At 39.0% G+C, this 121,896-nt stretch overlaps 1 protein-coding gene and 1 pseudogene across 1 annotated transcript; both read right to left on the reverse strand.

Moving 5' to 3' along the window:
• The window catches only part of LOC112619523, a 427-nt pseudogene extending 63 nt beyond the window's left edge, over positions 1 to 364 (reverse strand).
• A 25,954-nt stretch (positions 365 to 26,318) lies between these two features.
• Positions 26,319 to 114,200, reverse strand: LOC112619207 (collagen alpha-4(VI) chain-like). Its single transcript, XM_025377160.1, has 35 exons — positions 114,121 to 114,200; positions 110,135 to 110,737; positions 107,351 to 107,938; positions 102,561 to 103,190; positions 97,590 to 98,135; positions 96,471 to 97,025; positions 92,012 to 92,346; positions 90,699 to 90,777; positions 88,533 to 88,678; positions 88,289 to 88,381; positions 86,676 to 86,729; positions 79,423 to 79,494; positions 78,055 to 78,081; positions 76,607 to 76,651; positions 74,275 to 74,328; positions 71,265 to 71,327; positions 70,844 to 70,909; positions 64,491 to 64,544; positions 64,338 to 64,373; positions 61,057 to 61,119; positions 59,053 to 59,115; positions 57,897 to 57,959; positions 57,327 to 57,389; positions 54,758 to 54,808; positions 50,404 to 50,439; positions 50,237 to 50,299; positions 48,894 to 48,956; positions 47,689 to 47,724; positions 46,335 to 46,371; positions 44,034 to 44,045; positions 43,451 to 43,944; positions 33,007 to 33,097; positions 29,543 to 30,226; positions 27,389 to 27,485; positions 26,319 to 26,745 (listed from the first exon to the last, which is right to left on the reverse strand). Exons 1-35 carry the CDS (start codon positions 114,194 to 114,196, stop codon positions 26,460 to 26,462), a joined length of 6,324 nt encoding a protein of 2,107 aa, XP_025232945.1. The 5' UTR covers positions 114,197 to 114,200; the 3' UTR covers positions 26,319 to 26,459.
• Between the last annotated feature and the right edge of the window lie 7,696 nt (positions 114,201 to 121,896).

Below are 121,896 nucleotides of genomic sequence, written 5' to 3' on the forward strand. Positions count from 1 at the left end.
GGCAAAACCCAGAATGGGATAGAATAGTTGTTGCTTCAGAGAAGGGTTCCTGGCATAACCAATGATGAGGCTCCCAAACACAATCCCAACCAATCCCAGCCCCAGAGCCAGCCCCCCGACTGTAGCAGCCCCAACCCCAATAAACTTGGCTGCTGTGTCAATGTCTCTTGAAATTGCACTGGTTTGGAGCTGCAGCTAGGGACAAGTGAGATAAGGGGATGTGAGACTGCCAAGCTGCTGAGGCTCTCATCTATCAGTGTCTCTGTTCATTTCAGCACCACTGCAGATAGTAGACAGCTCAGCAACTGGGAGGTGCTCTTGACCAAGAGTGGGTGGAGACATACTTGGAGCAGGCATACATTTTTAGGGGTAAGGGGCTATGGGAACACAGTTGCTTTCAGTGCAGAGAAGGCCGAGAGCAAAATTCATAATTTTAATGTAGCTAATTTATTAGTTTTTTTCTTTACGGCTAATGCATTTTGTATCTTGTTTAAGAGTTTTTTACCTACCCCAAGGTCATGAAGATATTTTTCATTTTATTCTAAAATCTCATTGTTTACTTTTTATAATTGTAACTCTGATCTTGATTTTTGTTTATGAGGTGAGGTAGTGGAAAAAGGTAACTTTTCTATGTGCATTTACGAATGACCCAGTAAATAAATTTTTTAAAGGACAAAATTATAAGAATAAAAAGGAATGTTAAAGCTGCCTGAAGAGCTCTGCGGAGTCACTCTCTAGCAAAATGACCATAATGAGTGAAAATTACATTTAAAAAGAACAACTATATAGTAATTACATTAAACAAATATATTAATCTTCCAATTAAGAGGCAGAGATTGGTAACATGGACTTTTAAAAATCATTATTTAACTTTATCCTGTCTACAGGAGATTAATTTTAGATTCCAACATACAAATATATGGAAAGTAAAATAATAAGAGAGGATACATCATGCAAAAGCAACCATTAGAAAGTTGAAGTGTCAATCCTAACATAAGATCAACTTTAAAACAAAAACTGTTACTAAAGAGATACATTTGCTAATGAGGAGTCATTATTTATAGAGTATAATAATTATAAACATATATGCACCTAATAACAGAATCCCCAAATTCATGAAGCAAAAACTGACAGATTCAATAAATAGATAATTCAACAATAATAGTTGGAGATTTCAATACTCCACTTTCTATAATGAATAGAATAACCACACAGAAGGTGAATGAGAAAATAGAAGACTTGAACAACAATGTAAACCAACTATACCTGACATGCAGTTGTACAATAATCCACGAAATAACTGCAGAGTACACATTCTTCTCAAGTCCATAAGGAACTTTCTCCAGAATAGACCATGTTGTTAGGCCATAAAGCAAGCCTCAATAAATTAAAGAGGGTTAAAATCATACAAAGTGCATTCTCTAGCCAAAAAAGAATCAAATTAAAAATCAAAAACATAAAGAAAAAAAATTTTATTCACAAATATATGAAAATTAAACATCAGACATCTAAATATTCAATGGGTGAAATACAAAATTTAAAATACTTAGAGATGTATGAAAATAAAAACACATTTCAAAACTATGGAATGAAGCTAACGCCATGCTTAGAAGGAAATTTATAGCGGTAAAAACCTATCTTTAGAAAGAAGAAATATCTCAAATTTATAACCTAAGCTTATACAAATCACTGGAAAAAAGAATAAACTCAAACTGATAAAATGAAGGAAATAGTAAAGATTATAATGAAAATTAATGAAGTAGAATACAGAAAAAATATAGAAAACTAATGAAGTTGAACATTGTTCTTTAAAGAGATTAACAAACTTTAAGCTAGACTGACCAAAAAAAAAAGAGGCATGACAGATTCCTAAAATAAGATATAAAAGACAGAGGATAATACTGAACTTGCAGAAATAAAAAGGATTATAAGGGATATGATAAGCAGTAACTATATGCTAACAAATTTGATAACTTAGATGAAATGGGCAAATTCCTAGAAGACACAAACTGCAAACTGACTCAAGAGGAAGTAAAAATCCTGAATAGATTTAACAATAGATTGAATTAGACATTTAAAACTTCCCACAAATAAAAACAGGCCCATATGGCTTCATTTAAATTATACCAAATGCCTAAAGCTAAATTAACACCAATTTTCCACAAATTCTTCCAAAGGAGGGAACACTTTCTGACTCATTCTATGAGCCCAGTATTACCCTAATACCAAAACCAGGCAAACATATTACAAGAAAATAAAAATTTACATCAATAACCCCTAATAGTGTAATGGCAAAAATCCTCAGCAAAGTACTATCATACCAATTCAGCAACATATGAAAAAGATTATACACCATTACTGAGCAAGATCTATACCAGCAATTTAAGGTTGGTTTAACATCCAAGAATCAATGTAATACAGCATATCAATAGAATAAAGGACAAAAACGACATGAGCATCTCAATAAATACAGAAAAAAAATTTGACAAAATTTGACAGTACCTCATGAAGAAAATATGCAACAAATAATAAGTAGAAGATGGGATTTCCTTAACTTGATAAAGGGCATCTTCAAAAGTCTCATAACTGACATACTTCATGGTGAAAGACTGAGAACTTTTCTCCTAAGTTCAGGAATGAGACATGAATGTCCGCTCTCTCTTCAACTTCTATTCAACTTTGTACTGGAGGTTCAAGTCAGGGCAATTAAGAAGGCTTTTTTTTTTAAAGTATTCATTTGGAAAAGAAGAAGGAAAACCATATATATTTGCAGATGATATTATGTATAGAAAATCCTAAGGAATCCACTAAAAGATAATCAGATAATAAATTAGTTCAGCAACATTGCAGGATAAAAGATAGATTCATTGTTTCAACTGATTAACATAAAAAATCAGGCCAGGAGTGGTGGCTCATGCCTGTAATCCCAGCACTTTGGGAGGCCGAGGTAGGAGGATCACTTGAGCTCAGGGGTTCGAGACCAGCCTGGGAAATATGGCAAGACCCCATATCTACCAAAAATACACACACACAAATTAGCTAGGCATGGTGGTATGCACCTGTAGTACCAGCTACTTAGGAGGCTGAGCGGGGAAGACGGTTTGAGCCTGGGAGGCAGAGGTGGCAATGAGCTGAGATCACACCATTGTACTCCAGTCTGGGTGACAGAGCCAGACACTGTCTCAAAAAAACAAAAAAGATACATTGTATGTCTGAGTATTACCAATACATAATAGGAAGAGGTCACATGTTCATCAACTGGATGATCTAATTTTATTAAAATGGAAATACTCCCCAAATTAATCTATAGTTTCAGCACAATCCTCATCAAAACTCTAGCTGGCCCCTCTGTAATAATTGATGAGCTGATCCTAAAATATGTATGACAATTCAAGAGACCTAGAATAGCAAAAAACAATTTTGAAAAAGAACAAAGTTGGAGGGCTTATACATCCTGATTTCTAACCTTGTAGTAATCAAGACTGTATGGTACCGGCATCAGCACAGACATATATTAATGGAATAGAATTGAGAGTCCATAAATAAACTCTCTCATTCATGGTAAATTTATTTTTAACAAAAGTGCCAGGACAATTCAGTGGCTAAAGGATAGTCTTTTCAGAAAATAGTGCTGAAACAACTGGATGTCCACATGCAAAATAGTAAAATTGGACCCCTACCTCATACTACTAAATACATGCAAAAATATACTCAAATTGATCAAAGCCATAGACATAAGAGCAAAAGTTATAAAATTCTTAGAAGTTAATATAGGTCTATATTTTTATTAACTTAGAATAGGCTGATTTCTTAGGCATAACACTAAAAGTACAAGGAGCAAAAGAAAAAACTAGACAAATTGGACTTTATAAAAATTTCAGACTTTTGTGCCACAAAAGACACCATCAGAAGAGTGAAAAGACACCCACAGAAGAGGGGGAAATATTTGCAAATCGTATTTATGATAAGGGACTTGTATCTAAAATACACAACACCTCTTACTCTTACAAGTCAACCATGAAAAGAAAGCCCAATTAAAAATGGGCAAAGGATTTGAATAAATATTTCACCAAAGAAGATATACAAATGGTCAGTAAGTACATGAAAAAATGATCGATGTCATTAGCCATCAACTAAATGCACATTAAAACCACAATGAGATACTACTTTACACTCACTAGGATGCCAAAACGTTAATGACAAGCTATTGAACCCTTGTAAACTACTGGTGGGATTGCCTGGGACAGAGCTGCTTTGGAAAATAGTCTGGCAGTTCCTCAAAAGGCTAAACCTAGATGGAGAGTATTAGTTTCTAGGTCTTCCATAACCAAACACCACACACTGAGTGGTATAAACAACTCTCAAATTCTGGAGGCTAGAAGTCTGAGATCAAGGTGTCAGCAGGGTTGGTTTCTTCTGAGACCTCTCTCTTGGGCTTGCAGATGGTTGTCTTCTCCCTATGTCTACACATAACCTTCTCTCTGTATCTATCTGTGTTCTAATCTTCTTTCTTATAAGGGCACCAGTTATATTGGATTAGAACCTATCCTAATTGCTTCATTTATTTTAATTACCTCTTTAAAGATCCAATCTCCAAATACAGTCACATTCTAGGGTGCAAGGCAGTAGGACTCCAATATATAAATTTGGAGAGGACACAACTTAGTACATGACAGAGTTTCTGTATGACCCAGCAATTTCATTCCTAAGCGTCTCAATTTGTTTGATCTGCTATTTAAAAAATACCATAAACTTGGTGGCTTATAAACAACAGAAATTTATTTTCCACAGTTTGGAAGGCTGGGAAGTCCAAGGTCAAAGTGCCAGCAGATTTTATGTCTGGTGAGGAACCACTTTCTAGTTCATAGGTGAAGCCTTCTTACTATATTCTCAAATGGTGGAGGAGGCAAGGCAGCTGTCTGGTGCCTCTTTTATTAGGGCACTAATCCCATTCTTTTATTAGGGCACTAATCCCATTCATGAGGGTTCTACCCTCATGACAATTACCTCCCAAAGGCCACACCTCCTCATACCATCACATTGGTGATTAGGTTTCAACATATGAATTTGGGAGGGACACAAACATTCAGACCATAGCACTAGGTATCTACCCAAGAAAAATAAACATGTGTTCCATGCAAAAACCTTTTCATGAACGTTCATAGCAACATTATTCATAATATCCAAGAAATGGAAATAATCCATATATCCATCAACCGGGAAACTGATAAACAAAATATAATACTCATTCAATGGAATATTCTTCAGCAGTAAAAAGTAATAAAATACTGATACATATTTTAATCAGATGAATCTTGAAAACATTAAGTGAAGAAACCATTCACAAAGCACCATATATACTATCGAGTCAAAGAGTAGATTTACGGTTACCCAAGGTAGGAGGGTGGGGAAGTTGGGATGAAATGGTGAGTGGATGCTAATGGGTACAGATATTTTTGGTTGGGTGATTGTGATTTAAATATTCAAAAATCGAGTGTGGCGATGGTTGCACAATTCTGTGAAGGTACTGAAAACTATTGAGTTGTATACTTTAAACAGCTGAATTATATGGCATGTTAGTTATGTCTTAGTAAAGCCATTACTAATAAGATAACACCACTTCCTGGAAATAGAAATGCTATTTTAATAGCTAACACATAAATAAAGCCATTAGATGTTAATATAGTCCCAAAAAATCTGCTGAAGCATGTATTCCATTAAAACACATGAAGAAACTAACAAATAGAAAGCCATGGAATCCAGAAAACAGATCATCAACATAAGACAGAGCCAAAGTATTCCCAGTATGATGGTGAAGGGAGAGAGCTATACAGCAAGAGCAGCTCCAAGTAGAGCAGAAAGTCTTCAGGAGAGATGGAGGAGAGACAAACCTGATAAAATAACTCCTGTATTTAATAAAGTGAGAGGAGAGTTACACTTAATACAAAATTTGGCAATGAAATGGCGATGCATGTATAAATGACAGTCAAACAAAACAAAAAATAGAAGTGACTATTACTCCCAAGAAAACAATAAATTGCACACAATATATAAAACATGGCTCTGTTAGGAACAATATTTGCATAGTCATAGTAATATAGACACTAAACATTGATCTTATTTAAATAGACAAAATTATTTGGAGGATGATAATGGAAATGCAGATGTGGTTAAGACAGCCTGTAAAGAAATTCTATAGAGAATATCTAAAACTAGAAAACAAGAAAGAGATGCATGAGAATATTATACAAAAATGAAAGAGTTGAGCATGGTTGTCTTTAGAGCGCATGAACTGGAGAGGCAAGAGGCAAGACAATTTTATCTTCTGTAGTAACCTTAGTAGAATCAATTGACTTTTTAATCTACGTCCATGGAAAGCCTTATTAAAAATTAAAGTTAAATTTTAAACAGAGAAAAGAAATACTATGTGGCAGATTTCCATTTCTATCAATATTATGTGCTAGATACACTGAAGGGAAAAATCTGTCACTAAAAAGCATCTAGTAATATTGGGTGAAACTCACTAACAGTCTTTTAATTCTATACCTGAGTTTAAAGAAAGTGAGGGGAATCCCCAAAACAAAACCAAAAAGAAACTAAAAACCAGAAGAAACCAGCATCATTTATTAGTGTTTTGTAGTTTTCACTGTAGAAGTCTTTCACCTTTTTGGGGGGTGGCGGGGGAACGAGTCTCGCTCTGTTGCTCAGGCTTGAGTTCAGTGGCATGATCTTGGCTCACCGCAACCTCCGTCTCCCGGGGTCAAGCAATTCTCCTGCCTCAGCCTCCTGAGTAGTGCCGCCACCAGGCCCGGCTAATTTTGTAGTTTTAGTAGAGATAGGATTTCATGATGTTGGCCAGGCTGGTCTCGAACTCCTGACCTCAGTGATGCACCACACTTGGCCTCTCAAAGTGCTGGGATTACAGACATGAGCCTGTAAAATTGATTTATTTTAATCAATAAATTGATTAAATTTATTCTTTGGGTTTTTTGTAGGTATGTAAATGGGATTGCTTTCTTGACTTCTTTTTCAGCTAGTTCATTATTGGTGTATAGAAATGCTAGTGATTTTGTATCCTGCAACTTTACTGAATTCACTTATCAGTCCTAAGGGCTTTTTGTGGCATCTTTAAGTTTTCTGTATATAAGATTATGTCATCTGCAAAGAAGGATAATTTGACTTTCTCTGTTCTTTACTCTTATTCAAGGATACTAATCAGGTATAAATAAAATCCTTCTCATTTTTCTATTATTTTCTCTGTAATCCTTTTAAATCCTCTTTTGCCTTTCCATTTTATTTTGCTCAGTTTTCTGAAACCTATCAATATTTCTAACTGTATTTTTGGTACTACCGTTTCTCCTTTTATTGCTATTTCTAACATGGCTGTCTTTTATATAATGGCTTCAGTCTCTCCTCTAATTTTTTTCTCCTGGCTCTTCCAACTCATTTTTAAAATCTCTTTCTAGCATTTTTTGGTTATTATCTTATTTGTACACTTGTCTCTATTCTTTGAGCTCTTGATGCAAAGAGATTTATTTTAATGTATCTTATTTTAATTCAAGGAAAGTGTTCAATTTTTTTATGCTTTGTAAAATAATTATTTTGATATTCTTGTTATAGTGAGTTTCTTCATTTTTATCTTTTAATATTTTTCTCATAGTTTCCCGCTGGTTTTTTAAATTATTGTTTATCTTTTAATGGGAGCTAGTTTTTCTTGGTCAGCTGCTTGCTGAAGAACAGTGTATGGTAACAGACATCAGTCTAGGTGAGCCGGCCGATCTAGTAAATAGGGTCTAGATCTATTGCCTCAAAATATTCTCCCACCAACTTTCTACTCTGAAGCTCTCTTTTGGATTTAGACATGGGTCTCCATGAGGCCAGTATCCCAGATTCTTCATGTAGTGATTTTGTGCTTACTCCTCTTCAAATGACCTTGCCCCATAGCATCTCCTCTACCCTACCACAGCTTAACTCTCATGAGATGGCATGTCTGCTACTCTTTACCTCTGAACTTTCTTACTGCTTTTTAATATTAAATGGGGCTCGAGGATATTCCAGTAAACCATCTGTTCCAAGATCAGAGGTTGACAGTTTGTACCCTCATGGAGAATTCTGTGTACTGGTTGGGTCTGAAGAAGCAACTTCATTTATTCAAAACAATATTTATTGAGTAGACACCACATTGCAGGTACTGTTCTAAGTCCTTGCTGAATTTGCCTTGTTGGGAGCAGGGAGAGGGGGAGAGACAATGAAAAATAACATCATAAATTATAAAAATTGATAAATATATTGGGGAGAAGTGCAGAAAGGAGGAATCAGGAGTGGTAGAAGATAAACAATTGCAATTTAAAAGATAATGGTCTAAATTTCACTGCATTTGGCAGCTATTCTTCATTGATTGTGGGTTGAGATTTTCTTCTCATATGGTCTCTGATCTTTTTGTTGTTTCAGAAGGGAGAATGAAGTTGGCTTATCCTGATTCTGCAATACTTAACTGGAAGGCCTCTACCACCTCCTTTTGTATAAATGTGTTTATTTCATAAGTTATGGTGATTTGTAGTGTAACAGTCCTTTCTATTTTCCTTCTTTGCCATCATTCTCTATGTAGGAAAGATGAAGAAATCTGAGAAATTCTTGAAATTCAATCTTTCTTTTTTTTATTATTATTATTGTACTTTAAGTTCTAGGGTACTTGTGCACAACGTGTAGGTTTGTTATATATGTATACATGCACCATGTTGGTGTGCTGCACCCATTCTTTCCCTAACCTGAATCCGATCACATTATGACTTACGTAACTCTTGCGAGTCCTCTTGAACTTTAATTCATTTATGACAATTGGCTTGAGTTTTGTGATTTTCCTTTTAAAGGTACATTCTCACATAATTTGGAACAGGGGCGGTGGGGGTGACACCCATGAGAAAACAACCTCCTCTTCTCTTTTCCTCATACCTAAATATATAGTTACATTTGTAGGAAAGCTTATATATTTTTAAGATGTGTTCATAATATTTCAAGATTAAAGCTACCCTCTTACAGGTGTAACTGAAGAGCGGAAGTCTTTCTGACAGAAAATCAGGATTGAGAGGGGATTACCAAGGTAGCTTCGAGGGGAGACTCTAATTTTAATTGTTCAAAGTGTCAAAGAAAAGATTTCTTAGTGTCAGATTTTGGACGTCATCCACCAGGTGCGGGGACCTGAGAGTGAGAAAGTCCCCAGCCCTCAGACCCTTGTTTTCTGGTAGCTTAGCTGGGTAGAAGTGGCCAAGGAACTGTCACAATAGTAGTTCAAGACTCCTAGAGACATCTGGGCTGAAAAACTGAAACTAATCCACAGAGAGAAAAAGAATTAAACATAGAAATATAGAGTTTAGTCAGTATTTGTGTTTCTCGTTCCAGAAGCACAACTATATACATTTCGTAAGAAGGATGCATGAGCCAACAAATTTTTATTGACCTAACTATTTTGAGTTTCACTTCTGTCACTTCCAAAAGAATCTTGACTAAAGCACAGGGGAGGAAGGGCCTTTCTACACTTGAGCTAGGGATTTAAAGCAGGATCTTTGAATGCCTATGTATCAGTTAGGGTACTGTTGGGTTGCTGTTTCCAGAAAACTTGATAAACAATGGCCCAAACAAGTAATTTGTTTTACATGACAAGAAGTCTGGGACAGGCAGACCAAGGCAGGTAGACTGAAAGTCTATGCCCTCAAGACTCTAGACTCTTTCCATCTTTCTGCCATCCTAAGTGAAGCTTCCTGGATCTCCAGGCTCATGTCTATATTGTAGGTTAAAAAACAGACAAGAAAGTGGAAATACAGCTCCAGCAGTCTCCCACCTGCTTTTCATTAGTCATAACTCATTCACAAGGCCCCCTTAGGTATGAGGGAGTCTGGAAAATTCAGCTTTCAGCTTTCTAAAGTTCATAGTGGAGTAGGGTTGGAATGGTTAAAACCCAAGGAGACAAGGTGGTGCCAGTGAGTAAAGGATGCAGTAAGAAAGGAAGACAAAGCCCAAGAAACAGTTTGTTCTGTTTGCCAGCCATCCTATAAACTGAAAAATCCTCCTCCCACAACCAATTTTGAAGAGTCCTGGGACAGAATGTGGATCAGGGGGAGCTCTTGCTGTTAAGGCAAGTGATAGTTACAAATATAATTCATGAAATGTTATTACTTTAAAGATATATATATATGTATATATGTGTATATATAGAGTACTATATGTATATAGAGAGTGCTACAGTATATATTTTATATAATATACACATATGTTAAACCATGTCTAAATACTAATGACAAACTGTAAAAAATATCAGTAGCACATATGACAGATAATTTTCTTTATTTGCAAAGAAATCCTGAAATCAGTAAGAAAAAGATAACCTACTCAGTAAAAAATTTGACTTAAAAGATATAAATAGAAAGTTTATAGAAAAAGAACCCAAAATAACACTCCCCAAAGCTTAAAAGATGATTACAGTACTCATAATAAAAGAACTATAATAAAAACAGGCTTGCCAAGACTTCTTCCTCCTCAGTGCACTTTCTTCTCTTGGCGCTTCCAGGAAGGACATCACAATATCTTGATTTTCCTCCTAGTTCTCTGGTCCCTTTGTTTGGTCTCTTTCCCTGGTTTCTCCTCTTTTCCCTGGCTTCTGCTCTAAATGCTGGAGTGCTCCAGGAATCAGTCCTCTGTCCTCTTCTCTTTTCTCTCTGCACTCATTCACTTGGGAATCTTATCCAATCTCAGAACTTTAAATAGTATCTATAGTCTAACGACTTTAAAATACATATTTCTAGCCCCAGCCTTTTTCTAAATTCCAGACTCACATATCCAGCTGCTTACTCAACATCCCCAGCTGCATGTCCAATTGCTGTCTCAAGCTCAACATTTCCAGAGCTGAACTCTTGGTCTTTAACAACTCATCAAACCTGCTCTACTCACGACTGTACCGCATTTCGGTTGACTACATCTTCATCCTTTAAGCTGACTGTGCTAAAAAGCTTTCTGGCATCTTTGACTCTTGTTTCCCTTTCATATCCCACATTCAATCTGTCAACATTGCCTGTAAGTTCAAAATATATCTAAAATATCACCATTTCTTACCCATCATATCCAAGCCATCATTATCCCTTGAATCTTAATTCATCTCCCCACTGCTACCTTTGCAGGCCTATATTCTATTGACAACACTACAGCAGAGTAATACTTTTAAAACATAAATCAAATCATCTCACTCCTCTATCAAAACCCTGCAATAGACTTTACTCAAAATAAAATCTGGAGAACTTTTTAAAAGGTAGTTTTAAAACATATCTGCAAACTTCAGGATACACCTCACACTTCAGGGTGGAGCTGAATCTCCCTCACCTTGGTTAGGGACCAGCCTCAGTGACCAGTGACTCATTTCTAATGACTAGAATGGGATGGAGATGATGGGGCATGACTTCAAAAGCTGGCTCTGTCTCTCTCTAGAGGCTCATGGAACTCAATTACCATATTGTAAGGAAACCCAGACCACACGGAGAGTTTACATATAGGTGGTCTGGCCGCAACCCCAGCTGAAGTCCCAACCAACATCGACCACCAGACATGTGAGGAAGCCTTAGAGATGATACCAGCCCCAGCCTTCAAGCCATACTCGCGGATGCCGAGTAGAGATGTACTTCCCCACTGAACCCTGCCCAAATCACAGATTAGTGAACAAAGTAAGTGTTTTCATTGAGTTAAGCCATAAAGTTTGGAATAATTTGTTATATAGCAATAGATAACTTAAACATAATCCTTTATAAGGCCATATGCAATGTGATTCTCCTCCTCAATTCCTCTTTAACTTCATTTCTTTGACTCACTTTTTCATACCACTTCATGCATACTGGCATCATCATTGCTGTTCCTCAAACAAACCAGGTACATTTCCACCTTGCAGCCTTTCCTTTTTTTTTCCTTTTTTTTTTTTTTTTTTTTGAGACGGAGTCTCACTCTTGCTGCCCAGGCTGGAGTGCAGTGGTGCGATCTTGGCTCACTGCAACGTCTGCCTCCCAGGTTCAAGCAATTCTTCTGCCTCAGCCTCCTGAGTAGCTGGGATTACAGGCGTCTGCCACCATGCCCAGGTAATTTTTGTACTTTTAGTAAAGGCACGGTTTCACCATGTTGGCCAGGCTGGCCTCAAACTCCTGACCTTGTAATTCGCCCACCTAGGCCTACTAAAGTGCTGGGTTTACAGGCATGAGCCACCGTGCCCGGCCACAGCCTTTCTTTGTGTTAGCTGTTGTCTCTGCCTGGAATGACCTTGTCTCTGATATCTACATAGGATTTCAAGGACAAGCTTTTCCTTTGCCTCCTTCAAATCTTTGCTCAAGTGTCAGCCCCTCATTGGCAAACCCTGGCCATCTTTTTAATACTTGCCCAAACCTTCCTGCTGGCACTCCAGGTACCCTTACCTTGTTATACTTTCATTTTTATTTCATAGCGCTTTCACCTTATAACACACTGGATAATTTACTTATTTACTGTGGTACTATCTCTAAGATCCCCAGCCATGCTTTTAATATGTAAACTCCATGAGGGCAGGGTTTTTTATTTATTGCTATTATTCTTCACTGTCATTTCCTGAGCTACTAGAAGAGTTCTTAGCACACAGTAGGTGCTTAGTAAATACGTGTTGACAAAATAGCTATATATCAGCTCTTACATCTACACTTGTAAGTTTCTCTCTAAGCCCCTGTACAGTTCTGAGTCAAAACCAAATTATGTCCAAAGGACCACGGGATTAAAATGAGACCAACATTCTGAGATCACTTTTCAGTTTTCCCTGAGGAAAGTGATTAAGAAGACAAGACCAGGAACCAGTCTGGGATTTTCTTTTCCTGACAGAAGGAATTCTGACACAGGTTCTACATTCTGATTAATGAAAAAAATATGCTTTTAAAATGTGTCCACTCATAGATGCATAATGAAGAGTCCCCTGCCCCTTCCAAAAAAAAGCAGATTCACTCAGGCTGACACATATCTTAAAAGAATATGTTTTATTTTCCTGAATCAGGAGTCATATGAGGATGACGTCAGCTCACTTGTCCTGGATTTGTGTTTCTGAGGAATTTCTGGATTACTATGATGCATGAAACATAAATCAACAGCATAAAATATAAATGTACATGTTAATGAATACATACAGAGCGAACCCCTGTGAAAATACAACTTCAATAGAAGAACAGAACATTCTTAGCATTCGTGTTTTCCTTCCTGGTCCTAGCCACCTCCCTCCACAAGAGGATTACAGACTGGAGTCCCCGGAAAACAGTCTCTGAAACAGAGATTAGTACATAAGACATTTATATGGGAGTGTCTTTAAAATCAACACTGGTGGAATGAAGAAGAGAGCAAAATTAGGCAGGAGAGAAGTTGGGCTGTGGTGCAGTCCAGTGGAAGGCCTGTCAACCCCACAAGCAGCTCTGGGATGGCCTGCAGAGTTATCCCAAGTTGTTGGGCTGGGATTTTATAACTCAGTGTTGACCAGTCACTGGATGCATCTGCCCATGGAAGGTGAATTTCTCTTCCTCTGAGGAAATCCCCAGTGAGGGCTGACCTCTGAGAGTCGCCTTCCAGCAGCACTCACAGCAGCTGAAGAACAAATTTCTTCATTCCTGAAGGGGGATGTAGGCAACACATCACAGCGTCTACCATGTTGCTGTCCTGACTTCAGTGGTCACCACATATTTTTTTTCTAGTTTTACCACATAAAGGATAACAATATAATTTTAATTTTGCCTTATTTTGGAGCTTAGATAAATGAAATCCTAATGTATGCATACTTCTGTGTCTTTCTCAAATATATGCTTTTAAGATTTAGTCAATGTGGCTTAATCTTAATTCAATTTCATTCATTCATTTTCATTGTCGTACACCTTATTTTAATGTACTACAGCATATTCACACATTTGACTCATTTTTTTTCTGTTTTTTGAGACAAGGTCTCACTCTGTCACCAAGGCTGGAATGCAGTGCATAGTCTTGGCTCACTGCAACCTCCACCTCCCAGGTCCAAGTGATTCTCCTGCCTCAGTCTCTCAAGTAGCAGGGATTACATGCACCAGCCTATATGCCCAGCTAATTTTTGTATTTTTAGTAGAGATGGGGTTTCACCATAGTGGCCAGGCTGGTCCAAACTCCTGACCACAAGTGATCCTCCCACCTTGGCCTCGCAAAGTGCTGGGATTACAGGCGTGAACCACCACACCTGGCCTACACATTTCACTCTTAATGAACATATGAGTTGTTTACAACTTGGGGATTTAAAAAAAATGCTGCTGTGAACATCATTCATGAATGTGGTTGTATCTTGGTCATCAAGCAAATGAGTTTGCAGGGAATATACTTACAAGTAAAATGACTGGTTCATAGCATTTAAATTTTTAATTTTACTAGAAAATGCCAAAATATTTTCTGATATTTGCTTCCAAAAGCCATGTTTGAGAGTCCCCATTTCTCTATATCTGTATCTCTGGGGAAAGGCCTGGAAGTGCTTCAGTAACAACCCCATAATTTTGGTGGATTACAAAAACAAAGGTTTCTTTCTAAATCATGTTTTGTGTCCATCATGATCAGCTGTTGAATGATCACCGCAGGCTCCAGGCTGATGGAGAAGACTCTTCCTATAACATTGCTGTTCTCTTAGGATGTTTTACTTTTCTAGATATATATTCATATTGTGTATGAATAGAAACTATATTACATCTTCCTTTCCAATTATTCTGCTTCTAAATGCTTTCTCTATTCTAATTGCATTGGTATTTTAAGTATTTTGAGGCTATATTATTACATGAATACAGATATACAATTTTTTTTATCATTAGGAATTAACCCTAGGCCAGCCAACTGACCAACAGACTGGTAGCTGACTAGACACATAAGCAAACCCAGCCACAAATTTTTCAAGTAATAATTACCCCAAAACTTAGTGTTTTAAAACAACAGCCATCTATTTAGTTCATTATTCTGTGGGCCATAAATTTGGGTTGGGTTCAGCTGGGTGGTTCTCCTGTCCTTGGCTGGGCTTGCATCTTTTAGCTTCCTAAGAGATTAGCTAAAGAAGGAATGGTTTTGTTTGCAGAATTTAGAGAAAGCATAAAGGAGCAAGTAATGTTTCTCTCCTCTCCAGTCTCCTCAGACAGAAAAGGCCAAAGCCCCCCCAAAAAATAGAGTATCTTCTATGAAGTCACCAGAAAGCCAGGGAGGGAACCAGATGCTGAATTCACATGTCCCAGTCTTGGTATTTCCCTTAACACCATAATCTGGGGATTATGGACCCTTCAGCTGTATTAGAAATATACCTTTGAGATTATTCAAAAGTTAAAGGAAGAATCTACCATAAGATCACAAGAGGAAAGAAATTAAAGGAAGAACCATAAATAGTACACAGTCAGCATGATCTCCACTCAGGAGAGCTCAGGGAAAATCCCCGTATGTATTTATACATTCCGATACATGGCTGGGAACCAAGTTCTGAGCCTAGCAATCACAAACCCTCCACTTTTCTAGAATCAGTGAAATCCACTACATGTTTAAAAGTACAAAGCAGTCAATTCATATGATTAAAACCCTTAAACTTTGCAGAACGAACCAAGCAGATGCCAAATCAGTTCAAAACACATTTTAATTCTAATTTTAGGTTACCAGTTGAATCATTGTATAAGATTTGATGCCACTTGACCTTTCTGGGTCTCAATTCTTTCATCAGATAAATTAATATCCCCAAAGTAGCGCAAGGTTATAATTAATGAAATAACAGATCCAAGGAGGAATTTAAAAACACGTGAACCTTTTTACAATTGACTGATGGAGGCAGATGCCCTGGTGTCTGAAACAAATGCAGAACAAAAATAAATGCAGAATTACAAAGCAAAGAGTTGTTCTAGAGCAAGAGATATAGAAGGAAACCAACTGTTAGAATGGCTGTGGGACGTTTCTAACAGTCTGAAAACTGGCAGGGAGTTTAAATATCAGAACTAAAGGGAGATGTGTCAGGCCCTGTCCTGGGCCAGGGATTCCAAGGTGAAGAGGCTCATGGCCTAATAAGGAGACTAATTGGCAAATGGTGTGAAATGGAGGGAAAAGGGCAAAAAGATAAGGGTATACAAGGCAGCCTATAGGAGCTACTGATTAATTCTTTCTTGAAAGGAGGCAAAGGGAGATGTTTTCCTGAGAGGCAATGAGAGCTGAGCTGGGTTTTGACACAGATAATGGATATGGTACATAATAGATGCCAATTAAATATTTTTAAATAAATAAAGGCATTTCCCACAGAAGTATCACAGAAGGGCAACAGCATAGGTGGACAGAATATGGCATTTCCAGGAAATGGTATTGCTCAAATGAAAAGTTGGAGGGTCAGAACAACTGCCACCATAGGGGAGGCTAGAGATGAATGCAAAGGCTAGATCTCTGAGAACTTGGATGGCACAAAAATGATTTTCACTGTGTCCTGTTGGATTTTGGAAGCTAGGGAAATTTGAAAACAATGCAAAAGGACATTCCAGGTAAAGGGACTATGATGAGTGTGCTTTGTGCTCTGCAGTTCCTGCTTCAAGGAAGAACTTGTTGCCCCACCTGCTAGGAGTGCTGTGAGTAGAAAGCCTTCAGCTGGTCCCGTTTAGAGCCTGCCGCAGTTTCAGAGCTGCCTCGTCCACAGGTATGCCCTTCTGGGTGATGGAAGCAGGGGATACAGACCTAGTCAAGTCAGTCCACACTGGGGCAACTCACACAAGCCCCCTTAGGTCCAGAGATCCCTGTGGGGTTGACTGAAGCTGCCATCACAACTGATCTGCACTGCAGTTCAACTTCTCTTTCAGTCCATTCCTACTTCCACCCAGGCCAGAACCACAGGGGTGGGGTAGGGTGGGATGGGGTGGGGTGGGGGCAGCAGATGGAAGAGCAGGGAATCTGAGGCAGAGATCAAGCCCATCCTCCTACCCCTGTGGCTCTGACTTTCAGAATTCTTTGGTGGCAGCTAATGGTTTGGAACAAATGCAGTATAGCTCAAGGAGCCCTAGTCTCAGGATAAAAAGGAGTTCAAGGCCAGTTTCTGTAACGGCCTTGAACTCCTTTGACTTTGAGTCAAGTCACATCACTTCTGTAAGATAATTTCTTTATCCCATAAAGGGGAAGAACAATGCCAACATTCCAGATTTAGTGGTGGGGCTGGGCAAATACATGACATAACATGGGAAAGTGCTATATAAACTGTGTATACCAGAGTGGGTATGAATATTAAAACAATAGACAATTGTTTCTGCCCTTGGCTATATTGTTGCTACCATGGAATTTATGGCGTAAGGTTTATGCTGAGAGTCAGAGGAGCTCCGTGAAGGGTTATACCGCCACCTAGTAAACACAGGGAGAACTGCAGTTGGATCTTGTGCATGTGTAAACTTGCACATGTGTAAACTTTAAAATCCTAAGCCCCTATTAGCTGAATGGACTCCCTCTTGGCAAAGGGAACCCCAGAAATACCTTAAAACTGAATTCCCAGCCACGACGGGATGGAAAGTCAGACATGCCTCGTTATACCCACTCTCTTTTAGAGTTTAGACACAACTGACCAGCGCTAATGTTAAAATAGGGATCGTCAGACTGACAGAGGAGACTTTTCATGACAATAAGATACCAAATTATAAACAGGACCTAAGACCATGCCAGGCAAGGGTTAAGTCATACACTCCTGCACTTAAAGAATCAACTATGTTCTAACTGCTAACTACCACAAGGTTTCTCTTTTTCTCTAGCAGCTAAACAAGCACTGGCCTCCAGATAAACAGCATTAAAACAATTACAACTCATCCAGCTCACAGGTGCTGATTCACTGAACCCCCGTTCCACCAACCAGAAACAGCTTTGACTGGACAAGAGGTTGATTTCAGTAACTTTCTGCCGATGAGAAGACCACCAGCCATGGACTGGTTCTTGCTGGTTTACAGAGACTGCACACCTGTGTGCCTTCATGTCCTGAAAAGATCTTTTGGCATATAGGGGATAGATGTAATACATTTCATCTATTCATTTCAAAGTGAACATTGGTCATAAGTTATGTGTATGTTTATCTAATATGCCTGTGTCAGGACCACTTTCTTGAATACTCAGCTCCTCCTGCAACTTGTTGAACGTGTATGTTTAGCCAACCTGTTCAGCATAAAACTCCTACCCCAAGCCCTCCTCCTTCCAAACGCCTATCTCTGGTCTTGGCTAGAGGCAAGTGGGACAACCTTGCCTCTAGCCAACCTGTGGGACAACCACCTTGCAGGCTGTCACCTTTTATAAGAATTAAATCCTCCTCTCTCCTAAATTTATAAATTATGTTTTTTCTTCAGTTAACAAATGGGGACAATCAACACACTTGAATGTTTCCTTCCAATGATTCTCTTATTATTGAACCTTAGCCTTGGTGTTCCCAACTCCTGGACATAGAAAGGGAAGAGTGGGAATAAGAAATAGAAAATAAATCACAGTTCAGATCAAATACTGTCTTCAGGATAGATCACTTTGGCCACTTTATGCTCAGGCAGCTGAAGCTTTTCCTAAAACAGAGAAATGCATATACCCATTCATATGATGAGTGGCTCTGTGGGAGGATGGAGCATCTGCCATTTAATTCCCATCGAAAATCAGTTACATGGACTGTGTTAAGGAAGAAAAAGAATACAATGAAGATAGTGTATTCATTCATTAGAAAAAGCCTAGATTATATCAAAACGGTTACCTTTGAGAGAAAAGATTATAGGTGATCTTTATTTTTTCCAGGTGCATTTCTGTAACTTACAGATTTGCTACAATGAGCACAGTCATCGTTTTGTGATCATATTAAAATGATTGTTGTAAAAATAGAATTTAAAATGTGCTGCTTTGAACACTTTGTATAAAGCTGTTTCCATCCCACCTGCTATGTCACCAGACTGTGCGGAGGAACACACGGATTATAGCAATCACACTTACGGAACCAGGAACTTACCAGACAGCAACTCCACCCTGTGTCCCTGGGGGACAACCAGCTGCTTGTGATCAGTTATGGACTGAATGTTTGTGTTTCCCCAGAATTCATATGGTTCCCTAATGTGGCTATAGTTGTATTTAGGGCCTTAGGAGGTAATTAAAGTTAAATGAGATCATAAGAATGGTCCCTAGTCCAATAAGAGTAGTGTGCTTATAAGAAGAGACACCAGAGCCAGGTGCAGTGGCTTATGCCTGTAGTCCTAGCTACCCAGGAGACTGAGGCAGGAGGATCATTTCAGCACAAGACATTGAGGCTAGCCAAGGCAATATTGATATAGTGAGGTCCTGTCTCAAATGATGAAAAAAAAAAAAAAAAAAAAAGACACCAAAGAGCTTGGGTCTTTTCTCTCGTGCTGTCTTTATGAGCATGCACTGAGGAAAGGCCATGTGAGGACCCAACGGGAAGGTAGTCATTTGCCAGCCAGGAAGAGCGCCCTCGGTGCTGTGATCTTGAACTTCTAGACTCCAGAACTGTGAGAAATAAATTTCTCTGGTTTAAGCCCATGGTATTTTGCTATGTCAGCCCCAGCTGACTAATGCATGATCTTACAAAGGCCCCAAGCCATGCATCCTCAATGCCCCACAGATCTCCTCCACATAGTTCCCAATTCTGTCTGGAAGCTGGGCCCATGGTTAGAGGCCCAGAGAATCAAGCCACGAGGCAGAGGAAGATCTCACAAAAAACACAATTGTCCTTAATATATTTGCTGCAAAATGTTTCATCCATGGTGAATATAAACCTTTCATTTCACTTTTCATTAATAATGTCAGCCTTAATTGTTTAGTCACCATGTTTTGAAAGACAGTGATCACTCTAATGGATGCCAAAGGGTTGGTCTCATGGAAAAATCACTGCTGTCTCTTCGTCAACCACTATGTCACAAAGTATAGCCCAGATTGCAGTGAGCAAGAATCACACAATCTCATGCCAAATGATTTAATAAAGAATGCCTTTATTTATCTGCATTAAGTACTAAGGATGAAGTTCATTCACATTAGATGTCCCTTTTTCTATGCCCTGTCTTTGACTAATATTTCCCTATTCTCTGGTGGAAAAAAAAGTTTCAATTCATTTCTGAATTAGGTTTTCCTTACTCCTTACATTGATTTTTATTTTGATACATAGCACCCCAAAATTTTTTGAAAATATTGTAGGTCAAGTTCAAGTTTCTTTTTCATTCAGTTCTCATTCATTTAAAATATCTTTCAGTTACTTTTTTAACTATTAGAATTCAGTCCTCAAGTCACAAATCATCTGGCCCAAGTCGTTGCTGGCAGGAAAACATTCAGGCGTTTAGGAATCTGATGTCCAAGGTGTTGGAACGGGCTGTGTCACTTCTGAGCTGTGAGGTCCCACCTCAGCCAGGGTCATCTCCATTTCATCAGCATTAAAAGCTCTGCCTTTAGCAGTAACAGGGCTCTGCCTGGACTGTTACTGTATTGGGACACACTGAGCCTCACATTCTTCCTTGGTTTCAAACTGGTTGGCATTACCCCCACAGCCGCCATACCAGAACTGCTGGCAAACCCGTTCCTCCTTGTTGTAATACCACTTCAGGGTGTGATCCTGGCACTCGCCTTCTATTGGATCCATGGAACAAGGACCTGCAACCAAACAGAGAGAGAGCTGAATTTCCTGCATAAGCATGACAGAAAAAGAGCAATGGTTTGGAGTCACAGGCATGGGAATGAATCTCAGCCTCACCACCAATTCATTCTGTGACCTTGAGCAAGTGATTTAACCCCTCAGAGCCTCAATTTCCTCGGCTATAAAAGCAATATTTTAAAAAACTTCTATATCACGAGTATGTCATAAAGTGTCATATAACATATGTGAAAGGTGCAACATAGTTATAGCTATGACTTTGCACGGTACCTAGAAGACATGCCACAGATAATCTATAAATGAGTGAATAAAGGAATGAACATTAATAAATCTTTCTGATACTGAGCACTCCTCACTTGCGTATTATGCTGCTTTCCCTCCTTTTGCAAACCATCCCAATCCCTTGCCTCCAGTCTTCTAATGACCTAAGCAAATCTAGCTTATTTATTATTTACAGTACCCTGATTCTTGCCTGAGAAATTAAGACATCTATTAAAGGAAAAACACAATGTTCCTGAAAAATTAAAAACAGCATTGAAAATCAACACATTACAACAAAGCAAGATCTGGGACTCCCCAAATTTTACATGAGGCAATGATTTTCCCAGGTATATAACCCTCCCCACCTCAACTTCTAGGGAGAACAGATTTCCTTGGGTATCCTTTGTATCACATAGAAGTATTTCTGACCCAGGTTGGCCCTGAAGCACAGAATGCTGCCATCCTCCCCGTAGTTCCTCCTAGGCCTTCCAAGTACCCTTAAATAAAGAGGAGACTGTCTTCGAAAAGCAAGCCTTAAAATTCATGGTTCATTTCTGTTAAACTATATGCTAACCTCCCAGTCGTATAATCGGCACAGACTAGTTTTCTAGGATAGGTGACCGGAGGTACTGTACCCACAGGGATGAGATATGCTCTTAGTATGCTAAGAAATTGATCATGGAAATCACCCTATGCTTTGAGTAGTCATATTTGAATTTGCTCACTGCATGACCCCTACTCTGGAGGGTATAAGACAACAAGCAGTACAGGCCCAGGAGAAGTAAGAGAAATACTTATTCAAAAACCTGTTGTTGTCAACAGAAAAACACTCCAATGGTGAGCTCTTTGCTGTACTCTCTAGAGCCAACAAACAGACTCAGGGCTTAGTTATCAGCTGGCACCATCCTCTGCCATTACAACTGATTCTGAACTGACACACCGAGAACTCATTCAAACATATCTGTCACTTTTCCTAGGGACACTCTGTCATCTTTAGAACCTCTACCCTTGCTTTGGGTCTGGGAGACAATCAGACAGGGACGGCTCTTCCTAAATTAGACTGCTAGAGTAGCACTGTCTATAATTATGAAATGTTTGAAATAATGGAAAATCTGTGCTGTCCAGTACAGTAGCCACTACTCCCATGTGGCTGTTGAGCATTTGAAATGCGGCTAGTGCAATCAAGGAACTGAACTTTTAATGCTATTTAATTTTGAATTATTTACATTTAAATGTAAACAGCCAATGTGGCTAGCAGTTACTATGTTGGTCAGTACGGCTATAGGTGAATAAGTCCTTCATGCTTTATGCTAATTATCTCTAAGTTACCTTTGTAGCTTAACACTCAGAATACCACTAGTCTTAATTTTTCTTTTACCAGTATGTTAAGGCATTGAGGGCCAACAAATTTTTACCCAAGCAATTATTACTAGGCCCCAGTCTTACATTTGGCTTTATTTTTTACCATGAATATTAACCTTTGCTTCTTGGAAGAACTATGCAGTGGCAGTAACAATTTTACTCACAGTAGTTCATGGAAACCAGGAGTAAAGAAAGATAAAGGTGAAGAAAAAGAAAAGAGTTGGCAGATACAAAGAGGAGCTACAATGAAATTACAATTTTGCTCCAGCTTATTCTATTTCCTGACATATACAAGTCTTATAGCCCTACTTGGAGGGGAAAACCAAAAAATTGGTCTGTGTGCTTTGGATATAACACTGAAATTGAAAATGTACCAAGATCAGCCGGGCACCTGTGAAGAGAGATAACTCATTTAATTCTTCACAGGTAGGCACAATGAAAGGTAGCAGGTGCTATGGCAGAATTTGGCTTAAGATTCAGGAGCACCAAGGAGGCTGTGAAAATTTAAAACTACCTGGGGGCATAGAAAAAACTCTAAGGAGAGGTGACACTTGAGCTGAGTAGTAAAAGATGAGTAGGTATAGTCCACGTGGACACTGCGGAGGAAATATAGACAGTCAGGTGAAGGTAAGCAATGGTACAGAGATTTGGAATAAATCGCAGGGCATAAGGGCCATGAAAGGCATATGCAGGGAAGTGGTGGCCAGTAAAGCCCCAGAGGACCAAAGCAGGGGTCTAATTGTAAAGGCCCGTGTGCCTTCCACAGGCACCTGAACATTATCTTATACACAATGAGGAACCATAGAAGAGGAGAAGTGACACAACCATATTTGTGTTTTAGAAATGTCAATCAGCTGTTTAGAATGGAATTGGAAGGAGGACAAATTGGAAGAAAGGAGACCAGTTAGACAGCAGGAGGCAAGGGAGAAAACGTCAACTAGAGTAATATTGGGCAATCAGGCATTTTTTGAAAGAAGACATCCAAGCAGCCAACAAATGTGAAAAAGTACTCAACATCAATAATCATCAGAGAAATGCAAATTAAAACCACAATGAGATAGAATTTAGAGTAGTCAGAATGACTATTATTAAAAAGTCAAAAAACAACAGATGTCGGTGAGAATGTGGAGAAAGGGAACGCTACTGGTGGGGATGTAAATTAGTACAATCGTTATGGAAAACAGTATGAAGAGTTCTCAGAGAACTAAAAATAGAACTACTCGTCAATCCAGCATCTCCACTACTGAGTATCTGCCCAAAGGAGAAGAAATTATTCTATCAAAAAGACACCTACACCCATATGCTCATGGGAGCAGTATTCACAATAGCAAAGTCATGGAATCAACCTAAATGCTTATCAACGAATTATTGGATTAAAAACGTGGTATATATACCATGGAATACTACTCATGCATAAAAAAGAATGAAATCATGTTTTTTGCAGCAACATGGATAGAACTGGAGGATATTATCCTAAGTGAAATGATACAGAAATAGAAAGTCAAAAACTGCGTGTTCTCACTTATATGTAGGAGATAAACGATTGGTATATGTGAACATACAGAGTGGAATAAGACATTGGAGACTCCAAATGGTAGGAGGGTAGGGGTGGGGGCAAGGGTGTGTAGAATGAGATACTATCTTTTGGGTACAATGTACACTATTTGGGTAATGAGTACTCTAAAAACCCAGACTTCACCAATATGCAATATATCCACATGTTCTTGCACTCCTAAATCTGATTAATTAATTTTTTAAAAATAATACTGAGTTTTGGCTTTCCATTCCTGGGCCAGTGGTGGTTCATACCAATAAAGATAGTTGGTAAAGGAAGAGAAGGAGATTTGAATGGGAAAGACAATGAGTTGGGATGGTTGAACTAAGTTGGTTTGATGTAACTTCAGGCAAGTCCAGTGGAACGATCTGGAGGGTAATTGAATACACTAGGCTATAGCACAGGAGAAAGTTAAAGTGGAAGATACGGATTTGAGCGTCACCAGCACAGAGGGGATAGTTGATGTTGTGGGTGGAGGGGGGGAAGCATGCCTAAGTAGTGTGGTGTGTGCAGAGTGTTTGGAGGACTGAAGAAAGAATCATGGGGAAGGGTGTGGCAGATTCATTATGATATTAATAAAGTCTAGGCTTCAGAGTAAATCATTTGCATAAGCCTCTTCTAAATGAATATTCACTTTTCACTTAATTTTAATAAATTTTTAATCTTTGTCTTAAAGAGGGCCCCAAAATTGTATAAATTCCACAAAACCTGAATCCCCCTGTGAAGGTGGATCTGGGAAGAGGAGCCCACAAAGATGGACTGGCCAGAATAGAAGAACAAGAGGAAAATGTTGTCTCCAAAGCTGTGAGAGGAGAGGCTTTAATGAGGAAGGTAGTGGCCAACAGTGCCAAATCCCAAGGAGCGCAAGTCAACAAGGTCTGGAAGAGCCCTTTGGTCTTTCTTGACAATTCAGAATAAGAGAAGGGCCAGTTCTTTTCTCCAATGGGAGGGCAGGAAGAGAGGCTTGCAGAAATACAGGAAGTTGCAAGACGTTGTGCTTGGTCACCTTTATTTCTTTTGAAAAGAATAAAAAAAGAGAGGGCATATCTGCTAGAGGAAGAGGCGTGGAGGAAGGACCTTGAGAAGGTGGTGAGGGTTTTGAAGGGCCTTGGAATGAAAACAGAAAGGAAACTGGCCAGAGCCACATAACAACAGAGCAGCTGAGTATTGGGGGCCTTCAAACCTCAGTTTCTGTTTGTGAATGGGATTGGATTAGTTGACTGGGAAGCTCTGCCCCATCCTTTCCATCTTGATTTTTATGAGAAAGAATGCCTTAAAGCAGTAGTTCTCACTCTTGGTTGTTCAGTGGAATCACTGGGTAAGTCCCACACCCAGAGATTGACTGATTTGGGCTGAGGGCAATCGTTAAAGATCCCCAGGTGACTCTAATGTACAATCAAGACGGAAAATCACTACCTTAGTAAGATTACCTGAGGATATTCTATACCGAAAACATAAGAACCAACAAGGTAAGTTCTTCTGTGTTTAATATTCTAGCCTAAGGAGGTGGTATTCCTATGTCTGTCTAATTTTGTTATTTATTTTGGACATGTGTTTGCTTTGAAATCTGAAAGGTTGCATGTATCATCAGCATCTTAACAACTAACTTGTGTGGATATATACTATGTGGCAAACACATGAATTATCAAGTTGTATTCTCACACCTATGAGGGAGGGACTCATATAATCCCCACTTTACAGAGCAGAAAACCAAGTCACCGAGACAGTAAATAACTCCCATGGCCACTTAGCTAGTAGCCCCAGATGGAGAATCATCTAGGCACATTCAAAACCTCAGATAAATGATCTCTCCCTTAAAGTCACCAGGACTAACCACACCCCTGACTAGAAACTCCTTCAGCTATCTTGAATCACTTTCCAAAACTTCACAGAGAAGTTTTCCTGTATCTCTTTCTCATGTGTTTAGTGTTCTGCTTAATTTGTTGATCACATATAAAAAGTAACTTGGTGGCCGAGTGCAGTGGCTCATGCCAGTAATCCCAGCACTTTGGGAGGCTGAGGCGGGAGAATCACCTGAGGTGAGACGTTCGAGACCAGCCTGGCCAACATGGTGAAACCCCGTCTCTACTAAAAATACAAAACTTAGCCACACTTAGCTGGGCTCTTGTAATCCCAGCTACTCAGGAGGCTGAGGCAGGAGAATTGCTTGAACCCGGGAGGCAGATGTTGCAATGAACCAAGATCATGCCACTGCACTCCAGCCTGGGTGACAGAGTGAGACTCCGCCTCAAAAAAAAACAGGAACTTGGCATTTGCATTACTGCATGCTGTAATCCAAAATTGAAGCTACAGTTGTTTTAGATGTATCCAAAATGTAGAGCTTTTTTCCAGGTAGGTGCATTTCAAGGTCAGGGATGTCTTCACCACTTCTGCAATAACTCATTGCTTCTCTGCAAAGGTAGTGCAGACCCTTCATAGAGTATGCCTTCATAATGTGCCCTGAAATAATTTCCATCCAGCTCCAGTTTGACAGCAGGTGAAAGTTAGCCTTTGTTTGCCTTCTTAAGCTATTTTCTTTAGCTGCATACATGAACCTGTGGATTTGTACGCAAAGTGAATAAAAAAAAATTGCATGCTAACACAGTGCACAGGATTTTTTTAAAGAAAAAGTTAAAAATGAAAAAAATTAATCCAACTTAAGGGCCAAAAAGTAGTTTGGTTTTTACCATAGGTAGTGCCTGCATTTATTTCTTTTCCAGTTTCTTTTTGTTTTGCTGGTGTTTCTTGTTCGTTTTCTTCAATGTCATATTTGTTATTTTCATAATTTTCAAGCACTTCTTGCTGAGTTATAGATGTTGTCATGTCTTTTCTCTTCTCTTCTAGAAAAATGCCTGTTGCTTCAAGTGCTTCCAAATCATCAGCCAAGCCAGGCATACCAAACTGGTGCCTGGGCAACCTGTATGGAAACAATCCATGTCAAACTGCATGAAAAAATCTCAAGAACTGAGAGGCTCAACTCCCAATTGTTATTGCTGTGATTTGTAAGCCTTATGTGTGGGCATTTCCTAATGACTGTGTTATTGCATTAACTATTTTCTTAGCTTTGTAGACATGTTTGAAAAATCAGACTGATATGTTTAGCATTATTATTTTTACCTCTGGGATATGAAATTCAAGCTTGGGGTGATATGGTAGAATGGAAATTGGTAGAAATTGGTAGAATGCCAAGACCAGCCTTGGCAACATGGTGAAACTATCCCTACAAAAGTACAAAACCAGCAGGGTGTGTTGGCATACGCCTGTAGTCTAAGTGACTTGAGAGGCTAAGGCAGGAGGATTGCTTGAGCCTGGGAGGTCAAGGCTGCAGTGAGCTGAGGTTATGCCACTGCACTCCAGCCTAGGCAACAGAGCAAAACCCTGTCTGAAGAAAAGAAAAGAAAGACAATCCATATCAGAACTGTCAAACCCAGGAGCACCCCAGGCCCAGTGGTTTAGGTCAAGTTGAGAACTAGCATTGCATGTGACCTTTCTTTAGGGAGAAAGTCTCTTCTGCCTTGGGGCAGAAGTATGGACCAATCTCAACCCTGTCCTCAACCCACCTGTTGACAGGCGTGACTAATTGCAGCAGAGTGTCCCCACGGTGTAGGCCCCCACATTCTTTGGTGAGTTCTGAGGGTGGGTACTGGTTTGTCCCACCTAAAAGTAAAATAAAAAATCAAGTCAAATATAAAATAATATAAAATTCTAAAATAAAACAAAATATTATTCATAAAGACATCAAATTCAAAATATAAAATCAAATAAAATAAAGTATAAAATATAACAAATAAAACAAAATGTAATAAAACATAACAATATAAAAATAAAAGTAAATAAAACATTAATTTTTTTAATCCTGGAAGACATAAAATCAAAAAGACATAAAATATATTCACATAAAGCATAAAATAAATATAAATGTAAAAGCAAATAAAACAAAATAAAAACATAAAATGTATCCTATTATGTAAATAATGCAAAGTAAAATCCAACCTAAAAGAATAACAAAATACAAAATACAATCTAACATAATACAACATAAAAAATAAAATTAAATTAAAACAGATTAGAAAAGTGATTCCTTTAGGCTGCTTCTCCTTCAAAGAATCTCTAAGCCATCAGCCTTCTGTTACCACTCCCTACACATGTAAGAAACCTAAGGTTTAGAGACATTCATTGACTTTTCCAGGATCACATAGTTCACTAGTGGCAGAGATAGGACTGGAACCAATTCACTGATCTTTGTACCTCTGAAATTGGAGAGGTACAAATGCTGTGTTCGTACTTCTAAGATGTCCATCAGACTCCTTTATTCTTGGAGTGATGAAGGCACAGATGTCCCTCAGGGCTCCCAATGGGCTATCACAACCACCTATAAACTGAGAAACGAATGTCTCCCAGCAAGGAGGGCAAGGGGGCTTCACATGTTACAGCAAAGCACCCCGCACATAAGTTGAATTATGCACAGGAGGATGAAACCCAAGACAAACTACTAACAATGTGACCAGGAAAATACCCTCACCATCCCAATTCTAAATCTCCATTATCATGCTAGGGATACAGATTTGGCTGCCCACAAATTTAATTCATCTAGTTCTTTTTTTTTTTTTTTGAGACAGAGTCTCGCTCTGTCGCCCAGGCTGGAGTGCAGTGGCCGGATCTCAGCTCACTGCAAGCTCGGCCTCCTGGGTTCATGGCATTCTCCTGCCTCAGCCTCCTGAGTAGCTGGGACTACAGGTGCCCGCCACCACGCCTGGCTAGTTTTTTGTATTTTAGTAGAGACGGGGTTTCACCGTGTTAGCCAGGATGGTCTCAATCTCCGGACCTCGTTATCCGCCCGTCTCGGCCTCCCAAAGTGCTGGGATTGCAGGCTTGAGCCACTGTAATTCATCTAGTTCTAAGAGAAAAAACAATAACAATTCCACGAGTTCTAATTGGAGGTGAGGATGCTGGAGCAGGGGAATGGGAAAGAATTCCGGCTAGGACCCATTGGCACAGCCCTTGCCCCTTAATCTTCACGGTTGGCTTCATCCACCCAACCTGAGATGGAAGACCCTAGACTTTTGTCCTGTCTCCCTTACTTCCTAGTGAGTCCCTGAAAATCCCTGACTCCACACTGCCATGTCAACCTCTACTTTAAAATAAACATCAAATAAACTAGTATCATTGATATCACTCTCAAGCTTATAAGAAACGCGGACTCTTGTCTCCAACGCAGACCTGCCGTATCACAGTCTACATTTTAACAAGATCCTCAGGAGATTCACGTACATGTAAAAATAAGCAGCACTGTCAAATACTATTGGAAACTGTAGTAATAAAGAGTAATAGCAGTAACTATGCCTTAGATGTGTACAATATTGGTGCTTTCAAAGCCCCTCCCTGAACATATGGCTTCACAATTAGGGAAAAGACTGCAATTCTCATTTTGACAAATGAGAAAATTGAAAAGTTAGGCGGAAGTCTGAGGCTCCCAGCCACCAAATGAGAGGTTCGGGACAAGAAACCATCACTAGGCTTGACACAATGTCAGGGCAATAATCGAGCAGGCTTTTCAGAAAATGGGGTGCTCCCTGGCACTTCCCAGGGATGCTGGGCTACAAACATTAGGCAATAGTGAATGTGCAACAGGCACCTGCATGCCCAAATGCCAGGCTCTGTAAATTCCTCTCCCCACTCCACCCAAGGTGCCCCAGTACCCGGGGACTGCTCACTTTTTAGGAGGGTCAGGAAGGCCCGAGTGAATCCCCGAGCGTAGTTAACCTCTGGCTCCGAGACCCCTTGTAGGCGCAGTAGATGCTGCTCAGAGGGGGCACTGACCAGCTCGGCTAACTCGGCTAACTCATGCGTCCCCACACCCGGACCCAAGGCCAGCACAAAGAGAGTGATGCCCTTGCATTTGGCCTCCAGGGTCAGAGTCCATAGCTTCTCCCTGTCCCAGCTACTTGTCTCGCTGGCCATGATGGCGAAGAGGACTTGTGCCCTCCGCGGCAGAGGGGCTGCCAGGAGCACATTCTCCAGCGTCCACTCCAGGGCGTGGCCCAGGGCGGGAGTTCCCTGCAAGGGGCGGGCTGCAGCTTCGCGCACAAGTCTCTGCATCTGCTTCCGGTTGCTAAAGGTAGTCAGGCGGAAGCCCTCCAGCACAGGGCGGCGACCCACACCCGGCCAGAAGTTGGGTGTCGTGTGCATCACCAGGGCCACGCGCGCCCCACGGTGGGACGCGCTGGGCTGCTCAGCCACCTCCAGGTCCTCTAGCGCGGCATCCACTAGACTCAAAGACCCGCGGTACAAGTCGGCATCCACTCCATAGGAGCTGTCCACCAGGAACACCAAGTCCACGTCCACCTCCTGGGGCCCCGGCGCGCCAGCCGGGCATTCTGGGTCTGGTCTGCATTTGTCTAGGAAGGAAGTGCAGGGAGAGGCCAGAGTTAAACCACGCATCCCCTTCTTTTCCATGCAAAACACAGTTCCAGACCCTCAATAAGGACAGCTGTCTCTGAGCACTATCTTCCCGGCATTGTGGTGACGTGGCAAACCACTGGGCACTGTAAATGAGCTCATTTCTCATAAGAAGAGTTGAGATCGATTGCACACTAAATATTTTCAACCACTAGGCCACATGGCTTCCCAGTCTCTGTGTTCACAGACATCACCTCTATTTCCTCCTCCAGAAAATAATTGTAATCTAATAATAGATTATAATCTAACAATAGATAAATCAAGAGTAGTGGGAAACCACGTAAAAAAACATTGATTGCTAGAGCTGGAAGAGACCTTAACAACCACATGAAAGTGCCTTTTTTTTAAGGTTAAGAAAAAAAGATCAAACATTGCCAATTTTAAATGAGAAGCTAATAGTGTAGTCTTAGAGCTCTCAAGCTGGTTCAGCATTAAAATGGCATGTAGAATTTTTTTTTCTTTTTTTTACTGTAGATTCCCAGGCTCTAGCCACGCCAAGATGCTGGTTTGGTAGTGCTGGGAGGGAGTTCAGAATCTATCATTGAAGTGTACGCAGGTATTCTGATGAACAATGGTGTTAGGGACCCACTGCTGGGGCAAAATCTTTCATTTAGAACTGGCGGGGGCAGGTGTTCTTAACCTGGGAACCACAGTCCCCCAAGGTGTCCGTGAATGAGGATGGGAAAAAATTACATCTTTATTTTCACTACCTCTATTGAAATGAAATTTAACATTTCTTTTCACTGTGCATAAAGACAACAAGCAACTATAATACTAGTGATTCCGACACCAATAGAAATCACTGATTTCCTTATCAGTGGTTGCAAATGGCTCAATATTATTTGAACTCACTAATACTTTGAAATAATAGTTATTAGACCTGCTAGATCTTATCGTTTAAAATGCTAATAAAGAAGCCCATGACAAATGGGTTAAGAATGTGGTATATATACACAACAGAGGACTATTCAGCCTTTTAAAAAAACAGGAAATTCTGTCATTTGTGATGTGGATCACATTTGTGATGTAGAGGACATTATGCTAAGTGAAATAAGCCGGGTACAGGAAGACAAATATTGCATGATCTTACTTGTATGTGGAATGTAAAAAGTTCAAACTCATAGAAATAGAGTGCAGGGAGCGGGGGAGGAAGGTGAATGGGGAAAGGAGGTACATTAGTCAAGGGTACAAAGTTTAAGTTAGACAGAAGGATAGGTTCTGGTGGTCTGTTGCACAGCATGGTATTATAGTCAATAATAATGTATTGTATATTTCAAAATAGCTTTAAAAGGTAGATTTTAAACATATTCACCATACACAAATGATAAGTATTTGAAGCAATTGTTACGTTAATTGGCCTGATTTGATCATTCGACAATGTATACATGCATTGAAACATCACTGTGCCCCATAAATTTATATAATTATTATTTGTCAATTAAAAATAAAACTTTTAAAAGTATGTATATTACTATATCAAAATTTTTAAGTATCTTGATAATTTCAATGTAATCATTTTCCTTTGTAATCCTGTTTTTTATTTTATGCATTGAAAAACATTATTCTAAGGAGAGCATAGGTTTGACCAGATACAGAAGGGATCTATGATACCAAGAAAGGTTAAAAACTCCTAATTCAGTCATTATCAAAGCACAGGGGTAATAGTCAAGAGTTCAGCAACCTGGCTACCTGGTTCAGTCCGGGTCTATTGCTTTACTCAGCATGTGACCTTGGGTAAATTACTTAGTCTCCCCAGAACCTCAGTTTTCTCATTTGACTCATGGAGGTAATGATGACAATAATAATAGTACTTCCTTTTGAGGTTGTTTATGAAGTTTAAAAGAAAAACCGAGTTCATATATATGTAAGTGTTCAAAACAATGCCTGATGCATAATAAAACCTCGATGAACACTAGCTAGGTTTAGGTTTCTAGAGGACAGGGAACTGAGGCCCGAAAAAGCAATATGTCAGATTAGATGATGGATGTGAAAGCAGTGCATCACTTGTGACACACGCACAAATGGCAGTTACTACACTTGATTTGACCAAGTTGTCATAGCTGGGTATCTTGTGGTAGTACTAGGCTTAGTGTGGATCAAGGAGAGAAAACCATGACATCCCTTCAAGTTCACGCACTCTGATGCTGGGTAAAATGGATGTGGACAGGAGCTCTTCACATGTGGGCATGCATGCATTTCAGCAGAAACTTCTCTCCAGCACAGGTTGGTGTGGGATATAGCAATGGGGCTTGGGAACCAAGACAAACTGGATGACTGGCCAGTATCCCACTGCTGGTCAATGGTGGTTCCAGGCCTAGAACCCATCACTCTTAATTCTTAGTTCAGTGGCCTGCCCATCACAATAAGGTGCACTAAGGCAGGAACCACAAGCCCAGCTGACCCCAGCAGCTAGCAGGACAGATAAATGAGCAGAGCATGCCAGAAGTAAGATAGGGTGGGGTGAGGACTGTGAGACTCCTCACCCCATTAAGAGAGGTCAGGCCCAACTCAGCTCTGCTGACTGTGCCTAATAGGAATGCAGTGTCCGTGACCCTCAAGACAAGTCTGACTTCCTAAGAAAAATCAGAAATCCAGACTTCATAGGAAATTCTCTAGATTTTAAAACCCTACACATGCCAAGTAAATACACATCTGCTGAGCAGAGCTAGCCTGTGGCCACCAGTGAATTAATCCTGTTCTAAAGGCTTTCCTGGCTTACCATAGCAGAGAATGCAGTGAGCCACATGCTCCACATCCTGCTGGCGCTCCGTCTCCCAGATGAACAAGTAAAATCTGTTGGTTCCATCCATCTAATCCAAACACACACACACACACAAAAATTTATGATTAGCTGGAGTAATTTCAGGCCATCTTTTTCATGTGTCTTCTCGTTCAGATGAGAGAAACACGAATATGATTTTAAAGGATATATAATTATATAAATACATGCACAAATAACTCAGCATTATACATTCCAGTTATTTATTGCTATTTAGTTCCCTAGTTCTAACCTGGAGGTTGGCTGTCATTGGTGTGGGCTATGTGTATCGTGGGTCTTCAGGCTCCCAATATGTGTAAAACTCAGCCAACATCATGCATCGGAATGGGAATAAGGAGACAACATTAAATCATTTGTAAACTTCATAAATCTTTATTAATTGTTCACAGGATGCAGTGTGGTGGGAGCTATTGACCCAAGTGGCAGACTCTTCAAAGGGGCAGTCATAAATGTCAAACACCATGAGAATGGAAACAGTAGACGCCATGTGGGAATCCCCTCTAGAGAATTCCTGGTGGTCAGAGCTAGACATATCACAACCAGAATGTAAGAGTGAAGAGGGATCAGGGAAGGCTTTATAGAGATACAAATTTATCTCCTTTACTTAGTTTGCATCCTTTACTTAGCCTTTTCAATTATGATCAATTTAACAACTAATAACAATGCTTAAAAGTGAAATATTAACAATAAATCCAACAAGGTCCATGGGTCAACTAGTTAGATGATCAGCAAACCCCTTCCTTCTTCTTCCTAGGGCACAGTTGGACTATATTTCCCAACCCCTCTTGCAGTTAGGTGGTGCCTACTGACTGGGGTCTAGCCAATGGGATGCAGGTGGAAGTGACGTATGTCATTTCCAGTGCATGCACTGTACTCCGTTACTCCCTCTCCCCTCATCTGCCAGTCAGGTGTAGAGGATCCAGAAAAAGGCTTTGAGGCCCTAGGGTATAATGGGGCCACTGACAGAAGCAGCCCACATCCCAAAACAGTGGCATGCCGCAAAACATGCCTTCTCCCACACAAACATATGCAAGGGTCCATATCCACTTATGACAGGTGGCAGAAATAACCACTTATTATGTTAAGACACTGAGACTTGGAAAAGAATGGTTTCACAGTTAACCTGCCCTGACTTATACAGACAATTTGCAGAATGTCAAACTCATGATGAAACTAGAAATGCTTTCAGAATGCTTCTCTCAGGATTTGAGGTGTGGTTTCCAAAGAGGTGGATGCCTGAGCTTAGTCATGTCCATCTTTGTATCTACTCTCTGCCAAAGCATGTGGAAAAGAGCCCCACTGAGGGTCAGCTTCTCCTCCTTCATCTGTCTGGGCAGGAACAAGCAGGCTCTGGGCCATCCTCCAGGTAGCAACATGCTGAGGATGTGAAGATGTTAGATGCTGAGGATATGAAGATGTTAGGCTAGACCTCAGCAAGATAGATAGTCAAGGGTTAATTTGCAAATAAATTTTCTTAACATTACAGAGCTCTTCACTCTTGCTGTTCAGGAACACCTATCTTTTTAAAAACTTTTCTAACAAACAATAATGTGTATCCCAAACATTGTTTTTCAGAGTCAGCTTACTTGAAGAAAAAGTCCTAGTGGGAAATGAAATATGAAGAGTTCAATGTTTATGCTAACGTAACACAAAAAACCATGGGAACAGTCGTAAGTCTCCTAAGAATAAAAGCAAAAAGCATCCTCTCTTGTTCCTCATATGGCCAAAGTAACCTTAAATTAGGCTTTTTCCTAACTTAGAAATCCAAATTAATCAAGACTGATGAAACAGATACTACATGAAAGCATTAACAAGCCATTTGGAGATACAAAGATGACATGGCGGCATCTTCAAAGAGATTAAAATCCAAGTAGAAAGATAGATAAATGATTTTCAGACAAGAAAGAGCTCCAATAATATATTTTAGGAGCACAGGAAGAGGAGATTCATTTTGAGGGACAGGAACAGAGGGGACCTCATGAAAATTATGGCATCTGGCACTTCTGAGATAATAAGTCAGATACTTAACTGGCAAAAAGGCAGGGAAATGCATTCTAGTGTGAAGGAACAGCATGTACAAAGGCCCAGAAGTGGACTGTGCTTATCTCTGGAATTCTGCTCAATGTTCTTGCTCCCACAGTTTAGCGTACACCCACCTCCAGCCTGCAGCTGCATGGCGCACATCTGTGGAACTCCTTGCCACGTGGAGAAAGCTGGCATGGAAAGTGAGTGCCGTGCTGCCAACATTCAACACTCAGATCTACTTCACATGATTATCAGATCTGAGTACTGACCAAGCCAAATGGACCTAATTAATCACTAAGGACTGAGAAAACAGTGTAGGCAGGAATATGACACATTGCTAGCCTACTGGAAATCACACAAGACAATCTGGAAGGCTTCTGAACCCAGAATCCATGGCAATGTGCCAGGAGATAGGAAGAGGCTGTGATAACTCTGGGTGCATCAATTTTACTCCAACAGTTGTAGGGAAATGCTAAATTAGTGTACATTATTTTTTAAGCACAGGAAACATGGGTGAAGTATATTATAAAATGCAAAATTTACTTCACATGGGTGAAGTATATTATCAAGTGCAAAATTTCGGTGACTTTTAAAAGTAGTATGAAAGACTTCAAACAAATTTGAACATTCCCCCAAGTCTGTGGAAATTCATTCTCATTTGTCTTAGAGATGGTTCATAGACAAACTTCTGTGCAGCACTAGCAGATTAGAGGTCAGGAACCTGGGTCCTAGTCCTTCATCTGCCATAATTGGCTATGTAGCCTTGGATAAACCTCTGGCTTCAGTTTCCTCAGCAACAGAGTGTTAGGGAAAGAGTCAATGCCCCTGCGTTCTCTCCCTTTTCCAACACAGCCTGGTCCTAGGTTACTACCTTCTCTATTTGCTTCTTGATCAGGACAATGTGCCAACTTTTCCACTTTGAGCAGCTCAGAACACATAACTCTTCTATCTTTATTCTATTAATATTTGCTGGAAAACTATCAGATTCAACTGAATTTGAACACTTATCTTTTTAAAAACTTTTCTAACTAACAGTAATTTTATGATCATGTTTAAAATTTGTACTGTTCTTGCAAAAACAAAATTGTGGGAACAAAAGCATGATAAAAGTCCACAGGAAAGCTATGATTCAGTATAGATTCATCTGTACCTAGTTGTTATTAATAAACATTTAATTACTTTGACTTTGGACTTGCCAGCATGGTCCTTGTCACTGATAAAATGGACAAGATACTTCCTGAGAAAGTTCGCAGAGAGATAACATGGAGGAGAGGAGAAAACTGTGTATGATTCCTACAACAAAGTCCCATCAACACCAGAGAAGGAAATATCAGTAGAGTATCTTTAACATAAACCAAGAGGTCTGCTTGAGGTTACTATAGTTTGAATCAGCACCTACAGCAATTCTCTCAACCAACTTCATTCCTAAATGTCCAGCTGTGGTTTGTTGGGAATAGTTGTGTACTAAAGAGAGGAGTATGTTGAGGGGACGGGATATGGCAAAGGGGGTTATATTAACATCCTTTTTTGTTTGATAGACAGAAAGACATTTCTCAAGGAGTACAAGGATGACTCTCAAACTTCAACTCTCAATATTTAAAAAACCTCCCCATGATCCCTGACTCAAACTTAACCCTGTGGGTTAAAGTCAATGCATCAGCTGTTGTACTAAGCTGCCAGAAGCCATGGGATAATGTTGATCTCTGGGACTGAGATGGGGGAGTCTCTTGGCTTGGAAAGATGGGAATGGAGTGGAAAGAAGCAAGTGCTAGAAAGGAGGATTTGCCTTGGACAGACGAAGAGCTAACTGGACCCTAAGGAGAGAGAATTAGAAACCATCTGTCATCAAGTTTAAGTAAGGGCTTGAGAAACAAGGACAGCAAACTGGAAAAAGTAGGGGGAAGGAGGCAGAGTGAGAGAGTAGCCAGGTAACCCGTCACTGACCCCAGGAGCTTGAGTCCAGTTTCGGTTCCTTCGAGTTGGCATGATCCCACCAAAGACTGCTATGAAACAGCCAAGTCTTCCCAGATTCCTTGGAAAACATTAGGTGTCAGCATTGGGTTAAGGGTGTAGGTTGCATAGTGAGACTTAGGAACCAGCCATATCTGAATGCAAATTTCAGGACTGTGTAGCCGAGAACAAATAACTTCACCTCTGGCCTTCACATATCTGGGAAATGTACAATTATCATTATTAACCTGTAGCATAGCTATGAGGCTCAGACCAATACTCCTAAAACTTTAACATTTAGGCAAACCATCTGGGGCTCTTGTTATAAATACAGATCCTGATTGCTCACATCAGGGGAAAGGCATCACATTCTGGGTGATGCTGCTGCTGCTGGTCCCTGAACCACATTTTGAATAGGGAGGGGTTGGGATGATAAGGCATGGAAAGCATGTGGCATGGTGGCTGGAACTCCATAGGCACTCACTATCAGATTTAATAAATAGTGGGCAAAGGGCATTCCCACAGAACTCAGGAAGATGGTAATAGAGCGACCCAATTGAGTAAACACATAGAAAGTGTCAGATATCCCTGTGGGTACCACGCCTTATAATTCTCACAACAATCCTGTGAGTTTACGCCCATTTTACAGAGAATAAATTAAGGGGGCCCCATTGCCAAATAACATACCCAGATTACATAAGGGACAAAACCAGGGTTTGAAGCCTCATTGCCTAATTCTTTCCTTTGGTGCAGGTCCTGGCCTTAGGGCATTAACAGTCTAGTGGAGAACAGAGCAGCCATAGGCCTCCTCTGAAAGGGCCTAACTGCATAACCCAAAACCATCTTTCTTCAAAAGAAATGTTTCCAACTTTAGACATGTTGATTCCTCTGATTTGATTGTTACATGATGTATATATGTATCAAAATATCACTTTATGCCCCATAATTATATGCAATTATTATTTGTCAATTAAAAATAAAATAAATATGTATATTTATTGTCTCCCCAAAATAGAAAAGAATGTCCTACTGAAATTATCTGAATTTTGAAATTATAGAAAAATATACCCCAAAAATTCATTTAGCCTTTCTCTTAATGTTTTCATCTTCTAAAGGTGATTTTTTGTTTTGTTTTGTTTTGTTTTTGTTTCCCATTATAGCTGTAATTCCATTGCTTGGCCTTCTTTTTTAAGAGAAATACACATAAATAGAAATAGGGCCAATTCATAGACCTATATCATTGTGTTATTGTAAAGATAAAATGCATAAATACAGGGAAAGAACTTAAATCTTCTAAAGTCTCTCTTCTTTTCCTGTTTTTGATTTTTGAATTGAAAATCCCATTGCTAATGAGAATTCCAGACCTTGAGCAAGTTATTTAACTTCTCTGTGTCTCAGTTTCATCATCTGAAAAATGGGCTCATCATAATACTTATCTCATTGGACTGCTGTGAGGATTAAATGAATCAATAAGATCTTAGTGCCTAGATCAATAAATGTGAGCTATTAGGCATTGTTTCAAGGGAACATGGGCTAGACTTTTTATAAAGAAAAACAAAATTTGAAACCTGGCCCACAAATTGCAAATTGCATTTTTCTTGTAATCCTCTGCTTTTTAACTTTAAAAACATGGATCTAATGAAGTCTTGTTTTGAGACGTAAGGCAATTAGACATTTCTTAACAAGGGTACGAGGCACAGAAAGTTCAAATGTTATAATGCAGTTTTATTTAGGTCTGAGACAACTCAACAGATGGCTTTATAAACCTTTTCAAAATGCACCACAGCTTCTAAGCATGTTTAAATGGACAGGGAAGTTAGGACATCTGTTTACATAATTGCTTCAAATTGAACAACCATCATTTTTCCAGAAGCAGCATGTGGGTGTTGTTCGGAAAGTCAAAATAACATAGAGGTGAAAGACAAAACCCCACACATAATCAAACGAAGCCTTCAGGCAGATAATTCAGAAGAAAAACCACAAGATATTTCCACTCTCCTAACTGAGTTCCCCTAAGGCTGAGGAACAGAGTAGGGGAGGTTAAGTGCTGAATTTTCTGCCCAGTTGTGAAGAAATGAGGATTTTCTGAAAGGTCCTGAGAATGCAGTTGTCATTTTTACAGTTTCTCTCCTTACCAGTGTCACCAGAAATGAGGTTACTCATTACAGCTGAGCTGGCAAGTATCATTTAACATCCTTTATAAACTGGTAAATTTAAAGAACACAAAGTTGTCTCCCAGCATCCTGGGGTAAGAATATGTCCAATAAATGAAAAGAAGAGCAGATACGTACACAAATCAATAAATGTAATCCAGCATGTAAACAGAACCAAAGACAGAACCCACATGATTATCTCAATAGATGCAGAAAAGGTCTTTGACAAAATTCGACAGCCCTTCATGATAAAAACGCTCAATAAATTCGGTATTGATGGAACATACCTCAAAATAATAAGAGCTATTTATGACAAACCCACAGCCAATATCATACAGAATGGGCAAAAACTGGAAGCATTGCCCTTGAAAACTGGCACAAGAGAGGGATGCCCTCTCTCACCACTCCTATTCAACATAATGTTGGAAGTTCTGGCCAGGGCAATCAGGCAAGAGAAAGAAATAAAGGGTATTCAATTAGAAAAAGAGGAAGTCAAATTGTCCCTGTTTGCAGATGACATGATCGTATATTTAGAAAACCCCATCATCTCAGCCCAAAGTCTCCTTAAGCTGATAAGCAAATTCAGCAAAGTATCAGGATACAAAATCAATGTGCAAAAGTCACTAGCATTCTTATACACCAATAACAGACAAACAGAGAGCCAAATCATGAGTGAACTCCCATTCACAATTGCTTCAAAGAGAATAAAATACCTAGGAATCCAACTTACAAGGGATGTGAAGGACCTCTTCAAGGAGAACTACAAACCACTGCTCAGTGAAATAAAAGAGGACACAAACAAATGGAAGAACCTTCCACGCTCATGGATAGGAAGAATCAATATCGTGAAAATGGCCATACTGCCCAAAGTAATTTATAGAGTCAATGCCATCCCCATTAAGCTACCAATGACTGTCTTCACAGAATTGGAAAAAAACTACTTTAAAGTTCATATGGAACCAAAAAGAGCCCACATTGCCAAGACAATCCTAAGCCAAAAGAACAAAGCTGGAGGTATCACGCTACCTGACTTCAAACTATACTACAAGGCTACAGCAACCAAAACAGCATGGTACTAGTACCAAAACAGAGATATAGACCAATGGAACAGAACAGAGCCCTCAGAAATAATACCACACATCTACAACCATCTGTTCTTTTACAAACCTGACAAAAACAAGAAACAGGGAAAGGATTCCCTATTTAATAAATGGTGCTGGGAAAACTGGCTAGCCATATGTAGAAAGCTAAAACTGGATCCCTTCCTTACACCTTGTACAAAAATTAATTCAAGATGGATTAGAGACTTAAATGTTAGACCTAAAACCATAAAAACTCTAGAAGAAAACCTAGGCAATACCATTCAGGACATTGGCATGGGCAAGGACTTCATGTCTAAAACACCAAAAGCAATGGCAACAAAAGCCAAAATTGACAAATGGGATATAATTAAACTAAAGGGCTTCTGCATAGCAAAAGAAACTGCCATCAGAGTGAACAGGCAACCTACACAATGGGAGAAAATTTTTGCAATCTACTCATCTGACAAAGGGCTAATATCCAGAATCTACAAAGACCACAAACAAATTAATAAAAAAAAAAAAAAAAAAAAACCATCAAAAAGTGGGCAAAGGATATGAACAGACACTTCTCAAAAGAAGACATTTATGCAGCCAACAGATACACAAAAAAATGCTCATCATCACTGGTCATCAGAGAAATGCAAATCAAAACCACAATGAGATGCCATCTCACACCAGTTAGAATGGCGATCATTAAAAAGTCAGGGAACAACAGGTGCTGGAGAGGATGTGGAGAATTAGGAACACTTTTACACTGTTGGTGGGACTGTAAACTAGTTCAACATTGTGGAAGACAGTGTGGCGATTCCTCAAGGTTCTAAAACTAGAAATACCATTTGATCTAGCCATCCCATTACTGGATATATACCCAAAGGATTATAAATCATGCTGCTATAAAGACACATGCACACATATGTTTATTGTGGCACTATTCACAATAGCAAAGACTTGGAACCAACCCAAATGTCCATCAATGACAGACTGGATTAAGAAAATGTGGCACATATACACTGTGGAATACTATGCAGTCATAAAAAAGGATGAGTTCATGTCCTTTGTAGGGACATGGATGCAGCTGGAAACTGTCATTCTCAGCAAATTATCTCAAGAACAGAAAACCAAACACCACGTGCTTCACTCATAGGTGGGAATTGAAAAATGAGAACAGTTGGACACAGGAAGGGGAACGTCACACACTGCGGCCCATTGTGGGGAGGGGGGAGGGGGGAGGGATAGCATTAGGAGATATACCTAATGTAAATGATGAGTTAATGGGTGCAGCACACCAACATGGCACATGTATACATATGTAACAAACCTGCACATTCTGCACATGTACCCTAGAACTTAAAGTACAATAAAAAAGAAAAAAAAAAGAAATGACAGAACTGAGGTTCAAGTACACAAGCTGGCATGTCCTTGTCACATACAGTGATATCCCTTTACTCAGAACCTACGGCAACTAAGAGGGCAAGAACATCACAACAAAGGATCATCTGTATGCAAGATCCCAACACTGTCTGCCCAGGATCCCCTCTCAGAGAGCAGCACTGATGAGCATTAGAGGGATGTGATCACACCCCAGGAGTCACTCTCCAAATGTTAAGGAAATCCCTTCCTCAGAAATAAACGCTTTGATAATTACACTTGGAAGGGAGCCTGGATAATAACTAGTTGCAACCCCCTCTCCATTTTTGAGCTGAGTAAAATAAGACCAAGAAAGGTGAAGAGACTTGTCCAAAGGCACCTCATTACTGATGAAAGAACCAAAGACAAAAGCTGCATCTCTAATTTAATTAGTTATTTGTTTATACCGTCTTTATAAATCCATTCTAGCAGTTGTTGAGGATGTACCCTACCAACCCACCCTGTACAGACATCACAGTAAGCAACAGGGATGTAAGGATGAACAAGGAACTCATCCTCTGCATTTTAGCTTCCTCAACTCAAGATATTTTGTCCATCCTTCCCCACAGTTCGCAAGCTGTCACAACTTTATTGATGCTTAGACGCATATTCAAAGCTGTCGCAACAAAATCTCTCACCTACCACTTCTGCTGCACACTGAACCTTCAGAGAAAATTAAATGGGCTGAATTGATTAGCTATTATGTTGAGCCACATAACATTTCAATTTCTGCAGCTCAAAACTGGTGAAATATTGTCAACGTCCCATAATCCAACCTAACATTCATAAGCAGCCTGGAATCTTTTAAGAAGAAAATCGCCCTTCGTTCTGATAAATCATCCCAGATCTTCCATGAAAGTATGTTGCATGGGTTTCAATTAGGAAAGTAAAGTCTGGAGAATAGATAAGTAAATAAAGGGTTATGTATACATACAATGGAATACTGCACAGGAATAATAAAGAACGAACTACCCACACACACAACATGGAGGAACAAGAAGACATGCCATGTCGGCTGGAAGACGCCAGATACAAACAAGTACATGCTGTATGACCCAATGTATATGATGGTCCAGAACAGGCAAAAAGTACTTGATTGTGATAGAACTCAGAGAAGCAGTTACCATGGGGAGTATGTGGTTGCATAAAGAAGTTGAAGAAAACTTACAGGGCACCGAATGCTGAATGTGTTCTATATCTTGAACTATGTATCAGTCACAGGGATTTAAACATACATAAAAATTAATCCATCTGTATATTTAAAATCACTGCACTTTGTCCACTTTGTTACATGAGTATGTATGTTATACTCTGGTTTTTAAAAAGGAAGAAAATTATATTCTCTGACCCCCAGTGATATAGTTTAGCATAGTGGTTAAGCACAGGCTCTGGGGGCAGACAATATCTGCTGCTAACTAACTATTTGGCCTTTGATGATATATTTAACCTCCATAAGCCTTGGTTTACTTATCCCTGAAATGGAAATAAACAATAACACCTACATTACAGAGTTGTGGGACTCATTAAGTAAGATAGTATTTATGAGGCACACAGCACAGAATAGGTGCTCAAGAATAGCCAGTGGGTACTAGGAGTAGTACCAGTATATGGGCCATACTGAGAGCCCTCACTCCTGGCATACACATCAATTCCAGGGAAATTCTTTCCCTGAACACCTCTCATTCCTCATGTGGTCCTTGATGGAGAGGTAGAAACCAAGTGTTAGGGCCCCCAGCTCCCTGCCCACTTGTGGTTCCCCCTACATACCAGCAGAGTGTCTGGGAGGTTGTGCCCCTTTGTGAAGGTGATGACTGCGGGGATGATGTCCGCTGCAGCAAGCTCCAGTGTGGCTGTATTGATGGAAGCTGCATCATAGGCCCAGCCTGCCTGGAAGAACACAGCCACCTTCCTCATGAGAAGACCTGAGCGTACACGTTTGAACACGTGTCTCGCCAGAAACCTCATGGTGGCCCCAAGGTTCCTGCGGCCAGATGAGTGCTCCAGGGGGATGTTCCTGACAGCCTCCAGGAGTGCAGCCTTCTCCTTGTAGTCTGAGAAACGAACCAAGTAATTGGTTTTGGCACTGTAGGAAACAATGGCCACACGGGCACCTGTTGGGCAGTTACTGTCACTTATTTCAATCTTCATCAACAGAGACAATAAAATGTTTCTCATCCTCTCAAAATCCAACGGGGAGACATCATTTGACATGTCCAAGGCAAAGGCCACTTCGGTTGGGAACACTGGGCATTTGGAAATACCTTGAGACAACAGATATACAGATTTAAGATGTTCTGTAATGCCTCAAAAAAGGTAAGGATTAAAGTGAGTAAGAAGGAATATTATTTACCTCTTGAACAAGCTGGAAGGGAAATTATTTTGGAGAGAAAAGAAGACATTGTTAGCTTATGCAGGCAGTGGCACCTTTCCCATGTGTGTGCTTCAATAGGAAAAACCATCTCCTCTGAGAAATTCAAGCATGGCCTTCTCAGGCTCCTGCTGAGTGTGGCAGAGACCTCTACTTGTCCCCCAGAATCCATTCTCCCTTTTTTTCTATAGCCATGGAACCCCCAATTTTGGATTGGCCCTATGGATGCCTGGAACAAAGACAACATTTCTCAACTTAGCCATCTTACAAGTTCTAGGTAAGAGAATAGGAAAGATGATAGGCAAAACTTTGAAAAAATATTCTTCTCCTTTCCCTTTCTTTCCCTGGTGGCTGAAATATAGATGTGATGACTGAAGCCTGATATATTTTCAGACCATGAAGTGATTTGGGAAATAGAACACCCCATATACACACAATGGCAAAGCAGGAAAATATAAAGGGACTGATCCCTGACCACCACAGGCTCCATATCAACCTGAACTGACTAGTTTCAGCCTATGGTTTCAGAAATAACATTTGTACCACTGTTACTGAGGATTTAGGTCACATTCAACTGAACTTAAACCTAATGAATACATTGAGCTATTCTGAAACTATATTATACACATGTATATAATATATACACATATAAAATTACATATATATTAATTATAAACTATATATATTATACATAAGTGTGTGTATACAAGTAACATATTTTCAAAAAATACTAAAAAAACCAAAAAATTAGAATTACCCTTAATTCATCATGTGTATGTATATATATAAATAATAAATATAGAATTATTTCATTTCATTTTATAAAACTTGGAGCTTAAGATATATTTACTCTGACTCTTTATTCACTTAGTATGTAATGATTTTTTCCATCAATAAATTTAGAGCAATATCATCTATTCTACTATATAGATGATCCTTTATGAGGAGCATACTTGTACATGTATCTGTGCACATCTGTCCAATCATAGCCCTATAGAAATCTCTATAAGTATTGATTTTATATGCATGGTCCAGCCAATTGCTCTTCAGAAAAGTTGTACCAATTTATACTCACACCAGCAATGTGTAATCTTATACCTTTCTCAATCTGAATAGGGATTTTTCTGGCATTTTTAAAACACTTCCAATCTGAGAAACAAAATGGGTATCTCATTGTTTTAATTTGTATTCTAAGACTTCTGGCGAAGTTGAACATTTTTACAGGTTTATTGTACATCTGTATATTTTCTTTCCTGTCTTTTGCCCATTTTCAACTTAAAAGTGGTGTTCGTTTTTTTGTTTTTACATTTAGGTTTAGCCATTATGCAATGTCTGTGTTTGTAGATAAAAATGATTGAGCAGTAGCAATTTTTTGTATTTCAACATGGTATAGTAAGGAAGTTAGTTCCTTTGCCTGTGTCCTTTGCTTATATTGCAAATTGTTTTTTCCCACTTTTCTGTTTACTTTTGACTTCATGGCATCCCTCAGTGTAAAAGGGTTTTAACTTTTTATATGGTCAACTCTGACACTCTTTTAATTCATAATCACACTGATGATATTATTCTTTATGATTCTGAGGAAAAAAAATTCCAGAATCTCCCTGAACAGCCACTGGATGGGAACAGAGAGAACATAGAAGGGTTAGGGTAAGAAAGGTGGGATGATTGTAGAGAAAACCCAAACTTCCAAACTAAGCAATTTGCCAAATCAACATTCTCGCCCCGTGGCCATTAAGTAGATAAATGTACACATCCTAGGACACAAATATCCTGGAATGCATTGAACATAGTAAATAAATTCCAACTTGGGGATATGACAAAACATTACTTAAGACTGGATTGTTCATAATTCCATTTTTCAAACACAACCGTAAATAAAATAAGACAGATTTCTTCTCAAAGGGTGACTATTGATCCCTCTTATTTAAAAGGGTTACATAAGAAGAACAAAGCTCCTCTGTTTTGTTTTGTGATAAGAAGCAGTGAGATGTAGGCACACAGGTGTGCAGTTACAACATCTCCTGGGGCACAGCACTGCTCAGTGGAGCTTCTCTTCCTTGTTGAGATGGCATGCTCTCAATCCATTTTATTTCTGAGACCACATTGGGAAAGACTACTTACCTAAAGGGGAACTGAGCCCACTGTATGAATTTATAAGAGCCTTTCACAATGAATAAGCCATCTTCCAAACCTCAGCCAAAGCCTCAGGTTTATGCCCCTAATCCGTAATCCATCCCCAGCTCATACCACTGGCTCCTTTTAGGCCTTTCCAAAACAACTTACGGCAGTTTTCACGTGTGAAATCAACAATTTTGCAAGGCTGTTAAAAAGATGTGGGAAAACAGGAAAAAGGAAAAAGTATTTAACTTGAAGTATATTTTTATTCACACTTGTCACTTAGGAATGTCATATGGATGTTATCAGTGCCTATCTGAAGTTTTTTAATCTACAACAGAAAACCCCAAAATTGTCAGAACAGATGAGACTATTCTACAATTACATTTCCAAATCCAGTCGATATTTTAAAAGATTTAAAAGATGTGTGTGCAATATAGTGCCCATACTTTTGGAGACAGGTAGATAAGGGGTACCCATTTTTTAAATCTGCCTTACAAAGTAATGGAATGAAACCTGATTTTGAAGAAGTTGAAATCAAAGAATCTCAGCAGAGAATGCAGGGAAATGCTTTCAATTCTTGGCACTCTATATTATAGTAGCAATTCCTATATCACTTCTTTAGAATGACTGCCAAGACAGGCACTCCTACCACCTCACCTAGTCATTACGCTTCTTTCCTTTGATCCCTTCCTCTCTGTTCTGTCCTTCCCTCCATCCCAGACCTCATCACTTCCTGCTCCTCAGTTGCCTCCACACCCCCCACCCCCTGCCTAATAGTATTTTTGTACTTGGGAGATGAAACACTATCATAACTTTTGAGACTATTTTCAAGTGTTCCATGAAACACAAAAACCTGTGCTATACAAAAGCCTGTGTGTGGGTTTATAAATACTTTATAAGCAGTTTTTGAGCTTTACAAAAAGTCACATTACAGAAAGGTAGCAGCCTCAAAGTCTTTTCTTTTTTTAACATCAACTAGTGTTGCTCCAAAACATCCCAATTCCCTGCTGGATTTAAAATATCATTCTACTATTTTTATTTGACTTGGTGATAATATTTCAAAGTAAAGTCTATAAACTTAAAGTACTGACAGAATTTGTAAGAGGAAAAAACTAAAGAATCTTTAAGATTAACAGATTTCTATTTTGTGAAAGTGAAAAGCTTTGTGTTCTAAGAAGAATAAAGTTTTGGCTGGGTGCAGTGGCTCATGCCTGTAAAATCCCAGCACTCTGGGAGGCTGCGGCAAGTGGATTACTTCAGGTCAGGAGTTCAAGACCAGCCTGGCAACATGGTGAAACCCTGTCTCTACTAAAAATACAAAAATTAGCCAGGCATGGTGGCACATGCCTGTAGTCCCAGTTCCTTGGGAGGCTGATGTAGGAGAATCTCTTGAACCCAGGAGGTAGAAATTGCAATAAGCCGAGACTGCTTCACTGCACTCCAACCTGGGCGACAGAGCAATATTCCACCTCAAAAAAAAAAAAAAAGAATAACATTTGGAATTAAAATCTTCACCTACCGTCATTTCTACCAAACCTTTGGGGCCCTTGATACCCTGGAAAGAATGGAAACTTGAGTTTAAAATGCAAAACTTTGAGATCCAACACATTCTTCTACAGAGTTGGCAAAATAACTCCACCACACTACATAGACCATCTTCTGTCCTTCACTCCCAGCCCCAGAGTTCTGTCTGACTCCTTTAGGAAGTGCCTAAGAGGTGTATCCAAGACCTCTGAGTCCAGAAGGCCTAGATAGAAACACTTCTAGAGGACCAGGTCATTTTGAAACCATAGCTTAGGATCACATTCAGAAAAAGGGCTATCCCAGATCCCAGGACCATTCATCAATAGTTCTAAAGTAGACCCCAGTTCCTCCCTCATGTTCTCTTCAGGCCATCCAGCACCACCCTTTTTCTGCCCTGATACTGAACAAGAAGTCTTCTCTGGAAACCTTCAGATTAGAGCTTCATGGTTCCAACCTCTGGGAGTCTAGAGATCATTGTTCTTATTTAGAATCTACAAGGTTGTAATTTGTGACCTCAGGCAGGTCACTGTAATTATCTCAGCATCTCAGCCTTTGTTTCCTCTTCTGTAGAAATACCATGAATGGTCCTTTTAGCACTAAAATTTTTATTTTCTGACTTTGTCACACCTCTCCAGTAAACCCTAGACTGCAGTGAGACCACCAGGTTCAATCCAAGGCTGACCTACTGTGCCATCCCTCATGGATTGATAGTCTGGCCTCCTAGGACAAGGCATAGAGCAGAAGAATCACAGCCTCAAAGTCTTTCCTTTCATATCAAATGATGTTCCAGGGAATTTTAAAAATATTCATGGACTTGCAACATTGTTAGTTAAGATTATATAAACACTGTATTTTGTTAGGTTTTCCTGCTGGTTTTTGCATAAATATTGTTGCTCATCTTGTTTGCAATGATAAACTCACTCTTCAGTGAATTTTATGAATCATTTTATTTATTTAGACAGGTTCATAAATCTCCAGCCACTCTAATATCTTCCCCATGTTCAAGTAAAAATATATATTGAATAAATATACTGTATAACGACTTGAAGCTAATATGCTGTAGGAAAATTTGCCCCGTTCTCTATGTCAATCCCACTGTATGTCCCAAATGTTCATTTCTTAAGAGATGCCTCTTATCAAATCTTTATTTATTTTTATACAACAGTTGAAAACAAAAGGAAAAAGAAGGGTACATGTTACCATTTGTCCTGGTGGGCCTTGGTAACCTAAAGTTCCAACTAATCCAGGAAAGCCAGCATTACCCTAAAAAAAGACCAAGCCAGAAGAATAAGATTCCTCCTTGATTACAACCATCAGATCCACTTTGATATGTTATTATTCCTAATGCCAATGAGTCTGCTATTGACCAGTTAGTTTATAAACTATATATCTGTGGGATAAGACATGGAGAATAGAAAGAGAGGGAGGTCATTTTATGGGAACCATCCAAATTCCCCCCTGGATGCCCAACCTCAGTCATGCATATGTGTACATACACACACAAATACACACTTCTAGACAGATTGTTAAAAGATGACTCAATACACTCCGTTGAGTCTTGAGGTTATATAATAAAAATAATGCAGGATGTCTACATTAAGGGCCTGACATCAGGAAAAAGGAAAAATTTCCCTACCACCTTCTGATTCTTAGTGTTTCAGAAAAGGCACATGGTGGCCATAGGTTCACTGCTCATCTTCCAAGTATTTGAAATGACACAGTGTTATCTAAATACAGTGAATCCTTTATCTTTTTTTATTTGAAACTAGAAATAAAAGTTAGTTGATTAGAGCAACCATAGCCAGCAGCAAGCCAAGTTAGGCACAGATCAAATATTTCTTTACGTCCTTGCCAATGTGTGAAAGTACTAATTCTTGAGTACCTAGAAAACATACATTCTCTTTCCTTTCCTCTTTCCTGCAGTAAACACTAGTCCATTTCCTAGAAGACCTTGGTGTCTAACAATGATCAACTAAACATTACCAAGATGTTAGATATCCACAGGCTTACTCTTTTCAAAAAGAGCTGCCAGTGATTGTGGTCATTCAAGGCTGACTGTTCAGAACATAAAGGAATTGGTTTTTAATCGGAGACTGTATAAAGCACAGTGGACTCAAAGTCCACCAAGATGGCAACTACATTCTCAAGAATCTTTTCTAAAAATAGCAAGAGAAAGTTAAGGCTTGGAAGAATCCTAAAGAAACAGCAATGTTTGCTCAACAGCTAAAACAATATCCTTCCACATGATGTCTAGACTTACCAAAGACAGAGGTGCTCCCAAACTTGGTTTTAAAAGCTTGGTATTGTAAAACCAAAACTCCCAACTTGGATTTTCTGTTGTTATGGCTTGGTAAACTGTATTCGTATTCAGGAGATAAATGAGAGTGGGATTAAGTGGGGAGTAGGATAGCCAAAGGAAGGTGTGGAATGAGCATTGACTGAGCAGGAATAGGCTTCCTGCTAAGAAGTCCTAACCCAGTGAAAATGTACTTCTGTAATGATATGGGCTTCTATAGATCTTAGGAAGTCTCTTTGATTCTTACCCTCTTCCCTCTTATTCCCTTTGCCCCCTTTTCTCCTTGTTGGCCCGGGTCACCATCTTCTCCCTTAATAGAATCAAAAGCAGAATTTTGAGTGTAAAGAAAAACAAGCACAAACAAATGACACATGCTGCCTACCAGTTGCCAGGCCCAGAAATATATCTTCTTACTTGGACACCAGGATAGCCAGGGAATCCACGTTCACCCTAGTGCCAGAAATGAGATAAAGTCTTGTTTAATATCATGTGATTAAGAAATTTCCTTGACATGCCTTGGGGGAAAAGAAGACACTATAATCCAGGTTCACCCCAGTGTCAGAAATGAGATAAGGTCTTGTTTAATGTCATCTGATTAAGAAATTTCCTTCACATGCCTTGGGGAAAAAGAAGACGCTATAATTTTGAGGAAATACACTCAAAACAAGTGCCAGGAAAAACAACTATAGCAACAGTTGTTATCTTGAGCTACTCTCAAGTGGCCATATTTCATATCTCTAATTCAACATGAAACAACTCATAAATAATTTTTACAAATTTCCCCCCTCTCTAGTATATTGTGTAATGAAACTTCTTCTGTAGGGCATTTTTATCTCTCAGCTTAAATAACCTGAGGTTTAATCCAACAGAAACCAAGTGCGAGGGCACCACATTGAGTGTTGGGAAGCAGGTGCTCATTGTCAGAACCAAAGGCATACTACAAAGCAATCATTCATTCAACAAATATCCATTTGCATGTCCTATCTTCCAAGCACTTCTCTAGGCACAGGAAATTCAGCAGTGAACAGAACAAAGACCTGTTCCTGCTCTCATGGAACTTACATACTAGAGGGGAAGAAAATGAACAAAGAAATATATAACATGTGAGAAAGAGATCAATGTTATTCCAGAAAGGGAATTAAGGAATAAAGAATTATGTGTATCGAAGGATGAGGAGGCACTATTTTATATGAGGTAGTCAGGCAAAGCCTTTTTATAAAGGTGGCATTTGGGTGAAGACCAGCATGAAGTGAGAAAACAAGCAGACTTCTGGGAGAAGAGCATTCCAGGCAGAGGGAGGAGTATGTGGGGGAAAAAAAAAAAAAACCTGAAGTAAGAGGAAGAGTATGTGCTGCTATGTTTGAGGAACACTGAAGCAGAATGGAGCGAGGAGGGCAGGCAGGAGGAGATGAAGTCAAAGAGTTCACAGAGACCACATTGTATAAATTCTTATAGGCCATGTTAACAGTGGGTTTTATTCTGAGTGACATGGAGAATGACAGAAGGGCTTTGAATAAGGGAATGACTTGATCTGACTATGTTTTTAAGGATGTCTCTAGCTGGTGCATGGAGAACTAACTATATGAGGCAAGGGTGGAAGCAGAGACCAGTTCAGTGGCTATTGCAATAACACAGATGGAAAATTATGTTGGCTTGGTCCAGAGGGTGGCAGTGCAGTTGTGGGAAATGATAAAATGCTGGTTGTACTTTGAAGATAGACTTACCACTATTTGTTGATGGATTAAATGTGGGAGTGAGAGAAAAAGATTTATCAATGATAGCTGCAAGTGTCTGTCTTGAGCAACTGGATGGATGAAGTTTCCAGTCGCTGAGATAGGAAAGGCTGGAGGAGGGGCAGGTTGTTAAGGGAAACAGTTTTGGCTGACTGGATATTTGACAATATTAAAGGATTATTATTAATTCTTTGATGTAAGAATGGTATTGTGGTTACATTTTTAAACAATCTTTTAAAGATGCAACCTGAAATGTCTATGCATGGAATATATGATTATCTTGAAGTAAATCCCATATATTACATGACCTACAGTAAGTGAACATATGTAGAGGTTCTCTCCTCACTCCTATTTTCTTAATGAAATACGAAGCATGATCATCTGCTTTAAATATGGACTACAAAGCAGATCTTGGAGGTTTGAGGAGGAAGGAAGGGTATGAAATCAGCATGGTGGGAGGATAAGTGAGTGGGAGTATAAATAAAACAAAACAAAATTGGCCAGGGGTTGTTCATTGTTTGGATTAGGTGATGGGAACATGGGGTGAGGCAGGAAAGTGTCATTATACTAGTCTTCACTTTTATTTATTTTTGAATTTTTCTGTAATAAAAGGTTAACAAACAAAAAAACAAGAAGAAATGTGTTTGGGGACATGCCGATTTTAAGATGCCTGTTAGATGACCAAGTGGAAATATTTTTAGAGTTTGGGATATCGGTCCAAGCGGGAGAAATAAAGTGGAGATAACAGGATAGATGGTTATTGATGACATGGAACTGGATTTCCCCAAGAAATGCCACCTGAGAGGTGAGTAAAGAAGGAAGAAGGTATGAGAATAGAGCTTTGAGTCTTCCAATACTTAAAGGTCAAGAACATCCAGAAGATCTAGCAAAGCAGGATGAGAAAGAGAAGACAGTGAAAACCAGGAAAATAGAATGTACTGGAAGTTGAGGGAGGGAAAAAATCGGGAATAAACCCATGATCAATCTGTCAAATGCTGCTGAGAGATGGAGCACAATGAGGGCAGAGAAGTGACCGTTGAATTTAGCAACATGGCGTTTACCTCAACTAAAGCAGATGTAGTTGAGTGGGGAGGGTCAAGAAGTGAAGGCTCAAGTGTCAGTTTTTCAACCTCATCGCCACTGATATTTTGGGCCTGATGGTTCTTTGTTGGGAGGGGCTGTCCTGTGTATTGTAAGATGTTAAACAGCATCTCTACCCAGTAGATGCCAGCACTCTCTCCTTGAGTTCTGACAACCAAAACATCTCCAGACATTGTCAAATGTCCCCTGGAGGGCAAAATCACTCCTGTTGAGAAGCACTGGTATAGACTGCTCCTTCAGTGAGTTTTCCCCAGGGGAAAAAAAAATGGACCGAGAGCCTCGGAAAGCAAAAGGGAGTGGAATCCAGTCTAGGAGGCAAGGATTAGTCTTAGATAAGACTGTGGACCCTCGTCCATAGCAGTAGGAGAGAAGGCAGGGTGTATGAGTACAGAGGCAAGTAGGTTGGCCTACTTGGTGGTGAACATTTATAGAGGTTCTTTTCTCACTGCTTCAATTTTGTTCATGAAATAGGAAGCCATGATCATCTGCTTTAAGTATTGAAGACAAAGCAGATCTTGGAAGTTTGAGGAGAGAGGAGAGGGTGTAAAATAGTCAATTCAGAGAGAAGGGGAGTGAACAGATTAAGAAAATGTACTCAACTGGCCAATCAGCAATATGGGACATTGAAAATGAGGCCATTACATCTTGCAAAGAAAAATTCATGCAAATATGGACTGAATCTGTGTTCCATAATGTTAGCTGTATCACAATAAACAAAAATTGCCCTTGTGCTTAGCTCCAAATTGACATGTAGCCCAAACAATGCACATTTGAATTCTACCCAGAATTTGCCTGCTATGCAAACTTGTCCGTAGCAAAGAAAAAATTAGTTTACCTGGATGGGATTTCAAGGGACTAGCTTCCACATTCAGCTCTGCCTCTAACTAGCTGTGTGACCATAGGCAAGTTACTTCACTTCTCTAAGCCTCAATTTTCTGAAATGTAAATTGACAAAGCTAAGCTAGATGATCACTGAGGTTCCCCATAGCCCATCATTCCATAGTATTTACTGAAAACTTACTATGTTTGAGGCATTTTTCTGCTCAATAAAATGGCAGTGGTGCCATCTTGCAGCCACAGGGAAACAAGAGAATTGCAGAGAAGCCAGCCCAGAATCCTGACATCATTAAGCAACTAAGTATCACTAAACATCCTAGTGATTTCTTATTTTGTGAGGCAATACATGTAACTTGAAGACTAAAGCATCCAGAATAACAGTGGGTATTAAGATTTGATTTGCTCAACAAGTTCCATGTGACCTCCATGCTTTAAGACCTGTCAGTGACCAATTAACTACATATTAAAATACAAGCTTCTTAAGAGAGTGGCACTCATTCATTCAAATACACTTATTGAGCACCTACTCTCTGCCAGACTCAGTTCCAGAAAAACAAAAGTGCAGTGCTACTGTCAGGTTTACAGCCTGGGGGATACAAGAACAAATTATAATACAACCTTCACAGAAAGGAGCTACTGCAGAAATATGAACATGCTTTAAGAACACAGAGTATAGGACAGCAAATTCTGTCAGGGGAAGACCAAAGCTGCTTCCACAAGGAGAAGTTGGTACTTGAGTGGGTCTTAGAAAATGAGTAAAAATTGTCCAAGAGATGGAGGAGATCAGGAAGCACATTCCAAATGAAAACACGAGCGTTTGTAAAGGCAAGGAAGTTGAGAAAGGGTCTGGCACTCCCAGAGCTGAGGTGGGAATATCTGACATATATGTGGAAGATGAGGGAAGAAGTTTGACTTTTAAATAAGAGAGCGACAAAATCAATTTTTACTTTTTAGGGAGGGAGCTCTGGTGGCCAAAACATTTTGTAAATATGTACAAACTGTTCCTGGCATACAACTTGGAAAATAAAACTTATTTTAACAAAATAAAATAAAAACTATAGTCCTTAGTTCAGAATGTCCTGTAAGGTTACCCTCACCTTTGTTCCTTTTCTTCCTGGATGTCCATATCCATCAGAACCAGGAAGACCCTAAGAAAATGACATATAAGATGAATTGTAGAGTCATGCAGACCAACACTTGGTTGATAATAGTATCTGAACCCTTGGATAAATCAACAATGCAAAGAAGTAGGGATAACAATGGGGCTTGATGGAGATTGGGAGACTACCTTCATAAGACAAATACTCAGATTTGGAGAAATCTTTGAAAGACCACAATAGAAGGAAGTTTTTAGGGTTTTTAAACCCCCATCTGTACATCAGCAAGATGATACCTTGGTTGTAGGAAGCTATACACAACTGTACAAAGTTTCCCTTGGGCTAAACTTGCTTTCCTTGTGAGATAAAGTAAAAATAGAAGCTTTAGAATTGGTAAATCATCAGACAAAAGCACAGACTTTGGAGAAAAAGATTGGAATATAGGCAATATAGTTTAGTGGTTAAATGTACAGACTATAAACCCAGACAGACCCTAATTTTTATTGCAGTTCCAATATTAATTGTTTGAGTCACCCTAGGGAAGTTGCACAACCTCTATAAACTTCAGTTTCCTAATCTGTAAAATAGGGATAATAGTATCATCTACATTGTATACTTGTTGGGAAGATTGAGATTGTGTATGAAAAGTGCTTAGCACAATGTCAGGCACAGAGGCAGTACTTGATAAATGGTAATTAGTCTGCTGCTGGTGGTAGCAGTGGTAGTGATGGTGTCGGCAGGTGGGCAGTAATGGTAGTGGTGCTGATGGTAATAATGAAGGTGGTGGTGATGATGGTAGTGATAGTGGTAGCAATGGTGATTGATGATAGTGATGGTGATGGTAATGATGGTGGTGGAGGCAATGGTGATGATGGTGATAGTATGGTAGTGCTGATGATGGTGATGGTAATGATGGTGGTGGTGGCAATGGTGATGATGGTGTTGGTGGTAGTCGTGATAGTGGTGGTAATAATGAGGATGATAGTGATAGTGGTGGTGGTGGTGGTGGTGGTGATGATGACAATGGTGATAGTGATAGTGGTAGTAATGATGGTAGTGGTGGTGGTGGTGGTGGTGATGGTGATGGTAGTGATAGTGATAATGGTGATAGTGATGGTGGTGATAGTGATGATGGTAATGGTGGTATTGATGGTGATGGTGGTGACGATGATGATGGTGATAGTGATGGTGGTGATAGTGATGATGGTAATGGTAATATTGATGGTGATGGTGGTGATGGTGATGGTGTTGATGATGCTGGTAATTGTGATTAGTTCAGTTATTGCTGAAGATAATGATGATGGAGGTTGCAGCGCAGTTCAGTTATTGCTGAAGATAATGATGATGGAGGTTGCAGCGGTGGTAATGATGATAATCATGAAAATGATGATACTACCAAGGAGCTTAGCATCTGTATAGACAGACAATGAGCTTCCTGTAATAAAGAGTAAATTCAAAACCCTATAGGTGTTTTTTCTGAATGAACAAAGAATTCCCCTAAACCAGGTAGATCAGTTGAGAAGAAAAATTAAAAATTTGAAGACACAAAAAGATTCCTATGGTCTAAACAGGAAAGTCTGAAAGACTAGAAAAGAAAGAAAAATAAGAGAAAGAAGATTGCCAAAAATGAGTTCTTTGCAGCGGCTTGTGGGGGTGATAATGAAGTTTATTTGCTGTTACTCCATCTTCTCCTTGCAGAAGAATGTGCAGAAACTCCAGCATCTGCAACCCCCAAGACCCAAACTCTATTTTTGGAGATGTCTCTTGAAAATAGTCATAAAATAGCTAACTTGCTCTCCTGTTCAGGGTGATAACTAAGGTAAAAATGCATAGCCCTGTGTTTGAAAGTGTTGTTTTGTAGAAGGAAGTCTTTTATGATCTTTGGTCTCCAAAGATTATTTCTATGCTCTGAATAATCAAACCCATACTCTTAAAAGTTTGCTGATCTGGCTCTCTTATTTGTTGCCCTGGAAAAAAAAATGTTTCACTGAACATCTCTGTATTCCTAAAAGACTCAAATGCTCATAAAATATCATTGTCAAACAGATGAGAGACATTGGCACTTTGCTCTTCGATATGTGAGAAGGCAAAATAAATTCCAAGTCCTCTTTGGAGTCTTAATTTATACAAGAAGTCTGAGAAACTTTGACTATTTCAATTCTTAAGAACTCTGGTGATCATGTCATATTTGTAACCACGAGTTTAACTCATAAAGAATATTAAAATTTTGTGTTCACAGCAATGATGTTAAAGCCATTTCAATTTATTATATCAAGTTGATGCCATTTTTGTTTATCAGACCTTTTTAAATAATTTCTTACTGGAATCTAAAAGATAGATAAGACACTTTAATGCTGTGGTAGATGACTCCATCAAAATTTAGCTTGGTGCACACTGAGATGTTTTAGACTATATCTCCCTGATTTGCCTGATTTCTTGTCTCTGGTACCTATATTCTGAACTAAATAAAAGTGGTTTCATACATTTAAAAAGTTAGAATTTTATGTAAAATAAGAACAAATGGCAAACAAATTTAATCAAGAGTCCAAAACAGAGAAACTGGACTTACAGGTTGCCCTCTTGGTCCTTGTCGACCCTGTGGGCCTCTTTCTCCTGCATCACCAAGCTCTCCCTTTTATTATAAAGAGAAAAGATCAAATTAATTTTCTTCTATGAGATTATGCAATTTTGTGTCATTTTCCTCAGAGATTTTACAGTCACTGTTTTCAAGTTTTGGTAGCATACCATACATCCTAAGGTAAATACTTTTCTCTAGGCTTTGTTAAATATGAATAACTAACAGATAGTCACAATTTTGGTTTTGAAAATTAGCAACACCAGATATGTAACATCAATTACAGAATTTTATATTACTATAGCTTTTTCTAAATTTGGATGTGCACATTTATATTTGTGGTTAATCCATATGTATATCTATCTGTTGATACATCTTTGTCTACTTATACATGTGATTCATTTTTCTATATGTTCATCTATATGCCTTGCCTTCAGTCAATAGAATCACCAGCCTATCAGAAATGTATGTTGGAAATGATGATATAAGTAAAGATTTGCTTAAGAAAACCCAAGGGGTTCTCCTAAGCTACAATCAAGAAAGAGCGGGTTCTCTGACATTTACCTTCACTCCTCTTGGTCCAGCTTTTCCTTTTGAACCCTTTGGCCCTGGAGGCCCAGGATTCCCCTGAAACAAGATCATGGCCAAAATCACCACTAGGGCCACAAAGTTAACTGTCTGTCTCTCTTGTTGTTATTGAAATAGTCTGTAACTAGAATATGCTCATGAATCACCTTAGAGATGGAAGCTTAGCCTTTAATATTTAATACAACTAATTAATTCTATCCTCCAACACACAAAATGCATAATATACACACTTACACTATGGGCTGGGGGACTGGGATGGGGGAGCAGGAGGCCACATCTACCACATACTGAGAATTGAAGGAATCATTTCTATGCTACAGGGGGAAACATTATTTGATTAAGAGATCCAGAAAACAAAAGCCTAGACTTTCACCTGCTCCAAATTGAGAATATTTTCAGCTGAGATTGACAACAATATAATCAGTTATGAGGCTAGATTTTTTTTCCTGATCAAGACAGAAAAGAACAGAGCTATGGCTTTGGCCATCTTCGAGCTGCTATTTTCAGTTTACCGATGGAGACTCATTCCTGACTCTAATCATGCTGCTCATGTTTCTAAGCCATCTCAAATACTCACTTCCTCAGGAAGCCACTCTAATCATCGGTCTCAATCTATCTGAGCATCTTATGAATCATAAGACATTCCCCCAAGATATTAGGTGTGGAGTAGAGCAGGCACTAGAAAGAGCCAAGTTGGAGGTCATCAGTTCAGACACTTACTATCTAGATGACAAGTCATTTAATTCCCCTTAACCTCAGCTTCCTTATCTATAAAATTGGTATAGTAATGCTTCCTTACATACTTGTGAGGAGCAGATTAGTTACTGATACTTTTATATGGTACTATTATTTCATCTTTTACTATAGCTAAATATGAACTTGTATTACATACCCTTGAGGTTTAAACCCATATCTCATTGGTCACTATATCCCCACAACTTACCTAGAGTAGAAGGAGACACATAGCAGATGATCAATATCTACTGCATAAAATTAGCTCTTCTGGAAATTCCTGATATCCCCATATCCCAAACAAACACTGTGGCTTTATGTTATTTATCCAGGAACAGTCAGGGGTATGAATCAGCCAGTGTTAATGACTAGCTGCATGGTAGCTGTTTTACAAACCTACCTGAGCGCCCACTAAGCCTTTTTGTCCAGAAGTTCCTGGTGGTCCTTGCCTTCCTCTTGATCCCTGATCCAAAGATGAAATTAAAATTCAACCAATTTTTAAAGAGTCATTTATATTCCAAGTAACCACAAAATCATCTTGGATGCCAATGGAAGCACAAATTAAGGTGCCCTGACCCATCATGATCTCATTTATCAAACTTTAATCAGGGAGCATCTGCACTCTGAAGCACCCCAGAACTCACTTCAAACTCACTCCATCTGAAGCAGAGGGTGTGAGTCCTCAGCATCTCTATTTTAAGCAATCTCTCCAGGTGAATCTCATGAGTACTAAAGTTTGAGAATATTGCTTTTATATTTGAATTCACTCAACTAATTTTAAATCCTAAAAGGGTGGTGAGAGGGCAGCAAAGCTATTGATCTCCGTTGAAGAATGAACCTTTTCCTTGTACACACAAGGGTTAAGGACAAGAGATTGTGTTTTCGATTTGATCAAGAGCCAAGGGTGCATTTAAGTGGCTTAATCTCTCTGACTACACTGCTGGGGATTTGCTCATTTTCTCTCCAATCTATTTTACTTTGCTGATTTTTGACACTTTAATATTTTTCCAGCTTTTCTGAGAAACACTTTCCTATTAGAAGTATTGATTGATCATGGCTTCTACTCTCCTAGGTGAGGTATTGACAATCATCTATTTAAATAGACCATCACTCTCGCATCCCAGCAGGAAGGTGAGAATTAAGGAGAGGTTTTATTGATTATCTTGCTCATGGTTCCCAGCATGACTTGCTTCCCTTCCAACCAGCTGTGTAATGAAGTGGATATAGACAGGAAAGCAGGGACACAACTATGGTGGGGGGTCCTGAGCTAGTCATCAAAAATAAAAGGGAAAAATATACATCTTTTTGTTGCTTTCCCTTCAGTTCAGATACTATTTTCCATCGTAAAATAAGCATAGTCTCTAATTACACGTTGACTACCCATTTTTTTTTCCCTTGGTTCCTTTAGCAAGCCTAAGAGCAGCAGATACCTTCTGAAATTATCATCTGACACTCATAGGATTTTTAACTCTAGAGAATGATTCGATATGTTAGTAAAATTTATTGTTCCAAAGTTCTTCAATTTGAGTATACTTAAAAACAATTTGACTTTTAAAATAAATACATATAATGTGTTCCAGGAGGGCTATAGAATGACAGGTTTGGGTTATGCTTAGACAACGCCGAAAGAACTGGTTGAAAGTTTAAATTTCCAGTTATCATTTGGCAACCTAACAAAACCCCACTGGATGAACTTCTTGAGGGCAGGACCTTTGCCTTAATGGTATGAATGTCCCAGGTCTATTAGCAGAGTGCCCTGTGCATAATAGATACTCTGTAAACACTTTGCTGATTTTTCCTACCAAATTGAATGATGGGGGTCTCACTGTGTTGCCCAGGCTGGAGTGCCATGGCACCATCATAGCTTACTGCATCCTTGAACTCCTGGGCTCAAAGTGACCGTCCTGCCTCAGCCTCCCAAGTAGCTGGGACGACAAGTGCACACAACTATGCCAAGATACGAATACAATTTTAGTAAATTAAATAATATTTGAATACACAGCTTCAGAGGCAGTAATCAAGAGCACTGATTTTGTAACTATACTGCCTGAGTTTGAATCCCAGCTTTATCACCCACTAGCTGTGTGACCTTTGCCAATTTACCTAACTTCTCCATTCCCTCTTTATTTTTCTCCTGTAAAATGAGGATAATAACCTCCCTCCCATTGAAGAATTAAATTAGTTAATACAAGTGCTTTAGGCAGTGTCTAGAACATGGAGGTCAATAAATATTAGCTATTGTGGTTTAATCTTTTCAGAAAAGGGGCTGTACAATTTTCTTTGGGAGGCCCTGGAAAGGAGGCATCCAAAGCCATTCTGATTTACATCAAATTATTATCAAACAATGAAGTTAAAATTTCAAACAAATATCCTTCAGCACTAAAACCAAGCTCCCAGATACAACCTGTGAGCCTGGATACCCAAGCTCTCCTTGGTAACCCTGTTCACCGGATTCTCCTGGTATACCCTGTCAAAATGAATAAAACTTATAGTGAGTTCACTAGCCATTTTTAGTGTTCATATTGAAAGTAGCTTTTTCTGCAATATATCACTTGAAACCACAACAGAAAGACTCAAACAGTATTTGACTGGTTGTGATCAATCCTCTTAGGAGATGAAGTTGAAGAGGAAATGTGGGTGTTTACACTTATCTTGGGAAAAGGCAAGACTAGATTCTTAGGGCCTTTCTCAGTATTTACACATCTCCTTTCAATGTCTCAGCTAGTGATGGGAGCAAAAATACTTTGTTTAAATAACCCAAACTCTCATTTTGTGTAATAACTGGTTACTAAACAGTCCTTCCTTTTAAGACATACAGACTAAACGTTCAAGGGCGCTAAGGTCTTTTATTTCATACAAGGAGACTCAGAATGTTGATCACAGCGATAAACATGACACTCTGAGAAAAAGGCACACAAAGTGCTTGAGAAAATAACAGAAAACTGCCTTTAAAACCCTACAGACCTTTATGGCAAGAAGCTAGCTCTCTAGGCAAAGGGTGAGTTGTTAAAATGATTCATTCTACCACTGATTTAGTTTATCCTGCAAATTAATATTTTCATTTCTGCAGAGAAGATATGTTTTCCATGATTGAGGATAACATCTATTTTGTGAATTGTTTTGCCTTCTTTTTCATGTTGCTCACATGTTGACTAGATTATTAATTATTCATAGCTATGCAAAGAGCAAAAACTTCAAAGTCAGAATTCAATCAATATATGGATCAATTACTTGTGCTTCATCAGTTTTCGAAACTATTCAGTACTTCTATTAATCATTCCTGTTATGTTATTCCACTCTTTAAGGTTGATTTCTAGATTTATAAATATGAACCAAATTTTAAAAGGAATACAGCTAGAAATTTTGAACCAGGTTATGAAATGTGGTCTAATTTGCATATCACATTAGTGATTCATAGTGCAACATTTATAAAAACAATGTGGCTATATATAGCAATGTTCAGACTCCATCATAACTCTATGCTTATACATTTATAGTAAGAAAATAATTTGAGTGGAGCAAAAGTGAAAACAAAACAAAAAACCTATAATACAGATCTCTGATGTTCTTCACATCAATTACCATGATATCCAACAAAACAGAAATTACTTAAACGCTCAACATAAGAAAGATTAGTAAATCATGGTACTTCAATAGAGTAAAATACAATGTTCTAAAATGATAATAGGGAGATTTGGAAACAGGAAAAAGCAGAATATAAAATGTTACATACACTGTAATAATCCTCTATTTTTTATACAAGAGAACAGAAAAACATGAAAATACTTTCACAGGGGTGGTGGGTTTATGTACCTTTAAAAAAATTAAGAATATTCTCAATTTTATCATCAACAGCAAATTTAAAATCTTGCCTTATTGCCAAAAAATGTATGCATCAATTTGTTTGGCATAAATATAACCTTTTCCATAAATAAACGTTTATTTAGAATTCTACTTTATTATATGTCTTGCAAAGGCCAGCAGATCTAATTGAGCCATATTTTCCCAAAGTCTGAGGAATGCTGTAATTTGGAGTTATGGGCCTATATGACCAGTGCTCCAATGTTGAGTCAACTAGCAAACCACTGACATGGTGGATAAACTCAGTTCATCCTGAAGCCTGCAAATATTTGTAATTATATCTCTTATTTTAAAAATCAACTATACTATAAGGCCATAGTCACCAAAACAGCATGGTACTGGTATAAAAATAGGCAGATAGAGCAATGAAACAGAAATAAATGAAATAAAAAATAGAAATGAAAGCCCTACTCTAAGATATTAGGATATTAGCTTCTTTTCAATCTAAATGAAACTTTATAGCAGAGTGGGGAGGAGGCAGAGAACCATACAAACTTTCCGTTTTGCATGGAAAAAAAAAATCGCCATGGAAACTTTCAGTGAACCTCAAGCAACCTCAGACAGCCCAGCCAGCACTCCCCTTGACCTCAGAGAGAACAATTTAAAGCCATAAAAGATAGACAATGGGACTATATTAAATGAAAAGCTTCTGAACCGAAAAACAAAAACAAAACAAACAAACAAACAAAACAATGAGCAGAGTGAAGAGACAACCTGTTGAATGGGAGGAAATACATGCAAACTATTCACCTGACAAGGGATTAATATCTAGCATATACAAGGGACAAACAATTCAATTGCAAAAAAGCAATCCATTTAAAAAGTGGGCAAAATATCTGAACTGACATTTCTCAAAAGATATACAAATGGCCAATAGGTATATGAAAAAATGTTTAACATCACTGATGATGAAAACCACAATGAGATATTATCTTATACCAGTTAGAATAGTTTTTATCAAAAATACAGAAAACGACAAATGCTAGCAAAGATGCAGAGAAAAGGGATACGTATTTTTGGTAAGAATATAAGTTCATACAGTCATTATGGAAAACAATATAGAGATTTCCCAAAAAGTTAAAAATAGAACTACCATATGATCCACAAATCCCACTAATGGGCACTTACCCAAAGAAAAGAAAGTTAGTATATCAAAGGGTTACCTGTACCCCCGTGCTTATTGCAGCACTATTCACAATAGCAAACATGTGGAATCAACCTAAGTTTCCACCAACAGATGAGCAGATAAAGAAAATGTGATACATATACACAGTGAAATAATATTCAGCCACAAAGGAGAATGAAATCCTGTTATTGGCAGCAACATGGATGGAACTAAAAGTCATTATGTTGAGTAGAGAAGTCAGGCACAGAAAGACAAATATCACAAATTCTCTCTCACACATGGGAGCTAAAAAAGTTGATCTCATGAGGTAGAGAGTAGAATGATAGTTATCAGAGGCTGAGAAGGGTGTTGGGGGTAGGGAGAATGAAAAGAGGTTGGTTAATGGGTAAAACATACAGTCACATAGAAAGAATAAGTTCTAGTGTGTGATAGTATAGTAGGGTGACTATAGTTAACAACAATACATTGTGCATTTCAAAATAGCTAGAAGAGAATATTTGAAATGTTCCCAATATAAAGAAATAATAAATGTTTGAGGTGATAGATGTCCTAAATACCTGGGTGTGATCATTATATGTTCTATGTATGTATCAAAAATCACATGTACCCCATAAATACATGCAGATATCATGTATCAATAATAAATACAGTAGTCATATGTGTGGAAAAAAGAGCAACTCTTTCCAGAAAGCACTGACCTTTAATCCTGGCAGACCTCGCCTTCCTATTGTCCCCTAAGAAAAATGGAAAGCAGAGACCTTAGAGAAGGATATAGACCAATTTTCACCCCAGCCTACCATCCTCTTCCACAAAGGCAGGGGAAATACGTCCCTCCAGCTGTTAACACCTACCCAAGGGCCGACATTTCCAGGTTCTCCCTGAGGTCCATCAAAATTAGAACTTCCCTGAAAAGTAAGAAATAAAGGGAAGATCAGAAACAAACAGCAACAAATGCTAGCGAAACTTTTTGCCCAATACAGAAGGCACTAGGTAGACGTAGCACTTAAATTTGCACCAAATTAAATTAAAGATGTAGTTTCTTTGTTATGCTGACCACATTCCAAGTGTTCCATAATTCCATATGGCTAGTGACTACCATATTGGATGGCACAGACACGGGATATTTCCATGATCTCAGAATGTTCTGTTGGTCAGTGTTCCTCAAAAAGCAAATGGCATTAAATTCTGATGTTTCAAAATATCCGTGTCGTAGGCATCTTTCCCCAGAGACTGCTCCTTTGATGACTCCTTACAGTTCACCACGCTGGGACCACAGTCACACATAGTCTCCAACAAGCCATGCTTAATATTTGAAAATATTGGCACTTCTCTTTCTACCTGTATCACTTAGGGTCCTGAGTGGCAGATAGAAACAGAAGGTAGAAAAGCGTCTCTCTGAAGACATGGGTGATCAATATACACAGATGCTGACAGAGAGAGAGAGAGAGGTTATATAGTCACAGTGAGGAAAGATTCCAGTGTTCTCACTTCTTCGGGATCAGAAGTGAAAAAATGAGTATTGTCCAGAGAAAAAAATGAGTCTATCTTTTAAGAAAAATTGAAACCATGTGAGATCCCAAGTAGGGGTACTTCAGATAATTATTTCATAAAGTTACATGCTAACTCAATAAGAATACACAAATAGGGAAAGAATGTGAAATAACAGAAACAAAAACGTTTTGTGCAAAGCTGTTCACCCAACTGTTATTCATAATGGATTAAATTCTGAAACAATTTAAACATCCCATAATATGAGGGAAGTGTTGATCAAATTATGGTAGAAACACTTATTGAAATAGAATGCAACAATTAAAAACTGTTCTTCAAAAGTTTTTAAAGTACATAAAAGTTTGTGCTATAATGCCAAAAGTATTTAGCCTGAATCTAGTTACGGGGAAACAATCATACAAATCCTAATTGAGGGGTGTTTAGCAAAATAACTGGTGTACACTGTCAGTGCCATGTAAACAAATAACTGAGCAAATGTGATGAAAGGGCACTGACGACACAGGACAGCTAAAGGCACCGCTTGGTCCTCAGCTGGATCCTGGAACAACAGCAGCAGCCACAGAGGACATTATTGGGGTGTTATGGACTCAAGGTTTGTGTTCCCCCCAAAATTCGTATGTTGAAATCCTAACCCCCAATGTGATGTTATGAGGAGGTGGGGCCTTTGGAAGGTGATTAGGCCATGAGGGGGGAACCCTCATGGTGGGATTAGTGCCCTTATAAAAGAGGCTTGAAGGAACACTATAGCTCTCCTTCTGCCACGTGAGGTTGCAGCCAAGAAGATGACTATGAACCAGGAAGCAGTCCCTCACCAAACACTGAATCTTCCAGGACCTTGATTTCGGACTTCCCAGCTTCCAGGACTATGAGAAATAAATGTTTGTTATTTAAGCCACCCAATCTATTAACTCTGTTACAGTAGCCCAAACTGCCTAAGACATGGGGCAAGTGGGAAATTTTGAATATGGACTGCGCATTAGAAAATAATATTGGCCGGACATGGTGGCTCACGCCTGTAATTGCAGCACTTTGGGACGCCGAGGCGGGCAGATCACTTGAGATCAGGAGTTCGAGACCAGCCTGGCCAATATGGTGAAACCCCATCTCTACTAAAAATACAAAAATCAGCCAGCATGGTGGTGGGCACCTGCAATCCTAGCTGCTCTCAGCAGGAGAACTGTTGAACCCAGGAGGTGGAGGTTGCAGTGAGCCATTGCACTCTAGCCTGGGCATCACAGTGAGACTCCATCTCAAAAAAAAAAAAAAAAAAAAGAAGGAAAGAAAGAAAGAAAAGAATATTGTATAAATGCTTAATTTCATGAGGGTGATGATTATATTATGTTTATATAGAAGAATATCTTTTGTCTTACTTGTTGAATATTTAGAGGCAAAGTGTCATGAAGCCTTTAATTAATCCTCAATTAGCTCAGTCACACACACATACCCGTAAGTATTTGTATAGAGAGATATAAAGCAAATATAGCTAAAGGATAAAAATTGGTGTTTAGACTTACAACTACATTTTTCTGTAGATTTGAAATTTTTCAGAATGAAGAGTTAGGATAAAAGGTAACAGGTTAATCATGGACTATTTCAACAACACAGAGAATAAAATTAAGGTAAAGAAACACTAAGGGCTGGCATGTTGCTGCTACAAACGAGTTGGTTTTTCACTCTCCTTTCACTTCCTTTCTTTCTTCCTTCCCTCTCTCCCTCCCCCTCCTTCCTTCCTTCCTTTCTACATTCCTTCTTTCTTACTTCTATTCCTTCCTTTTTATCTCTCTTTCTTTATTCCATACAAGGGAATGGAGACGGGCTAGCAACTGACAGTATCCACAGCCTCCACCATAAGTGAGCTGAAGGCAAACCCAGTTCTACTAAATACTGAAAGAAAATGTAACCCACTCCTTCTGAAGGAACTGAGGGTGCTGACGATGGACACTGTGTCCCATGTAAAGCGCACGCACTCTCAGCCATAAAAGAGAACTAAATTATGTCCTTTGCAGCAACATGGATGCAGCTGGAGGCCATTATCCTAAATGAACTAATGCAAAAATAGAAAACCAAATACCACATGTTCTCACTTATAAGTGGGAGTTAAATCTTGGGTTCACACAGACATAAAGATGGGAACAATAGACACAGAGGACTCTGAAAGGGGAGGGGGGAAGGGGGCAAGGAGTGAAAAACTCCCTATTGGTTACTATGTTTACTACTTGGGTGACGGGATCAATAGAAGCTCAAATGTCAGCACCATACAATATACCCTTTTAACAAACCTGTACATGTATCCCCTGAATCTAAAATAAAAATGGAAATTAATAAAAAAGAAATACATAATTTTGGTGATACAGAAATATTCTACAAATTTGGACTCACGTTAAATATGGGGTTGTAACCTGCTTTTTTCACTTAATATTACATCATGGATGTTTTCCATATCATGAAATCGTCTTCTGCATTATGTTTCATGCCCTAACACTAATCCACTGTGTGGAAGAGCATTGTTTACATAAATAATCCTTTATTATTAGGTATTTAAATATTTTCAATGTTTTACTACCTTAAAAATCACTGCAATGATGATCCTTGGAGCTAAACCTTTGTGCTGCACCATGATTAGCTTCCAGATAAATTTCTAGGACTAGAAAGGGTAGATCAAATGACATACACATCTGTTTTGTTTTTTTTTTTTTTTAGACAGAGTCTCACTGTCACCCAGGCTGGAGTGCAGTGGCACGATCTCGGTTCACTGCCAGCTCTGCCTCCTGGGTTCACGCCATTCTCCTGCCTCAGCCTCCCTAGTAGCTGGGACTACAGGTGCACGCCATCACGCCCGGCTAATTTTCTGTATTTTTAGTAGAGACAGGGTTTCACAGTGTTAGCCAGGATAGTCTCAATCTCCTGACCTCGTGATCCACCAGCCTTGGCCTCCCAAAGTGCTGGGATTACAGGCGTGAACCACCGCGCCCAGCTGACACACACATCTTAAAGCTGTGACAGACTCAGTTGGTGGCCTATAAAACAGGCCCTCCCTTCCTCTGTGCTAAGAAAATCTCTTTGGTCTTTTCAGTTTTGTTTGCGGCAACAACATACCGGCCTCCAAGGGATGAATTACGACAGGCCTAAGCCAACTGTGGTGATCCCATTTCCTTTTGTGGGAGACTTGCTTTCTCTGGATCTCTTGAAATGGGGCAAGGGCTGGTGGGGAGCACAGGGCCTATTTTAGCTAATGAGCAATAGAGAGAATATTGCTGGGAGTAATTTGATGAAAGGAAAGCCCCTTTTCTCCTGGCATTTTATGCAAAGGTGAAGACAAAAACACTTGGAGCTGCTAAACCTGGGGACCGAAGGCTGACATGCTGGGGATGGCAGTATGGGAGGAAAGGCGCCAGGTCCCTGACGACATCACTGAGGCTCAATGGGACCATCAACTGATGTGCCAAAGTTGTCATCACCTATACCTGGGGTTATAAAATACGTGTATTAGCTAAACACTGCTAGTCAGGCTTTCTGTCATTTGTATATTTTAAAACACTAAAAAAAAAAACAGTAATCCTAACTAATGACTGATGTGCATTGCCTACTGCCTTCCAAAAAGGTTGTATTGATTTTCCTTCTTCCCGGAAGTGTTACTTTCTCACTTCTGACTGGCATGATTGGTTCTCCAAGCTTTCTCCAATATTAGGTATATAATAAAATTATTCTGCTTGGTCAGCGAGACTGCTTCATCAGGAAACCCTCTCCATCCAGACTGCAACATTTAATCTGCTCTTTGGTTCATGTCAGAAAGGAGTGGTTGCCCCCTGAAGAGCTATCTCCCAACAGCACTTAACAGGCTAGAACAGGGGTGTCCAATCTTTTGGCTTCCCTGGGCCACATTGGAGGAAGAAGAATTGTCTTGGGCCACACATAAAATACACTAACACTAATGATAGCTGATGAGCTTGAAAGAATGAAAGAAAGAAAGAAAGAAAGAAAGAAAGAAAGAAAGAAAGAAAGAAAGAAAGAAAGAAAGAAAGAAAGAAAGAAAGAAAGAAAGAAAAGTAAAAGAGAAGAGAAGAGCAAAAAATCTCATAATGTTTTAAGAAAGTTTACAAATTGTGCTGGGCTACATTCAAAGCCATCCTGGGCCACGTACTGCCCATAGGCAGTGGGTTGGACAAGCTTGGGCTAGAATGTCAGCATCTACCAGCTGCAGGGTAATACAGCTGGTGGGAGTGATTTCTGTTATCTAAGTCTATTAAAAGACTGTTTAGTTACTACCATTTTTTGGCCCAGCATGGGAGCAGAAACCATAGGGAACACAAATGGAATATGTCACGGCACTGCCCCAGAGGGTTGCAATTTTTGTTTGCATGTACAAGTTAGGGATCTGGTGCTCAAGGTTAACCCTTGGCTAAACTCAGCGATGGAGACCTCAGAAAGCCGTGAACATGCAGCTCTTGCTGTGGCTGTGGTGCTGTGATATACACAGCGCTGTACAGTTTGTCTAGAGGCTTAGGTTCCTTCCCAGCAGTAAAACCTTGAGCAAATCAGAGAACCAGCCTGAATAGACAGATCATGATCTTTCTTCTCACGACAACCACAACTCATGGAAGTTTTGAAATGGTTTCTCTATCTTCCTTCCCTCCTTCCAGATGAGGAAACTGGGGCCCACATGGGTTAAGGGTTGCTGTCCTGCTGCTCCCTTAGCTCAATTCCATAGCCGATTGAGTGGCTATTCATGGGGCTGTCTGATGTCAACTCACAGGAGAGGGTCTCAGCAGGAAACCCTCTCAATGGGGTTTGTCCAAAACAACTGCAATTAACAACAGGATGAGATTCTTGCAGCAAGTCATGCTGGTTTTCTCACAAAGCAACATAATAATGACCTTGTTATAAACGGTATTTAACTCAGGCTCTAGACATATGTAAAAGGAATGCAAACTAGCTAGAGAAGAGAGCCTGTGTCCTTTGAGCCTATAGTTTTGTCAAAGGATGAAAAACTGGAGTTCAAAGTCATAGAGGTTCCTCTCCAACTGCAAACATTTTGCTATGCAGACCTCATGCTTGGAAATTAGGAAAGATATGAGGACTGAAGCACTTGGGTTATTTTAGTCATTTTTCAGAATCATACATTTTAATGTCTAGGACATGAAAACCTAAAACTGGCTGCCAAGAAGTTAACATCGATCAAAGTTAACAAGTCTTTTTGCTTGTGTGATGTCTTCTATCACAATGCTTCTAGTCTTCAGAACTAGACAAGGATTTCACCTTAAAAAATGGCTAATACCCAGTTCACATCAATCAGCACTGCCTGTGACAGAAAGCAAGCCAGCACTGTAATGACCCGGAGTACCTTTTAAATCAATACATCATTATAAAGATAGAGAATTTAGGAACTAGAAATATCTTAGGCATTATTGAGTCTGGTGCTTTCATTTTGGAGATGAGGAAACCAAGGACAAAGGGTGTAATGTTGTAGGAGATAGGATTCGTATAGAAAAAAAAAAAAAAAAAAACCTATGAATTAAGTATGCAAGGACGAGGATGTCAGTGGAGATTGGCATTCAGAGCTTCTATCTCCATAGACAGTGGATTCCCACAGGCTTGCTCTCTGGTTTTTTATGCTGATCCTACCAGAATGCCCAAGTCTTCTGCCCCAGCTAGCATCTGTTCCCATGTAGCCCCCCAAGGAAACAGACCATCTTACCTGATGCCCACGCCTTCCTTTTTCTCCCTTAGGGCCTTGGACATAGCTATTAGTTCCAGGATCCCCCTGAGAAAATAAAGGGTTCATTATCTCAAATGGACAGAAAAGAAAAGAAATTATAGGAAGAATTATTTATAACAAAACAAAACAAAAAAATAAGGTACAACTGAAGTGGACCCTTTTTATTATCTGGACCTGCTCAAAAATCTCAGACATTTAATGCAATTAAAATTCCAACCTTTTTAAGAACTCAACTTTTCTGTAAGTTTTTCCCTCAAATCTCTTATTTGTTGTAATACTAAGATAAGGTGAGCAGATGCTTTATTAAAGAATAATGAATTGCTCTTTGCCTTTGTGTCACGAGCAAACAGTTCTCTAGTCCCTGGAATTAAAGTAGCAGAAATCCCCCAACATCACTCACAGGATCTCCCCTTAATCCAGGCTCTCCACGCTCTCCAGGTTGTCCTGGCGGTCCCGTCAAGCCCTGAAATCACGAAGAAAAAATGTGTCACTTTGAAAAAATGACATATTGCCTAGGGAGAAGAGAACATTAAGAGGGAAAATAAGAATCAAATGAAAAGAGCAACTTAGTACCTGAATTTTAAAGCATTCACTGCCAAGGAGGTGAGATTGAAAGGTAAAGAAGGACATACTTTTACTGGCTATCTGCTATATGCTTGGACCTAGATGTGTGTTACCTCATTTAACCCTCACAACTCAGGAATTCACCGATTTGCATTATGCAGGACCTGAGATTCTAGGAAGTTGGGCCTAGGTCTCCCTACCATCAAATTCCTTGATCTTTCCACCCTTTGGTGATGCTCCACACAGAAACACATGTTGTTGTTGTTGTTGTTGTTGTTGTTGTTGTTGTTGTTGTTGTTGTTTAAAAAGGGGGTGGTGGTGAGCAGGGCTTTCTCCATCATGAGCATGGGCAGCAGCGGTAGAGCAAGATCTCATGAAAAAGAGAAAGGAGAGAACAATGTTTCCAGAGCTCCTGACTACGGCAGATCGGAAACCAGAGAGGTGAAGAAACTTGTCATAGGGCTGTGACATAATAAGTAAATGATGCTTCCCTTAAACCCTGCCGTGATCAGTGCCATTCCTGTGTAGTAGTGCCTACAGAGCCATGAACTGGGGAGAGGTTCCACCACAGGTGCCTTCCTCAGATGACATCACGTGCCTGGAGCTGGAGGGTGCGCGTGATGAACAGATGGGATCACTGTTCTATAGCTTTCAGATACAAAGGAAATAAAATGTTCTCTAGACTCCAAAAGAAGCCACCTCATAATCTTACTTGAGATGCCTCCTTATCTCTTTCCTGGCCTAATATAATGGTAAAAGGGAGCTAGATAACTCTAGGTTCCAATCCTGCTATTTAATTCCTACATAGGCAAATTTCTTTGACTTCTCTGAGACTCCATTTTCTCATTTGTGAAACAGATATGCCTAACTTACAGAAACAGTGTAGGGATTAAATAGAAGAATAAATTCAAGTGGTTAGGCATATGGTTCCTATTATGATTCACCCTACTTCTAGACCCCCCTTTATCTGACCCAGTCACTGGACTCTCAGAGTAATCTTCCAAACCTACAGCTTCCAACATGTGTCTTCCTTGCCTATAAACCTTCGATAGCCCTTGATTACTCAGCAGAACAAAACTCCCAAACGTAGCATTAAATTGACTCCAAATTGCCCTTTCAGGCTTTCTCCCCACTCTTTATACTTTTTATTTTATCCTCAACTCCTATGAAATTAGGATCCTTATTTTTCCAAACCTATCTGATTTCTTCTAACTCTAACCCTTTCCTTGAGCCTTTTTCTTAAGCTAGAATACCCTGTGTCTCTCTCCCAGTCCCTCTCACAGAGGTCTGAGTGAAAAATGTCTTGATTTCCTGCATTGTCTGGAAAGCTGGAGTCCTCCCCACTCTTGGGCACCTGCTCAAATGCCACAGGGCCTTAGTATAGAAGTTGTTCTCTTGCCTCCCTCTGTCTTCCTTAATTGTTACCTATCTTTTAAATTTCATCCCATCTTCACGTCCTCAATGAAGTCTTTCTGACTGCACAGGCTGGGTCAAATCCCCTGTCATATTCCTCTCCATACCCTTATCTCAGCAGTAATATTATATCTATTTCCAGGATTATTTCATTCATGTCTGTCTTTTCCCATAGAGGCCAATCTTAAGATGCAGAGCCCATGTCTGTTTTGTTACCCATTCTAGACTCATGTCTTGATTACAATAGATGCTCAATAATTTCTGATGATTGATCAAATGAAGAAAAGGGAGTCTACTTTAGTTTCCTCTCCAAGTCACTGTGCTCCCATTGGTTCTTTATTTGCACCATTGTTACATCCTGTAGCTTATCGTAAACACTTGACAGGTGTTTATTGAATTTAACTAAATGTAGCTGAAACTGAAGGCTCTCCGGTGTTAAGAAAGTATGGTATCTCCCACCTTCTCCAAAGTCTGATCCATAAACTTCAAGTTAGAAATTAAACCTCAATAAAGAGCCATGTCTTCTGACTCTCCCTGTTTCACCCATCAGGAATTCAATCCACATCACTAATTGTTCACCCTTGGAGTAAAAGCATTAGTCTAATTTCATGAGGAGTACAAAGAAGCATAAGCAAATAAATTACACCCTTTATATCTAATCCTATCAATCAATAGAAACTGACCATAGTACTGTGTTGAGATGAATCCTTCAGCCATGTTGGATCCCATAATTGGTTAGTATGTCCGCCATGGGCACAGGAAGGGAAGGTTGTGGGACATATGCTAGGTATCTGCCATCCCTTACGTGGAAACAGAATTGCCATCAGGAGGAAGTGTGTAATCACTGTCAAACGATAGTATAAATAATTGCAAGGATGTAGAGAAGGCAAAGATCACTACAAACTGACATGCCAAGGAAGCTGTTGTAAGGAAGAAAAAGAGGAAAAGTGATATTCAGATTAAGCACTGAATATGGAAGCAAGAAAAAGGCATTCCAGGAAAGGCAGCTGGCATGAGCAAACACACAGAGGTGCGCATGCATAAGCAACATTTCGGAGACAGTGAGCCTGGGAAGATATTTCTTGACAGAGATTTGTAAAGAATGTGGTTGAAAGGCCTTGGATGTAACACTAAATCACTGGTGACAGGGAGCCATGAGAAGCTTGAGAGATAGGGAGTGACATGATCAGTCTTCTCAAGCACAAAATGTTAAGTAACAGGACTTACATTACTCATTCCACCATCAGCAGAGTCAGACCTTAGGTGAAGCTTCCAAACAGCTATCTCATATTAATTGCCCTTTAGCTCTCCATTTAACTCCATAGGATTTAAGCCACTAGATGATTTTTTCCCACAGTTTCCCACAGTTTAAAAATAAACTATCCATATCAGGTTACTCAATAGGAAAATGAAAGAATATCATCATACTTTACCCGATTTCCCCTATTTCCTTTTTCTCCAGATGATCCTGGGATTCCACGATTACCCTAAAAAAAGAAAAATGAACATACAGACAACCTGTCTTTTATTAGTCCTACTAAAATTTTTCTTTATGTATTTTCACAATTCTAGCCAAGAGTAGAAAGTACCTTTACTACTCTATTTCTGACAATGTGACAAATTAGATGTTTTGAATAACCCTCCCACTGAAAATTTAAAATTCCAGATAAATTAAAATATATTTCGTATACATTAAAAATCTGATTTAAGGCCGGATGCGATGACTCACGCCTGTAATTCCAGCACTTTGAGAGGCCGAGGCGGGTGGATCACCTGAGGTTGGGAGTTTGAGACCAGCCTGACCAACATGAAGAAACTCTGTCTCTACTAAAAATACAAAATTAGCCAGATGTGGTGGCACATGCCTGTAGTCCCAGCTGCTCAAGAGGCTGAGGCAGGAAAATCACTTGAACCCGGGAGGTGGAGGTTACAGTGAGCCAAGATCGCGCCATTGCACTCCAACCTGGGCAACAAGAGCAAAACTCCATCTCAAAAAAAAAAAAAAAAATCGGATTTAAAAAAATCCTTATGGTTCCTAATAAGGAGAAAGCAAAAATGCAGGCAAGTAGCTCATGGCAGTCCTGAGAGCTTCTTGTAATTGTGTGTGTGTGTGCGTCTGTGTGTGTGTGGTGTGTGCATGTGTGTGTTGGGGGGAGCAGTGTGAAGGGCCTCAAGCTGACAATTTATTTTAGGGTGGTCCCAGAATATAGTGCCACTAGGAACACATGACAGAAGCAAACAACCTCAACTCAGGCCCTAATGATGTCTCACAGACAACGTTCCATCAAAAAATGAGTTTAAATCAAAAGTCACAACACACATGAGGGAGCTGCCATGAAGGAGAAGCCAGTGGAAACAACATACAACAAAATTGGGCCTGTAGTGACTGCAAATATTGGGACTATAATATACTGAATATAAAATGAGGATATTTAGTATGTTTAAATAATTAGAAGAGAATGAATAAAATAACCAACTATAAAAGGAGATCAAGTAGATTTCAGAAAGGATCAAATAGAACTACTTGAAGTGAAAAATATAATTAAAATTAAAAATTCAATTGACAAATTAAATATTATATTAAACACAAGTGAGGTGAGAATTAGTGAACTAGAAACTATACAGAAATTATACAGAATGTGGCACAGAATGACAAAAAAATAGAAATACAAAAGAGCAGTTAAGAGACATTGTGGGCAAAATGAGAAGTTCTCACAAATTTCTAATTAGACTTCTGCAAAGAAATAATACAGAAAAAAGGAAAAATAAAATTTCAAAATGATAATTTCAAAATTAAGTCCTGAAGATTTCCAAAATTTATAAGAAACATAAACACTCAGATTCAAAAGACTGACAAGTCCCAATCAGAATACATAAAAAGTAATCCACACCTGGGCACATCATATTGAAACTGTCAAAAACTAAAATCCAAGGGAACATTTTAAAGCAGCCTTATACATTTTTAAAAGTTGCTTACAAAAGAACAATTATTTTGACAGATAATTTCTTAATGGCAATAATGAAAGGTAGAAGACAGTAGAAGCCAGAAGACTATGAAATTACATTTTCCTTTTTTTTTTTTTACACTCTAAGCAGCGGCATTTACATATTTTTTCCAAGTCTTTTCTTTTTTTCTTTTTTATGATACTTTAAGTTCTGGGGTACATGTGCATAACGTGCAGTTTTGTTACATAGGTATACACGTGCCATGGTTGAAATTACATTTTCACGGTGCTGAGAGAAAGTAACCGTCAACCAGAATTGCTTACCCACTGAACTATCTTTCAAAGAGATTTTCAGAAAAAAAAAAAAAAACAAGAAGAGTTTACAACGAACTAACCTTTAGAATTTCATTAAAGGAAATTCTAACAGTTGTGCCTTAAGCAAAAGAAACATGATTTTTTCATGTTCTTTTGAAGGTATCAGTGACTACAAGGAAGGCATCAGTCAGATGAGTAAACATGAGGGTAAAGCTAGATAAGTATTGACTATATAAAACAACAATAAGAATGTGTAATTGGCAGAATTTAACAAAAATAAGATGTAAATAAGATACTACACAATAATATGTAATATGGGAGGGAGTTGATTAAAGTTTCTAGAGTCCTTGTATTTTGAGGATGAGGAAAAATACATAGATTAACATTAAACATTGTTCAGTATGCATGTTAAAAATTCTAGCTAGTCATGAAAAGCTGTACTCTCTACAAGAGTAAAAATGCCAGGTTAATAGAGAGGAAGACATTAAATGAGAAACTTCTGCACCTGTTCTCCATCCACGCCATCAACTCCTTCCTCACCAGGGTTGCCCTGTGAAGCAGAGGAGAAACAGGTGTATGTGAATATTTCTTTGACGTTGATTTCTTTGCTAATATTTTTTCAATTGATACAGAATCTAGACTCTGTAACACTTATATACTACACCCAGTTACTAAAAAGTAATGATTATTTTCTTCCTGAAATAGTTATTAGGGTTATATGCTGTTTTACCTCATAGCTTCAGGTGCTAAAAATGTGTATGTATTTTTTAACCTTAAAATTTGAGTGGATAAGAAAGACTCCCTTTAAACTTTTGCACTTGGAACAAGTAGCTGTTTCACAAGACCAAATGAAACACTGGTTGTCAAATGCTAAAAATGGTCTTTTTGTCATTGACCTTCTTTAAAAAGATGGCAAATAGGCCTGAATTAATTAATTTAATGGAAACCTGGTAGTTCACAGATTAAGGAGGAACTAAATGGGTGTGTGTGCATTTTGGGAGATAAAATTTTTAAAAAAGAAAGGAAGTGAAAAACTGAGGTTAATTAGGAGATAAGGGTAAAACTGGGCAGTGGCATGGTGACATCTCATCAAATATTCCATCACTTTCCAATTGTGGGCCCTTCATTTTGCCAACTATCCCAAAATGACCAATAATATATTCATTACAAAGAATCTTTTAAAGAAAAAGCCAGAGTTTCACAAACAAAATAAAATGCATTTACATGTGTGAAATAGTTGATTTACTCCTACTGTCTACAAAATAAAATCAAGTTTCAGGCATTTTTTTAACCAAAGCACAGCTGAGTTACACATAAAAATAAGTACGCCAAACTCTTGGACTAGAATTACAAGGAATGCATATTTGCCACAGGCCGCAGGAGGTTAATCGGTGGTACCAGAAAACATGGATAAGGAAGCTCCATGAGCCCTTGTCTGTCTTGTTCATCATTTTGTAACCACTCCCTAGGATAATGTGGGGAACAGAGTGGGTACCTAATAAATACTTTTTGAGTGAGTGAATCAGCAAATGGATACTATGGTTCTGAATCTGAGTGTAAATCATTCCCTTCTCCTGCCAACTCCTTTCCTAACAACCTCATCCCAGCACTCCTCTTCCATTTGACACCCATCTTGACCAGACCCAACCCACTACACCCTAGATTCAGGACCAACACTTCTAGACCATCATGTGATGAATACAGTGGCCCAATTTGTATGTAGAGTCAGCGAGGCTTGAAAACAATATGTCATTGCCTTAAACCTGAAATACATGTCTTACAAATAGTCACTCATTAGCACGGAAGTTTGGCTATTAATATCACCTGACAAATTCTCTTGTCTAAAAGTCTGAAGCCTCACCTCACTCAGGCAAAGAAATGTGATTGAAATAAGTATTGCATTTCCCAAAGAAAGTGCTATCCAGTTTAAGAAGGGTAAAAGAGATAACCTACCTTCTCTCCTGAAAATCCTCTTGCTCCCTAAAGTTAGAGAGAGATCAAAAGAATTGAGCTTGAATGAGATTTTTAAGCCTTGTTTCATTTAGGAAACCGTATGTTCCCGGGTTTGAATAAAATACAATTACAATACTAGATCAAAATGAAGATGCCTTGTCTGGCAAGTGTGGTGGGCATTACAGCATCCTGGTTACTACTACCCTCCTTTGCATGGAACCTGAAGAAAATTGCACTTTGCAACTCCTCGCATAGTAGGAATGAAAGGGAATAACCCCTTATTAAATGCCCCTTATTAAAGTGATGATATTTTTCAAACAAAAGTGAGAATACATTGGCTAGCAAGCATGAGAGGGCTTCAAGGAACAACAGGAAAAATTAATTGAAAGAGTATTTTGATAGGTATACAGGACATGGTCATTGTGGTTAGGAAAACTCTCTTTAGGATTCTTAGATTGTAGAATTTTTTTTTTTTTTTTTTTTTTTTTTTTTTTTTTTTTTTTTTTTTTACTTTATTAAGAAAGATTCTCCAATCCTGGGCAGTTGAGGGACATTTAATGCAACCAGCTGAAAAAGTACACCTGTATCCCTTTAGCCTTTAAAACTTTAGTGTTCTCACATGGACACAGGGAGGGGAACAACACACACTGGGGCCTCTGTCGGGGGATGGGGTTGGGGAGGGAGAGCATCAGGAAAAATAGTTAATGCATGCTGGGCTCAATACCTAGGTGATGGGTTGATAGGCGCAGCAAATCACCATGGCACATGTTTACCTATGTAACAAACCTGTACCCCAGAACTTAAATTAAAATCAAAACAAAACAAAAAAAACCTTTAGTGTTCTCAATCCTACTTCCAACTACCAGCACCTGTCACTCTTTTCTGAGGGTTTTTTCAGGGATCAGGGCCTGCTCTACCCACATGCAAGACAGGTAAAAGTGCTAGGAACTAATACCCCCTGGAAGCTGCCATTAACTAATTCCTGATGGGATTTAGTGTATAAACACCCCAGCTCCCTCACCCCTTAACTGGGGTACATTGAGATACTTGTTCAACTCTGGCTGCCAGAGTTCTTCAGTAGGATTAAGCTCCATCTACCCACAGAGATGATCTGATTGATAATGTACCCTTTTCAGGCCTCCTTTCCTCCTTATCTCACTTCCTTACTTCCCTACTAATGCTTACTAGAATTATCTCCCGGTAAAATACTTGCAATTGACTCTTTTTCTCAGGCTTTACTTCTGGGAAACCTTTAATCTGAGGAGGAGCTAAGACTCCATAGCTATGTTGAAGAATAATGGTTTTCCTCAAACTCAAGGGATGAAGCCAAGAAAGAGAAAGAATCCCACAACTCAAGGTCACACTCACCTTAGGTCCCCTCATACCAGGGCATCCTTCCTCACCTCGGAGTCCAGGAAGACCCTGGGGGCCTCGTTCTCCCTGTGGAAGAAGAAGACATATAAATGCATACAAACAACTCTCTGTCACCACCAGCCAATTCAAGCCAGCAATAAGGACCTTCAAAATGACCAAAAAAAGACTTGGTTCTTACGGTTGCTTTTACAACCTCAAAGACCTGCTCAGGTCACCTCCAAGGCACTCAGATTGTTAATCTGTCAACTGCTCATAGAGATGACTCCAAACCACACAAACTCAAACTATCTGCATTTTTAAATCAATTCAGTTAAGCCATATGGGCAAAACTTCAGAATTCAGATAAAACAGAAGGTCTGTCTGAACATTTTCTTCAGTCAGCTGAAATTGGATGGAGGTTTCGTTGTGGTCCCTCAAGGAATAAACCATTATTTGACCCTTTCTCTTCCAGGTGAATTCCTACCCATTCCTAAGATATAGGTCCTGTGTCACCTTCTCTCCTGAGAAGCTTTTTCTGTTGACCCCACCCAACTGTCCCTTCAGATTCCTTGTAGTATTTGGAGGATACAAATCAGCACATATCATAGTGAAATGTGGTTTTACACATCAGAATCTCCTGCTATATTGTGAGGTTCATGGAGACAAAGACAATGTCTCATTTCTTTATCGCTGCATTTCTAGCCCCAAACACAGCATCTGTTATCATACAATAGATATTCAACCAGGATTTGAAGAATTACTTACTGAATTATATTAATAAATATAACCTTTTCATCTCAGTATTAGGAAGGGAATGGTAGATATCATGCCTTTTGCCAAGTTGATTAAATATTAACTGGAAAGTACTGCACGTCACATGAGCTTTAATCAAAAGACAGTCTACATTTGTAATATCTAACTTTGACTTAATTACGTTAGTAACTACATATGCTGTTCAGGACAGTAAAAAGGCACACAATAAAATGAGAAGAACTACGGATCTAGAATGAAAGGGCGTGTATTTGAGTCCTAGTTCTGCTTCCAACCTGTTGTATGAGCTTAGACAAAAGCATATGATGTCATGAATCACAATTTTCACCATTTATAAATGTGGATCTAAATAATACTGACTCTAGTCATCTCATAGGATTGTTCACTGAATGTATGATGCTGTATTGGAAATACTTCACAAAGTATATGGATTGAACAAATGAGGTATTTTATACTTAGATAGCAATAGATAATGAGAAAAGCACAGCTTCTGGCATCAGGAAACAGTTTTGGACACATCTGCAACCCTCTCCAACCTTAACAAGGCCCTTACTCTCTCTGAGTTTCTACTTTCACATCTATAGAACGGAAGTATTAACACATACTAGCACAGTTGCAATGAAGATTAAATGTGATAATAAATACAAAATGCCTAATGCAGGGCTTCACACACAGTAGATGCTAAGTAAATGTCTTTTCCTCCCTTCTTCCTAGTCTATCTGTATTTTTAGCTTCAATGTGTGGTGTTTAAGCTTCATCCGGAAAATGTGATCCTAACATATCTACTGTACTATATTGCAACGTATAGTGCTATCAGTTGTGTTTATTAGAAAATAGTTGATATATACAAAACAAATGTTCTTGATAAAAGCAGAGATATCAAGGAAAAATTTATTTTTAACAAAACTAAAAATAAACCCACTCAGCATGGCTACTATTAAAAAAAATAAAACAGCAGAAAATAACAAGTGTTGACAAGGATGTGGAGAAATTGGAACATTTGTCCACTGTTGGTGGGAATGTAAAATGGTGTAGCTGCTGTGGAAAACAGTATGGCAGTTCCTCCAAAAATTAAAAATAGAATTATCATATTATCCTGGAATTCTACTTCTGGGTATATATCCAAAAGCATTAAAAGCAAGCTCTGGTAGAGATATTTGTACAGCCATGTTTATAGTAGCATTATTCATAAGCAACCCAAGTGTCCGTCAACAGATGAATGGATAAACAAAATGTGGTGTGTCTATATATAAATACAATTGAATATTATGCAGCCTTAAAAAGGAGGAATATTCTGACACATGCTAGAACATGGATGAATCTTGAAGACATTGTGCTAAGTAAAGTAAGCCAGTCACAAAAATACAAATACAGTATGATTCCACTTATGTGAGGTACCTAGAGTAGTCAAATTCACAAAGACAGAAAATAGAATGGTGGTGACAGAGACTGGAGGAAGAGGGAGTGAGTGTCTGATGTATACAGAGTTTTACTTTTACTAAATGAAAAGATTTCTGGAGATGGATGATGGTGATGGTTATACGACCATGTCAATGTACTTAATACCACTAACCTGTACACTTAAAAATTGTTAAGATGGTAAATTTTATGTTATATGTATTTGACCACAAATAATTAAAAAGAACATTGTGAAGAAAAAGAAATGAACCCACTCTTGTTACTTCTATTCCCAGTTTCTAAAATTTCAGTTGCTGTACACACATAATTATGTGTTTACACAAAATTAGTCCTCAGGAAAAAATATATATATATAGCAGTCTGAAATTACAGTCCCCACAAAACCTTCACAATTTCTCATATTTCAGAGTACTCTCTCCATTAGTTTACTTTGAACAGCATGGTACTGACGCACCATCAGTATCAATTTGAAATGTTTATGAAATGCTATGAAGGTCACCCTTCAGGTCAATTACAGAAAAAAGGAGGTAAAGAAATCTAACAGAAATGTATTTATTATATTTCAGGTTGAGACCTTACAATTGCAAATGTTGAATGCCATGCAAATAGGACTTTTAAAAGTGACTTTTATAGGCAACTGAATTCATGATTATATTGTGGCGACCATAAAGAGAGAGTTTTACAAGCTAAATGAGGCAATGGGTTTTTGGAGCTGTAAATAAAATTTGCAGTGACAGACTTCATAAATAGACTTAAAAGTATTTTATCTTAAACAACTTAGGCAGAAGTAAACACAAAACACTATAGAAAACTGAAATGTTTCCAAAATGTGGCTCTAGTAATAGCAAAGAAGTTAATATAGAAACTACATGGGAAAAGTTTTTAATAAATTGATTTGATAAAGTATGAAAGAGAGAAAAGCAGTTTTCCTAATGTAATATATAATTACACCTAATGAAAGACTTTAAAATGCTTACATATAACTAAATTAAAATATAAATATTTTATTTATATCAAAATAGACATTTGCCTGTTTTACCTATATCCCTAAAGGTTTATACATTCTAATTGAGCAAAAACATTTTTTAGGATGTTCATATGAAGAAATGAAAACTGTATTTTATATATGGGCCTATATGCTAAATGGTTTGGAGAACCAATTTTCAGTTTATTGTATTTCTAATTCAAATACTAAACTCTATAATGTTTAAAAATTGGTCTCTCATCTACTCACAGTATTTGCTTAAAGCTATAAATAATAGCCATGATTTAATGGAAAGACTAACACCACTTAAAGGTTTTCAAAGGTTTGGCTATTTTATGACAAATGGGAATAATAATAATAACATATATACATATGTGTATATATGTATATATGTTATTATATTTCTATATGTTATATAAGTATATATATAACATATAGAAATATTATTATATTTATATAAATATATATAACATATATAAATATAATAAATATAATATATAATAAATATCTAATATATTATATAATATATAATATATTGTATATTTTATATATACATAATACATTATATAATATATTATATATTATATATAGTACATTATATAATATATTATATATTATATATAGTACATTATATAATATATTATATATAATAATATATAATAAATATATATGATATATATAACATATATATGACACATATAGAGAGAGAGAGAGAGAAGAAACTAAGAATGTTTAGCCCTGTGTCTGGCATATATAAAACTGTCAACAAATGTTAGATGTTTTTGTTACAACAAAGTTACATAAATATTTTTGTGACCTTGGAAAATCTGACTTTGTTCTATAAATAAGGTTTTGCTGTGTAACCAATGCATAAGTTATTATTTAAACTACCCATTCATAACATATATATTTTTAAAGCCAGACAACAATCTCTCCCATTCCACATGCTCTGTGACCATGCCTCTCCTCCATGCTGGGGAGCAGTCTAAGTCTCCTCCTCTTGAATAGGGTCTGGACTCAGTGACTGGCTTGCAACCAACAGCATGAGAAACCCATGTTACAGCCTGACTTCTGAGGCTGGGGCAGAGGCCTTGCAGCTTCAGCCTTGGTCTCTTGGAGCACTCACTCTCAGGACGGACCCTCCCTGCCGGAGTGCTTCCTATCGGTTCCAGCTCCACCTGTCCTTGTGCAGTTCCAGCTAAGATGTCAGAGCAGCAGACATGTGAGAGAAGGGGCAGTGGGTTCTCCAACTCCTGTTTCTAGAGCCCAGACGGTCTAGTCAACCCAGCTGAGACCTCAGGCATGGAGGAAAGAGGCCCCTCTTTTGCTTCTTTTCCAGTGTCCCCACCCATAGAGTCTGTGAACACAATAAAATGATTATTTTACACCACTAAGTTGTGAGGGTTGTGGGGGGCAGTGGGACTGTAAGTTATGGGTAACTGGAACAATGATTTAGTTATTTGTCCTTGTACGCTTTCAACTTGAACCTACAAATTTATGGGCCCCATTCTGAAACTGGTCTACATCTGCACAGAGAGGTCTCTGCTGTTGAGTAGACCAGTCTGACCAGCTTTTCAAGCCAACAACATTAAAAGCCATTCAGAGGACAACACATTGTGAAGTCACCTTCTCTTGTGAGAAATGCATTAAAAAGAAACTAGAACTACTAGAGTTGTTCTGTCAAATACAGGGGCTATTGAGCACTTGAAATGTGTCTGGTCCAAACTGAGATGTGCCTTCAGTGTAAAGTGATATTTAGAAGACGGTATATAGAGAAAGTAAGGTGTCTCATTAATTTTTATATTAATTACTAATGAAATGATAATATTTTAGAAATATTGAGATAAATAAAATATATTATTAAAATTAACTTCACCTGTTTCTTTTTACTTTCTTTAAGATAGCTACTACAAAATTTTAAATTATAAATGTCATTTGCATTATATTTCTAGCCCTGTACTAAACGGTCTTTACAAAATATCTTGGTTTTATAATGTTGGCACAGTAAAGAAGGGGGACAAAACCATCTTTCACTCTAGACAGACAAGAATTTGGTTTATCCTGTTTGTCTGAAATTGGAGTCAATGGTCCTAATGGGTGGGATGGACCTTACGTCATTCTCCTAAAGTTGACTGGGCTCATTGAACCACAGACCAGGCAGAAAAAATAAAATAACACTTAAAGGACATTTTAAAACATAATAAAAATGGGAAGGAATATGTTCATTATTTCTAAATAAAATAGCAAAAATCCATCAATCATGTTCCTGAATGTATTTCTAACACCTAAGACTATGCTTACTTAGGAAAAATAAATAGAAAAGTTGAACAATTATCTTGTAAACATAAAGAAATGTGACTCCGTCTCAAAAAAAAAAAAAAAAGAAATGGATGAGCTTACATGGGTTTCAGCAGCTACATTTTCCTCTGATTTCTGCTTATTTTCCAATACCCTAAATATTCAGAATAATAAAACAATGTGCTACTCTAAGTAGAGCAATGACAACATAGATACCAGTGGTTCAGAAAGCGTGGTCAAAGGGCCCCTTCTCTTTCCAAGATACTTTTGGGAGGGTCACAAAGTTAAAGTTATTTTTCCAATTACACTAAAATATCTTTTTTTTTTTTCATTCTTATTCTCTCCCAAGTATGTGGTAAAGTTATCAAGAAGCCACATGGCAAATGACATCACCACAGACTGAATACAGAGACAGATTGGAAATTCAGCTGCCTCCTAATAAGCTAAATATGCCAAACAATGCTGCTTTCTCACTAATATTTGTTGTTTAGGAAATACAGTTATTTTTCATGAAGAAATATGTCATGAATGTTAACTTTAGTGAGTTTATTGTTGTTATTTTGTAATAAGAAACAATTTTTAATATTCTTAGTTCTAATTTCTAATATGGTAAATAATAACACATGGAATCCACATAAACAAAAGCTCTTCAAGGTTCTCAACAATCTTTAAGAGTGTAAAGGTTGAGGGGTGCAGGAAATGGAGAGATTTTGGTTAAAAGGTACAATCTTTCAGTTATAAGTTAGTAAGTTTGGGGGTTGTAATGTACAAGATGATAATTATAGTTGATAATACTATATAATATACTAGAAATTTGCTAAAAGAGTAGATGTTAAATGTTCTTGCCATATACAAAAAAATGGCAACTATATGAGGTGATGGACATGTTAACTGACTTGATTCTAGTATCATTTGATAATGTATACATATGTATCAACTCATTATATTGTACATCTTAAATTATACAATTCTATTTGTCAATTATACCCCAATAAAGTTGGGGTGGGGGGAAGAATATAATGCCATCCTTAGGCCAAAATGTTTGAGAACCAGTGGTATATACATGAATCAACCTTAAAATAGGAACCGGTGGCAAAGTGGTTTTCCATAATTCAAAATTAACTGAAAACCATGGGATTTAAAAATCTTTCTGGCATTTGTATTATGTAATAAAGATGGTCCCTATCACATCCCAGTCCCCTAGCTCACAATTCTCTCTATAATATACATTTTCTCCACAGACAATCACATGACTGATAGATAACTTGTGTTTGCCAAGCATATCCCCAGGGGTGTGTCCAGAGTTACATGCAAGCCATCAGTGGCTAACTATAACTCCACCACCTTCTCAGCCACACAGGGAAGCATCTGAGTGACCTGTAGTAAGAATGGTCTTAGATTCTCTCCAATTATTTTGTTAACCATTTACAAATATAGACAGCTTAGTAATAGGAACAAATTATCTGCAATTTAGCTCATGATTAACAACTACTTTGACATCCATGCACACTAGACACAGATCACATTTTCAGTTAGTTCAAATTCACTGATTAAAAAAGAAAACAGCCATACTGAATCATTAATGCATTCCAGAAACTATATCTTTAAAAAGCAGATCTGCCTGGAATTTATTATAATAAATGTCTATTTTGAATATATATATATATTTTTTAGACCCACTTTAAGTGGCATAGATGAGAAAAACTTCCATGACTTAGGTGCAATTAAATATTGCTAATATTTGATCCATTTTGCCATGTGCTTTCAAAGTAAAGAAATAACATTCAATACTTACATATCTGCCTTCCTCACCAGGATGACCAGGTAACCCATCAAAACCCTTCTCTCCCTGAAAAGACAAGAAGTCAAAATAAATAACTTGGCCTCTAAATTATTTGTTTCTCAAATCTATGTGAAATAAAAATTGTTACTAATAGATACCCTTGTCTCACAGAGTTGTCATTTTATAGAGAATCTACTAAATATCAGGCACAATGTGCAGAGATGTACAGAAACAAATATTCTTGTCCAGTGTTACAGTGAAAACATGCATACCTGTTTGTCTTAATAGTCAGTAATCAAACTATTCTTATTGTTGTAAAAATCCAAATCAAGACTAGTTTCTAGTTAAAAGCTTAAGGAAAACTGTTACTCTTAAAGAAGCTTTCAACCTTGTTTACAAAACATCAGTAAGCAAAGGTCTTCCTGCCTACCTTATTCATGAGAAACAGTTGTTTATTTCTGTGTGACTCAACTGTCCAGTTTTGTTTTGTTTTTTACTTCTTCTTACATACCAAAACACACAAACCATTTCCTCTCAAGGAAGTTTGGCTTGCCATGTTATAGTCAGATGTGTCTATTTAGTCTAAAAGCTGGTCAATAAGACCTGGAAGGCATATTTTATTTGTGATCAACAAAGATATAAAAGTCATTATGACCATCTACTGAATTCTTGCAAACGGAAACAGCAGAGAAGTCAAAAAATTAAAATACTCCCATCTTTGGCCTTAGAGGCACAGGCACAAGCTGCAAAGAAACACATCAAGAAGCTCCCCAAACTCAATTTTCTGATTCTCCAAATCTGTCCCGGTTAATGAATAACAACATGACAGGGAAAAATCTAATGCTAAGGCATGATTACAATTTATTTTTCAAACAGTAATTATAAACTTTATACTATTCTAAATTTAAAAGATTGATCTGCAAAGCCCTGAAGAGCTCATTCCAACAACCTCATGGAAAATCTTCCAAAGAAAACGTGTAAAAAGATGACACAAAGCCAGCGGGTATAACTTAACCTTACCTGTGTGCTTGTGATTATACCCTCATCATAAAGCTTCAGTCCCTGTGATTATGGAACCTTGCCAGCCCTGAATATCTGAGGACCATTTCTAACGAGATACTCTCCCTTAGAAGTGTTAAGTAGTAATTTTCCTCTTGGTTAACCTAGAGTTAACAGAGATGCAACTCTTTTCTCAGAGTTTGATGCTGTAGAGAAGAATGTTAGATGGGAAAGAGGTATTTACTACTGTAAAGAAAGCAGATGTTGGACAAGTGAAAATATGGTAGAAAAGTGAAAACTCCTGTGCAGTGGCAGAATTTGTGACATTATTTGTCAAACGACCACAAGAAGGTAGCATAATATGGTGGAAATCATGTGAGACTTAGAGACAGGGAGACAAAGGGGCTTAACTCCCAAATGCATCTTCACAATGATGCAATTTTGGGAAAGTGATGTCACCTCTCTGAGCCTCAATTTCACACATGTAAAATAACATCTACCTGAAAGTGTTTGTTAGGGGGGTAAAATTAGAAAATGCTGTTAAATACACAACAGAGTCTGGTATGTAGTGGGTACTAAAATATCGTCTCTCTCCTTTCCCCTATTCACATCTGACAAATACTTACCTTCCTCCCAGAACTCCCATAATCACCTCTGTACCCATCCTCTCCAAAACATTTTGCGTATATGTTGCAGCATGTTCTTTCCACAACTGTATCCTGAAAAACAGATCCATATCACATACTACTTTCTCATCTGTGTTAGTCTATATCACATTACACACTAAGAAGACAAAATTCTCTCAATGTTTTTAAAATTATTGTAATTAATAGAACTTAGCAAAGGATGGCATTTTTAAAAAGTACTTACAAGTTGCTTCAGTAAGACGCTTGGGAGGGATTGCAGTGTGATGCTCAGAGGTTGCTTATATGCAAACCCTCTGCCAAATTCCAGCTCCTGGAGCTCTTCTAATTTATGGACACCTTCCAGGCCAATGATTAGGAGTCCAGAGAATCCTTCACAATTTCAACAGGTGGGAGATTATGTTCATGTCTTTTGAATGATCTATCTTTGTCTCAGCCCCACGTATTCATCCATCATTCCACCATTCCCATAGCCTTCACTTGTCTTGTCTCAAACTGCATTTTGTTACAATTAAAACTAGTTTGTGGCATGCCTTCTTGAAGAATTGGTCTGATACCTTTCAATCCCACCAGCTGAAAGTTAAGCAGAACCACAAAGGACTTTCATAGCTCTCTTATAGCCCCCATTTTGTCATTTCACAGATGGTTTCCAGCCCTCGTTGTATTAAATTACTTCCTTCTAAGCCTATCCCTGAAGTTGACTTTTGGTTTACACTTAGGAATTGTAGCAGTCACTGTGACTGTTCACAAATATGCTGGCTCCCCATCTTAAGGGCACATGATAGGACTGCACTTCTTCAGTCAGGTTATCAACACTCATTGAACCTCAATTCCTTACCTGTAAAATATTATCTATCTCATGAAAGTTAAAAGTGACCATATGGCTCACTCTAGCTAATTAAATGCGAGCAGAAGTGACATATGTTAATCCCCAGGAGAAATTTTAAGAGTAGTACACAATTTGCCCATTTCCTTTCCCTTGCCACAGCAATTACAAAAACAGCTGTTGGGATATACCCTCCTTCAGCCTGGGTTTTTGAACGGTGAGCAGGAGGCAAAGATGAACCACTTCTTGCTACTTTAAGTCACTGAGATTTGGAGGTTGTTATTGCTGTATAATCTAGCCTATCCTACCAATGCAGGCATTAAGAGATCATCTGGATTTGTCCACAAAACAAAAATACAAATGAACAAGGGCATTTTGGAAATTCAACTAGAAATCACCTTGTTCGTCGAATTTCAAAACAAATATTACTGTTAATAGTTTGAACAAAAAAATAAATAAATAAATAAATAAATAAATTTTTAAAAAATAGTTTGAACAGTAAGTTCTTGGCACATACACACAAATCAGCTTTTTGCTATGGTAAACAAGCTGCTTGAAAATTGTGTGGTTAAAAGTTGTGTACATATTCTTAATTATTCCTTAAAACTAAATTCTTTGAAATGGAATTTCTGATCTAGCATAGCATGTAAGCAAAGTTTAGTCTCTTGTTGCATACTCCCAAATCCCCTCCAGAAAACATGCAACAACTTAAACTTCCAGTGGCAATCTATGCAGTGAATTAAGATGGGAGTAAGTTGTCATAAAAAATATTCTAGCACATGATTAACCAATGGAAAACATCATCCCCAGCAAAATATGTTGAATATACTCGACTGAAGAGGAAAAGGGGTGAAAGGAACTTGAACAAGTTGCTGGTTGTTCATCCTTAGATTGCTTTAGAGCCTTTACATGGCACAAAGTGGGAATGGTGAGAGCCATAGTGTACAGTTGGACAAGTTGTGCTGTGCAAGACCACCCATCTGAGAGAGCTAATGCATGGCCAAATCCAGCCAGCATACCCCTCACCACCCAGGAGCCCAATACACTTGCATCCATGCAGTGTATTGGATGTCTTTCTCTGATTGCACAAAGATGCCATATAGACTAGCAGCAGGAACTCTTGGAGATGGAGAAGGAGGAAGAATTAAGAACAAAGAGAGGGGAACTACAACGCAAAGAGCAGGGCCCAGCTTTAGACTGACTCCAGAGTTTTGGAGAAAACGACATATGGACCCCAGATTGGCCTAAAAGAACAAACAGCCCCCCTCACCATTGAAGTAGGAAGTGTACCTTCAACCTCCCACCCTCAAAAGCTAGTCCTGTCTGAGTCAGAAGACCCCTGGTCAGTGTCAGGGACACTGTTGAAGAAGGCAGAGAGTCTCAGCCCCAAAACATCCTCTGGCCCATACAAAGAAGGAGACGGGGCATCAGCCTCATGAGCACTGAGCCTCACGCACTGGGTGAGCACACAGGAAGCTTCATAGAGTCCAGTGCCATCTGGAGAGCTGAGTGCCTCAGTTCCAGTGGGAGGAGGGAGGCCCACACTGGGCAACCCTATGGACTTACCTCTGCTGTGGAGAAACTCCGATGTTTTTTTCAGTCTCTTTAAATCATCATCCAGTCCATCTGTAAACACTAAAAGAACCTGTTGTTTATGAGAAAGGGAGTTGGCAGAGCCAGACAAGGAGGGAGGGAGAAAAGAGGAGTAGGAAGGAGGCAGGGTGGGGAAGGAAGAGAAAAGGAAGGTAGTAAGAGAGTGAGAGCAGGGAGGAAAAGGGAAGGGAGGGAAGGGAAGGAAGAAAGGGAAGGAGGGAGGAAGAAGGGAGGGAACAGAGGGGAAGGGGAGAAAGAAGGCATAAAATGGATATTATAAATTGTACATTTACTTAAAATGCAAGAGTGAGTTTTTCTGGTTATGCCTAGCCTTTCACCCTGTTCCTTTTTACTTATTCTTTTATTACACATTCATCTTTATTTCAACCTCCCCATCCCCCTGAAAAAAAAAGAGGATTTGAATCAGCTGAACTTATTTAAAAATACCTTCCAAAAATGCTTACAATATTTATCCTTATCAACCAAAAATACCAAAATATTAACAGAGAGGTGTGTGTGCATGTGTGGTGTATGCAGTGTGGGCGGGGGTGGAGGGGAGGAGATGTGGGGGTGGTTATTGCTATTTTCTGTTATACTTTGTAATGTATTTTCTACAATTGAAATGTGTTTATTTGCTCATAAGAAATTTTTAATTTAAAACAGGAATAAAAAATAAAATGTGGATGATATTAGTCAAAAAATACATCCATTAGATGCATGACTAAAGGAAAAGCTAAATGTAAGTTATGAAGTTTGGGGATGTCATTTCCTAATAAACATCGCATAAAAGCTTTCCATCTCTGTGGGCTTTTGTGAGTATATAGTTCAGAGAAGAGCAGAAGGGAGGGAGAGGCTTGAGGGGTGAGCTGTACTAAATAACTGTCACTAAAGACAGTTCAAGATGCTGACTGGAAAAATAGCAAGCCTACTCTAAATGGTAATGAGTGACCATAAAATGCTAAGGAGTCTTAAAACACCATCCAAGTTGTCTTGGAAATGAATTTATGTTATGGAAGAATATGAATCACTAAACTGTGGGCAATTTGAGAGCAGGGACTTTATTCTTATATTCCTACTAGCATTATTGAGCATAGAATCTCTAGGGCTTAAAAAATATTTGTTGTTGAATGAAAACACATCTCTTGTTGGTTCTTATTGGGTAACAGTATGGTTTTCCTCTGTGTAAGATCACCAATTAAGAACAATTTAGTTGGCCTCAGTCACAAAGCCTTGTCCATTCTACCCTACTTGATGGCTCCATAGCAAGGGTTCTCAGCATTTATTACCTTTACTTTAGCGGAAGACAGATGAATAGCATTATCTCCCAAGGACTGCAAAAAGTTCACATCCATATTGTTATTCTTGGCAGCTTGATGAACCAAGAATTTCTGGATGATCTCATAACTGTATTTTTCAAAGCCTGAGTCAAAGATAAGTTTGCCATTTGAGCCAGGAACCAAGTAGCGGAATCTTGGGTTGATCTGATCAGGAATGCCACAGCTGATGTTAGAAAGCAAAGTCAACTGTTGCATCAGCTCTGGCAGTAACTCTTGAAGCTTCTGTTGAACTTGCTTTGAATGAGTTGAGATATCAATTCCTACAGACAAATCCAGGTTGCATCCTTGGAAGATGAAGAAAATAAAATTAGTCATCTGCAGATGCATAGCTGAGCCTAGAAGATATCAGCCAGTCTAGCCCTAAAAGACAAACCCGCCAATCCACAGTAGTATAAGCTAAATATTGGTAGCTTAAGTTTTGGGATTGTTTGTTACACAGCAAAAGCTAACTGATACAATACATACTGTCTCATAGTTTTATGCCTCTGCAGATCCTATTCCCTTTGCCTAAAGTGTCTTTTCCCATCTTCCCACCCCAGTCTGGTCCTTCAAGTAGTAGTAGTTCAAGTGCCTGCCCCACCCCACTCCCCAAGCACTCTCTGGTTCTTATCCCCACTTCCCCATGTTAAGTTATTAAATGCCCCCCCATGTCCATTGTTACTTTACTTGACCTTCTTCCCTACTAAACAAGGATTCCTTGATAGTAAGGACTATGCCATCTAATTTTCTAATTGCCCAATACAGATGTTCATTGACTGTTTGATAAATCAATGAAGAAAAGCAATGAAGAAAAATCAAAAAAGAAAATATAAATGAGCCGAGCCTTGAGTCTTTTTCAACAATAACTGGAATTATTTCCTTCTTCCCTGAAAGTGTTTTTCCTCATTCACCACCCATGCCTATACCTTGTTTCAGCAGCATGGGAGCATATTAGAAAATGTCAGGAAAAAAATCACTCCCAATTTTCTGTATCTTATGTCTAAAAATATTTAAGTCCTCTTGGGAAGGTTTTCTCTGGAATTTGAAGGCCCATTAATATTTCAGGCTGTACCTATACACTTACCAGTATATAATAAAATTATGCACAAAATTCCACTAAAGATCAAAAGTTGATGGTCAGAGACACATCTGAGTTAGAATCTGGTTGGATGAATTAAAATGTAACAACCATAAAAGGGGACCTATTAATTACTTCTGCACAACAAGTATAACTTAGCACTGTCCAAGGCAATCCAGGACATGCAAACATTTTCTCCTTAGATCATCACACACTAGATTACATGATGATGTAAGGATCTGTGTCTGTAACAGAATGTGTATACTTGTATCAGAATCTGCAAGAACAGAACTGCAGATGGGGAGGAACAATTTGAAGGAAAATAAATATGTAGTAGACCATTCACCATGGACACTAGCTTAAAGTTTCCCAAAAACCTGAGATCAGAGCTGAGCCATGAGCATTCAATCCCCTAAATGTCATACTCCACGCTAGCTGGTAAGATACATTTCTGTAATTGCCAAGACAGAAAATGCCTTCCTCTCTTCATTTCACATAAAATATCTTGGTTTGGTTTGGTTTTTTAAATATGTAGTTCGAATTTATAAAAATGAGCTTTCACAGATGTAAATCCCATTTCTATATTGGACCTAATTTCAGAAAAAAAGGAATTTCCTTTTTGTAGTATGGCATATTATTCCAACATTTCTAATTCACATTTTCACCAGGAACATTTCCAGCTGGCTCTGTTCTATAATTGACAAATGCAAGAAGCAATTTCCCTCCCTTTTAATGCAGAGGATTAAATCTTGCCAGGTAATCTCTAAGGTCTTTTTCAGGTTTATGATTCTAGAATTCTATCATTAATGAGAGTCTAGCCCTTATTAAAGTGTCTAACTAATTTCATCAAAAAAGTTAAAGACAAAGCTGAAGATAAACATAAATCCTAACTTACTATCTGGGGCATAATAAACTGAAAAAAGAAGCTAAATCCTATATCTCTTCTCCCCAGTGTAATATTTACCCACATAGAAACAAAAAATAGGACTTCGATGACTAAAAAAATCTGAACTACTTAATGTAGGGCATACCATAATTCACGCTTCTTTTAAAAATAATTGTCTATGTGCATTCTTTTCAAATGATTTTCAAATTTGGCTAGACTACTGCAAAGTAGTTATATTTTTTAGTCAATATAAGCAAAGATATTACTTTAATGTCCTAGAAAATCGGACTTCAAAGATTTGGTGGAATGCAGGGTTCCTATCTTAGTCCTCCAAAACTGAGTCTCTGTTTCCAAAATAAGACCTGGCCCAGGCCAGTCACAGTGGCTCAAACCTGTAATCCCAACACTTTGGGAGGACAAAGAGGAAGGATTGTTTGAGTCTAGGAGTTCAACCAGCCTGGATAACACTGGGAGACTTTGTCCCTACATAAAATTTTTTAAAAAAACGAGCCGATGTCCACTCCCCTGTGGCCCCAGCTAGAGGTGAGAGGATTGCTTGAGCCTGGGAGGTTGAGGCTGCAGTGACCTGGAATCATACCACTGCACTCCAGCCTGGGTGACAGAGTGAAATCCTGTCTTAAAATTTAAAAACAAAACAAAACAAACAAACAAAAATCTTGGCCCAAGTATGGCCCTAGTTTCTCATAGAGAGGCTTCATAGGCATACATAATGCTTAGTGGTTGGACTTTTGACACCAAACTGCCGGGGAATTCAAACCCTGCCTCTATTATTTCCTGTCTATGTTTCTTAACCTCTCCCTGCTTGTTTTTTCTTAATCTGAAATTGAGTATCCTAATGATAGCGGCTGCTTCACATGGGTTTGATGTGCATGTTAGATGAATGTATACCATCTAACACATTAGAAATAGTGCTTTGCATTCAACCTTCAGTTAAAAAAAAAAAAGGAAAAAATAGTGCTACATACATAATGGAAAAAAACAAGTAAGAATCTTAATTGTGCCCCATCTGAAGCCTGCCCTGCCTTTAGAGTGCCAGTTAGATGGAATAAAACGTGTCCTTCTTACTTAAGTTTTCTATTACTTGTAGGCAAAAACATCCCACCTGATAAAATTATTTTTCTTAAAATACTGCTTGTTATCTCAGACTTGTGAGAAATCAAGTAAAATAAAGGATGAGAAAGTGCTCTGTAAATGTCAAAAGCCCATATTCTGCCTCCCAGCAGAAGGCTGAAGGTGGCAGGACCTCATCAAGAGGTACACAGTTAAGTAAGAACATAGAGGTGAGTAGCCTCTTCTTTTCAGCCTAAAACTACCAAAAAAAAAATCTAGATCCAATTAAATGCACATCTATTTAGTGACATAACAACAAAATGATTTCCTTGTACACATGTTCACTTGAAGGAATTTCGAGCTTTATGAGTTCCATTATAGATCCTTTGATATAATTCCATACTTTGCTATATTATACAGTTATACCATTCTATCACATCCTGTGCTATCCTGTACTATACCATACCATACATACTGTATTTCGCTATACTCTGCTTTATTATGCTTCATTATACTATACTATACTATACTATACTATACTATACTATACTATACTATACTNCTTCATTATACTATACTATACTATACTATACTATACTATACTATACTATACTATACTGTACTATACTGTACTATACTACTACTCAAAGTATGATGAAAACCTGCAAAATCTGCTTCACCTGGGAGCTTGTTAGAAATGCAGAATGCTGATCTGCTGAATTCAGGATCTGCATTTTAACAAGATCCCTAGATGATTCAAATGTATGTTTAAGTTTGGGAGGCCTTCAATCATCCACTGAAAGGCAAGTCCTGGGGAAGAAAAAAGGCAAGACCCAGACTGTCAAAAGGAACAACCCCTGTCTTTGCGCCTTGCAGCTTTGGATAAAAACTTGAGGAGATGGAATGGGATTAAGGATGACCTTGGCCATATGGAAGAAGATTGGCAACAAAGTAGACAGACTCCTGTACAGAGCCTCATAGAGAAGACACTGTATTCTGTTACATAAGAGAGACTGTCCAGCCGACATTATTCTCTGCTTCTATTTCCCTCTTGACATGGCCAAAACTTCAGCACATTGTGTTTACACATTACAATCTGATTTTGCCTATGCTATAAGGTACAAAAGGAGGAGTTATGAGGACTTCCTAGAGACAGAGTTCTAAGAAGCTTCAGGCCTTCAGAAGCCAAAGTGATGACAGCCATGGGAATGATTAAAAGAATCCCCAGGGGAGGGTGAACAACAGCGACAGGAACTCAAGCCCTACAGGGTGATCTCCTGCTCCCCTCCTTGCCTAGTTAGAAGGATCATAGTTTTACTTTATTAAGAGAACCAATAGCATCTCTAACACCTATGATGAGCTTGTGGATCAAATAGCAATTCTCTGTCACTCACCTTGTGGATCACAGACCTTAGAAAGAATTTCCTTCTCCAGGTTCTGCAGGGCCTCAAAATTTACATCATGGTACACTTTGTCCTCATCATTAGTGATCTCCAAAAGCTGTGATTTTTTGGCTTCTCCCACCCCAATGGCAAAAATAATTATGTTTTTGTCCCTGAGGGCTTTGGCTGGTATGATTACATTATCTTGGGCGACCCCATCGGTGATCACAATCAAATATTGTTGAACACTGGGTCTCCCTCCTTTTGAACTGTCAAAAAAAGGCAGAGTGAAATTCAGAGCTTTCCCAGTACGGGTGCCATCCCTCATCTGCTGAACATCAAAGATGGCACTGTAAATGTCCACCTTTGAGGAGTATTGGTTGAGCCTGAATTCTTCCTGGGGGATTGAGCTGAACTGCAAAAGGCCAATTTGAATTCCATCAGTACCAATATTAGATTGGTTCACCATGCTTGCCACAAATCTTTTCATCTTTTCAAAGTCTTCTGGGGAGATGGATTCTGAACCATCTATCAGGAAGATAATGTCAGCTTTACTAGTCTTACAGGCTGGGGAAAAAGGAAACAGAACAGAACATTCATTAGGAATCTGAAACAAAAAAAAAAAAAAAAGAAAGAAAGAATCTGAAGCCAATTAATTACAAGTCCCCAGGGACAGTCTGGAATGGCATATACACAACATGAAAATATTTTAGAAGGGAGTGGAAGAGGAGTTCAATGAAACAAATATTCTGCAACCCAGCAAAGTTGCTCTGCAATTCAGAGTAGTCTCAAAATAAGACACAGCTGTATGATAAATATATAAAACTTGACCATCTTGCTTCATTCTAGGTTGTGGTCACTTTGAGTGTCCAATACTAAGCTGTCAACCAGTGAATCCATGATTAAACAATGAAGCTGGCTGGGCGTGGTGGCTCACATCTGTAATCCTAGCACTTTGGTAGGCCGAGGCAGGAGGATTGCTTTGAGCCCAGGAGCTCAAGACCAGCCTGGACAACACAGTGAGATCCTGTCTTGGGAAAAAAATGCATAAAAGAATGAAGCTTATTTAAATAGATCAGGTACATATTCTTGGAGAGGTGGGAAAGGAGATTGAAGAAGAAAAAGTCTTACCCTCTGAAGAGCAGATGTCCTGTACCACTTCTTTTTGGATGTCCTTCAGTAAATCAAACTCATACACAAAAAATATCTTGTCTTTAGCTATTTCCTTAAGCTCATCAATGTTAGCTTCTCTTACTCCAATGGCATAAATGATAACTCCATTTTTCCTCAATCCCTCTGCAGCCTCAGCCACCGGGTCTGAAGATTTACCGTCAGTGATGACTATAAGATATCGAGCAACATTGATTCGGCCAGTGTCTGCAAAAACCTGAGTCATGTTGTTCAAGGCCTTACCGGTTTCGGTGCCACCTCCCCCCTGCTGGATGTTATCAATGGCTACCTTCAGCTCTGCCACACTGGGATACTGGCTGAGGATAAATTGACTTTGAATTTTGTCTGAGTACTGAATGACTCCAAACCGTACTCTGTTGGGTCCGATCTGGAACATTTTTATCACTTCTTTCATGAACGCCTTCATCTCAAGAAAATCTTCTGGATTGATGCTGCCAGACCCATCAATAAGGAAGTAAATATCTGCCTTTTCGATGTGCACACAACCTAGGCAATAAAAAGAAGCAAGAACCCGTCATAACAGAATCTAAGACGGTGAAGAACCTGAGCAATTGATCCCAATCTTCCCTCAGTACTCATTGTTCCCTTGGCAGCACCTGTGACTCTGCCTATGGGTACTCTTTGGCCAAGAGCATGATCAGCTGGCATACTAGGAAGACCAGAATGCCTGGGAGTGAGTCTAGAAGCAGCCACCACCCAATAACTCGCAGAGGTTGGTGGATAAAGACCCCAGCTCCCTTGTTCTTTGCATAGAACCACTCTAAGGTAAGTTCTGCATGGTTTCCCTGAGTCTCCAGTTGCCTGTAGCAATAACCTGTAGGTTACTCCTCACCCCGAATTGGTTCTTAAATCTCCACTTTCCTGTCAGCATCCCCTGGGATCACCACCCAGATAAATAATTTGCATCCAAATTGTTGTCTCAGAGTCTGTTTCTGATTAACCCCACTTAAGACATGAAGGAAATATAACTTGACATTTCTCAAATGGGGAAGTTAAGGAAATGAAAGTAAAATCAGAGCACATTTGAAGCTATGTATTGTTTCAGATTCCATTATTCTCTGCCTCCCATCCAAGTTGTACTTTTTAAGGACATGGGCAAAATTGTGTACATTCTAAAATTTAATTTAATTTAATAATTTGACTTAAGTTAATTTAAAACATTCTCTATTAAATGAGCCTGAATTAGGAAACAACAGATGCCGGCAAGGCTGTGGAGAAATAGGAATGCTTTTACGCTGCTGGTGGGAATGTAAATAAGTTCAATAATTATGGAAGAGAGTATGGCGATTTCTCAAGGATCTAGAGCCAGAAATACCATTTGACCCAGCAATCCTATTACTGGGCATATACCCAAAGGAATATAAATTATTCTGCTATAAAGACACATGCACGCACATGTTTATTGCAGTACTATTGACAATAGCAATGACATGGAACCAACCCAAATGCCCATCAATGATAGACTGGATAAAGAAAATGTGGTACATATACACCATGGAATACTATGCAGCCATAAAAAGGAAAGAGATCATGTCCTTTGCAGGGACACAGATGAGGCTGGAGCCATCATCCTCAGCAAACTAATGCGGGAACAGAAAACCAAACACCGCATGTTCTCATTCATAAGTGGGCGTTGAACATTGAGAACAGATGGACACTGAGAAGGAAACAGCACACACCAGGGCCTGTTGAGGGGTAGGGGGTTGAGCGGAGAGAACTTAGAGGACAGGTCAATAGGTGTAGCAAACCTATTGTACATATACCTATGTAACAAACCTGCACATTCTGCACATGTATCCCATTTTTTTAGAAGAAATTGTTTTAAAAAAGAGTCTGAATTAAATGAGTCACCTTGTGTTAAAGCCCAGCCTCCAGGGCAAGTGGCTCTGCATTTAATCCTGTCTCCTTGGTTACTAGCATGCTTGGCCCCCTTGCATCTCAGTTTCCTGATCTATCAAATGAGAATATTGACAGCTACTCAATAAGCTTATTGAGAGAAGACAGTAATATCATGTAAACAGAGCAGAGTTCAGTATTAAAGATGTAGAGTTAAGAGTAGCTGGTGTTTTATTTTTGTCATCTAGTAGATTCCTCTAAAAAAAAAAAAAATCTTTTCTCCAATCCCTCTCAATAAGGGCAGCCCAGCCTTAAGTTGTTAATCTCTGGATTCCCTTGACCCCAGGAAGGGCCTTTTCATTTTCTTGGCTGAAAGGTAAGTGGTCTGAGGTGAGAATTGGGCTCCCCTGCTCAGGTCTTCATGTGGGAGGACCTGGGTCCATGCAATATGTGGGGCATACTTAAAAAACCCTTGTTGTTTATATGAATGAAATTCAAATGTAATTGGGTGTCCTATATTTTATCTGGTAGTGCTATCCTAGAGGGGCATGCATTGGAAAGGAGTGTAGCTTAGAGTGGGTAGAGAAAGGAGCCATTTACCCCATGGTAAGTGTTTGCTGAATTCTGGAGAGTAAGGGGAAATTGTGGAAAAATAAGGCAAAAACCCAAACTTTGCAGGGACCCAGCATCCACTGGTGACACAAAGATGGCTGCCCAGCATCAGAGAAAAGGACCACTGTGCAGGAAAGGGCATCTCTGCTCCCTACAGGAGCAGCCCAAGGGGGCTTCACTATAGACCAGGGCCCTTTGATTGTCAAGAGGAGCTGAGGGCCCTAAATATTGCCTGCACTGTACATTCTTGTGAGTCTTAGCAGATTGAGGTAAAAGAGAAAGAGAATACTTCTTACAGTCTGGAGGTTGCCGAGCATTCACATCAATCATACACATAAAGTGCTTAGCAGAGTATCTGACACATGACAAATGACCAACAAATGGTAGATATTATGATTATTGTGATTATCCAAGAAAAAATTCTGGTAAAATCATCATAGCTTCTATTTACCTCTAGGCTATCCCCTTCCCCAACCCTTCTAGACTCTGGGCTACTTTTTCTGATTGCAAGTTTCTTTTTAGCTTCTCTGCAGTATCAAAAAAAAAAAACACACACACACACACAAAACAAAAACAAAAACAAAAAACAACTCTCAGCTCTTTCATACTGTGAACTACTAGTGCTCCTCTTCTGTCCTTCTCATGTACAGAGTATAGGCAGGTAGGCACACGGAAATGAAACTCACATTCAACAATTTTGTTTCTCATTCCCAGAACAGAGAAAGGAACTAAAAATATAGGTCAAAGAGAAAGATAGAAATTTGCTTAGATGTTTCAAATTTCTAGACCTCAGCACAAGTAATCAAGAAATTACCAGATCACTCAGTGTTTAACAAGAAAAAAAGCTCAGTGATTTTCCCTTGAAGACATGATTATAGCCTTGAATTTTCACCTCAATTATGTACATTTCAACGATTCTAATTTAAATCTGTGATTCTAATTTGAATCTAAGAAATACTAGCATGGGTAAATAAAAATAGATAAGAAGACAGACAGACACAAAGATTTTCATAACAGCCAGTAAGTGCCAAATCTAGGACTTAAAATTTGGGCATTTATCTGCCAAAGTACATACGCTTAACCGCTATGTTTTTTCTGCTGTGTGTTTTTTTTGTTTAACTGCATATGTAGTAGGAACTCTCCTGAGCAACCTCCACTTTAGTGACTCACCAGATAAACCAATATTCTCCCTTTCCTTTGTAAAGCATGAGTGATGCCCCCATAAAACACTGAGTGCTTGAAGTTCTGCTTCACCCAGTGAAAGAACAAGCTTACCAAGATGAGCGGGTTTGTCCCCAGCTTGTTTATGGTAGTCTTGTTGTTATAATTACATAATTAATCAAATATCGTGCAAATGAACAGGATTTGAGTGTGAGTAAAAGAGGTTTATTGCATCTATGAAAACCAGTTTAACTGCTTAGAAAAAGACTCAATAAGAGAAAGTTGTTTTTAAAAAAATTGCCAGTGTACTAGATAGCAATACAAAAGATGGCATTTTAAGATTATAAAAATCAATAGCTATTTCTGTTTCTGTTTTGAATTGCTTCAAAAGTCTTTCTCCTTTAAAGAAACTGAAACGAAATTATTGATAACATAATATTGGATAGTTTATAAAGAAAATACATGAAATCCAATCAGGAGGGCTCATAATCAAAGAAGACTTGGCCCTATCTTTTGCCAAAAGATTGGCAAATTAACATTCATTTATATATATTAAGTTAATTTTTTAAATTTCAAGTATGTGAGAAACAATAGTTTCTGAGAAGAAAATAAATAAAAAAGAAAATAACATTTTAAAAATTCAAGTATGTTTGTATCCTTTTTAAAGTAGTTGCCTGCTTCAATGACTTAAGATTTGATCAGTCCACACTCGGTTCCTTAGGGCTTCTACTGTAAATATACACAACTCTTCGTCAAACTGTTAAAACGGAAGGGGGCCAGGCATAGTGGCTCACACCGGTAATCCCAGAGCTTTGGGAGGCCAAGACGAAGGATCACTTGAGGTCAGAAATTCTAGACCAGCCTGGGCAACATAATGAGACCCTGTCTCTGCAAAAAATGTTATAAAATTAGCTGGGCGTGGGGGTGCGTGCCTGTAGTCTCAGCTACGTAGGAGGGTGAGGCTGGAGGATCACTTAACTGGAGGAGTTCAAGGTTACAGTGAGCTATGATTGTGCCACTGCACTCCAGTCTGAGTGACAGTGTGAGATCAAAATTTACATATTTTTTAAAAGGGAGGAAGGATAAGATAGGAGGTGCTAGAAATGTTGCCTTTTTACTTCATTTTCTCCTGCATTGTTTGGCATCAAGATAAACAAAGTTTCCGTTTCTGGTTTTTTAATGAATTGACTTCAAAATCTTTTCTTTGTTGGAGGATAGAGGAGATGGGTACACGGAGCAACTAAAAAAAACTTAAGAAAATTTTTTATTTAAAAATACCAAATTTGGAAAAGACCGTCCTACCTTCTTGTAGGGGATAGCTCATCCCTCTAAAGGAAACTTTACTGTCCACCATCTCAGAGCAGATCTGGCTTATAAGCTTGCTTCGTACTATGGAGAGCTGCAAAAAGGATTCCAGGGGGACTGAATACTTCCAATGAGGATATGATGCTATCTTCTCCAGGTCCTTACTCTCTGAGACATTCTGGGTGCCCACTGCATAGATGGTGATGCCTGCCCTTCGGAGGTGAGAAGCGGGTCTAGATACACTGTCTTGGGAGAAGCCTTCCGTGATGACCACAGCTATCTGCTGCACACCGTGGTTGGACCGGCTGCCCTTCTCCTGAATGAAAACCTCGTTTCTCAGGAAATCTAATGCAGCACCAGTCTTTGTCCTTCCTCTTCTTTCCCGGTAGGTTAATTTGTCCAAATGCTCCAAGATTTTGGCTGGATTCTGAAATGTGTCCAGTGAAAATTCGAGTCGTGGTTCCTCACTGTAGAAGACCAAGCCAAATCTCACAGTATCAGGATGAATGCTTAAAGAACTGACAGTGGTCTTCAGGAAATTGACAACTTGTTGGAAATTGGGTTGTCTAACCCTGCTAAATTCCTCAATGAGGAATACTAAGTCAGCCCGGATAGCAGTTGTGCATGCTGCAAACAAGCAAAATCAGAAAGAAGGGCTTTAGCATAAGAACAGAATAATAAAGACAACATTAATATATAAAAGCTGTATTATGATATATTTTATATGTTACATAATATATTTATTATTATAATTACAATAATATATGTCATATGAACTTATATTTCTACATTTTATAATTCAATAGAAGCCCTTATTTGGCATGACGGTCAAAGAACATCACAGGGTTCATACCTATTTCAGAAATTCTGACATGGAAGAGTATTCACATCACTTGCAAAATATTTAAATATATGAATATCGACGAAAAAGTGCTTCAAGATTGCTTCTCAATTTATCTAAGTCCACCAGAAGAATCTGAGTTTTGACTAATTTTTCTTCACTTTTCTAGTTTCAAGAGACCCTGGATCAAATTCTCATTTATAGGCCTGAAACCTCCTAAAAGATGAAAATTAACTGTGGCTGTTAATTTCTAAAGGTTTCTCTGATCAATGTCATGTCATTTTAACAGAGGCAGCCTGAAATGTTGCAAGTTTCTATGAAAAATCTTTATCCAAATATTAGGCTAGCTGGCTGTTTCATTTTGCTACAGAAGAACCTTCCCTTCCACTTACCTCATGTGAAGGAATAAAACATAAACTTGCTGCCAAGAAGAATGCAAACACCACTCTCTCTATTTGAAACAGTGCCTATTGCAGGGAAACCCACTGTGTCCACATAGTGTCAAGGTCCATATCTGCTTTGATCTGTGAGAAAGGAAATCTCCCTAGCAGAGAGCCAAAACCATACATGCAGAGGCTTGAAACCACTGTGTAAACAACTGAATATTGTGAAACAAGGTTTAGGGGCAATAGAATAACATTTTAACTTTCTCTTTTGTCTCTTGGTGTCCTGAAATGTCCCCTGTGGTCCTTTTTCATAAAGAATCAAAATTCAATCCTAGATTTTAAAGGAGGATGTTGTCCACAATTTTAGCAAGTCTAAAACACAGACTCTAGAAACTCCAGACATCTTTGACATCTCCCTTCCTTCACCTTCTTGTACCAAGTGCTGTTTTTCTCCTTTCAAATTGTCTTCAGGATTCCTTCCTTTTCCTCATTATCAGAGTCACCCTTGGGCTGGGCCCAGACATCCTTTCCACGTGGCCAGATGACAGCTCAGCCTTAAAGTCCTTCTGAGTCTGAGGTGCCATTTGGAACCCAGCCTGCCTGCTGAAGGTTTCCTGAAAGACTGCTTTGTTCATGTCATATTTCTTGTTTAAAAGTAATTTCCAATTACTTCTAGTGTCTTTGGGATCCTGTAGTCAGGGTCTATCATACCTAATCCAATCTCATTTCACTAATTCTATACTCTTACACTGATCCAAATTGGCTCCATTTTTAAACTTTCTTCCACATTCATCCAGACCATTCCCATTTCCACACCCTTACCAGGATGTAGACCCCTTACATGGTTCTTCCCCTTGCCCAGAGTACCCTCCTTCCTTCTCCTGTGTATTAAAATAACACCTGTTATTGAGGGACCAGCACAATTCCTTCCAGCTCACATCTTCTAGTATGCCCTCCTTTTGTACTATCTATCTCTACTTAATGTAGTACCTCCATAAGGTGTTTCTTAGTTCCTTATTACCGCTGATTGGATTTTCCTCTTCTTGTTGTATATGTGTTTGTCTTTTTTCTGCCCATAAATTTCCAAGGACCCCAAGCTCTAGATGTTGATAGGTCTGGGCAGAGTTCAGAGAAAGGAAAAATTGGCCACTTCTAGTTGTAGGGCTCAAAGGATGCTTCATCAAGAGGGTAACTTAAGAACTGAAGGCTAAATTTTGACTGTGGGCATCACAGGCTGATATTATAGTGTATTCAAGAGCAGAGACAGAGGTGGGAAAGCATGATATACATAGAGCAAATGATGAGTAGCTCAGCTTGGTTGGTGAATAGAATGTGTACAAAGACTTAGCAGGAGATAAGGCTCAGTGGTTCTCAGCCAAGAGTGGTACCTATCTACAAGGGACATTTTGGAAATGTATGGGGATGTTTTGGATTACCATAATGATTCAGGGATGATGCTGGCAGAAACTAGGGATATTAAACCTCGGACAACGCACAGGACAATTCTACACTATGAATTGTCCTAACCAAAACGCCATCAGTATCTCCCTTGAGTGTCTTGGATGCCAACATAAGGAAGTACTTTATCTAATCTATGGGGAGAAGCCTGAGTGCTCCTTCTCCTGGAAAAGGTATATGGTAATTTAGATTCTTACTCAGAAATATTATCCCCTTACTCCTTATTCCATGGGAAGACACACTTTTCTACTCTACTCATTTCAACATAGCCATATGACTTGCTTGAGTCGATGAAATGTTAGCAGATGATGGAGCAGAGGTTTGAGAAATGCTTATGCAATTGGTTTTCTCTCTGGTACCTCTGCAATTACCAGGAGAAGAATACGCCCAGACTAGCCTGCGGATCCCAGGAATAAGATAAGAGATGTGTGGAGCAGAGCCAAACCTAGATCAACCAACACCCAGACAAATCCCAAATCTGTGAAGAGGCCCAGACAATATCAGCAAAGCCATTTGTTTGGGCCCAGCCAATATCAGCTGTTCCTCAACCATCTGTGAGAATAAATGATTCTTCTCAGTCACTGACTTTTCACCCGGTTTGTTGTGCAGCATCATTGTGACCATAGTTAACTAAAACAAAATTGTGCCTGAGCCATCCCATGCTTCCTACTCTTTCCTGTCTGCTAGTGCTAGTGCCCCAGTACCGAGGAATCCAGAATACCCACCTTCTCTGCTCTTTCCCCAGACTTTCCTCTTACACTGAGATCTCCCAGTGACTCACATATCCTCAGATCAAACCTTACCTCCTACAGCCTCCTCGTTGGCTGTAATCCTGTGCTGCTGCTGTCCAGTGCCTTGGATCACCACGTTCATATCTTCTACTATGTTTCTGACTTCATCTTCTCTCTGCATATCATAGACAAGGTCTGGAGACCCCATTCCTTCCAGTTCTCTCCTGTCAAAGTCCTGCACACCCACAGACATAACTTTCACGCCTTTCTCTCTCAGTCTCTGTGCAGCATCCTGGACTTCATCCTTAGATTTGCCTGAGTTAATGACCACTGCATACTGGGGAATGCCCTGGAGATACCGGCTTCCTGCTTCCTCCTGGAAGAATGTCTGAAGAAGGTATTGCAGTGCCTTGCCTGTCCTCCTGGAGCCACCCAGGGGCACAAAACGCTCATGAATGTGAGCTATCATCTCTTTCTGGTTCTTGTAGGTATTGAGCAAAAACTCAGTGTGACCTTGATCACCATACTGAGCCAGCCCAATTTGGTACTTGTCCCTGCCAACCTCTAGCATGCCAACCACTCTGGAGAGGAAATTCTGCATCCTCTGGAAACTGGCCCGTGATGTGTCCTGTGATGTGTCAGCAAGAAAGACCACATCTGCATAGGCTTTGATGAATTCTGGAAGTAAAGGGAAAGGGAGACCAGGGGGCCAGAAAAAGACAAAAGGAGAAAGTGAATCAAATCAAACTTTCATGAAAATTGAATACAAGGATGGTTTTGTGTGCCCAATGTGAGAGGTAGAGGTACTACAACTCTCTGTATATTGTACTTCCCTTCCTCTATGTGGGACTCTATCACAAGGCTTTTACTCTCTTATAGCCTACTGCCTTATTGTCTGTTTTATTACACTAACATACCTTTCAATTACTCTTGTTCAAACAACAGAGGAGGCAAGGGAAGTTAACTGAGGACACACTTTATGCTAGAACTTTTTATACACTTTATCTGATTAAATCCTCATAAACCATTCTTCTAGACTAATATTATTTTCTTCGTGCAGATAGGAAAATTGAAGTGAAAAAGTGAAGCCACTTGTCCTTGCTCACATAACTAGAAAGTGGAAAAGACAGGATTAAAAAACAGGTCTTCCGACTTTCAAAACCCATGCTGTTTCCTTTGAACGACATGGCAAGATGTTCCTTTCTACCCACAAGAACTCCATCCAACCTTCAATGCCTTCTCCTACAAAGTCTCCCCAGCTTCTCCAGTGATGCCGGGCACTCCTTGCCCTCCCATACACCCAGCATATTCTGGGTTATATTGTAGTGAGCTGGCATGGTTGGAATCTTGGGTTCTAACACAGCTTCTTACCTTTTATCTTACCCTCCACTGCTGAGCACAGAGTCTGAAGAATACTTCCTGAAAAATCCTGCAGGATATTGAAGTTTTCGGTGTTGAAGAGAAACTTCTCAAATGGTTCACTGGCTATTTTTTGCAACTCTTGGACATCCTGGACATTGACCCCTACCACATACACAACAACTCCATCTTCTTTCAACCGGTCAGCCACCTCCTGTACTTCATCGTTTGACTCCCCGTCTGTCACCAGGATAACTATCTGAGGAACTCTGTCCTTGGCCCGACTGCCAGACTCCTCAGTCAAATAGTTGGTCCTGATAAACTCCAGGGCGCTTCCTGTGTTTGTGCCTCCTGTGCGGTATGGCAGATTCTGGATCTGCTCCAAGACCATGCTCTTCAGAGGGTGCTGGTTCAGCTGGAAGGCTGGGTAGATGTTGTCATTATACTGGGCAAGTCCCACTCGGACATGGTCACTGCTGATGTCAAGCCCCAAGACAACGGAGTAAAGGAAGTTCTTGACTTTCTGGAAGTTTTGGGGTCCGATGCTAGTTGAACTGTCTACTAGAAACACAATGTCTGCCAGGGCTGCTTCTCTGCAAACTATAAGAGAGATGGCAGAAGGGATTGGATTACTGGATCTTCACTCAAAATGCTTTGAACCATTGAACCAATGGTTCAAACTGCTTGGAACCAATGCAGAAAAGAATAATGACAGACAGCCTATACTCAGTGGTCCTCAGACATTACCCTCACCCCAAATGACAGTGTGCTCAGAGCAATAACATTAACATCCCCCCATACCTTTCCTTCTCTCTGCTCCATCACCTTCTGAGATTTCAGACCTGCTCTACTGATACTTCCAACCTTGAAATCCACTTAGACAATCCCTTAAATTTTATTAAGAAGAAAAGCACTCTGTAAATTAAGCAACATGCTAAGAAAGGAAATGTATTCTTTCCAGTCAGAAAAAGCCATCAGCCTCCTATCTTTTGACAAAGAAACCTCATATCTAGGAGTGTGCTGGCACCAGCAGGTCAGAAAGCTAGAATATATCCCATGTTCTTTGACACATCTTATTGCAGCTCTATCATTTAATAGCTCTGTGACCTATTTATCGCTCACCTCTTTGGGACTTAATTTTCTTCTCTGCAGCACTGAAATCTTTACACCAACCCTCATACTCTCCCAAGGTTGTTTTGAGGATAAAATAAGATAATCTACTATAGCAGACAATGTCATGCTCTGCTCAGTCCTTTTGGATTTCTTTTTTTACCATTCTATGCACCGCTCTTTGGAAAACTACCCTCCAGCTAATGAAGCTACTTTTCTCACAATATTTAAAAGCCCAGATCCTTGCTTGACCCAGATTCAGGGTCAAGACAACTTTGAGACATAATGTACAACAAGTTCCCCTGCAGGATCAGGCTAAAACCCTTTACAGAATTTTTGCCTGAAATCATACCCTTCCTTACTTTTCTCTACTGCTCTGTCCTGAATATCCCACATCCTTACTGACCATTGCCCCGGGAGCTCTTCCTTAGCAAATCATGTGTACGCAAATTCTTGTTTCAAGCTCTGCTTCCCAGGAATACAACCAAACAGCCCTGCTCTAGTGGAATGGGTCTGCTCTAAAAGATCTGGGATCAAGTCCCTAGTTCTGCAATCCACTTGAGGTACCTTTGGCCTCAGTTTTTCTCATCTAAAAATGCAAACAATAATACTAATTACGCTATGTTTCTAACAAAGTTGAGATGATCAGTCAGATGAGTAATGTAAATAAGCTTTGAAAACTATGCAGCACCAGACAAATAGTAGCTATTATTGCTATGAATATAAAACCTCTTTGTAAACCTCAAAGTGCCGTACAAAAGGAAGATATATAATATACCACACACCTGCTGCATCAATGGGTCAAAAGTTTTAGCGCTTCTTCCAATTAGCATACCCTACACAGAAATACCAAAATAATGAATAAAACATGAAGAGTCTGTCCTCTTGTGGGTTTTGATGGAACCCACAAGCATTCTTCTCTTTCTCTACTCAAAGTTGTATGCTTTATTATGGAGTTTAGTAATTAATTTGTAAAGAATTTTCACCATTTTATGCCCTATTACCAATAGAAGCACAAGGTTGATGACAGGTATATCATCATCACAGGTTATGACAGGTAATAACAGGAAATGCTTAAGAGTCCCTCTGGTTGGCCAGGTATAGTGCCAAGCACTTTACTTGCACAATTTTGTTTAATGCTTTTAACAACTCTCTGAGGCAGGTACTATCATCCTAGGGAGAAAATTTACATTCAGAGAGGTAAAGTAACTTGTCTAAGATGACCCTTTCTCTACTTTGTAAGATTTGAACACAGATCTTTATTTTCCCTAAATTAATCATCCTAACCAGTATATTAAACCAACAGACTTGCAGTTAAATCAGCAAACATACTAGGGGAACTACTGCCCCTCTCCCTTCTCGTCCTTCATCCAGGCAACATGGGTAAGTTAACCTAGGAATAATAATGTCATTCTAGAAACAAATGAATCTTCATTCAAAAAAGGAATTATACTACATCGGTATATAGAACCAGCATAAGGCCCACAGGATTTATAAAAAGAGTTGATGAGGCTTTGGTCAGTGATTGAAGAGGAGCATAGGGTTGACTTCATGAAATTTTAATTTTAAAATTAAGACATGCACACATATGAAAAATAAAAAGGATGGGCAGAGGGATGAATAAGAGATCAAGCTTTGAGTTTCATGACTTCCAGATCAGAAATTAAAAAGAAAAAGCCTTTGTACCTGGAGAGACGTGGTCAACACGTGCAGCTGCCTTTGCCAACATATCACAGAGCTCCTGCCGCAGCTTCTGGGCGAGATTGCTCAGACCAGGGAAGTAAGGAACAAAGGAGGTAAAATTCTCCTGAGGACTACTGGCAATTTCCCTGAGCTCTGCCCAAACTGCATCTCTGACGCCAATAGCATAAAGCAGGATGCCTGCCCGCCTCAATGCCTCCGCAGGTCCATGGACATGGTCCTCAACTGGCCCACTGCTGATCACCACGGCGATCTGAGGTACCCCTTGGCTTGCCCGGCTCCCTGATGCTTCCTGGAAGTGGTGGTCTAGAATAAACTTCAGGGCCAGGCCCATCTTCTTGCCCCCAGGCTTAAATTTAAACTGCCGAATGTGTCTCAACACATCAGCTTTGCGGTGGTAGGTGGAAAGCAAGAACTCTGAATGGGGCACATCGCTATACTGGGCCAGACCCACACGGATGGTCTTGCTGCTGACATTGAAACTGTTTACCAGAATGTACAAGAAGTTCCGCACACTGCGTGCATGTTGGGGGTTGATGTTGGCGTCCACCAGAAACACAACATCTCCCAGAGAGGCCTCCCTGCAGACTGGGAAAGAGAATCACTTTCAGATAAAACATCACAAATGACAGTTACTGGATGGAATCCCATCGCTCCAGACTCCGTGCCTTTACTCCCCACAGATCTGCCTGCACAGCATGCAGCCTAGACACACCATCATCTTCCCTGGTCTTCCTATGGCTACCATCTTCCCCTGCTCACCTGTCACTCTCTGTTCCATTCTGACATTTGGCCCTTCAGTTAGATCACCCATCCTGCTTTCCATTCATCCCTTGACCTAAACAAAAGAACCCAATTTTCTACCAGTAGTGGATGCTATTGGTACCCACCTAGATCGCCTTTACTCGTTGGCACACCTATCCCCCAGCTGCTTCAAGTGCTACCTGTGACTTTCTCCAGAGTCCTAACCTTGGCTGAAGGGAGTGACTTCAATTGGAGACACCTGAAAAGTTACACCACTACCACCACCCTGGGTGGCCAATGTCTAATCGACATGGAGATACAAATGCCTGGCCCACTTGCCTTCAGTGAAACAACCCTGCAGTGTTATTTAGACTCCATCACCACCTCTCATGACTCAGGCCAAGGTTTAACTTTACCTATCCTCTTCATCCCCTACTCTAACCCACTTCTCGTACCCCTTTACAGACTTTTTTCCCTAAAGAGTACTTTCTCAAAATAATGCGTTCAAATCCCTGTTCCAAACTCTGCTTCCAGGGAACCTGACCTAAGACATCAACTTTCCAGCTTTGACTTCTGTACTCCCTGGCCACCCACCAGCCCCTTTTAGTTTGATCTTTGGCATTTCTGTAGGTATGGTTCACATTTGTCTTTTGGTTCCCTGAACTCAAGCTGCACTATGCAGCTACTTCTCCCCAGCCCCAGCTACAAGCCTGGAAACCACCATCTCAACAGTGGCCAGGTCCACTGGTACCCCACCTGGGCCCATCCTGGCCTCCAGCATGGAAGAGATCAGACACTAAGTGGCTACAGGACTGGAGCAAATCTCTAATCCTCTGTGTCTCAAATAGTGTCTCTCTAGACTAAAGAGTTGACCAGATGCCCTGCTGTCTTCCAACTCAAACTTTGCTTTTCTATGATAAGAAATACAATGTGGATTAAGTACAGTGCATGTGTAGATAAAAAGAAGAGGTGATTATGATCGATCTATTTGTCAACAATCACTATGATTTCTCCCCACTCCTACACCTCCCGCTTTGATTATATATGATGGTGGGAGGAGAATGTAAATTAGTAATGAGAATAAAAACAAAAGCAGAAACCAGCTAAAAATGACATTAGTTCAAAGTAGCTGAAAAGCCAAAAAAAAAAAATGATTTTCCCACATTGGTTAAAAATGTCTTGCACTTGGTTTTGTGTCAGGAGGGCTAAAATACTGAGCTAGGCTGGCCCTGCACTGTCCCTGCAGCCTCATCTCTCTGCTCTCCCCACCTGGCCTCACCCTGCACTGTCCCTGCAGCCTCATCTCTCTGCCCTCCCTACCTGGCCTGGCCCTGCACTGTCTTTGCAGCCTCATCTCTCTCTGCCCTCCCCACCTTGCTATCAATTCCAGGCTCCCTAGTCCAGTGTCTCCAATTTTCCATGTTCCCACTTGCCACTGCACTTTAAAAATATGCTCCCTTTCCTCCAAGTTTCTCTCTCTCTCTCTTATTTATTTCTTTATTTATTTTTGGTAAATTCTCATAGGATCGTGTTCTTTTATCTTTGTTTGTAATGTAATGTTCATGATTGTGCTTATTTAATTAATGGCAATTTCCCCAACTAGACTGTGAGCTCCATGAGAACAGATAATCATGTATTTTGCTTGTTTGTTCACCACATGAGCATCTAGCATAGATACCCAAAAATATTGAGGAAGGAAAGAATAGAGGAAAAGAGAGAAAGGAAAGATACAGCACTTATAAGGGTGGAAATCTTGAACATTAATGAAAACAAATAATGGAATTAAAATTTTAGTGCTAGAAACAATTATGTGAGACTGTATCTGCTAGACATGTGGCAACTGAGCACTTGAAATGTAGCTAGTATAACGGAAACTGAACTTCATATTTTACTGAATTTTGATTTATTTTAATTTAGAGAGTCACATGCAGCTAGTGGCCACTGTATTAGACCACACAAGTATAAAATAAGGAATCCAATTCAGCTATCTCACAGAGAAGGAAAATGAGACCTGCAAAGGCAAAGTAACTCATGTATATCCATTCAAAGAGCCAGAATTAAGACCCAGGTCTCCTCATATCTAGTCCACACCCTGAACTGCCATGAAGATTAAATTAGAAATCCATACTACAGAAAAGCAAAGACCAAGTGAGGGTCTAGGCAGAGAGGGTCTGGGGAGGTTGGTATAATCCAGGGACACTTAATCCACTTGTCACTTCTGGAGTCCTGTGTCTCACCTCTCAGAAGTTTGCATAATGTTGGCCATAAAGCCAAGTGGAACCTGATCATGGGAAAGGTAGACAATAAATGAACTTTATTTAAGCTTTAAGCTTTATTTCCCTTCAACCCTCCAAAGTTCAGTCTTACTGGGAGGAGAGAATTCAATGACTGTTCCAGGGATGGCTGACTGGCTTGTCCCCTTAACATCTCTTTCAGGGGTGATCAAATGCAAACTACGAAGTGTTCCCCTGATCTTTCAAATCAGAGGAAACCACACAGCTGTAGAATATTTTCCAGGCAAGTAAGTTTCAGTTACATCATATGCAACTTGAGAGATGTACTATACTTTCATAGATTGTCACTTTCTTAACCCCTCCACTAGTCCTTTGTAGTTTTAGAAGGTGTTTGAAACATGAAAAGACTGTCACAGCTTCTGTTCACAAGTGAAGGGAGCCAGAGCCAAAAGGAAAACTGAGAGAGCTTCATGGGTTTTTTTTTCCCCAACAAATAACAGCCTGTGTAATTATATTTGAATATTTAAACCTCAATATTGTCTCACTGGGACTTCAGGCTACTCAAACAATCTTCTCCTGATGAGACTTTCATCTTGAAAAGTACCAACGATCTATTAAAATAACTGCAAAAAATTGTAGCTGTGTCACTAGCACTCAGTAAAGCTATCCATCTTGTGATGATAATTACTCCTCGGAACAGCTCTGCCAAAGAGAAAAGACAGAATGCAGAACAGGCTCCTGTTTACAAAAGCGTTTGAGAACCTGGTAATACATTTCAGAATATGGAACTTTTTAATATCTATTTTTTTGTCATTTGGGGTTAAGTACTGAAAAAACAAGTGCCCACCATTGACTATAAGCTTTCAGATTCTCACTAAATTCTCCTTCAAGGAATCAGTTTCCTCTTATTAATTACAAAGCTTCTGTAATATTTCCTTTTAAGATGGTCACTACCACTAGATGGTTTTCAGCTTAAAGAAACCCAGGTATTACCAATACTCTGTGACTTGATGAAGCCAAAACCAGTTTCAAGGAGGATGATCCCCCAAAATATCTTCCAAGTCTCCATTCTAGATGTGGACCTAGGGAAAAGAAGAAACCTTGTAATTAAAAAATGTGCCTTCACGCGCTTAAAATGTGTCCATCGCATTGACTAAAAATTATACCTCATGAAGTTGATTTTTTTTAAGCATAAGGATGTCTTTCCCCACATCAACATAAGCTTTATCAAAATAAAGAGGGAAATGTTCCCACATTGTTTCAATTGTGCAAGGAAAATGGTCTTGCTGATCCAACTCAGGAAGAATTTTGTAAACACCCAGAGTATACACCTCAGCCTTCACTATTTAAAGTTGTCCAGATGTGGCTATAAAAGGAGAAAGCATACAGGACATGGCATAGAACTTCCATTTCACACACTGCATTCATTTGGTGGGTCATAAACATTTCTGAATGATTTCGTTTGTATATTTATGCAGGAGTGGAATGACCTGGTAAACAGTTGTGGCATGCTAAAATATTCAAGTATCTCAGGAGCACATCTGCCTGCTCAAATAAGCCTGGTCTGAAAATAACTCATACATTCTCAAAAAAAAAAAAAAAAAAGCAGAACATCAGACCTCCCTCCCCAAAGCTTAAATCCATTTCCAAAGGGGTCCATGGAAATTGTCTATTCTCAATTCCATTTCTACTTTTTTTACTCTAAGAAAGTCCATCTGTTTGAAAGTAAGAACGTAATAATCCCATTGAATGAGAGGTTCCAAGTGGAACAGGGAATACCTCATCTTTATAATCTTGGTCAGCCAACCTCACAGCTGTCTTCTGCAGAATGTATGTGGTTAAAAAGCAAGGACTCTTGGAGATAGACTGCCTGGGTTTGACTCTTTGATCCATTACTTAATAGTGGATCTCAGCCAAATTGCTTCACTTTTCTGTGCCTTGGTTTCCCCATTGGTAAAATAGGGGCAATAATAGCACCTACCTTATAGTGTTATCAGGATTGAGTTCGTTATTGTAAAACACTTTACCCATTCCTGACACACAGAAAGCACTCTTTAGGTGTTTCTTAAATAAAGTAAACCTTCTTGGAGCCCCAATATTTTGTAAAAGTTCAAAAGAATTCCTCCATGTCTTTGCTATTGTGAATAGTTAAGGCACATTCTTAAACAAACCAAAGAGTTTAAGCAAGAATCTCTAGCATGTCTAAATCACTTCCTAGTCTTGGGTTCTTTAAATAGAATATTGTGTGGCAGTGATCATCACAACACCCAGGAATAGCAGACACCCAAAAGCTGCGTTTCTCTTTCCAGAAAGTGTTCAGCGCAACCACCCCAACTCCCTAAAAACACATCTCTACTGTTCATGCTCAACTTACTCCTTAAGAGGGATTCAAAAATCTGAGATAACCACATTTATTTTATTCACTTTATTATTTACACCAAGAGAAAATACTGGGAGAAGTCTTGACTTTAAAGGAAGACCACAGGCCTTGATTCTGGTTTGGGCTTGGCTATTTTCTCTGCAGACCTGAACACGCTGTTTCACCTTTCAGGTTTTATGTGATGAATCTAGAGGGCTTAGCACTGATTTGAGTCAACTACTATACTGAGCACTATATTACAAACATGTCCCTGGGAATTGGTCCAGTGTTTTTCCAGAAAATAGATGTGCTATAATTAGATTTCTCTGTTCCTCAGTTTCTACATAACCTCCCACTAGTGCCTCCTCCCGGAGGTGTATAAGTAATTAAAGGAAAGATACTTTAAGACTTTAGATAGCCGATCCTTCAATAAACTTTTACCCAAGGGTAAAAAAAAAAAGCGTGAATCTTAAAGAATAGATTGCCCTAGTGAATTAAGAACTGTATGAGGGTAAAGAGCTTGAGAGTCTGAAGGTGTGAAAAATGATCCAAAATAAATTAATGGATCATCGTCATGATCATCATCATCACTGCAACAAAATATTACACTTCCAATTTTGAAACACTTGGATTAATAAAGTTACTGGAAAAATAAAACCTTTAAGTAAAGGTTTTATTATATAAAACCTAAATATAGATATTATGTCTACATTTTCATTTTCCATTATGTCCCAATTATTACTATTCATGCAATTAGTCATAAAAAATAAGTATTTTTAGCTAATTGCAAATAAAGCTCTAGAGCTGTTTATGAAACTAGTGGGAAACTCAAAATGATAAACATTTATAAATAGTTGTAAACATTTTACAGCTGTGCATGTCTGTGTTATATCAATGAAGAGTTAAGTGTCTATGTATTAAGGATTTAATATCTACATGATATGTACTATTTCATTAAGATGTTTATATCTTAAGCTGCAGAAGAGATTTTGCATTTGAACACATGGGACTCCTTATGGAGGCAAGAAATAAAGTCATTAAATTAAATGGAATTAGATAGGGATAGCATAGAATACTGATTCTGGAAATAACTTTAATAGTTTTGCAATAGAAAGGATTTCTCTCAAAAATATACTGCTCAAGTAGTTAACTAAAACAGTCTATTTTGTAAGCTTCATTTATTCAGTTTAAAAATTACTTCACAACTGCCATAGTAACAATTGACTCAGGAAGAATCATCAGAGATTGCTAAAACCATTGGGTAAAAGTTCATTACATAACAGAATATGAATATATTTTCAAAGTATCTTCTGAAAAACTACCTAGAAATTACAAAGGGCAAAAAGTACCATTACAATGGAGAAACCTGATGGACATGACTTAACCAAGTGATCAATTACATCAATAATAACAGGATAAACCAACATCATCTACCTCCTGATGTTATGCATGAGAAAACTTAACACCACTTATATAGTATTTCTCCTTAAAATCCATGACCTAAATCTGATAATGAGAAAACAATCACATAAACCAAAACTTGAAGACAGTCTAAAAAAACCAGCCTTTGCATCTCAAAAATATTAATGTCATGAAAGACAAAGCAAAGGAATTGATTCAGATTATAGGAGTCGAAAGAGACATGACATATAAAGGCAATTCATAATCCTGATTTGGGGGGAAAATGCTATAAAGGCCATTGAATGAGACAGTAGACAAAATGTTAATATGCGCAGAATATTATATAATAATATTGTATCAAGGTCATGGTGAAACCCGGTTTCTACAAAATAAAACAAAAAATATTAGCTGGGCATGATGGTGCATGCCTGTAGTCCCAGGCATGAGGTGAGAGAACAGCTTGAGCCCAGGAGGCTGAGGTTGCAGTAGTCGCACCACTGCACTCCATCCTGAGCAACAGAGTGAGGCCCTATCTCAAAAAAATACATATATATATATACTGTATCAATGTTAAATTTAATAAATTTGATTACCGTGTTGTAGTCATGTAAGAGAATGTCCTTCTTATTTAAAAATACACAGTGATGTGTTGTGGAGCAAAGGGCCATACTATCAGCAACTTACTCTCAAATGCTCAGCAAAATTATAATGATTCATAGAGAGAGGAATAAAGCATTGCAATACATTTGCAACTTTTTACTGAATGTTTATTGTTTGCCAGACAAAACTTCAGGCACTAGAAACAACAGACTAAAAGAAACCATTATTTTCCTCAGAGAACTAGTGGAAAGAGAGATGGATACATTGTAATATTGTGGGATAAGCAAATAATATAGAAAGCTATACAAAGTGCTGAGGAATATGGTGGGTGAGCACCTGTGTTCACCTGGGTGAAGAGTTTACAGAGCAGATGATGCCAGAGTGAAGACTTGAAGGATGAGTAGAAATTTGCAAGTGAGAATGTGAAGAAAGGGAGTTCCAGGAAGAAGAACAGTAGGTACATGCAAGGACACTGGAGAGGTACTAGACACTCCAAATACAGCCCGCCCACAGATTCAGGAGCTCAGGTTTAGGAGTGCTGGGGATGTGGTTAGGCCTTCGTTCAAGATCGTGACCTATGCTGCCCAAGCTCTTAAGGCTTGATAAGTCTCATGGAGATCTTTGGTTTTCTGAAATGACTGAACTTAAAAGATGGGACAGAAGAGGGGACCTGAGCAGAATTCCTCAGTCTTCACAAATAAACCTTCTTAACTTCATTTAATTAAATTAGCAATGCTTTATATACCAGTCTCCTTCAAGGTTTTTGTTCTTCCTCTGTGGAATGCTCAACTATAAAATATGAAGATTCCATCTCTAACATCCTATGCCAGTGACTCTTAAACTTCAATATTGCATCAGAGTAACCCAGAGGCCCTGTTAAAACCCAGTTTGTTGGACCCTACCTCCAGAGTTTCTGATTTAGTAAGTGTAGTGTCAACCCTTAGAATCTGCCTGCTGAGCTGGTCTGAGGAACCATATTTCAAAAACCATTCTTTAGACCAGGCATGGTGGCTCATGACTATTAATCCTAGCACTTTGGGAGACCAAGGCAGGAGGAGTGCCTGAGCCCAGGAACTGGAAACCAGCCTGGGCAAAATAAGAAGACCCTCTCTCTACAAAAAATAATAATAATAAATAAATAATAGCCTGGTGTGGTAGTGTGTGCCTGTTGTCCCAGCTTCTCAGGAGGCAAAGGTGGGAGAACTGATTGAGTCCAGAAGTCGAGGCTGCAATTAGCCATGATCATGCCACTGCACTCCAGCCTGGATGACAGAGAGGGAAGGGAAGGGGAAGGGAGAGAAAAAGAAAGAGAGAGAGAGGGAGAGAGAGAGAGAGAGAGAGAAAGAAAGAAAGAAAGAAAGAAAGAAAGAAAGAAAGAAAGAAAGAAAGAAAGAAAGNAGGAAGGAAGGAAGGAAGGAAGGAAGGAAGGAAGGAAGGAAGGAAGGAAGGAAGGAAAAGAAAGAAGAGAGAAGGATATTTGACAATCAAATGTAAACAGAATGGTAGTGAAATTATATGAATCTTGGTAAACTAAACAGAGGAAATCCACTTTTAACTTAGAATTGCCCCCATAGCCTCTGTGACTACTCTGAGAAGGAGAGTCATTTTTTATCTGAGTTTTATATCTCTACTATGCCTGTTTAGTCATTAAATCTTTAATGTTTTCTTTTTCCTTTGGCCTTACCGTTGTAAACTAATCTCCAATTTTAAAGTCTCCCAAGGTTTTGTATCAGTGAAATAACTCAAAACATGCATGAGTCCCCATAACGTAAGTCGAGTTCCCCTTTCCATACAGATGGTAAATGCTGGATGCATTTCCAAGTATTTCATGTCTTCCTGATCAATAAGTGTTCAAAGAGTTGCAAACCCCCTTTATCATAGTTTTCATTTTAGGTATTACTCTTTCTCTTCTATCTAACAAATATTCTTTCTTGTTGGGGGAGGTGTGGTTTCTCTGTATCTTTATCCTTATCTCAATTTCTCTCTATCTCTTTGCTATTAATGATGTCTCTTTCAGACTCTCTTTCTCATCTGTCTATTTATACTTCTGTATGGCTTTGTCTCTTTCAGCATATGAATGAAAGATAATAAATGCATTTGCAAAAATAAATAGAAATAAACTAAAAAACACCCACCCATAAAACTATTTCTGGGAAAAGGAAATTCCTCTTACCTGTCAAAATTTTTCAGGCTGGTCCTTTCAAGTTCTCTTTCTTGTCTTCATTCCTTACACCCACCCATAAAACTATTCCTGGGAAAAGGAAATTCCTCTTACCTGTCAAAATCTTTCAGGCTGGTTCTTTCAATTTCTCTTTCTTGTCTTCATTCCTTAAGAAGCTATTTTCCCTAGAGCACAGGAAGGCTGAAGGGCACAATGACACTTCAGCTTTTCCAGTGTTTAATACTCTCCCGGGACCATGGAAGGAGAGCAAGGGGAGGAGTAAGGGCTGTGTTTATGGCAACTGACACATTGCTCGCACTCATACATGCTTTATTGCCATTAAATAAAAATGGTCATTCACTCTGTAAACACTGGTCTTGAAAATGAATGCAAAAACATAAGAGACAACATTGCCCAAAAGAGTAATAATAAAGTAATATAAATGAAACTACCTTTATTCTATTTTAATTAAAATTCCCAAGAATTCATCATACTTATTCCTATTTCAATGTTTTAGTTTTCATCTAAAGTCTCTAGACTATAAGTTCCCTGAAAGCAGGAACTGGGTGTCATTCATCTTTGTGTCATTCATATTCCCTAGGTATCCCATAGTAAACAGTCTTGCACATATTGAGTCTCAACACACCATATATAATGGATGAATGGATTGATGGATGAATGCATTGATGGATGGAAGAACGAATGAAGAAATAACTTAATGAATTAAACAATGACAAACGTTCCCTGCATTGATAAGCTTTACCTAGGCAGGGAACCTCAAATGTCTGCATAAATATTGGGTACTCTAACCTAGCTCAAGTCAATCAGATTAGAGTTGAGAGTATATATTTATATGCGTGAGTTAGGGTAAGAGTTAAGCTGCTATAACAAGAAACCTAACAATAATATGGCTTAAAGGACAAAGAAGACTGTTTCTTTCTCACATGATTTAGTCAAAAGTAGGTATTCCAGGTCAGCAGAAGGCTTTCTCTCCATATTCATTCAGAGACCCAGGGTAATGCAGGACATGCCATATTCAACACATGGCATCTGAGGTTCCTGCAAGTATCACCAGAGTAGCCAGTGGGAAGGGTGAAACAGCTAAACCCAGAGACTTCCTCCTAAACAAGGAAGGCAGAAGTGGCTCACATCACTCCCACTACCATTCCATTAGTCAGAGCTTGGTCACCTAACCATGCCCAGCTGCAAGGAGGGCTTGGGATTTGGTTTCCAGCTGGGCAGCCTATGTTCAGTTCAACTCTATTACCACAGAGGAAGGGGAGAGAGGATGGATTAGGAGTGAGGGGGTCAGCTACCATCACCATCACATTTTGTATACATGTTTATCACCACTATCTCAAAATCTAAGGACGGATACTTGGAATGCAGTGGTGTTTAGTTTCTGGTATAAGCATTCGAGGAAATGGGGTCAAATGAAGTTTCCTGAAATAAACTGTCGCTGAAAGATAGTCTGTCATTAACAGAGTTTAAATTTATGCTTCTCTGGGTATTTCCAGGATTGTTAAATTGACACAGAAAACCTAGAGAGTCTTCTACTCAGAGAATAACTTTCCAAATGATAGACTAGTTCATTCTTCATCAATGTACCCTTAATTTACCTATAATGTAAAGATAACAGGGGCAACATTTTGTTCTGCTTGGAAATAGGGTTGCTTAGCATATAGCCAAGAAGCAGTGTGTTCTCCAAATGTTCTGATTTCCTCAAAGAAATGTTATCATACATAAAATTATTCAGCAAAAACAGTTAAGCTCAGATATTTAATGCCATGCACTCATTCTTCTGCCCCTTTCTTCTCTTCTCTGACTCTTTCACCCAATAACATTCCCTTCCTCAAGTCTCCCTTTTATTCTTCCAGGGCCATCTGGAGTATCTTGGATACCAAGATGACCTTGGGTTCAAGGTCCTGAACTCTAAGACTGATCCTGGTTAATTGGTAAGGTCCTTATTTCTTCTATTACGTCGGGACTTTCACCACTTTTGTCTACTCTGTCTCCTCTCTTTGTCCCTCAAGACATCTTTCTACTCTTCCTGGTGTGCTGTTCTCTCACAGGGGAGAAGCTAGCTGGTCCAGTTTAGGTCTCCCCCAAAGCCGATCCTGAGACAAGAACTTGCGTGTAGGTGATTTATTTGGAAAGTGATCCAAGGAAGCAAGAGAGGAATAGGTAAAGTAAGACCTGAAGAAAGAAAAGCCAAAAAAGTGTGCTTTCATGAGTGTATTACCTCTGT

The sequence above is a fragment of the Theropithecus gelada genome, chromosome 2, assembly GCF_003255815.1.
Source record: "Theropithecus gelada isolate Dixy chromosome 2, Tgel_1.0, whole genome shotgun sequence".
In the NCBI taxonomy this organism is placed as follows: Eukaryota; Metazoa; Chordata; class Mammalia; order Primates; family Cercopithecidae; genus Theropithecus; species Theropithecus gelada.

Coding starts and splice junctions, on each gene's coding strand:
- LOC112619207 (XM_025377160.1), bottom strand. CDS start 114,196: ATGGAGACTTGGAAGATATTTTGGGGGATCATCCTCCTTGAAACTGGT. Junction 88,382..88,532: donor GCGTCTTACTGAAGCAACTT/GTAAGTACTTTT, acceptor TCTGTTTTTCAG/GATACAGTTGTGGAAAGAAC. Junction 30,227..33,006: donor TCACTGCATTCTCTGCTATG/GTAAGCCAGGAA, acceptor CTTCCTTCCTAG/ACAAATGCAGACCAGACCCA.